The sequence below is a fragment of the Falco cherrug genome, chromosome 6 (genome assembly GCF_023634085.1).
Source record: "Falco cherrug isolate bFalChe1 chromosome 6, bFalChe1.pri, whole genome shotgun sequence".
Classification (NCBI taxonomy): Eukaryota; Metazoa; Chordata; class Aves; order Falconiformes; family Falconidae; genus Falco; species Falco cherrug.
Window position 1 is genome coordinate 34,330,554 of NC_073702.1, and position 144,179 is coordinate 34,474,732.

The window sequence follows — 144,179 nt, forward strand, 5'->3', positions numbered from 1 at the left end:
CTACAGAAGTGAGCTAAGGGGTCTGTGCCTCTGCTTTTTCACCTGAAGATGTATCAAACAAGTTACTACACACTGCTTTTACTCATGCCAAGCTGTGCCTTCCTACCAAGGAATACAGCAGAGGCCAAGGACTAAATCTCACAGAGAGGTCAACACATACACAGACATAGCACACAACAAGCACTCAACTCTGTATCAGTGGCAGGTGTGGGTTGTCACAACATGGCTAGAAGTGGGATACCTTTTGTTGCCCACATTCAATGCTGCCTGTGTTTTGAAGATGTGGTCTAATGAGAAAGCTCTTTTCCCTGCAGCTAACCTCATGAGCAGCAGCCAGTTCAGTTCTGTGCTATAACTGCCTTTTTTTTTTTTTTTTTAAGCACTTTCCCTGCAGCTCTTTAACATTCTTGACAGAGTTCAGGCATTCATTTCTTCAGATAGCACAAGAAAGCCACAGTCAATATATAACCCCAAGGAATGGTACACAGTAGGTGCAGCTCAGTGAGGCCATACAGCTACGAGCTCCAGTTCATTCTGGGGAATTCATTTCAGTGTATTTCAGCTGTCCTGAGAGATGAGCAGTGAGCTGCGTAACAGAGACCAGACCAACTAACTTGTCTTAAATCCCTCTGACTTAAAGTCACCAGCACTTCTTACTTTCTAGTGTAGTAAAACCAGCAGAGAATGTTCAGTCTTACAGCGACAGCCACTACAACTGCTTGTTTAGAAAAGTACAGACCAAGAATTGCTTGGTTTCAGTCAAAGGCAGTGGCGGGCTGCCACCCCAGGAACCCTGACAAGGTAAGGCTGAAAGAGGGGAGTATGCCACAGGTCAGAAAATCTTTACAAAATGGAAACCCATCCAGCAAAAGACCCAAACCCCAGTACCCATGCATACTAGTAACTGCCAAACAGATAAATATGACCCTCTTTAAATTTCTTCTTCTGTCAAGTGACAGGATCTAAGGTCCCTGGTGCTTTTTCCTCCCACATACATGTAGCCCCTGCTGTGGAGTTCAGGCAGGTGAGGTTAAGCAACTCACCTCAGACAAGCCATCAGCAGTTATAGCCCCTTAAATGGAGACTGGACTTTGTAGCGTTGCCCTCCAACACATACAAACACATTGACCCTATGTCTTCAACAGCAGACCCAGCAAAACCAGTCCCTACCCTTAGCCAATTATTCCCATCCATGCATTGACCTCTGTTGCATGAACAAACAGCCTTGCTTGCATCTGGGTGTAAATTCCTTCCTTTGCCTCATCTCTTGCCTCACGCTCACCCTGTCTTACAGGATCAGCACTGAGCACTGTCACTAGAATGAAACTTGCTCCAGAACCACTGAGACTTCCTGGCAAGTGCAATACTGAGCTTCAGACCGCCCGGTTGCTCCTTGACAGCACGCATTGGTTGGAGAAGCCAGTCTTCCCTCCCCATAAAGCCAAGAAACAATCCAGCTCCCAGTAAAGCAGACCAGTTAGTATTACAGCACCAAGACTGATGAATGTAGTCCAGGACTGGGTCTGAGCGAAGAGCTGCAAAGCAGCTAGTGTCTCCACTCGTCCCATTTGAGACTGTCTTCTCCCAGCAGGCCCATTAGCTCAAACTGGTCAGCACGCAGCTGTAGGCCATGTGCCTGGATGCCAAGAGGCTCAACCCTGCACTCCCCTCCTGCTGTGGCCATCACTGCAGTGCAAGTCTGCAGCATGCCAATGTTAGGACACAAGAGAGGTTGTTGGAGGACTTTGGTCCCACAGGAGCACAACTTGGTTTTCTCATCTTCAGTCATTCAGCTCAGAAATCAGAGATGTATTTACAGGAGAGTGCGACGTGTTCTATGGCATCTCAGGTCTTCAAGTTAGGCTGGTGGCACACTACAGAACACCGATGCCTCTCAACAGCATCAGAATAACATTTGTGTGCCTCTGATCCTAGGGAAGCCGGTTCCTTGGAGACAAATGCCATACAGTTGGCTGGTGGAACTACTACCCATTTCAAATGAGCTCCATGCCAGCTTGTGTGTGATCAGCAAACTACCACAACCATCACACCTGCTCAGGTCAGAGCACTCATGCAGCTGTAGTGATCCCAGAAGTCAGAAGTGACCTCATCACCATGCTACACAGTATTCTGGGTGGGAAGAAGCTGTTCTACTTCACCTGAGAAAAGGAAGCAAACACGCAGCCAGGAATACTTCCTGCCTCCAGGAATTATCAGGCAAGAGGAAGCGCAACAGCCTTCGGCATCCAGGCACATGGCTAGGAAAAGACCCAGGTTCTTATCTCAGCCCTAGGAGTTTCCCTTTTCTGCTCCTTGAACTCCTGCAATTACTTGGTGCGAGATATACTAAGCAGCCAGGAGACAAAGCTCTAAGATCTTCTGGAAGGATGACAGAAGCATTTTCACTCTATTAGCGATACATAGATCTGTTTCTAATTTGAGCAAACTGCTTGCAGTGCCACACTAGGTTAGTGAAATCAAGTTTCGGATAAAAATCCTTTGTATGTCATCAAACTAAGGGCTTACTGGCGGTACTTCTGATTCCTAGCAGTATGAAGTTACTGAAACTTCAACAGAAAGATGAACTCACAACTCTGGAGTACTAAAGCATGTTAGTTGGTAAACTTAATGAGACTACTTAAACCTACAAATAGTTAGCCTTACAACAACAAAAAAGCTGACAAGGTATTCTGAGGAGTTAATGAAATTACAGTGGAATCACCAGACTTTATAGGAGGAGATATCCTATAGCAACAGCCTATGCACAAGAAAACAAAAATTACTTTATTTTCTGACACTTCAGTGGCAGAAACACCTGCCAGCTGTAACACATGCTGCTATTGAACTCTGCTTTAGCTTCCCAGCTGATCTGCTCGTAGTTTACCCTACAGGACATACATCAAGTTCTTTGTATCATGACAGCCAGTCTGAGACTCAACAACCCAAGACAAGGCCTCCTTGATAGTTTCTGTAAACTCCACTATTTCTCCAGAAGGAGGCATGATGGAAGTTTCCAATGCTTGTGAAATGGTTTTTGCCAACAATCTGTATTTTCCATACACACATTCCAGACATCTGTTACCTTTACAATGAAATACTGCATTCAAATCTCATGCCCAGCTTCTTTATTATAGCATCACCACCAAGCCTTTTCAGTCACACCCCTCACCGAAGAGCTGATTGATCAGAGAACTGGAAGCATCCAGAAAGAGCAGCTTGGCTCTGTCCCAGTCTCCATCTCACATGTGCTCACCAGATGGCAGGACCAGTCACACCCCACAACCTGATCCCCTGGTGCTGTGATCTGTCAGTCTGCTACAGAAGAAGTTAGACTTGGGCAGCAAAATGAGCCACCAGTTGGCATTCGGCGGCTCCCTTGTGATTTGTTCATGCTCCCTACAGCCGAGCTCTAACCAGTTCCAAGAAACTGTGCTCTTGAACAGCTGGATTTATACCAGTCAGCCGCCAGTCTGTAAAGAAGGAACTTGCAAGTTTCCATCAGCAGCCAGTTGCTGGACTCACACAGACCATGCAAGCAGCTTTAGGTTTTGGGTTTGATCCGATGCAGGGCAGTTCCTGTGCTTCAGCAGGTCTCACACTAAACGCGCATGGTTAAGTGTACTTTTCCCATTTGCTTCTATGTCTCGTTATTTCCAGTTTCAAGTAAACTAGCACGGCTATGAAGAAATCGGGTCTCTCCCTACATTATGAGGCATACTATCAGGTCTCTTTTATCCACAGGATCTCACAGTGTTGACTAAGCCTAGACTGTTTAGAATGCAGAAGTCATCCCTGCCAAACAGATGCAGTTACACCAGCATGACTAAGCCATGCACAAGAGGACTGAAACATCTCCACCAGATGCAGGAGCTACGTCTCAGATCAGTAATACCCTGTTCCCCCCATCCCAAAAGTCTTCTCAAAGAAGCTCTTTCAACATCACCCCTTCCTTCCACATAACCTTAGCAGCTCCCGAGTGCAGGTGCTGAAGAAAAAGCAGTATGGGTATGTTTTGGGTACTGCTAGTCTCCTTGGAATAAACAGCAATAGGCCAGATAGTCCTTGGGCACAGGCTGGACCACATTTCACCAAATTAACGCATAACACAGTTCGGACTCCATAAACTCCCTTTAAGAAACGTGCACACTCACAACCACTGGAGCATACAGCAAGTGATCTACCCATATAAAATGGCGCAGAGATCAAGCTTGCAGTGGTGCCTCTTCCTAGGACACTAATGGTCTCCATGTTCAGGTTTACAAAAGCATTGGTAATCCTGCATGTAAGACCAAGTTCTGACAGCAGTTGCTTACTACTGCCCCATTTACAGTTAAATTATGCAACACTTCAGTGAGATTATGGAAGCTCGCTGGTGTACTTCCAAGCTGAGTCAGGAGGGTGTTATGAGGGTGTTGAAGTATCATTTCAAAGCTGAAGCATCAAATGAAATCCTCCCATCAGAAACAACTTAAAAAAACTGCTGCTGCAATTGTGCTCTGGTCACCTACATTTCTACTCATTTCATTAATTAACATTAGGCATTTCTTGACCAAACACCTTGTGGATTAAACTAATTTAACCTAGAGTCACTCAGTTACACAGTTCAGTATCACATCTGCACAACGGAGCCCCACACAACGGACTGTTACAAAGGCAGGATAAATCAGAGAGCTTCCCTTTGATCCAAGCTGTTGGCCAAGTCTCGCTGTAGTAACAGATACTAGCTTCAGCTAACCTCGTGCCTTCATTTTTGGGTATACAGCTTGTTCACCTCTCTTCCCCATGGCCTTGCTTCAGAGCAGCCACCAAACCAGCTAAGGAGGTTAGAGTTTAGAGGGACATGCTATCACTTTTGTGGAGTCTAAACGCTCTCCTGCTTCATACGGGCAACTGTAAGACTTAAGTTGTGGTTTGGACATCCCCATGTTTTACACATCTATGCTGTGAAGAGACAAGACACATCACTAATGCCACCTCTAATGGACTATCAGGCATCAAGACAAGTCAATAAAACAGTACTAAAAAATTGCAAGGCAAGGTGAAGCGCTTTAGTACCAAGTTACTCCTTGCACAACATGTCCCTTAGTTGAGGCAAGTTTCTGGCAAGGAATACCTTTGGGATAGCTAGATGCTACGTAACAGCAGATCAAACTTGAAGGACACTGTTCAAACATCACTAAGTTAAAGATACTTCATATTCAGATAAACTCTGGGTCTACTCACTGACTACTGACCCTAATCAGCATGATGTATTTCTTAAGAGAGTATAAAATGCTGAAGGACCACTTCTAAGGGCCATTTCTAAAAGCACCGGCTGCATCACTGGCACGTACCAGCACCATCACCGCTACACCGGATGCTTTGCTGTTGGCAGGTTTGTAGCGTTCACTTTGCAAACCTCAGCTGATTGATTACACAGGATTTCTCAGGCAACTGCAGCTGCTCATCCTTCAGAAGCCTCCAAAAAAGTTCAGTTTTCAATGAGAATGTTGTGATCTCCTATTACAGTGAAAGAAAGTGAAAGTTTGGATACTGCAGTTTTCGCCATTTCATAATATTCTGGGCCTGCTGCCAGAGACCCACTGGCTACATCCATACTCATATATTAAACAATATCAGGGAACATCCCCAGGCACTGGATCCCAATCTACACCATCAAATTATTAGAACAATCTCTGGCATAGTTTCCAGCCTTGCCAACTGGTATGTCCCCAAATAACGCATGGGAAGGTTCCCCAGCAGGCAATTTGGTGGTAGGGGGAGTGTTAAAAGAACAGGTCAAAAAATAAGATCTGCTAAATGATTGGGACTCTAGCACTTAATTTGGCCACAGGATGACTAGTGCTTAGCCTGTTTCACTTACTAGAATCAGTGTAAAGAGGGGGTTTTTTTACCCCTTTTGGCTGCATGCTGGGGAGGTGGGAGCACGCTGAGCATTTAGCACTTTTCAGCTACTACAGGAAGAACTTCTAATTATTCATAATCGCATCTTCCAGCTGCTGTAGGAAGAAGCTCACCACTGTTTCACAGCTCTGTGTGACTACAGGTGCAGACAGAGGAACTTTTTGCAAGTTAAACATGCTTCAGAGCAGAGCCGATGCTGCTGGAGGATTAAGCTAGCAGCTTTCCTCTTCGAGGCCATGAGTCAGTTGATGTAAGCACATGATAGCGGAGCACTCCTTTGCCACTGCCCAGACATGCCAGAGTCAGTCTCTTTTGTTAGGTGCTTTGTTCACTGATGGGAAAGTAGTCACAATCCAGATGATTCCTCCATTAGGACAGAAAGAGATTTAGAAGTCAAAGCTGTCTAGCTGCAGGCTGTTAGGCAAGTTTCGATGCAAGCCTCACTACCACTTTTCCACTGCACGTAGGTGCCATTTATACCCTGTTAGAGCCAATGAGGTGGACAAATCTCATTTGGCCATCAAATCTGCCAGTGCAAGAGTCTCTATTGCAGTTTCATAAGCACAGAGAGCACAGCAGGGGAGTGAAAAATAGCACATATATTAGTGTTCATGTTAGATATGAATTCAAGCTTTGTGGTTTCTGTAGTTTGGGTTTTTATTCCTCCTAGCCCTCCACCTCTTGACTAAAGAAAGCCTGAGCTCTGTCCCTAAAGAGGACACCTATTAGCTGGCTAATGGGATAACAGGTTCTCTCTTCTGCAGAGACGCTTTTACCCAAGACTGATGTTTTGGTAGAAAGACGTGCTGCTCTGAGCTCCTGTGGTCGTGCAGAGCACAGGCACTAAATCTCCCAGAACGCCATCCTGAAGTCAGGGCACACAGCTTCCAAATCCTGCTGTGAGCTGGTCAACCAACAGCACATTACAGGGATAGATATCTGTCCATATAAATATATAGATGCCTACATTTGTATTTCTCCACTCTAGTGATCTCAAAGCAAACAATGAGGCAGCAATAGGGTCCTGTTGTGGGACAGGGAAGAGCCAGGTAGTCTCTTCCTACAGCACTGTAGCTGCCAGCTCTGATCCCCTGGGGAACATACAAAGGCTCCCTACCAACACAGCCACAGCAGTACCACTGCTATGACATGGAGCCTCACCACAGCTCTCATCTGGAAATCATTATATTAATCACTGCTCACTCTCCAGATGGTAGACTGGCTCCACGCTCCCCTGCCCACCTCTGGCTTCAGCATGGAGTCTAATTGTCTAGCAATCCCCTAGATGCAAGGTGCTGGACTGGAACTACTGACTGACCAGGATGTGTACTGCCACCACCATTAGAAACTAATTAGAAGAGCTTTCCTGCTTACAGCTCAAGGACAGTCATGGTCTATAATGCTGCCCAGAAAGAACTCAGCGTGCTCCCCTCACAACTGGAACAGAGTTCAAGTTTCCTTCCATTTGAGAGGCAGTAAGCTCCTTATTGCATGGCACAGGCAGACAAAGGGTATCCCCCCGTTCTCTAGCTACGGCTTGTGTACGCTCAGGTGATGGAGCCAAGGCACTCGGAGAAGTTGTTGCACGAACCATCTGCACTTTGCAGAAAGCTGGTCGACAGGAGTGTGTACCTGGGACTGCCTACAGCCAGAAATCCAGACTGTCAGCCTTTGCTTCCATGATTGGCATACAAGACATTGTCATTACTGCACAAGCAGTGCAGAAAAGTTACGGAGTGGAGTATGACAAGAACACAAGAGCCTCCATGAAAGGCAAAACACCTGTATTTTAAGCTGGCTGGCAGGCAGTTCCCTCTTTTATCAGTGCCTTCAATTTAGTCAGGAGTCATTCTGCAATAGCAATCCTGAAGACCTTCCAGTTATTAAAAAAGCCCAAAACAGTAAGTGGCAAAATGAGTGGACATTAAAGAGAACCGTATTTCAAAAACAAGGGCTACAGAGAAGAGAGTTCTGCCAGAGAGCACAGCAGCAAGATGTGTAAGTGAAGCGGACAGAACTCTTCAGCTGATCAATACTCAAAGGAGTTTCAAACAAGAAGCCTTGCAGGAAAAGCCATGACTTACAACACCTCCATGACTCAGTTGTAGCTGCAGCTCCAGTGACTCAACGGGAAGTTTATTACCAGCTCCATCCAAATCCCACTAACACACTGGTTCCCATCCAGCAAAGCAAGCTTCACTGGTGAGACTGGTCTCAGCAGTGAGATACAAACATTACAGTCAGGCATGGCAAGGAGCCCAAGCTAACAGACTCTGTTGGACCCATGCCGGTTCCACAAGACCCAGAACATCAACTACAGCCAAGCACTGCTTGAGAAACTGAGAGGTTGGGAAACTACCACATTAGCAGATGTTGCTGCACAGGAGTTGCTTGTAGGAGGTCCAAACGTTATCTCACCTTGAGGTAAGGGTTCATAGTGCAGTAACTTTTCCACTAGCATCTCCATAGCAGAAAGTGCACTATCCCAGGTTTCTAGCCAGGCCAGATAAAGCTTATCTCTGCGGTACACCAGTAGCCTAACAGAGTTAAAATGAAGTACACTAGCCAACTCTAACTTAAGAGACCTGTTAACAGAACGGACACTCCATGCTTCTAAGGAGACACCACACTCTCTCTGCATTTCAGAGTATATTCTCAGCTCAGAAGAGAACCAATGAGAAGCACCAGAAGTCCAAAACAACTTCCACACCTTGCAAGTTTATTGCCTGTAGCAAAGTTTAGGGAGTAACAAGGGTTCCTTACTTCTAATCCACAAACAGTGCCTTCTACTGAAGTGCTCCATTGCCTCCTCAACAGCTCACAAGCTGTTGTTTCCCCCCCGCCCCAAAAAAAAAATCTGCTCACACTCCTCACTTCAGAACGCTGATGCAGGACCCAACTATACTCCCTAATGTCTTCCACAGCCTTTAGCAGAGCAAGGTTATGGTATTGTTTGGGGGCACCAATCCAGTTGCACTCGAACAGCAGAGAGCTGTTGTTCTAGCTGAAAGCTGATGTTTCCCACTGCTTTGCTAGTTCTCTTGGCACAGAAACAGCATCTGTCCAGTCTGTTTCTGGACAGAGTTATCATAAAAGTTTAACAAATAAAAAGCCTTGAGCTAAATTGCTCTCAGATGAAAAAAACACTATAGTAAATGTGTCTATGCTTCCCTTATAGGCAAAATGAGATCCAGTCAAAACCCTGACAAAGCAACTCACCTTGAAGTAGGTGTGCAGTGGCTGGTCAGATAATCGCTCTCTTTGGCTCCACTAATTACATCATCATGACTATAATGAGAGCTTAGGCACCTAGAACACATACAGACACCTACATTTAGGTGCCTTAACACCAAGTGAACATTGCCCTGAGGGGCCAGTGCCATTTGAAGTGCCCTATGTCTCACCAAGTACATCAATCTCCAGCTATCCCAGAGCGCCGTATTAATAGCTCTGCGTTAACGAAGAGCAGGAGACATCTAAGACAAAAATACTAACGCCACAATGCTGAAGCACTGCAATTTTATCATTGACAGCACCTCCTCAGGAAAGGGGTCCTATCTTCTCTCTTGTAAGAGGCTCCCTCCTCCCTGTAGCAAGCCCGACTAAAATCCCAGCTCCCTAGATGCCAGATGACACAAGTGTGGAATGTCCCCCTCAGAGGCTCTTTAGACATGGTCAGGATGAAGTGCTACTACACAGGCCACCTGGAGACATCTAAGCACTAGCAATGCAAAACACATACTTATAATGGACCAATTTTGCTGCTAAAACAGCAGCCTACATTTCAGGTTAGTACACTAGCTTAATTTTAGAAGGCTTACAGGTTTCTTGCACTTGCTGTAACTTGTCTCAGGTTGTTAGAGAGGATTGTTTGGTTTCCAGAAGTTTCAGAGTGCTGCCATTAAAAATTTTAGCTCTTCTAGCCACTTGAAACAGAGAGAAACCTGGAACAAAAGAATACAAGCTCACACCTGAGCCCCCTTACACAACACACACCAGTTATTTGTCTCTGCTCTAATCAGTTAACCAGGTACAACAGTTAACATTTTACTGGGAGGTAGCCACCAGCAAGTGAGGGTTCAGATGAAGAAGCGCTGTTCATAATGCTTGATAAATAATGTGACACTGCACTACACAGACTATAGAAGAAAGTGTTTCCTCCTTATCTACTGCCTGCAAGTTTAATAAGCGAGCTGAGCTACCCAATTTCTTCTAATTAGTTTACATGCAGATAGGAATGACATCACCCTTGGAAAAACACTCTGGCTGCTCTGCTAGGCTTGTGTTAATCGCCAGCATGCATCTACACCAGATGAAACAATCCAAACTTTGTTTTCCCTCATTGTACAGGCTGGATTGTCCACTGCTGTCCTGCAGCAGGCTACACATCTCGGCTCAGTTAGTTTGACAGCAGGGTTATACCATGTCAAAGCTTCCATTTGAGAGAATAACCAGGTTAATCCATTATGATGCATCAGCCTTCTTATTTCAAGGAAGTCCATGCCCCCCCCGCATCATAACAACAGAGGGCAATTTCTCTCCTGCAAGGCATTTTGAGCAAGAGCGCGTCACCTTGAAGAATAGGAACCTCCCCAGCCATTCCTGCAGGTAAGAGTACTCAGAAAGAAAACAGCCATCGTTTGGCCGCTTTCTAGTTCCTGCTTACTACTTCTACGACATGGGAGCACGGACAAGTAAAGTCAGGCAGCAACAGCAGTCAAGCAATGCACCAGCAGCAGCGGCACGCTTTCCAACGGTCAGACCACCAAGAACCCAACACAGCCATGCCAGCGCCCACAGCGCCGTGATCTGGTATACACAAAGGACTGCGGTAAGGTCACTTTGCTTTCTGTGCCCAACACAAAAGGTTTCCTGCCACTTGATGCAAAAGCATGATTATTCCAGATGGGTGGGAAAGGCAGCTTAATCTGTGTCACTGACATTTTGACACAGGGAAAAAGGCCACGTGATCACCAAAAGAGAAACAGCCTCAGCACTGAGTCACCAGGGAGCCCCAAGGACTTCTGTTGCTTCATGTGTTCACCCAGGAAACCCCTCCGCCTGAAGCTGCATCCAGGCCTGCGTCTCTCACGCACAGGAAAACTCCAGACAAGCATTTAATTCACATCTTTCTCATTTCTAGTAGGGAGTATTTACCACACGGGAACCTCATCCACATGCACCTCAGAGGCTACAAATTAACTGCAGTTTTTCCATTTTATTCAGAAGCTATGAGCAGAGCCTTCTCCCCACGAAACTGGGCTGATTAGCTCACACACTTCTCGGGTTTAGCCATCTCGTAACTACTTGCTGCCATGTAGGCTAGCAGGGTATGTGTCCAGATCTAAGGTACGAGCTCACAGACAGAATGGTACAGCGACAACTGGAGGTATTTTGAGCAGCTTAGATCGTGCCACACGCTTTGTTCTGCCACTCCTTATCCAACCGCCGCGGCTACTCATCTCCAGACAAGTTCCAAATCAATTATTCCCTTTCAGAAAGAAAAAACCCCACCAGTTCTGCCTGTGGTGATCCCGCCCGCTCAGACAAAGCCTCACGTTCCACTTTTTTCCTCTAATTCATGCAAAGGAGAAGACTCCACGAGCAACGGGCACACGGGGAGCGGGTGTCCCTCGCCACTGGGGAAGGGGATGGCGACCTGGGCTTCGTGCCTTCTCGAGGGGCGGCCGCAAGGCTCCTGCCCCGCACTCGGCATCCCCACACGGCGGCCCCGGGCCCGAGCAGGGCGCTGTTACCGGGCCCCAGCGGGAGGGCAGGGCAGGGGGCGGCGGGGCCATCCCCGGTTCGCGGGTGACATCTAGCGGCTGACGGGCGCGGCGCCTGCCCAGGCCGAACGGCTGCCCGCAGCCCCGCTCCGCACGCCCCCGGCAGCGCCGCTCCCGCAACACCCGCGTCCTGGGGAAGCGCGAGCCCCACGGCCGCAGCGCTCCGGCGTTGAGGAGGGACGGCGCGGCGGCCCCACGCCCAGCCCAGGCGGCTCCGCAGGGCTGGAGGCAGCGGCGAGGGACGGAGCCGGGACGCCCGCCCACCCCGGGGAGGAAGCGGGGCCGGTGTCCCCGGGGCTGCTGCCGAGCAGGGGCACGGGGGGTCACGTGCCGAGCCGACACCAGCGCGTTACAGCTCTAGCAGGCAGAGGTACGAGGCACCCCTGTGCCGCCCGCTGGCTCCGGGGGCACAAAGGCGGTCGGGGAGCAGCTAGCCCCCAGCTGCCGTCGGAGCCGGGCCGTACCGGGGGCACGGCGGGAGCGCCCCCGTTCCCCGTGTCACCCCTGCCCGCGAGGCGCGGGGGAAGGCTGCCCGGCCACAGTCGAGCCACAAAGAGCCACATGCGAGCGTTCACCCAAACTTACCGCTCACCCCCCCTCGGGGCGCACCGCGCCGGAGGGAAGGCGTAAGCATCCCCCCCCACCACCCCGCCGGCCTTTCGCCGGCGGCCCGAGGGGCTCCCGCGCCCCGACGGGGGGCACCGGGCAGCGCCACCCGCCCAGCAGCGCCCCGGGGCGGAGCCGCCGGCGGGTCAGGGGCAGCCGCAGCGCGTCTGGTTTGAATTAAGGCTGCCGGGGCAGCCCGGGCTGCAGCCCGCCGCCAGCACAAAAGGCCACCGGCGCTCCCCGGCAAAAACCTGTCGGAAGGGGGGAACCAGCCCCCAGCCCGGCTGCTCCCGGCCCGGCCCCGCACCGCCGCCCGGGCCCGCCGCCCCACGTGCGCCGCGCCCCGTTCCGTTCCGCTCGCGGCGGGCTCACCGGGACAGCAGCCTGGAAGCAAAGGGCCACCAGCCACACGGTCACCACGTTTATCATCCTTCCTCCTCGTCGGGCCTCGGGAGCGCACAGCCTTGCCCCTTCTTCCCGCGGTCTCCGCCGCTCCTGCCCCGCGCCTCTTCGCGTTCTCTGAAGTCGCTGCGGGTTTCCTCCCCTCCCGGATTCTTTCTCTTTCTCTGTCCCCCTTTCCTTTTGCTTCCCCCCGCACTCCGCACGCCGCTGAACCGGCCTCCCAGCAGCGCTCTGCCACGGCGAGGAGTTGAACTCTGTCTTTTAATGAACCCACTGCAACAACCTTCACCTTACGGCCACCCCCCGGCCGGCTCCGCCTCCCCTCCCCTCCCCTCGGCGCGGCTCCCCGCGCCGGCCCCGGCCCCGGCCCCGGCCCCAGCCCGCCCCGCCGCCCGCCCCCGCTTCCTGCCGCCGCGCTACCTGCGCCGCCGGCCCCCGCCCCGCCGCTTCCCTCCTGGCCTTCCCACATTTCCTCTGCGGCAGCGGCATTGCTCCCGTAGAGCTTCCTTCCTTCTCGCTACAAATAATAATAATAATTAATAACAATCGTGTCAAAAGCCCTCCCTTGCCTTTCCACTGTGGGAAAATCACGGGGGGACGCTGCCGTCCCCCCTTCCCCCGCCGCCGGCCCTGCTCCCGGGGGTGCGCCGAGGCTCCCGGTCACCTCCAGCGGGGCTTTCTCCCTGAAAAAAATAACGATGTTTTCCTTTTTTGCAGGCAGAGGGGGTTGTCCTGCCTCCTGCCCGCGGCTCCCCGGGGCTGGCCCCGCGCCCTCTGCCCCTGCCCTTCATTGCAGCGGATTTTCGGAGCGGCTTTTCCAGCGGAGTCAAAATGCTGCGAGAGGTTTTGCGGGAAAAAATGCTGCTTCAAAAGAAGCGCCCTGCCGCGCGTTACCCCCGCTGCTGGAGTTAGCAGCAACTTAGGTGCTCTCCAGCGCTGCTGCGGGTGGGTCTTTGCACATCCCACCGTAAGACGGCAAAAACCCAGGCAGGCAGGCGAGTATCCCACGAAAAATACACCACGGGCTGAATTTTATTACCTTGCTTCCAGACCCAGGGCTGGAGTTCCTGTTTGCTTCCAGTCAATTCAGTTGTCTCGTCTTTTTTTTTTTTCCCCCCCCTCGTGTGTGTATGCCAGCGCATGTTGAAGTGTTTGCTGTAAGCAATGCAACTGCATGTGTGTGCAAACGGTATTTAAAAAAAATATATTAAAAAAAAAAAGGCACTTTTTCAGAATTAATATTGCTGGGAGCTGCAGGAGCGCACGCTGGCTGCACAGCCAATGTGTGCCACGTGCCCACAGAGCGGCTGGATGGACAAGGGATGTGGCCAGGGCTGCAGGCATGGGGCTGTGCTGCCCCGGGACTGCTCCTGGGGGGGGTTACCCAAAAAAGGAGCCATAACCGGTGCTCCCTGGTCGCTCGGGAGGCTCTCGGTGGGTGCCGGCCCATCTCTGCCAGGCCCAGGATCCCTTCCCACAGCTGTGGCCCAAAGGCTTACTAGACCTAATTGGATATTCAATGTGGCTAAAACTGTTGTGATGTTATCACATGTCTTTAATTAGCTCGCTTTCTTCCCCCCTCTCTTAAATTACTCATGCAGCCTTCCTAGGAACGATTCCTACCAGGCCGCCTTTCTCTCAGATGAGCCATGGCCACCATGCTCTGCTCCCCACGGTGGGGCTGACGGGGAGAAGATGGCAACGTGGGGCCCCACAGTCAAGCCAGCCACTGGTGTGTGGGGCAGCTGGGCAAAGCAGCAAGGTGGGCTGGGGAAAGGATGCAAAATAAAAGCCGTGGGGGGATGTGGGTGCCTGGCAGATGACTGTGCAGGCAAAGCGGCTCCAGGGTGGGAAAGCAGGCTGCCACTGAGGGATGGCGGCAGAGTGGCCTTTCCGAGCCACGTCTGGAACCTGATGCAACCAGAACACTGGAGATGAGACTTTTGGGACGGGACTTGGGACAGAGGTGCTTGGTGCTGCAGCCTGCAGGGTGTGAGGCTGAAAATGTCACCCGAGCTTGGTGGGCAGGTTGTGACATCCAGCTGCCGTGGCATCAGTGGGCATCGGGAAACGTGCGCCGGGCATGGCCAGCCTTCCCGGCTGATGGTGGCGTCACGGAGGATGGTTTGGCCAAGGCTGCGGCTGATGGACCTCTGCAGCCACGAAGGCGGGGGGAGATGCTTCCACAAGGGCTGCTCCTGGGAGCAGTGGTGAGACACTGGTGGGCTTGTGCGACGTGTGGGTTTCCTGTAAAGTGTGGGCTCGTGTGTGTTCAGGGAGATGATGGATCAAATAGTGCTGTGGTACTCCTTGCTGGATTTGCTGGAAAACTTTGCTAGAGCTTGATCGGGATGTTCTGGTCAGGATCTGTGAATGGGGTAAGGGAAGAACAATGCTGCATTTGGAAGCCAAGTGTTTTCAGTGACATTCCCGTGCCCTCTGCTTGATCATTGAAGCATGCTAAGTATTGTGGTTTTAGTCAAAAGAGCTCCATGCTGAAAAGCCAGATGAGACTTGTATGGAAAGGAGTTTCTTGGCAGCCCTGAGCTCAGGGGATGATAGGAGTTGGTTGCCTCTGCCCAGTACAGTGGAGCTGTGGGGATTTCCCAGAACTGGATCAAGGGCTTCCAGCAGTGTAGCCCAATTGAACTCAGCCTCCCTGGGGATAAGGGGCTGGTTTGAACTGTGTCCTGCCATGGGATGAGGGGAAACACAGCTTGGGGAGGAATCCAGCCGGCTGCTTCCGCCACCACCAGAGGCAAGGGGGGAGCAGGGATGGCAACTGTTGATTTTGGGCAACCGCCACCATTCTTCACTGCGTTCTGCAGCAGAAGCCATCGTTCCTTATCCCCTAATGAATGTGAGCATCGTGCAGGGGCAGGAGGTGCCTGCCTGGCTCTCCAGGTGTCGGACCTACCCAGAGTAGTGTGTGAGGATGTGGCCACCATCACCGTGTGTCCTCACCCTGCATTTGCCCACCAGCTGCGGTGGAGCCTGTAGAGCAGAGGATTGCCTCTTCTCCTGAAGTCTGGTGCCATGTGTCCTTAGGTGGTTTATTAATGGGCTGTGACCAGATGGGGTGGGGTTAGAAAAAGCTGATCCTGTTCCCTGTTCCTTAACAAAGGCTGGATCGTACCTGTGGCATCAAGCTGGATACGTTCACACATTGCGTCTCAGTGACTTCACCTGTGGACAAACTTGTTTGAGAATGTTACAGCCTGACACCTTGGGATGCAGAAGGGGAGTATGTTCCCTAACACGCGGTGGGAGGTTAGAGTATATGCAAATATTGAGATTGCTTTAAGTGTACAGGCAGTTGCCTGCCTGCTGGGTCGGGGAGTTGACAGCTCACTGCTAATGGATGTGGTCTCTGGTTGACTTCAGATAGTTGGCTTCCCTGCTGATGATTGCCATTTTCTCTGTTGTTGCTTTTGTGCCTGAGAGAAAACTCTTTTTTTCCCCGCCCTAATTGGTAGCTCAGTTAACTAAAGGGGGCTTATAAGAACTCCACAACTCCTCATGTGTTTCACTTCTCAGCTACAACGTGTAGGCAAGGCTTTGAGTAAAAGACCTGAATCTGTGTGGTGGTTACTGAACAGGATGGAGAAGAAAGAGTGTGCCCTCAGACACGTGGGGCAGTGACAGGGTTTAGTTAAATGCATTCAGATCGAGTCTGCCCCAGAAAGTGGTTGGAGCGAGGTGGGAGATGCACCCGCAACAATGATGGTGTCTGGTAAGGCCTTGAAGTACTGTCACCAATGTTCCCTTTGGTGTCCGGGTTTTTCCCACGGATGGTGCCTCAGAATGGTGAGCTGGCAACAACAGGTCTTGATCAGTGGCCTAAAACATGGGGGTGGAAGAGGAAGGGTTGGTTTCTTGAAAGGGCCAGGAGGAGGTTATGACGATATGGCTGGTGGTCTGTTTGGAGACTGTGGAGACCAGGAAGGTTTGCGAAGTTTCATTTGCTGCTAGCCCAGAGCTTTTCTACTCTTTTCCCTTTAAAGTCCCTCTGGCCAGTGTCTCTACTGCCCATGGTTTACACCACATCCTCCTCTTTCTAATTCCATGAAGTAACAAAAGAGCAATCCACCCATTCCTTAAATCAATACCAAGTGTAAGAACAAGTTTGCAGAGGAAGCAGCCTGGACCTTCAGCCTTGAGTTACCAAAGGCTTGTCTGCCAGCGTGCAACATTTGGCATCCAGTCATTGTGCTGGCTCATCTTCTGGGAGCCCAGACACTGCAGTCCCCTCCCCGAGTCGAGTCCCCAGACCGTCACTCTTTGTTCAGGGGGGTGGCACAGAATACATTAACCCTCCTCCTGCCTCCTCCCTTGCCCTGGTGAATCCTGTGCAGTTTGTTTTGGATGTCCTTTTGCACTGATGTAGAAATAATTGATTCTGACCCTTTCAAATGCTGACTGTGATTTATAGCAGGATCACCTGAACCCACCCAGTATGCTTGCACAGTGGTATCTGATTTTGCTTGTTCTGTCCAGCTGCCTTTGCAGTGAGTCAGACATCTCTGAGCAACACCATCTGCCTCCTGGCTTTCACTCCCAGGAAGTGAGAGACTGAAGGAGGCTCCCCCCGGGCCCACCCCAAGGTGTGGAGTGTGAAGTTAGCCTGAGGGGCTGTCTGCTCTGATCTCCTTTCTTCTCCCCCATGTAATGCTCTGATGGAAGAGATGACCTTGCTTATTTGGACAAGAATAAGTCTTCCTGCAAAAACTCCAAGGGTGTTTTTTTTCAGCTTAAACAATGCAATGTTTAATGGTCCAAGTGTCAGTGTAGCAGCAGTGTTGGCTTTACAGATACCAACTGAAACAACTTGGCTGCCTCTCCCAAGAATTTGGTGGCTTTTTTCCTTTCCTCCATCCCCTTTGCCTGTGTCCTGCTAATGAGAACTTCTGGGTGAACACCGAAAACTATATATAAATGTATCTGTGCCACTAACCGAATATTTCTCAACCTAATTTAGCAGAGCTTCCTTTGGCAAAAGCCCAGCTGGCAGTGGCATGCCACTTTTGTGATAGTTTTCATAAACAGCTGTAATAAACCCAGCTGCATTTCTTTGATGCTGCGTGTGAGGGCCTTGTAGGATCCTGCACGCTCATTACAGAGAGCCTCAGAACTGGATTTTGGGGCCTGGTGCATCAAGATCTATGGAGGGGTTTCCCATTAGCCTCCATGGGGTTTGGCCAAAGTTACATGGATGTTGCCCACAAGAAAAGACTGACTAAGTCTCTCCTAATGAGGTCTTTTGCTGTAATACTAGCTTGTGCTTTCAGTATTCAAAAATTTTGGCCCATCAGTCTCAGGACTTGTGGACTAAGCAGGTTTTTCTCAAAGCACTCACCTGAAGAACCGCTTATTTTTGGGGTTTTTTTCCTTGCCCAGGGAGAGAATCTCCTGCATTTCTGTGACTCACTTACCCATGTGGTTAGCTCAGGCCAACCTGCTTGCAGTGACTAACGCCGGTTTGCAGTGCAGGATCCCTCAACCTCTGTGACCCTAAATAATTTGAGCACAGAATGGGGTTTGCCCTGGCATGAAAATGACTGTGTGGAGAAGGGTATCGTGATTCCCAGGATCATACAGAGGGGCAGCTGCTGCTTCCGAGAGCTTCGGAGAAAATGGAAGAAGCATAGGGAGGACAGAGCCCCCCTATTTCCACAGCATCCCCTGCTTGGTACCTGCTGACTTTCTCACAGCCAGCCTGGCTCTTGCAGGGGGGGGGGGGGGTCCATCAGTCCTGTGGTGCCATGAGGGATGGGAACTTTCCTCAGTGCATCCACTGAGGAAATGCTGAGACCAAGACTCACAGGTCGGATGCCTGAGCTGCACATACTCTAACTGTGGACAAGAAGTTGGACCCTTTGTAGCTGCCTGCCATCCAGCAAAGCAGGGGCTGTGATACTTAGCCTTTTTAGTGCCTCAGTGACTGCTGTGAGACTAAAAGTATGTATAGTTTTAATCCTACAGCTGGCTCTGGCAGTGCCACAGAGACCCATTATTTGTTTGGGAGAGGTGGAGACTCCAGGTCAAATGAGGTATAATCTCTTATCAAAGAACTCCTGTATTTTCTCTCTGTATTCCTTTACTGTCCTGGTTTATTATAGAGGCTCCTGGATGCTCAAATAACTCACAGAAAACTTTAATAAAAGTTTTCCTTGTGGGATGTGGCGCCTGTTTCTCTCTGACTGTACCAAATATACAATGTACTCTTGAAGTTAGCTATCAGTTTTTGCATAAACTAGTGCTATACTGCTGGTTTGAAAGTTCCAAATGAAGAAGAAAACTAAAGAGTTTTAACCAACATATAGAAGTATTCAGTCCACATGGAACGTGTTAACTGTAGGCTTCAACACCATCACTTTTAAATAGCCAAGTGACTTTGGTTAGGTGTCTCTGCTACGTGGAGATTTTGAGTAAGCATGTACAGCTCCAGGAATTCTGTCAAAGCAGGTTTAATACTCCTATGTATGCAAAAAAAAATGTGGTCTTGGAAGAAGCAGATGCTGTAGCAGAGCAGTTGTGAGAGCAGGGTTAGGCTGCATCAGAGGCTTTGGTTCAATTTCAGTAACTGCCGGCTACAACAGACATGTGCAACATTGTGAAAAATGCCATTGGTTTTTTTTGTTTTCATCAAGCTGATGTGATCTGGACCCAGACTCACTGAGGGTCTTTGAGGAATGCTGCTCTGGGGATGACTTAAGGTTTTATCATTTACTCTTGCTACCAATCAAGACTATGCTGTGAATTTGATATGATATAACAAACAGGTTTTCTTCCTGATTAACCAAGAGGAAGCATCTTGCTGTAATTAGCATCCCTCATTTAGCATTTCGAGGCCAGTTACCCATTTCCACAGATATCAGCTGTCTCAGGGCTGTGTGCAGTCACTCCACTGCCCTATCCCTCCAGGCAGTACAAGCGTCTTTCAGCCCTTGCTGTCATAGTGTTGATTCACCCACTGATTCCCCACCCATCCTGTCTCATCCTTCATCCTGGACCTTCTCACGACTTCATTAGGAGAACACCTTTGCCCAGCTCCTGCTGTCACCCCACCTGGGAGTGGGGTTGGTGTAACCCCCGCCCCAGGTAGGTTTGTGCTCCTGTGCCACAGAAATGGAGCCGGTGCAAGGCTGGAGCAGCGACAGAGCAAGCTGTGCTTGAGCTGTCTGCCCATCCCCACACCTTACTGGTGATTAACCATCACCGTAGGAACATCTGCCTGGGGGTGCGAGGCAGGGTGCATGGCCAGAGGGAGGAGAGCAGGGGGGCACAGGGGGACACACACATGGGTGAGGAACTGGAAGAGACGAGGGGATCACGGGCTGAAACCTCATTTGGGCTGTGGGGTGGGTTTCTGCAGCACTGACTTACGTGTCTATGGGGAAGAGAGACTTGGGGGTTTACCTTGGGTTTAAGCTTTGTGTGCATGCTGCCTGCCCCACTCTGAGCCGCACTAACGCTGGCAGGGTGAATACAGGTATTTTAATTGCTTAATATTTTCTGCTTTTTTGTTTCCTTTCTGAAGTTTGATTTCTTTTTAGGTGATTGTGAAATCAGCTGTCCTTCACAGGAAGGCCTGGAATGAAGGTTTTGCTGTGCATAGAGGTTGTCTTTTTATTATTATTATTTTTTAAAGATACCATTGGGTTTCAAAGGTGCTCCTTCTCTCTTCCCTTTCCCCTTCTCCCAGTATTTATAATCCAAGGAGTCATTATGATTATTACTTGGTGGTTATAGTAGCTTTGAGCATGTGTGTGTGGATGTGTATGCTTTGTTTCTCCACCTCTTGTCCCATCCTATTCTGCAATATAGAGCTGTTCTCACTCCCACCCCAACCAAACCTTTGGGCCTGTTCCTGCCTCCTATTCCCTCCCCCCCTGCATTTTAACCACTGATTTACAAAAATCGGTTTCTGGTACCTTCTAGGTGAAGAGACCCATTGTCTATATGAAGGTGTCCAGTGCCACCTTATATACCCTTCTGGAGCAGAAGGTAGAGGCCAGGCGGAGGCAAGCTCATAGGGGATGTTCACCTGCCCCGTCAAGGTGTCTTGGACGCTCAGGAGTCTCTCAAATGGCACCAGATACCCACGTAGGCAACAGGATCTGTTCCCAGTGTGTCTGCATGGAAGTGTCTACACCTAAACTGAAGTGGGTTTAAACTGGGATGGTGTCTCCCCCGTAGCCTTGCTGATGGAGTGTAGCTGCGTGACCCTGGTGGGAGTATCCCTTCTTGAAACGGGTAGCAGGAGCCGTGCAGCACTTCACAGAAGTTTAGAGCAGGTGACTTTTAACACCCTGGTCACATCTTTGGGCTTCTGGTTCCCCACGTGTGGAAGGGGTGGCATGCAGGACAGGGTGGATGAGAGGCCCTTTCCCAGCAGGATGCGAGCTTGTACAATTCCCAAACTGGGATGAATAACCAGACTCTTGGTTCTCATGAGACGCAATAACATTTCAAGGAAATAGGAGACATCATGTGAATTTTGGAGTACTTAAGGTCATCAGTTTTCAAACAAAAAGGCTTTTTAAGAGCCAAATGGCCCGGTTGAATGAGACCAGTGTATAGCCTGGCACTCTGACAGGAGTAAACTCTGCTCCATTCATCCCATCCCTCCATGCAGGGCATTGGAATTGGTTCTGTGGCTTGCACTGAGTTTGCCCATTCTCAGTTCTTCAAGCCTAGCTTCAGCCCTCTGTAATTCTTGCTTAACGAGCAATTGCTCTGATTGTTGTACCAGCCTCTGGAAGCCAGTTCATATACAAAGGTGTGGAGCCGGGAACAGCACTGAGGCAGGCTCACCAGACCTGAGCCCAACAGAGAAGCAGCTGGGCTGAACCCTTCCTTGAGATCCTAGCTTGTACGAGAAGATGGTCTCCTGAAACCTCTCCTGCTGGATGGATCCTGGCAGGGGAGAACTGCAAATACTTTCTGATGCTGTATTGCAGCTCTTAGAGAAAGGGAGATAAGGATTACACAGGCAAGGAAAGAGAGGTCTTCGTGTCCACCAGGGAATCTCTAACTTCTTTTTCTCCTGAGGCAGTCAAGGAATAGGGTGCCTATATTTGCACTCATGGGAGAAGAGAATATAGTTGTGAATGTGCTTTCTGGTGTCACCTCCGTCACTGGCCAGGCCGGTGCTTTCTGCCACCACCTTCCTGTGTGTTGCCCTTGCCATAACATTCCCCTTTCCTGCAGTTTCTACTGGCCCTCAGTAAGCAGTTGTTTATCTTTGGGGAACCTTACTTTATCTTGGGACCTACTTCATGTGACACCTGAACAGCTCTGCTGCCATAACACTGTGAAAAGCCCTTTGACAAGACCAGAATGTGATCTTGCAGCCTGAGAGGGCACGGCAAACGTGACCTGTAAGGAGAGGGACTTCAGCAGGCTTGGCCAAAATTCCTCACCAGTCCCCACCAGTGACATTCCTCTGCAGTGGTGGAATGCCATGGCAGCTCTGTGCTGCTGTGGATACGATCTGTAGGTAGCAACCAAAGCAAGTGTTTGTGAAACCATAGCGTATGAACCTGCCTTGCGACCAGCTGACAGCCGGGCTGTGTGCCGTAAACAGCCTCCACCACCGGGCACTGCTGTGCCGGGGAAGGGTTGTCTCCCTCCCTGCCCGCCTTAGGCTCCGCCGGGAAAAGATCCAGCAGCCGAGCTGGGGAAGGGCTGTGGTGCTTCGAGGCTGCCAGGAAATCTGAACCCTCCAGGCAGGTCTTAAGCTCAAATGAAGCTCATTAGTGCTGCCCAGCTCAGCTTAGTGAGGGGTTTCTCCCTGTCCTATGGTCTAGTACATCAGCTGTCATCTGCACTGTGCCCCTGACTCTTGTTTGCAGATCTAGATACTTCAGGGTTGGGTAGGGACTGTGCAAGGAGAGGAGGAAGAGGCAGAAGGCCACTTGTGCCCCAAGGCTGGTGAGAGGGTGAGCGTTTTATTGCTATGCTCGTTCTTACTAATGAAATGATGAGGGTCTTTAGGTCTTCCTACATTTCAGCTGCTGTATAAAAAGCCTCTGGAGTCTTTCCAATTTGTTAATGATGGGGGAATGCTGCTCCCGAGATGTATTTTGCATTAAGTGAGTCTGGGAGAATCAAGGTGGAGACAAGGATCTCAAGAGTGGAACCTACCCACTCCCACCTGCGCGCTTTAGGAGTCATGCTCCATCTTGTGCTGTTCGTGACGCAACGAATAGTTCAAGCTGTGCTAAAAGCCCAGCCCAAATTCAGGAGTAGAAAGTAAACCCGCCCAGCTCCTTGCGGTTAGGACATATTCCTGTGAAGTAAGGGAGGCGGGTTCAAAACCCTGAGGCTGAAAAAGGAAACTAATTCAAGCATCTCATTTGCTGGGCAAGTTCCCTAACCACAGAGCTAGCATGCAAAAGGAGCAGGCTCTGTCCGAAGGGCTCGTGGAGGAAACAGTCCTGCACCACCTCACTGAGGAACACCAGCAGTTCGGGTAAACCTGTGAGCTTGGGCTTCCCTACTGGCTCTCTACCCCTGATGCAGGGTGGTAGCTTCCTAATAGCCTTTGTGTTCTGAAACTTAATACAGACTCCCAGAATCACAGCATAGTTGTCGTTGGAAGGGACCTCTGGAGATCACCTAGTCCCACCCCCTGCTAAAGCAGGTTCACCTACAGCAGGCTGTGCAGGATCATGTCCAGGCGGGTTTTGAATGTCTCCAGGGAAGGAGACTCCACAGCCTCTCTGGGCAGCCTGTCCCAGTGCTCTGTCACCCTCAGAGGAAAGAAGTTCTTCCTCACATTCAGGTGGAGCTGCCTGTGCTGCAGTCTGTGCCCGTTGCCCTTTGTCCTGTCACTGGGCACCACTGAAAAGAGCCTGACCCCGTCCTCTTGACACCCACCCTTAAGATATTGGTAGACATTGGTAAGGTCCCCGCTCAGCCTTGTCCAGGCTAGAGAGGCCCAGCTCTCTCAGCCTTTCCTCATCAGGGACATGCTCAAGTCCCCTCATCACCTTTGTAGCCCTCCGCTGGACCCTCTCCAGCAGTTCCCTGTCTCTCTTGAACTGGGAGCCCAGCACTGGACACAGCACTCCAGATGCAGCCTCACCAGGGCAGAGCAGAGGGGGAGGATCACCTCCCTGGACCCGCTGGCCACACTCCTCCTCATGCCCCCCAGGACCCCATGGGCTTGCTGGCCCCCAGGGCACACCGCTGGCTGATGGGCAACTTGCTGTGCACAAGGGCTCCCAGGTCCTTCCCCGCAGAGCTGCCTCCCAGCAGGTCAGCCCCCGCCTGTGCTGGTGCGTGGGGCTGTTCTTCCCCAGGTGCAGGACCCTGCACTTGCCTTTGTTGAACTTTATTAGGTTCCTCCACACCCAGCTCTCCAGCCTGCCCAGGTCTCGCTGAATGGCAGCGCAGCCTCTGGGGAATCAGCCACTGGTCCCAGTTTGGTATCATCAGCAAACTCGCTGAGGGTACGCTCTGTGCCTTCACCCAGGTCACTGATGACCAAGGTGAACAAGAGCCAACTCAGCACTGACCCCCTGGGGGCACCACCAGCTACAGGCCTCCAGCCAGACCCTGCACCACTGATCACAGCCCGCTGAGCTCTGCCATTCAGCCAGTTCCCAACCCACCTCACTGTCCACCCATCTAACCCACCCTGCCTGAGCTTACCTATGGGGATGTTATGGGAGACAGTGTCAGAAGCCTTGATAAGGTCAAGGTAGACACCATCTACCACTCTCCCCTTGTCTACCCAGACAGTCATTCCATCATAGAAGGCTATTAGCTTGGTCAGGCATCATTTCCCCTCGGTGAATCCGTGCTGACTACTCCTGATAACCTCCTTTTCCTCCACATGCTCGGAGATGACCTCCAGGATGAGCTGTTCCATCACCTTTTCAGGGATGGAGGTGAGGCTGACCAGCCTGTAGTTTCCTGGGTCCTCCTTCTTGCCCTTATTGAAGACTGGAGTGACAGTGGCTTTCCTCCTGTCCTCCATGACCTTTCAAAGATGATGGAGAGTGGCTTGGCAATAACACCTGCCAGCTCCCTCAGCACTCAGGTGCATCACATCAGGGTGTCAGGTTTGCCTAAATAACCTCTAACGTGATCCTCCTCGAGCAAGATAAAGTTTTCCTTTCCCCAGCCTTTCTCTCTTGTCTCCAGGGTCTGGCATTCCTGAAGGCTGGCCTTAGCAGCAAAGACTGAAGCAAGGTGGCAGTCAGAAACCGCCTCCTCTGCATCCTTCGTCACAGGGCACCCACCTCGTTCAGCAGTGGCCCCCCCGCTTTCCCGAGCCATCCTTTTCCTGGTCATGTATTTGAAGCCCTTCTTGTTGCCCTTGACATCCCTACCCAGAATTAATTCCATACAGACCTTAGCCTTCCCAGTCACCTCCCTGCATGTTCAGACAACATCCCTACATTCCTCTTAAGTGGCTTGTCCCTTTTTCCACATCCCATAAACTTCATTCTTGTTTGATGTTTGCCAGAAGCTCCTTGCTCATCCATGCAGGTCTCCTGCTCCCTTTGCTTGATATTTTATTCATAGGAATGCACCTGTCTTGAGCCTGGAGGAAGTGATGCTTGAATATTAGCCAGCTGTCTTGGGCGCACATACCTTCTAGAGCCTTAACCATAGGATCCTCCAAGGAGGTCCTTAAAAGGCCAAAGTTAGCTCTCCTAGAGTTCAGGGCTGCAATCCTACTTACCACCTTGCTTCCTTCATGCAGGAACACGTAACGCTGGGTTCTGGTTCACTCCCTTGGATGAGGCAGTTGCTTCCTTAACACAGGCACTGTACTAGCAGGGAAAATTGTATTGTGTATATATATAATTACATATATAATCGTATATACAAATGTATTGGCTCTGGAGTGCTATCAACACTTGATGGACATCCTTTCATGCTTTCCATATGGGAGGAGGTGACCTGTGACTGGCCTTTCCCTGATAATGGTGCTGGTTTCCAACCGCTTCCAACGATGGAGCGGCGGGGGCCTGGGCTGCAGGGTCACACAGGAGCGCCGACACCCCAGGCTCATTCTGCAGCATCAAATTGTTCCTTCCTGGACAGCAGGATCTGCATTTGTTACATTCTCCCAAACCTCCTCAGCCCAATTCTGTGTGCTAACGCTCGAGGAACCAAGCAAGGCCCCGAGAGGGATATGCTGTCCTTGACAGGAACCACACTTCCTCAGCCCCAAGCCAAGAGGTGCCTGAACCATCTGTCTCTGGGCACATATAGCATCTCCCGAGTGTTCCTGGCACGGTCTACAATCGCAGGAAATTCTTCAGGCAGTGCCTGTAGCACACATTCATTGAAATATCAGTGTTGCCCACAAGACTGATGAGATCTTAGGCTTGCTTCAAGCGCTACCAGTAGTAGCTTGGTACTATGTGAACCACTGTGTTAACGGACAGATGCTCCTGCCTTGCTGTGGGCTGGGGACAAGGGCTGGGACAGCTGAGATCAGCTACGGCATCTGTTTTTTCCATTTCCTTCCTCAAGCAGCAACACAGAACTACATCATCACTGAACAAAGCCCCCAAACTGCCCACTCCCAGGATACACCATGACCAGCGACCATTCTCTGTGTAAAACCCAGCATTAGAGCACTGCAGCTGCGCTGACTGCAACCGCTCAGTAGCGGAGAGCTTTTCTGTGGAGCTAGCACTGCGCTTCCTCCACAGGTCCATGACATATGTGCAACCTGCAATTTTAATGACCAGTCACTACATCTTAAAATGTTTTTGCAATTGTTCCTAACATGGTGGGAGTTTTTGTAACCTCACTGTTTACCTGTTTTCCCAGTTACTAGGATGTTGAACAAATTTTCTCATGGGCCAAAACTGACCAACAGATCAACCCCGTTACCGTGCTACTACGCAGCGCATCCTAAGCCTGTTCCTTAGAGCAGAGGGAAGAAGCATGATTAAAACTGTTTCTGAATCTCCATCAGAACTCTAAACCATCTAGACATTATGACCCCAGGAACCTCAATCTTCCCCATACTCTGATGAAAAAATATCAGTGGATCTGATAGTCAGTGATAGAGGCAATAGTATTACGGCTGTACTGTCCATAAGGAGCCACTTCGGCGAGTTACTTTACCACCACCAAAAGCAGTCTCTTCCCCTGCAGTCAGACAGACCACTTCGCTCCACATCTTAAGCTAAAAATGTTCCTTTGAAAAAATCCTGGACAGTAACAGAAGCAAGTGTGGATGCACCACCACCACAGACAGGTAACAATCTTAGCCCTCTCAAACGGTCAAAACTCATCCTGGATCCAGGGGCGTACTGCCATCAGCTGTAGCCTTAGCTACGTATCGGTGAAGATGTTTTTGTAAGACAAGATAAAGGTTTAACTGCTCAGAACTGGCCTCTGGAAACTAAACGATCCAATACAGGGTTCTTCGATCATTGACTGATTACCATCAGGTCACTAGAAATCAGTACCTGGTCAAAGAGCAGCTCCACGGCTAGCAGACAAGTCACGTAACTAAGAACAGAAAGAACGGCTGGTTTCCTACAGGAAAAACACAAGACCAGATATATTTCACACAATGTTATTCACACATTTTGATTTTTACAGTATATACATGTGAACATTACATTATTCAATACGAGCCACCTGGAGTCAAACCTAATCGAACTGGTCCATAAACAATCTATATCAAAAAGCAATACTTGAGCAAAAAGTCTAGTGGTTCTACCCAAAGCATCAAACAGTTGAAAGGAAACCCAGTGATTTTCATGTTCCTGGATAGAATTTGTGCAAAATGATTTTTGGAAAGCAAGTGGAAAATTATGTTCAAGATACTGAAAGCACTGAGGATGATGGTTATAGGACTGTTTAAATTCAACCATGGCACGAATGCTACAGGGACGAAGTACTGGGACATCATCAGCTTCTGCCTGGACATCCCTGAAAGCCTAACTTACCGTCTTACATGCTGAAGAGAATGTTGGCTCTGCGCATTACGACATGCAGCATCTGTACACAGGGTGAAGATGGTCACTGAGAACTAACGTGTCCAAGGAAGGGGCTTGAAAGTCACCCTTTATGTGACTATGGGAAAGCTCTGGGTCCAACGACAGGGCTTGTACCTTGAGAGGAATTTTGTGAACTGTATGCAAAAACTACTCTGCGATTAGAATTGTGCTTACTACTAAAAATAATTAGGCCTACTATATCACTTAATGCAGGCACTAAATGACAGATTCAAAAACTGGAAGTAGGCCAGAACAAACTTTCCCATTTGCCTATTAATGATTCAACGCTACCCTTGAAAACGTAGCGCCTCAGTTGTATGCTTTAATAAGATTTAAGTAAACCTGCTATAAACAGTAAAACAACAGAATTCCTTATACAAGTTTATGCCACTACCATTTTCTTTCCTCATGATCGGACCCCTATCGTAACAGCCTTTATTTGATCAATGCTTGAGACATTTGTTTTCAAACTATCTTGTTGATCAAAACTTTTAGGTTAAGCCATCCAAAATGAATGTTCTACACAAAATACTTACTTCAACACATACAAAGCACTTTCTTTATCTTTCAGAAACTGAATATACAAAGTAAGCTTTTTCCAAAATATTTCCATAGGCAAAGGATTAAAAAGGATTTTAATTATACACATATGGTCACAATTCTGCCTTAAAAAGATCATTGGGAAATGTACATAAGGCCGCTTGTAAATGTACATCATCTTTATGTTACTGTTACAATGTCATATGTCCAGAGAAAAAAATTGACAGTATCATACATATTTGCTTTATGCTGGGAGAAGGTTATTCAAAAATACAGTACTCTTCTGTACAAAAAAATCATGCCACATTTATTAAGATGGAAGAAGCACTGGTTTCTGTGATAACCGAGTATTTCAGTCCATTTCTTACTATGCTTATTGTCCCAACTTCAAATTTGAACAGACTGATTTCCCAAAGTGTCCATATTAACAGAATCAACAGCTATGTTATAAACAAAACATAATGTTTCTCACAATAGATAAAAAGAAAGCCGGTTCATATTTCTGAAACCATATAAAGATAGAATTTAAAAAAATCACTCTTGATTTGCTGAAATAAATTTATATTATACAACACTATATGCCAGGGGGAGAAAAGGGAATGGGGATATGAATATACACTAAAATGCAAATTTTTGTCCCAAAAAGGGGTAAAACAAATTACATTTACAGCATGAGGTTTACAAATGTACATCTGTACAACCAAGGTAAGCATCACTACTAAATTAGCAAGGCTTGTAATAAACATCGAAACAAGAGATTTGTTTTCCAACTGTAAACTTACACCTATTAACTACACGTATACAATGCATATATTTATAGGAAGCAAAAAAGCTATCTGAATATTTAATCAATCATGCTTAAATGTTGAGCTATCAAGTTTACTTTTCAGTGGCCCCTTTTCTCTTCATCGATACCTATTTTTTTGCATCTACAGTGAGAAAGCAAAATAAATGCTCAACACTTTCAAATCCTTACAATTCTATATGCGAAATAAAAAAATACAAATCTCTACTCTTCCTGCATTGTAAAACTGACTGTAAAGTTAATACAGGGTTCACTCCTTTTCCAACAGCGTATTGTACTGAATGGAAGCACCACCATCATTTTAATCCCTCTACCTTGTACAACAATTAAATATATAGGTATATACAGCACTTATTTTTAATACATTGATCGAGAAAACCTTAGGGCACCATTAAAAAAAAAAACCAAAACCAAAAACAACTTTACCCACAGCAAGTCATGAAAGCTAATTTTGAAGTTCCCATTGTTTTGTTACTCCCTACTTTAAATTGCTGTGCCCAGTTTATTATTTGGATAGTATGTTGTGAACCACCAAAATACAACTTAACTTTTCAACATGTTAAATAATGTTTATGCATCTGATCAGTTTTAATCTGGTATAAAAGACTTCACACAAAAGGGAAAAAATAAGGATTAATTCTATATACAACTCTATAAACCTGTTGTGCTATGGTGCTGGGTAGACCTACCAGATTGCAAGCCAGTGTATTAAAAGAATACTGTACTTTTTCCCTTTAAAAACTATTTCAGTGACTTTACAAGGTAAAAATTTACAAAATATGTGACAGCTATTTTGATACAATTACATCATATACAGGCATTCTGTGCTTTGCCAGCCATCCAATCTGATAGGTCTCCGGATCAGGGCTGGAGATATTTTTTTCTTTTTTTTTTTTAATAATTCACTCCCAAAAATATACACAAGAATAAAAATTTTACAAATGGATGAACAAAGTCAATAAATAGATTTAAAAAAATCAGAACGTTTATAGTTAAGTTGTATGTTTTGATCATTCACAATTCAATTTTTCTTCCATTTCTTTTTGTCTTTTACAGCATCCCATTTGGTGGTCCACCAATTGGCCCCAGATCAGCACTGTTCTTCAGGTAATACTTTTCCAGCTTGGCCAGAATGTGTTTGCCATAGGTATATTTACGCAGAGTTGTGATGTGGGGTCGAATCTGTGAGAAGAAACATGTTATTTTACCTCCCCCCCTTCAAAAATTTTAAGCAGCGGTTACTACACTGTAAAAACACCATGTAAAAAAAAAAATGTCAGAAGCCTGTATTTCAAAACGTTCTAAGTTACTGGAAAGATGTAAAACTGGCAATTTGGACTCAACTCACATACCAGTCACGGGAACTGGGAGTTCGCCATTTTGTGGGAGCGCCTTCCTGGCGACTGCGGAAGCAGAGCTCCTGCAGGAATATGCTGCATTAAACAGCCCAGGGCAATTATGGCAACAGCACTTTTGTCCATGCCTGGATATTCTTAAGTAGAAAATGTGCCTGTATGTTAGGAAGTGTGGGATTCTCTTTTGGGGAAATACAGAATGGGTTTGTATCAGCAACCAGCAAATAGAGAGAAACCTGTATTTCTTCTATTACATGAAAATGTAGTATCTTCACAGAAAACCTGGCATAAAGAGAGGATATGAAATCCAACTTTTGAAACTTTTCTGTAGATTTACATTTTTAGCTCACTGCTCCATGACCTGAATATATTGTGCTTTATTAAGCTCCACTGAATTCAGTGTTTACACATCAAGTTCTAGATTACAGAACCAGTGAGTTTTACAGCTAGAGGGAAAGGTATTCTAGCAGAAATATTAGTATAGATAATATTTTCTGACCCAATAAAACCATATACAAATATACCTTGTGCATTATTATCTTCCGCTGAGCAGGTTCAGCCATATCAATCATCTTCTGAACAACATAGTTGGCATACTGGTCCTTCATCATGGTGTATAAGGCACTATGAGGACCATCATTCTGGCAACAGACCTCATCAATAAGTAAAGCTCTTTCAGAACGAGAAGCATGAGTTACACATTTTTCTACCACATTGCTGAAAAATAAGACAAACGCATTCTGTGACTTAAGATGTAATGTTCTTTTAAGTAGCATTTTAAAATTTCACTGAATAGTTCAAGTGTCTTAACATCACTAAAGAGAACACCGTAAATGCATCAAGTCCCGATTTCCAAATCTTTAGTCCGTGATGAATTAAGAAGTACTATACACTCCTCCTCATGTAAAAAAATATATATATTTTCTGATAATTATTATCTTGTAGGAGGGATTTTCCACTGGACCTACAGTGGAGATACTGGACCTCAGGTTACAGATGTATTCTAGTACATCTATTTCTGTTGTGGGCCCTTTTTAAGACACAACAGAGAAAGCCAGAAACAAGGCTTTCTGCTTTTTGAATAAAGATGCTTTTCAGGAGCATGCCTAGATCAGAAATACTGTCAAGCATTTCTTTTTGTAGAGGAAGTCTGACCTTCCAGAAATCTCAGAAGCTGGAAGGGCCATAAATGCTTATAAGACAAAGTGATTCTTGTCCTAAATTTGCGCTTTAGAAATTAAGCAAGATCCAAGGAAAGGATTACGAACAGGACAGACAAAAGTCCAGATAAACTTGCTAGTTTGCGTACAATCCATTTTTAAAACAAATATCCCCATAACATCGCAGCGCATTTCTACTTAATGTTGACGACAAGGTTAGTCTCACTAGATCATCCAGGATGAATTCATTCCGAGGTGTGCTTGCTTTAGCAAAAGGCACATAACTTATATTTCAGCAAAAAGCTGAAGGATAAGTTTTAGGTTCTAAATTTAGAGCAGTTCAGGGGCAACAGACTCCTGCAACTCCTTTGAGACTTCCTAATGCATAAAATCCTTGCCTGGCTGAATCACGGCTTATTAAGGATAGCCTTTTTATATCTGTAAATTGCTTGGCTGGACTGATTGATAGGACTGTCAGGAAGTCCCAGCTTACAACCATCAGCATATCAAGCAAGTCGGAGAGCTTTTCACCTGGCTCTGGGGATCCTCACATGGAGACTGGGAATTCATTCTCTGTGCTTGTACAGGGTGAACAAAAAACATCCCATTAACCCACGGAATCTTCTCTGGTTTGCCACAGAACAGCACTTCCCCCTTCCCTTTCCCAAATCTAGTATAAAAATACCACTACTGTACATCTTTATAAAAACACAACATTTCAGGAGGCAAGTTACACAACAGAAAAAAACCTACCATTATCCTTTTTGTAACACAAAAAAATACAATACTACAACTTTAAAAGGTTAGTGATCTTTAATATATGACAGCTGTGCAATACCTGGCAAATTTGTGCTGACTCAGAGCTAGAACTTTTCCTCTTATTTCTGAAACTATTTTACTCTTGTCTTCAGGACGACCATGCTCCAGTACATGTTGAATAACGTAATTTCCATATTGATCCTGAAAATAAGATGACTTCAATTTTCTTTTGTGTTCACACCAAGTAATCCATATAGCTTTTGTATAAACTTTCAAATTACTCTTCGCACAGATTTAAGGAAAAATACAATAATAACGTCAACATTATAGAAACAAATTGATGCAAGAAATATTGCATCAAGAATTAATGGGCCACAAAATTTACATGCAAATAAGCTATAAACCCAGCATTTTTGTAGACTACCTTTTTTCTTAAAGAAAGAAGTCCTCAAAATTAAGATCATTCTTTAACAGCCCTAATATCTCCCTGAACTTCAGTTCCTCAAGACAGTATGTTTTAAGTAGACTTGCATATACAAGAAACCACTGAGAAATAAACTAGACTGTAAATATGCAGCAAAAGGCTTTTTGTTTGTAGAAATTCCTACGAACACCAAGTCCCTTCCAGTATTTTAAAACTGGTTCTACTTCAAAGCCATTTGTGGCACACATTTTGTTTGTCTGAGACCATGACAGGAAATCATGTTGTGTAAGGTCTTTTACCTTCTTTTAGAAAAGATGCCCTTTCTGCGTAAGAATATGCAACATTTGTATTTCTGACAATGTATTTGTATTTAGACATCAGACGTTATCTAAAGGACATCTGAGTAAATTAACTACAGAAAGGCAATCTTTGCAATAACTACACTAATTATGTGCATTTACAATGTGTATCCGAAGCTACAGTCAAAAGTGTAAGAAAAAGGCTTTTTATATCTTCTTTGCCTCCCAACTTCCAAATTCATTTTCATTAAAACTATGGAAGGAAAGAAAAACAAAAAATCAATGTCTAAAAAACTAAAGAGGCAAACGCATTTAAACTATTTCTTAAACTAAGAAACAGGAATAAATTATGACAACAAAAAAAGCTCTGCAACACATTAAAAAATTAATACACACACTAACCTGCACCAGTTGTTCTGTGTGTTGATGCAGTTCCTCTAAGATTGGCAAAGTCTGCTCAGCAGTACAGTGTTCCAGAATGCGCTGAATTACTCTACAACCATATGGATGAGTTGAAAGTACAAATACCTTAAAATAGGATTGCAAACTGAAGTTAAACCAACTGAAGTTTACAGAGATAGTAATATTCAAATGTCTGAAATGGAACTGAACATGTCAACTACTATAAAAAAAAATTTGCCTTCCAGTATCAGAATTCCACCTCCAGGAGAAGCTGAGAAACAATGAAAATGCAGGTTTTTGTGTGTCAAGGATTCCAGTAATTATATAACTAAGAACTCAGGTTTTCATTAGAGTATTTCTAGCCTATTTATCTGTAAAGGAAAGCCTGGAAGTATGACCCTTAGTTAAGCACTGTTCACCTTTCAAGCTTTTCTTTGTACTTAGTACTTCATCTTCAAATGTTAAGATTTTGAAATTCATTTAAAAAAAAGTTCAATTATTACGGCTGATTTGTCACTAATTTCACATTCTAGCATATACGACAGTCTTCCTGTTACAGATACAGAGTTTGTAAATAAGTATTCAAAACATACAGTCAAAATCTTGCTTATTCCTTTTGTTTGCTTCTCCAGAAGCCAGGTTTGTGTTTTGGGGATTAATTCAGAAGGTTTAAGAGGCAGTGTTGGTCAGAACTGAACACACAATCTTGTCTGACTAGACAGTGATCCAAACTATGCAGGCAGGCAGGTGAAAAAGATACATATTATTATATGACGTGACTAAAGCCTATTATTTTTCATTTGCCACTTCAGATTAGCTGGTATTTTTTTATATATAATTACTTGGAGCTGAGGGTGGATGTCTAGTAAAGAGAGTCACATTTTAGTCAAAAGGCTGTATTTACAGTTTAGAAACTGCATCTCATCTACCCCTATACCCTTTGATCTAGAAAGACCTGATGCTAGAAACCTTGGCATGCCATTTATTACTATGTATAACAATAATTCAGGTATTGCTGTTGTGTAAAATGTGAGAGAAGGGTATTGTAGATTTTGTTCAGAAATACGTTTGGCCATCCATTAAAGTAAAATTTAGTTAACACAGCCAAGTTAGTGAGATTTTTACAATTCTTAAGACTATAAAAGTATACGTTTGTCTCAGAATATTAAAATCTTATTTAGCTGCAGCATATTCTTTAGCCTGCAGCACAGTATCAACCTTTTATTAATAATTTTTTTGGAAACAGAACAAAAACCCCAACCTTAAACAAACAAATACCACCACCACCCTTCACTTAACACTAGCTCATATGTAGGAAACAGATTAGTAGATTTCTTCAAAGTATTTCCTTAATGACAGACACTGATTGGGAAACGCTGAAAGAGACTTGCAACATAACCAATGGAAAATGGAAATTTTAATGAAAAAGTATATGCTAGAGAGCAGATACTTTATTGTTATGTCAAAAACGGCAATGTTAAAAGTTATAAAGGAAATCTGAAATGGTGTATCACAAAACTCAAACAGAAAGCCTGGCCTTAAGCCAAATACCTCGTACGTATTTATAATACATCCAAACAGGTCTTTCTAGAGCCCCATCTCCAACAGATTCATCTTTTTACAGCATGTTAACTGTCTCTTCAACCGCTTTTCCATTTTATCATCCCTTTTTTATCCTACTTAAAACAAGCTGACAATGTGCCAAACACTATATTGTACAGGCAAATGATGGAAAAAGATCTGCAAATCAAAGCAACCCTACAGAAGAGGAAAGGAAATGAACTGCTGACATTACCTGTCCTTTGAACGCGTCAATGATGAACTGGAGCGACTGGGGTTGAACACACTCAATACATTTTTGTACAACATGGTTTCCATTTTGATCTTTCACACATTTCAGAACATGGCCATCCAACTCCTTCACCATTTCATTCTGAAGACAAAAAAAAAAATTATCCTTGTCTTTACAATGATTCTTCCTCACCCTCAAAAGAATATTCCATTTCATCCTAACTATCCAATCTTCATATACACTGGTGGTTTACTTCTGTACGTCAACATTTTAATTTTAATTTAAACAACTATTTTAGTCCCTAGGGCATTTCATAATGAAGGAAAGGATCAACAACTTAAACAAGTAAAAAGACTGATGTAATAAAAAGAAATAAAATAAAAAAAGTATTGCTCTAACTTACAATTACCTGCTGGTCAGGCGAGATTGACTCAAGTGCTTTCTGAATAACACGACAACCATACATCTGTAGGGCTAATGGCAGAACATGACCACGTATGCGTGTTGCCAGGGCTAACTTTTGATCCAGGCTTCCAAACTGAAAAAAAATAAAATAAAATAAAATGCTGTTAACAAGTGAAGACATAGTGCAGCATGCTGGAGTTTACATGTCAGAGTAAGTACTTTCATGATATATTTCATGTTTACTGTGTGCCTTGAATGATTTTTCCCTTTGTACTTCTGGTAGGTGCATTTACCAGAAGCTTTTATTTTCTAAATGCAACATTTTGTAATATTCCACATTCCAGTCGCATACGTGCTATCAAATGCATGACCTTGAAAGACAACAGAAGAAACTGAAGTAGTTTATACTTCTCTGTTTGTAGGAATATTTAAGTGCAATAACCCACTTATTTAGACAAATTATACCAGGCAAATTAATTGCAGATTACTATAAAATACTAATTCAAATCTGTTTTTCTCTGATTATCTCAAATTCGTACTGGTCAGTGTATATTACATCTTGTATACAGTAAGCAAGCTGTAACAGGAGGGGGCGGGGGAAGCAGATTTCAACCCCTGAATTTACCAAGAAGCTACTTCAAACTTTACATGGCTTGAATGATGATTCTGACCATGGGCACTTCAAGAAATTTAGAAATGCTTGGGCTCTGCAGACCAAAGTCAAAATGTTTTTGAACACTGGCTGCATTAGTGTAACCCAACCAATGTCCTTCAGCAGTAGCTAGTTCCTGCCCATGTTATTCCTTCCACAGTGCTACTACAGCCTCCTGTGCTGCTCCCTGTTGAGCAGAGTAAAGCCAGTTGAGCTTCATAATAATACACATAATCCTGTTCCCAGATCCCCATGTAAGATCCTGAGTTGGCACAGTACAAGAGACAACACAGAAGCAATCAGCTGGACAACCAACTGGGTAGCACCAGCAATATTCACACAGCACTGCTGAGAACTCCCAAATCCGACATCTGTAGTCATCCAAGACTCTGAAGAAAACTCAAACAACTTTGCCTTCCTACTTAAATAATGAGCCAAGTCCTTTACTACACCTAAGGCCTACTGCACTTTTTCTTGAGAACTCTTCCGCAGAATTAAGATGAAAACACTCAACTGAATGATTATCTATGTAACCATCCAACCTAACATTATGGAAAAAACCAGCACCTGATGACCCTTGAACAAGATCAAGATCTTACCATATGTCAGCCAGGCTTTTCAGAAGGTATTCTGATTTGTAAAAAAAGAGCATCAAGCAAAAAAAAAAAAAAAAAAAGTAATCACATTGTTTCATAGATTATTCCTTAAAAACTACATTTTTGTTTACAGCAACCATCTTATTTCTTAATGAATGTTTTCCAGCTTCACCTTCTATCCACCCTGATACTTCGACAAGCTCCCTGATTTAAAGTACACTAAGCCAGATATCTTTCCTACATGTAACTTTTTCTAGGACACAGGTATTGCTTATTCTCCTCTCAGCAAATCAAATCTTGTAACTCTTTGATAAGGCCTTTTTTTTTTTCCACCCCATAGTTCTTAACAAAATCCAAAGCTGTTTTAAATACTAGTTCCCGTAATATTGGATGTATGTTATGACATCCCTTCCTCAAAGTTTTTCCACCCCAATACATGTGTTTCTTCATATACAGCACTCGACAAAGTTCACACCGCTATTTATTTTGGGTGCAAGCGCTTCTTAGAGACCCACTTTTTACCAGGATGCAGGAAACAATAAGTATCATCCTTCAAATCTTTATGTTCACTATCATCTGCTAAAAGACTCTGTAAATTACTCTAAAAGGCTTGCAAAGCCTGAGTGTGCAGCCTGTACATTCATCAATGTTCACCAATGTATGTACCACCAATGTAAAGAGCAACTGTGCCTGTTTGCCTGTTACAAATAAAAAAACCAAGAGGATACAGAACAGAAAACATGTGTGCAGTCTTACACGCCTGGGTTTGGTGGTGAAAGTCCAGTAGAATTCTACTATGATGTTAAGAAAAAAGTTACATTTAATCAGATTTTACAGCATTTCATTTGCATTTCTGTTCATACACTTAGTGTTACGCTTACCTCAAAGAACTTCTGTATTACATAGTTTCCAAACACATCAGTCATCAACTGATACGCTGCTTGCAGGATCTCATTAAATACCATCTGGCGCTCAGCTGGAGTAGCTCGCTCCAGCTTTTGCTGTATAAATCTAAGTGCAAAAAAAGGTACATTATGCTTTACATAAACAACAGGAAAACCTCTCAAACACTATTTCAATGAGACACCTCAAAATTCTAAAGCAAGTATTCAACCCTTATAAAACTTATTAAAATGAAAGTAGTGCCTTTGCGTATAAAACTATACATTTTAGTAAAATTATACTTAAAAACTTTCATTTGAAAAGGATTAAAGATGAAAAGAATAACAATAGCTAAGTACCTGATGATGTATTGCTGAAAAAAGTTTTACATTCCAGATGCCAGATATTTTGTTTTCTTAATCAACCTCTTTTTCATACCTAAATACTAGTTTACAAGTCTAGTTATAAGGCTGCTTCAACACTGAAAACTTCCACAAGCAGCTAAATTTATACTAGTTTTATAATGAAATTTCCTAGAGAAGGAAAAGGTCAGTGTAAGAGCATGTGTGCCAATTAATGGCATGCTTTGTATTAAGATGACTATCAGCTCATTCAAATGTCTGATGTTAATATAACAATATCAAAACAGTAAAACATTATTAAGTTATTAACTTCACTATAATTACCTAGAACCATGCTGGTCTTGGGAAAATTCAACAATATGTCCAACAAGGTCTCTTAATTGAAGATTAGGGAAACGATTGTTTCTGAAATCTTCCAGCAATCGACTACGTCCAGAAGGCATAATATCAGACCTACTGTAACGAAGGCGTGAAGGAGGGAAGAGCTGACTGGTGGAGCTAAAAAGACTGGAGGTACTTGCTGCACTGCGATACTTTGCTTCGGCTCCAGGTGCTGCAGAAATATAGCGACCACTACCATTTGTCAGTCCTCCTACAAGGAAGCAGTTCTGTCAGTAAAAGCCATAAGGAAAGTAAGCAACAGCAAAACAGTAAGTGTACTAGAACTACGGATACACCCTGGAGCCAAAGAAAACAACGGTGTTGTCTTGTTGTTTATATTTACCTCATTATGGTTGGAAAAGTTAGATAGCTTTATCTTCCAATATAATAAAACCATTCTCCTCCTCATTTTTATTTTATGTGAAGGGCACCAGGGAAAGAAACGCCATTAGAATAATATAACAAAGCAGGTAAAGTGAGCACCCACTCAGAGTTACAGAAACCTTAGAACTGGGTGGGCCTTAGCTTAGTGGGCAGATTTCCACTTCATAAGTAATACTCACACCTTTGTTAGTAGTCTCAAAGTTAGCCAATTGTTTCAAAATAGACCATGAAATCTGAACTACCCTTCAGTCCCTACTGAGGTACCTTTCCAACTTACAGGGTGAAAGGGCATTTTTGGGGAGACACACATGGTGCCTCTTGCCGTGCTGTACCTGTTCTGCAGGATATTTGATGACTTCAGCATCCCAGGCTTTAATCTGGTACCTCTTGTAAGCACTAAATATGTCAAATTTCAAACCAGGTAACTAAGAATGCTCTACTTAATTCTAAACCACCCAAAGATATAAAGTTACTTTTAGGAACATAAGTCTTTTCCTTGCTGTGAAAACATTCACTGTCACTACACTCTGTCTTCCCTTACTTTCTAAGAACTAAATTGCCTTCCGATGTTTAGGTTCTACTCCTTTTTGCTAGGATTCCATCTACAGCTATCATCATCTCAGTCCTGTGAATTTCTCCTCATATATTGCTCTCTAATCAGTTTATGTCACTCATCTCCTCCAACAGCCCTCTCTCCCCTCTATTTTACAACAGGCAACAATTATCACAAACAGCATGCAAACAAAGCATCTTTCCCAACTACAGAATGATTTTAAAAGGGATACTGCTAACTATATTACAAGCAGAAATCCTCAAAGACAATTCCCACCTAGAAACCTCAACTCTACTACTTAAACAAAACCCCTAAAATTATCAAGTATGAATTAGAGAAGGAAAGCATTTTCAGTTTCCCTATCTAGAAAGTGACACAGTAACTGAAAGCCCTTTCAAAGTCAACAGAGGAAGTATCTACATTTGAATTTAAAACAAATTGCAGTATGTGCTGTTTGAATGGTGCTCTATTACAAAATTAATTAAAAAAAAAATAAAAATCAGCTGACAGTGCCCCAGCCAAGCCTTCTTTTGGTTCCAAGTATTTATAAGGCCAGGCAACAACAGTGTTACAGTGGGCTGGTAATGTATTAATAGTAAAGTATCTATTTTGAAAGGTCAAAATTACTATACCAGAATCTAAGATGTTAGTGCTCTGCAAGACATATCAAGCATCACGTTTATGCATTGTGTAGGATTATGCCCTAAAATAGAAATAATTAGTATTTATTTTACAATTAGTTTTCAAAATTCAGTGTAAAAATCAGTAAATACTTTATGCCCCGCAATACCTTTTAAAAACTGCTACATTTTCCTTGAAATTAAAGTCATTTAATTCTTTACAGCCATAAAAATCAAGGTTTTTTTTAAACTATCATTTTTAGTTTCCACTGACAATCACTATTTCCAGAAAAGACCTGACAGCAACATGACACTAAAATACAAAAAGAAAAAAGAATCCCAATATTCTGCAGGTGAAGCAGTATGGACAGTGATGTTCTATGGTCACTTCTCTTCTAGGAACAGCCTTCTAAAGAACAAAAAGTTATGCACCTGAAATTATGGTATTTCTCAGCTAGATTTCTTAAATATATGAATGAAGTCTTAGCTTCCCCGTAAATGCTGTGTAGTAACACTATTTAATACCACGAGAGGGCAGCAAAGTCCGTTCAAAAGGAAGTGTTACAGGCTACTTTCCTGTCGTAGCATCTCTATTACTCCACTGATCACATGTTCAATTCTGTGCCAGAAACTAATAGTTTTGATTATATGTTCACAAACTGCATGGCTTTAATTAGCATTCACATGTGCAGTTCCATGACTGTATCAGGAATAGTTTCAGCTTTGCTTTTTTTTTTCTTTAACTGAGTTTTCATGCAAGTATAAATTAAATTTATCCAGCACTTAAACCAGAAATTAAGAAACTTTGTAGTTTTTAACATGCTATATATGTGTAGTAGAACTGCACATATACATTTCACACTCAAGATTATCAAGCCTTTCTTCAGTCTGATTTGGGAATGATTCCTTTTTAAGTCTTCTAAGACAACTAGATGACTATGCTGCAACTGGGAGGCTCTTGTCTAGCTGGTGAAACTACTTCAGAAAATCATGTTAAGCAGGATCATAATTCAGGAAGGCTGAAAACATATCCACTGTGCCTAGAAGAACCTGTCATACTTCAAAAGCACACAGAAAGGTTAACCTTTTAAAACCCTGGGCACTACCATAAAACCCAGTAATTTATAAAGTAACTAGATTTTCTTCTCATAAGCTTCTACTACAGCAGCAGTATTATAGCTCAGTGGCAACTCTGCAGATTTGCAAAACTGTAAACCCCCCAAAATAAAAGCATATTATCATAGGTACTTATTATATGCAGATATACTCTTGTATACAACGTATACAATTCTTGTATACAACTCTTAAAATTATTTTTTTTTTTATTACTTTCTCAGTCCAAAATCACCAAAGCATTAGTGTGGACTTTAAGGACACCTGGCCTCTTTTCTGAAAACTTCGGGTGTGCACAGCTTAGAAAAGGAAAACTGAAATCTGAATTCTAGTTACCCTATCACCTCCCCAGGCTCTTCAAGAACTAAGGACACTTGTTCTACAGATTCTGATTCCAAACTACAAAGTTAACAGCCTAGGTCTTATGAATTATTTGGGGAACATACGCTACTGAGTAAAGCACCTAGTCTAAACATTTCTGCAAACGCTGACATTTTAAAAGACTTATCAGGCATCAGTACAGCCACACAATTACAAACCGCTGGGGAATAAAGCATACAGTTCATTCTTCAGATAATCACTTAGGTATCACTTCTGATCTTGTAAAACAGAGTTCTCCGATGCAATGATTAATATTATGTTTGTTTTACAGCTTAATTGAACATAAAACCCTGTGGCTAGTCCATAGGGAAGAGGAGGCACAGAGGTATAAAGGGGATATAGACCATCTAAAACAGAACCTTACTAAGCTTCAAGGACACAAAGCATGTTAAAAGTACTAACTCCTTAATGTGGATAGCGTATTTAATGTAAAGGAGAACGTGAAAAAAATACTAAAAACTAGATCTAAGCACATTAGATAGCATTAGTCTGTTAGTACTTACTATCAAAGTATTTTAAAAATTAACTAAGACATAAACCAGATTTACTGCACAGTAACTGTTTAAATCAGTCAGCAGTATTATTTTCTAGTAAAATCATGCATGAATATATACACACTTTAAACTTGATTTCTACAAAGTATTTGTTGACCTGTAAAAAAACATAGCTTCATCTCATCCTCAGCTAAAAAATTTCATCTTCATATAGAAAACAGAATTACACATATGCACGTACACATATATGCATATATATGTACATATTTTACCAATCAATGCAAGTGCTTATTATGCCTGGTTTACTGAAGCCCTACAGAGTAGGTACACAGCAGAGGCAATGCAAAGTTCCCCATCCTGTCTAGCCAAGAGGCCTTCACTCTTTCCTAGAATGACCACTTCTGAAGATAAAAACATCAACCTGACCTACTAACAAACTTGGCTTGCAACACACAGAAAATAATTACCTCCGAAAGTCCAGATTTTAAAAATCCTCGTCTACACCAAACCCTTCAAATGCTGCAATATACCATCAGAGTATGCACTATCAATCTAAAAGGATTTTTAATAATGTAGGAAAAATCCTTCCCTCTTGCTGTTTTTTGTCCCTGGGAGTGAAAGGGTAGTTCAAATTCATGACCTTACTGCTCCAACTGATTACAGCAAAGCAGCAGTTACAGACAACTGACAAATCCCTTCAAATACAGGAAAACTGACACTGGAACAAAGCAATTAGCATATTCCTATTTTAGGATGTTGGATAAGAATTGGTGAGAAGAGATAAACCCAGTAAAATATCACAAGTTTCTTGTAAAAGGGAAATTGGTCTTTTAAGCTACAAATTGCAGCAGTGTCTGACAAAGGGGTTATAAAACCATGCACCCTTTCCCAGTATTGTGCTCTAGTATTCTGGTGGCTATAACAGGAGCAATCGAGTTTGATTTTAAAATAGGAGTTAAACTTAGCTGAACCTGTTGATAAAAGCAGGCGGGACAACAAGTTTTGAAGGTGGAGGGAGAGCTGCATTTGACAGGCATTATCAGAATACCAATGGAAACTGCATGCATACATGAACTTACAGTGTTGTTCTACTCTGAAAAGTGACTACGTGTTTAATCATACCCTTCTTAAAATATACTCCCTGTTTGATTTCAGGTATAACTTCTCACTTGGCGAGGAAGCTTTGCCTTCTTGTTTTTTATGTGTGAACAAAATAAATGCTTCCAAGAGTAGCTGATGAACACACCAGAATAAATTTAACAGGACAGACCATTAACTGCAGAAATAGTCTTCAACTTTTAGCAGTGGTGCACCTCGGACATAACTGCTCAAATAAACGACACAGGGCAGAGCGCAGGAAGTGCTAAAAAAAGACTGCATTTTTGTGAAAGCAAAAATCCAAAAGACCTCAATTTTCAAATTTCAGATTGATTTGGTAAGGTAGCGAAATGTTTACCCGTAACCAAGGTCCACTTCATTTGCAAGATGAAGAGGCAGTACACATGGAAGCCAACAAGCTTGTGTCAATTTTCAGAGTACAACTGTACAGCGTGTAAAAGTCAGAATGATCTAGTACATGATTTTAACAAACTCTTATGCTTAGTTCACACTGCCAAACAGTCTGAAGTGGATTAAAATCAGTATTTAACAATTTCTGCTAACAGAGGTAATCCTCTATACTGATTGCAGCTTATTTTCTCAGAATTGAAAAAAGTATTTTAACATTTATCAAATGTGAAGCAATATAAAAACATCAAGTGTTTTGAATTTTAGATAATGCCTTCCAAAATTTGTTTAAGTATAGTTTTCAGCAATATGAAAACTATAGTGAGAGTACTTTGAAAAGAAAGAAAGAAAAAGATTTCCATGATAACCCCATTGTCAGATGTTCAGAACTTTCTCAAAAGCCTCCATTTGGGCTGAAACTTTCCATGCTTGGTCTCAGCCCAAAGGTGCACTTTGTAGACCTGAAAAAGGAAAAAAGGTAAGTAAAAAAAAATAAAATGTGCTGAAACATCCCCTTGCCCAGTTTTACTTCGGGTATTCAGCACTTAACTGTGAAGGGGATACTGAACTGTAAATGTAATATATTTAAATTACTTTTAACCTTGTTATACAAATCATTCACATATTTCTCTCTAAGTGTATTTTGGTAGGCACTTGAGTTTTTTCCTGTTTTATTTGTGCTAAGAGAAGTACAGGGGATTAGGTTGCCTATTACACGCACGAAAGTGTGCACTGAATAGTTACTGGAGCAACTGGCAACTCAATCTTGAAATATATGATTTTAGCATCCAAATTAAATGACCACAAAGACTTGCAGTGAAAAGAAAAGAGAAAGCTTATCGAGAAAGCTTATCAAGTAACCTCAGGTTAGAGGCATTATCTTCTAAATATACTGTAGGCTGTGGTGGGGTTTCTGTAGATTTTTAATTTTTATTGCATTTTTAATTTTTTATAAAAACAAGGTTGAGCTCCCATGTCACCTAACTAGCTCAAAAATTTTCTACAAAGATTACTATCATCATTCCTTAAAAAAAGTGTATCTGGTAACAGAGAGCCACCACTGACAAAGCCTTTGCTACTTCTTTCACAAAATATTTTGGTTTTTTCCACCAGCCTGGTAATAAACTATTGTCTTCCTGGCAAAGCATCTAGGCCATGAGGCAGAAGGCTCACTCACTCAAAAATAACCTTTCAATACATTTTACAGTGACAGCTTTGCTGACTTTCTACTTTATCATGGTAAGGGGCAGTAGTGAAAGCCGCTTCACTGTTAAACACAGTATAATCTTAAAACATCCTTTAAGTGGTAATACACTGTAGTAGAAACAAAATAATGCACCTTTGCTCCTCCATACTGTAGAAACATAATACAAAAAGGACCAGTAAGTCTTACTGGACTCTCTATCAGGCTTCTGCAAGGGAAGAGAAATCAGTTGTTGGCCTGATATTGCAAAAAAGCTGAGTGCCCTCCACTGTCAAATCAACGAGCATTTGAGCATGCTCTTCACCTTTCAGGAATGGCCCCTCTTCATTACAAAACTGTTTAACAGCAAAGGTAATGTGACATCTCTTATGCAACATATATTTTACACATAGAAATACATACACACATACAAACAAAAAGTGTTTTTTTGGTTTTTTGTTTTTGTTTTTTTTACCTAAATGCAAACTGGATGAGGATCCATGTGATGAAAGTGATGGCGGTGGCGTAAGTGAATGTCCTGGCGTTTGGCTTGGCAGAGGCATGCCTATTGGACTTGGAGAGGAGGAAAATCCCAGACTATTGTAAAATGGCTGCCCTATGGGTGCTAGGCTGCTACTAGATCTTTTGTACAAGTCAGAGCTAGTAGATAGAGAATCTCTCCTTGTGGCACTACTACTTGCAGAACTGCCAACTGAAGAAGAAATAAAAAGACCCTAATTACACAGTGTCAACTGAATAAAACCTATCCCCAACTACAGCTGGGCAATAACAGATGCGATCACAATAATTACAGCAATCGTTATGACAAAGACAATTACTGTGATAACCACACATGCTTTTAAGTAAATCTAAGTGGGTATAAACATACCACTGGTAAGTAATTTCACCAATGCCCATGTCTTTCAACATTTCATTCTAGATTTCTCACAGCAATATTGTAGTACTCTGTTTTAACCACCTGGCTTCAGGCTTTGGGACAAATAGGGAATTTATGAGATTAGATTACACTGTCACTTTATTCACTTTATAGAATAAATGATTCTAAAAATATTTCCACTAAAGTCTTTGATAAATTTTTTTCTACTGTAAATTATGAGACAGTGATACTTGATTTCAGGAAAAAGGCTAAAGAAAATTGACTGCTGTTTAAGGGCTCAGAAAATCTACGTTGCTGTTCAGCCGTTCCTGAACTTCCTCCTTTGTGAACCCCTCACCTGTAGGAAAAAAATGACTGCTTAAAATTCCCTACGAGAATTATGGTTCTCAAAGAAGTGTTTTGAAAAGATATTATAAAGAGGGAATAGGCTAAGGAAAAGATGAGCAGCAGAGCAGAGATAGGAAAATTAAGGAGAGAAACTGAAAATGTGATTTTACTGCTACCAGTATTTCTCAAAGTCAAATCAGATTAGAAGCTTTGGATAACAGTGTATTAGTGAAGGATTGGTTATCCTGCACAGCATCATTCAGCAGGGCGATGAACAGTCTAGGATAAATTAGGAGAACAATAAAAAGCTTTTAGAAATGTTAAATTCTAGTATTGTTACATACTAGTGAAATACTCAACTACCGTGCCTGTAATAAACACTGGAACTTTATTATACTCATGAACAAAACCAAGATTATGGATATTAACAAAGATACTTTATAAGCTAAATTTGGAAAATGGATTTCTACTTCAACTTAAAAAGGTCAGAATTTATACTTCCACAATCTTCACCCTTGTCAGGCACCTTTTCCTACTAAAGCTGGCAGCATGGCCCAATATAAAGGTCTCCTGATACTTTCCATTTTAAGACACTAATTTATTTTCTCGTAACATTAGCAACTTGGCTAATACTTTTCATGGCAAGTATCCGCTTGAATGAAGTTTTTCAAAGAGGCTGTGCCCAAACGCTGCCATTTCAGAAAAACAGGCAAGGAAAGATGCTTTATCCTTAGCAAAATAATCCAGCTACCTATTATTTGAAAAGCTAATGCTTTCAGGTACTCAGACCAATACGCTAGCAACAGGAGACCTTTATTTTCATGCTCTTCAATTGAGCTAAAAATCTTAGCAAAATCACAGTTCATACAAGTTCAGCACAGACTTATAGCTGAAAACTTAGAACTCCTGTCCATACATGGCACATCTGAGATAGCTAATAAACTTTTCCCTGCAATTGAGCTTCTAGGCTTCTGTGTGCCATGCCAAAAATGGACTGAGACTGCTGTCCAAGATCCCACCTTATGTTTGGAAGGCCCATCAGGCAGTGTGGAAAGGAAGTTTTCCAATTCAAATGCAGAGGAGACAAAAGCCAAACACAAGAAATAGACCAGGGAAAAATAAAAGAAAAAGAAAAACAAAGAAACCAGAACCAGGAGGAGAGAGAGGTCAGACAAAGGAGCCAACAAGGAGACTGCAAGAAAAACTGGCAAGCACTTTTCAAAGCCAGTGGGACTGAGGATGAAAAGAAAGCAGATCTGAAGAAAAGTCAGGCTGTAGAAGGTATATGTGACTGTGGGGCAAAAAGACTGGAATAGTAAGCTGATGATGGGAACATCACACAGTACAAGCAGAAACAGAAACATTTGGGAGGGGTAGGGGAAGCAGGAGATAAATACTGCCTGTAAACTGGGAAGACATACTACAGGAGAAGCCAGAAGGAAAAGATACTGGACTAACTAGGCAAGGAGATTGAGAATAAGAAATCAGAAGAGCAAATTAAGGCAACAATTAGAAAGAAATCTCAAGATTTGAGACTAGGTCTACAAGTTCTGGCTCAGCTAGTGAACCATGTGAATGTTAATATAAAGCTACATGATGGATTGTTATTTTTCCAACTATGAAAAAATCTAAGCAAACTTTAGCTTTCTTTCAGGGTTTCTTACTCGGCTAAATTACTGCAGCTTAACAAGTTACTGTGAACCAGCTGAACGGCATTTTCACACACACAGAGGCAACGCTCACAAAAACCAGAAGATAATTTAAATTGGCTCACCCCTCTTCACCACTAAGCTAATGTAATTACTTTACACATGTTACAAGGCAGAAGTAGGCACCTGGAAAGCTGCTGTAGTTGATCTAATTCTTAGCTACCTGTTAAGCTGCAGTAACTTACTCCATTTTAGGTTTAGGTACGTGGTATGACTAACTTTGTAATAAGATAATAGATGTAATGTAAAGAGATATAAATAATGTAAATAGACTGTAACTGTAAAGTACATACAGCCATTTATATGGTATGCTTGCCTCTTCAGTTTATATTTTGTTGTTCAGTCATTCAGCTAGAATACGCTCACCTTTACATTTTTTGCAGTTTTTTTTTTCCCCCACGTAACAACTGAAAACGTAAGGGCAAGACCTATATTGCCATCTATCAGTCTTCACAGCTATTTTTTAACTGAAATTCAACCTTTACAACACATTGAGTTACAAAGAAGCTGAAACTTTGGCAGGTAAAAAGTTAAACTTGTTTTTCATTTGCCTCAACATGCATTAACACCATTTGTTTAAGTACTTGCCTGTGTAATTCAATGCATACATACATACAGCTCATGAGCTCTTTTAAAAAAAAATAAATCAGAAAGCATTTTTTAAGTGGCTATTATGGCAAGTACAATTTATACTTGGCAGAGGGGCACTTTCAATATACTTTTATTCCAATAATACAACTAAAAATATTTAAGGTTTAGACAGCACCTTTCATCAGCACTTCTCAAACTGCAAAAGCATAGGCTTTCTGCTTCCCTGTGGAAACTACCATGCTAATTAAATCACCTAGGATACTGCTGCAAGGTTCCAGCACATGCTGTCTATGCTGAAGGCTTTGGGCAAAGCCCTGGAACTGATCCTTGCTACAAGAAAAAGGCTTACTCTCCTGTGGCAGAAAGAACTATGCTGATTATTCTTAAGTAGATCCACAACTAAAATATGTATTCTATGGAGGTCCTTCTGATAATGCTGGATAAAGACTTTTATGACTTAAAACGGGTGCACTGCATTAAATATGCAGGTATACTTATCATCACTATCAATGTAATGAAACTGTATTAGCGCAAAACACAGCTGCTGAGAACTCACTGAAATCCTACAAGTAACTCAGGACAAGTTATATTACAAAATATAGCACTGGGATAGCACAATTACTTTGTAAATAAGATCTACCTGCTCGGGCGTTATGGAAAACTAAGAAACTGTACATAACTGAGTAGCCTCTACTTTTTTTAAAAATTATCAAAACTTTATTCTGGATTTTTTCACATTAATTTTGTTAAAATACGTAATTTTTCAGATTGACTGATGAAAAACAAGACTGAGAAAAATCTCTGTATTGGTACACAGCGTATTTGATATCACTATTCACCTCCACTTAGTTACCAAATAGCAGGTATCATGTTTTAACACTGAAGGATGTGTTTTTCCTTCAATGTTTACATATATTAAGATATCTTGTAATAATCTTCACTTTTTAAATTTTTTTTCAACTTTTTGTTTTAAATTCCCTTAGGGCGTTTAGTTTTGAATTAGATTTGAATTTAGAGTTAGATTACTTCCCCCCAATTTCTACCCATCTTCAAGATATGTAAGGTTATAAACATGCTCTGCTGATTTCATTAAAATACTTCTAAATAATAAACAATTCGGTGCTGTAACTTAGACAGTAATAGCCAAAGGAAATATTCTTTAGAAAAGATACTTCGCTTGCCTTACTAATACTGCATCTGAAATATAAGAAAACCTACCTTGCATGTTTTAAAAACTGTGTAAGAAATTTCTGCTATAAGAACAGAAACATGAAGGCAACTTTTTTTTTTTTTTCTTTTTAATACAAACAGGTCGACAACATTTAGGAGCATCTGTTGAATAATTTAAGGCCTCAACTTGCAAAGAACTATTTAGGCTTAACTATGTCTAAGATTAAACCTACTAGAGTTAACAATGACTGTTCTTCAGTATTAAGTCTTTCCATTCTATATATCCTATTAAGAATCTTATGGAAACAAACACTTTTCAAATTCAGAAAGTCATATGCTCTTTAATTTTGTAAAAAAATTGGAATTTTCCTGCAATGAAAACTAGAACAAAAGAATGCATCTCTCAAACATCATCAATTGTTATTTTAAGCGCAGAATGAAGATTTCCTTGAAAATAAAAAGCAGCTCAGTAAAAACAGCAACAATCTTCTGCAGCAGAGTACAGTGCTCAAAATGGAAAATATTTTGGACATACCTATGACTACAGAATATTCTTCAAAAATGCATCTTGTATACAGAGCCCAAGTGAATTTAAAACCCCCTTTTTCTACCTCTATAATTTGCTTTAAACTTGAATAACCTATTTTTGCACATTCTTTATAGAAATGTACGTGTATCTAATATGCCTGGATATAGATACAGGTTTTTTTTATTAACACGAAAGTCTCACAGAATTTCCTCACTATATTAAACAACTTACCTGATGAGCCAAATCCACCAAGTGCAGAGCCGATAGCTGCTCCTAAAGAGCTGCTACTTCCAAAGCCAAGAGATGTGCTTCCTGGTTGGCCAGGACCATGTGAAAAAAGGGAACTGCTCTGGGAGTTACCGGTCAAAGAGTTACTGCCATAAAATGAATTGGATTGTAGGCTACTGTTTGTTTGCTGTTGCTGTTGCTGTGGCTGGGCACCAAGTGGCCGAAATAGACCATTCGTGGCTCCAGTGAGATTGTTTCCTGTTCCTCCAGCTGAAGCAGCTGCAGCTGTAAAACATGTTTTCAATCATGATTACTCTCTCAGACATTTCTGACTGGAAATGGAATATTGAGATCTAAATCACATTTTCTTGAAGCCCCCTTAAACAAGCAGAAATCCACATACTGAAGAACTAAAAAAGACTCTATAGTATTACCCAGTCTTAATTACCCCAAGGAAAAAAACAGACAGTGTATGTTGTAGGCTAATCAAGGCTGTAGAATTGTTAATGTAATTTAGGGAATTTTCAGTGTAAACATGTAAGACATTACTGTTTACTGAACCGTACTTTTACACCCAAGGTTGCAATAGCAGAATTGCAGCTAAGAGTCACTGAAAGACATCTTCAGCTATTTATGTCAGAAGTGAGTTCTCCATAAAGAAGCTTATAGATAAACTTAAAACCTAATTTTCTGAACAGATTAATTCATCTGGTGTTAGCATTTTGGATTTTAATTTAACAAATACAATAAATACATGGTTCAGTAAAGTAGTACCAGACCTCATCACTGATAAAAAGAGAAGAAGAAAACCAGGTACTTTTGATATAACTAATTCTCTTCTGCTGTCCCCTCTAGTTATTTCTTTGTTGCCACACTTTTCAGGAGAAAATACTTTCAAGAGAAAAGCATAGCAAGGCCCCACAGCACTCCATCATCTTCTGCCAGGCTGAAGCAATGAAGTGATGCTGCCCAGAGGACACTACTTAGGAGATTGATGAGAAGTGCGCGTTATATGTGTGGGGAGAGGAAACTGAAAAACGTTCACATCTGACAAGCAACAACATTTGCAGAAACATGCCTGTATATGTATGGGGAGAGGACTGTAAATTTGAATTTAAAAAAAGGAAAACTACATCTCTGAGAAACAGCAGTCTCAGAGAACGGGACGTGACAGAATAAGAAAAAGAGTATGTATGGTATATCCTTCACAACTAGAAAATTTCACGGATGCATACAAAACACATCAACAATATCAAATACTAATCAAGCAACATTACTGTTAAGATTCAGTATAAAAGTGGAAGAAGCCTCCATGCAGGATTAAGTACTCACCTGCTTGTGCTGCTGCAGAGCTGATTATAACAGGAGCTGAGGCCACCAATCTGACTGGTGCTCCAAGGCCAGTCCTTGCTCCAGGGCCTACTACTAAGGCACCAGTCTGATCGTAATAGGCAGTGGGAGCTAGTACTTGATAGCCTACACAACATAGAATACAAGAATTAGTAGTACAGATAGTCTCATATAGTCTGTGTTTCTTCTCACCTTGAAATATTCTGAAAACAAACTACAAGGGGGAAAACAGCATTTCTGCCGTATTACCTTAGAACGTCAACTGGACATCAGAAGAAAAAGCAGTGAATATTGTAAAACAGTGTGACAAAAATCTTATTTAGGAATGCTCTACATAGCTTTTAAAAAAACAGAGTAACAGCTAAATTTAGTAGTCTAAATCTGAATTTTATTTTCAAGGTTAACAAAGGAAGTTTCTAATGCCACAGGGAAAAGGTAGAGGAACAACACAATTGGTCATATTTGGATCGTAACTGAATCAGTTTCTTTCAGTATTTTAAGATAGTCTACATTTCTCTTGTACTCCTTTGTACGTGGAAAAGGTACAGAAATCTGTACAATTGAAGGGCTGAACTAAATGCAGCTTTGGCAATTCCATACATGACTTAGCCACACTTAAAACTGTATCTACAAAAACAGTAGGAAAAGAATGCTAGTAAGTGCAGGAATACCTTGGATCAGTCAATTTTACAGAAAAAAAGACTGTAATCCAAGTTTAAGTTCATTCAGTTGACAGTTAAGAGTTGGAACTAGGAGAGAAAAAGGAAAAAAGCAAGTAGTAGGAAGGAAAACAGGATACAAGCTATGAATGAAGGCAAGAGACAAAAAGGAGCGAACACACCCCCCCCCCCCCCCCCCCCCTTTATTTAGGACAAGAGCAAGAGAAGAATTAATTTTATAGGTCTGACACTTTATAATCAACTAGAAGAACTGGAATAAGATCCCTTAAAAAAATGGAGGACAAGAGCTAGGATAATCTAAGAAAAGGTGCTGACAAAGATAACACCATGTAATTTTTAGGTTGACTAGTCTTATAAAGCAATAAAACAAGACCCAAGAGAATTTTGATATTCCTCCCATGTTCAAATATATACTAATGCTATTAAGAAAAAAGTCAAGATTGCAAAAATCACACATCTATTTTTGTACATGTAAGAACCAAGACTTTGCATATTCTTTTCAGTCAGTTTCCATGTATGTTCAGAAATAGGTCTGGCAGAGTTCTCTGAAATATATATGGATCTGAACATAAAGACCTGGGCCTCTAATTCCAGGACAGTACTTCCATCACCAGGCTTCCATGTCGTATTTTCTGCTCCTCAATTTCTAAAACAACTGTGTTATCTCTTCTACCTAGATGACTTGCTTCAAAAACAGAGGTATAACCACCACCTGCCTACTGGCCTAGCGGTTATGGTCCTCGGCAGGGAAGCTGGAGACGCAGGTCCAAATTCTAGGTGCCACCCCTCTTCCACCTACAAAATTGTGCTGTACTGCTCTACCACCTTCCCCACTATGAAAGGCTGCTACATTCCCAGGGTATGGAAAGGCGACAGTGGCCGCTGTTTGTTTTACTGTATTTCTGTACAGAATACAGCATAGAATATCAGATTAGTGACACAGCAGGAAAGGTCTTTATAATACCACATACGTTCCTGCATATATTTGCAATATTTAATTACTAGTACCTACATCGTTTCTACTTTTACTGATAGCACATTCAATTTATAATACCATGTTGGTCCCGCCATTTGTTACTGCTGTATCATAAAAACCTGCTTTTTCAGAACTCACAATTAGCTAATGCTTACAGGTATTTACTCTGTCATGTCCACCTACCCTCTTCTAATGTTCAAACCCACAGATAATGCTATAGCTGTATACAAAAAGGACTAATCATATATTTACACCCTTGTGCTCATCTGAAACTAATACACAGCATTTTAAATGACTTTAGGTCCACAACGTAAAGCAGTCTATTTTCCAATACAAAATACTTGGGGAAAAGAAAAACCCAAGAAGGTCACTTACACAGTATTGCATAAATTAAAACTACTGGGATTAACACTAATGCAGTTTAATACATTCATTTTAGATCTTCTAAAGCAATTGACTAGTATGACTGCCGAATTAAATGGAAACAACTTGCACTTGCTCTTTGCATTACAAAATGCCCAGTTTCTCTCGATACTTCCTTACCACTATCTTATCTGTAATGCCACCCACAAACAGGTCATTTAAAATTAGTAATAAGCTAGGTCATTAGCATCAAGATAACATCCACCACAGAAAGTTCAAGCTGTGTACGAGAACTGATGGGTGCATCTATGTTCCTAATCTCTGAAATGAATGCATTCTGACCTAGAATACAAGGCCTCTCCGCTTTCTAATCTACTAAAACAAAGCAACGTAAAACTATTTATGAAATTGCTGAGACCTTGCCAAGTGCATTTCCAGCCTCAAAGGTATAAAATTATTAGCTTTGACATCAAAAATGATTTCAGAGAGACCATCTCAGATTAAATAACTGAACAGCTTCCATAGCAAAACTTAAGTCTTCTGCTTTTCCCTCCTTCAGTGTTCTACAAACTTTGCACAAAGATAAAACTATTTCCCAGCCTTCACTCTTACCAAAGATCAAATGACAACTTCCCAGATCCTCTAATTTCCTTTTCTCTTCCCCTTTCAGTTTTTATTACCTCTCCATCACATCCTCATCTCCCTGCAGCTGTGCAATTCCCCCTCCAAATTAACTATAAAACTCATTCAGTGCATTCACATTCAAGCTTACCATGGTCTTCCACTTCAACCAAAAACCTAAAACATACTCTTTGCTTCCTAATCGATTTCCTAATCGCACCTTTTATTTTAAAATTCAACTCTCTATCTACACTTACTGCCTCCTGATCAGCAGGGAATATAAAAGTAAACAATCTGATTTACCAGTAGTGTGCTTTCTTGAAATGATTTCTAAATGTCTTCAAAAACAGACCGAAAACTTTTTGGATTCTTTTCACACAAACCTTAAATGTTCTTAAAGAACGCACGGAAGTCTGTTCTCTTGGCTCCTGCAGCCCATTCTTAGCATTGTTTTTATCCATCCAGCAATTTCTTTAGTGTCTTTCTGGATACTTCACACTCTGTTCTCACATTTTTGCATGTAATACCACAAAGCTCTGCCCAGATCTCCTACTCCCTTCCCTCTATGCAACTTTCCTTGCTGATGACACCCAAACGTATGTCAAACTTTGTCACTTCTCTCTACTCCATTTAAGTTAACAGATGTGACACTTCTTACTGCCAACTCCATTATCTGCCCCTTTTAACACTACCATCCTGACACCTTTCCCTTTCTCCCCTCAGAAGCATAACCTGCAATTCACTGTAGTCATCTCCCCCTGTGTAGAAAATTTACAGCTTCTCCCTTCTCAACATTCCCAAGATCCAGTTATTTTCCTCCACATATGGATTTGAAGATTTATTCAGCTCTTAGTCTTCCATCTTTCCTTAAGTGCTGCAGTCTTCAGTCTCCCAAGCTTACCAAAACCCGAACCACTGTAACCTTTCATTTGTTCTGACAGGCATGCAATGCCTTATTCCCGCACTTGCCCTCTCGCAAATCAAATTCCTAACTTACTATCTTACCAGTGATTTATACTTTCTATAACTTTGCCAATACTGTAATTCCCTGTATGCCCACCACAACTAAATCTGACTTCTGGTTCATCTGGAAGCAGAGAATGCATGACCCATCGTAATGTCACACTCCAAATTCCTCTGGGTAATAAAAAAATGCAATGCCAATAGAAATTGTTGAGTTTTAATGCTTTATACAAAACCAGCACATTCAGACAAATCAATTTACATGCCCACCTGTATGCTAGATGCACCACTACAGGCAACACTAACAGCTTCTCTTGCATGAATTCAATAAAATTTTAAGTTGCATATGATCTAGCCAATGCAATCAATGAAGCCTCTAGAGGGATTAAGCTGACCTGCCACTAGACATCTCTTTTAGGGTACGCTGAGCAGCTCTGCAGCCTCTGTACAGAAACTGCACTAGGAAGATCTTCACTGAGCACAATGACTCCTTAGACAACTGAGGTCACATGTAGATTCCTGAATTTGGATGACTAAGCCGAGCCCAGCCACTGCCTGTGATGAGGACTGGTTTTATTCGTAGAAAAGAACATACTGATCATATTATGATGAAACTGGGAGCACGCTCTGTCTTGCGTATTTATTCAATCAGAAACTTTTGTTTTTTAAAAAATCCTTGTTACTGAAAGACTTGTTAAATTAGGACTAGAATTTAAAATGTAATTGTACAACTCCAGTGCAAAATGCATTTAATTTTTGATAGTTTTAAAAAAGAACCTGAATTCTTCTGGAAAGAGACTTAAAAATATTACATGAAAAGTAACCTGGATTTCAGACACTCTCTCTTTGCACTTAGGATATGTGCCTGAAGTGCTACTTGAATATACCTCCCTAAATTAATGCAGAAATACCCGAAATATCAAATTTGAAAAATAAAACAATCCTATAGTTGGGATAGCTCATTAATTTTATGCAACATGAAGGCTGTGACACGGAGAAAGCAGCTGAAAATTTAAAAACAGCAGTATGGACAAGCTGAAGAATATACTCTCATCTATTAGCTCACAGTGAAACCAAAGTACAAATATTCTCCCTGTAAAGAATATTCAAACACTTGAAAAACTGTTTGGACCTACACTTTCTTGTTAAACATCTAAGTCCATTGAAATAAGATTTTCACATATTTTCTGCTTGTTTATTACATTATATGTGTTGTTCGTGGTTACTACCTGGGATCCACTTAATCACATTTTGGTATATAGATGTAATTTAGTCATCTTGACCCAATTTTAAAGTATGTGGTTAGAAAGAGGCACACGTGGAGCCATGCCTACTTTATCCTAAATCAGGCAACTAAAATAGAGGCAGATGAATCAAGACTAAAAGTTCCTATTTCTCTTCGCTAGCTAAAAAAGGAGCCTTAAGTATCTAGCTCAAATACAGACATCTAAAAGAGTATCATGATTCCAAACTAAAATGGCTTGTATTCATTTCATCATCCTTCAGCCTTCTCCACCTAAAAAAAGGAATCACCAAGCACTCCCTATGACTCACTATGAAACCATCTTGTGCTGACTGAGAAAATAAATGTCCTTTTTGTTTATATTTTGAGCCCTATTTCCTCTAAGAGCATGGTCAGTAAGGCTGAAAGCCAGTTGCAAACAATTCCTATTATAGAACAGTCTGAAATACAATCACGTGAATAAAGTTTTTCTCTGACCATCCAAGCATGCGGCAGATGGGACAAAGAAGCAACCTACAATGGAAACTGAACAAAAAGGCTCTTGCCCTCACACAAAACCTCTTGGGGCTTGTGGAAGAGGAAAAAAAATCTTCAAGTCCCAGCCCAGTCTTCGCAGGACAGGCTCTTGCATTACTGAGTTTATGTAGTTTACCACACGGTATTACTCCCAATCATCCACTTGGAGAGGGGCCTTTCTGTGGGTTTAAGAACAGCCCTTGAATTATTTATTTATTTCTTTTTGAAAATAACCTCTTTTTACATCTTCCTATAATGGAGTCACAAATTTGGGCTGGGTCAAGGTTTCAAATGTTGATCTGACTCAAGTCAAATCTCACAGCCTTTTTACAAGGCACGGACCACTCCACGGTTTTACAGCTCCATGTCCAAAACAGGAACTAATAAGTAACTATCAACACACACACACATCCCAAAACACAGAAAAAAAGGTATAGCAAAACCTTTGAGGCTTTTGCAAAGATGCTTACAGCATCTTTGATACTCCTGTTTGCAGGCCTTCTCCACCGTTTTGGTGAGGCACCGAGATACCTGACAAGTGCTGTAACAGCACACTTTGTTGACTCCTCATTTTAGGTGAGAGAAAGATGCTAAAAGCTGAAGATACTACTGCACGAAAATAAATAAAAATGGCAGTTATAAAACACAACAGACAAAAGAAATCACAGGAGCCAGTCTGTTCCACAGCTAAACGTGTAAAATATGACTGTGTGAGGTAAAGCGCACAATGCAGTCCCCAAGCATCCAGCAACTAACTGACTTCTATAGGTTGTGAGGCATTTCACAGTAGTGGTGACAGAAGAGAACCCATACAAGTCAAATGCATCTGCAGCTATCATCGACGTTATCTAGCTTAACTATGTAAAATCTTAATCTTCACATTGAAGAACAGCTAAGTATACTTAAATTGTTCTTGCTCAGTAATTGTATCAAACACCTAAATGTGATACTTAAAGCTAACATTATGCATTTATGACATGTGCAGTGAGACTCCAACCAACCATTCCCCAGATAAATCGGAAGCCATGCACACTAAAAGAATCTGAGGCTTCAAGCTTTGGAGTACTTCCACTTCAAGCATGTTGCAGTCTTCAGAGATGATTAAGCGGTATTTTTGTTTTAAATTTCCTAATTATGAATTCAATTTTAGACTGTTCTTTTTATTATATGACACAAGCAAAAAATTACTGCAGAAAGACAAATTAATACTTCCTGTTGCATCAGAGTAACCAGATGCTCATGACCTTTTAGGACAGCATGTAGTTGCTTCATTATGTATGAAATTGTCCTGCAAAAATCTACAATACTCCTTGTGCATACATTCGTAGTAAGGACAGAGAAAATGCTCCAAATAAAAAGTGCTAGAGGAATTTCTTACGGTCTGAGAATCCTGTGCCAGTATTTTAATCCAACTGAACAATATAAAACTATATAAACTCAATTCTAAGCAGCTTAGCATAAATGTAACAGGACTTTGATAGTTAATCTGTTCTTAGATAACACAAGTATTTTAACTTTTAGTGATTCTCTTTAATCCACTGAGAACATACATACCTGGCATGCCTGTAGCAAGACCCTGACCAAAAGCCAAAGCTGGATTTGCTGCTGCAGCTGCTGCAAGTGACTCTGCCTGCTGCCCTTGCTGACCCTGGTTGGGAGTAAGTGGGCGCTGAGTTGCTCCAGTGCGCAGAACCTGGAAGAGACCAGTATGACACCCTTTCCTTAAAAGGTAAGAAAGCAAGCCTGTTATGTGCTAAAAGGTCTAGAACAGTTGCTTTGTCCATTTGATGTCACTTAGCTCTGAATTTCATTTCAGGAATACTCCATGTTATTGGTTTCAAGGGTATACACGTACAAAGAACAAAAGGCATAAACTATTTTGCTGACAAATGTGACAATAAAATACCTGCTCTGCTCTGGACAGCAGAACTCATGTATGTTCCATCAATAGTTATGAGTATAAAGGAAGAAAAAATTGTAAGAGTGGCACATTTATGACCGGCATTATTTATTACTGAACACCTTCCCTGATAAACACACTTGTTTACATTATTTTCAAACAACTGAATTTTTTAAGTCTGAATACTTCAGGGCTTGTAGTAACTTGTCTAATTAATTACCACCAACAGTGCTGTAAAAAATGCATCCACTAATTTTAAGAATTCACTTATTCACAACACTCCCATCATGGTGCAGCACAGGCTTACTATGATGTTCTGACAGTGTACCTCCCGAAATCTGATTGAAAAGCAATCTCAAGTTTTGCCACTACTCTATTCCTCTTGGTTAAAATAACCTTTTTCAGGTCCAAAATAAGAAGGAAACACAATTTACAATATATCCCCATAAAGTATCTTGGATGCGATTGGCAGAAATTGGATATTAATTTTATAGATGAAGCAAGAAACACTGGAGAGATGACACACATTCAGTTTTCAGTGCAGTTCACTGATAACAATAAGCAGTAGGAGGAAAGATCCACATGAATATTAAAACAGTGATGAAGCTACTCTGGAACTTTACAGTAACTCAAATTCCCTTTTCATATTAAGTTTGTAAGAATGGCGTTGAAATTAACCATATTGCTAGCTCATAAAAAACTATTTTTTACATTAATTCAACCACAAGATCTAAGTAAGATTTGAGTTTTTCCTTTGTGGAATAGAAAAAGTTAAAGAAATTAAAATTTCAACAAGTTCTTGTAACAATTGCTTACTCTTGATTTACCGAGGCAAAAATAACATAGCACATGGAGATGTTGTAATACAATTACTCTGTCACATAAAAATACACAAGGCAACAGATTTGCAGCACCTTTATGCCCCTGCTTTTTAAAGTGACAAAAAAAGTGTACCGTTCTTTTCCAGCTAATTAATAAAAATGCAGATTTTTCTTCATCAAGCTTCAAAGACAAAATATCCTCCTAAAATCACTGAAACATCTCTTTTAATCTCCTTATATTAGGTTTCTAGATTAGTTTTTAAGTTTACATTAAATTTTTAACAACAGTACAGGCAGCATTATCTAGACATAAACATAACAACATATTACCCTGGAAAAAAGGAACTGTTTTTAATGGGTTTTATTTAAAAAACCAGGACTTCAAAATAAGCTGTTTAGTATGCAGTAAGGGAATGATAATCAGTAACGTAAGGGAATTGAGAATTTTTAATATTCATTTGTTATTTGATACAACACAACATCTGAATTACGTACAGTTTTCTACACCCTGATCCTTATATACTGAAAATACAAGGTTAAGGAAAGGCTTTAAATGCACATCTTTATGAAGGACATACCGGTTGCTGTCCCTGTTGTGCCTGTGAAGCTGCTTGCTGATTTGCTGTGGTATTTGCTGCTGCAGCTTGCTGCTGAAATAAATTGGCTGGATACACCCCCCATGGAACACCATAATACTGAGGTGGAACCACAGCAGGACCTAAAACCAGAAAACATCATTATTCCATCTATTGCAGCTAGTTAAAACAACTGTTTATATTGTTTGTAGCATCCCTCATTGATCTAAATGTCAAACCAGAAATTAGTATTAAAAAGAAACGAATTCCCCTATTAGCCAAAAGGATACATGAACACAAGTGGGTTCATTTAAAGGATTTACATCAAACCATACCTTCTCCACAAAGAAACAAATACACTTGTGAGAGTCAAGTGACAATAAAAAAACCTTATGAGTAATCAAAGCTTGTATAGCAAAGAACTTTTAAAATCAGTTTCCATGGCTGAAAAAAAAAAATATTTCAGAGCATCACAGAACGAACCAAATCCATCCTCCATAGTGATACACTGAGACTTTGATCATCTACTATGCCTCTTTCCAATATGCTTCCTTTGCTTATAAACACAACTCCTGCCTCTGCCTCCCCTGCCTACTACATCACACTTCAGAGTGGGCACACTTACCTCTTCCAGTCTATTGATAAAGAACCTGCAGAAGAACAATCTCTCTGTATCATTGTATTGTACACATAATGCATTATGTATACATGTATTTAGTTCTTTCTACTGCCTTTCCTGTGAAACCATCAACTGGAGATACCGGGGTTTTTTTCAAAGCGTTATGCTCAGATCTGGGCACTAGCTGGACCTTGAATACTCAATAGTGTTGTTTCACAGCAATATCTATTAACTTTTTAAGATATTTTCCTGGGCTTGGGGTTTATCTGTTGTCTGGGCCTCTTAAAACGCTGGAGACCATCTTTATTCTCATGCCCAATGGGAATGAGAAAACCTGGAATGAGAAAATTAATGTGCCAAGTAAAAACATACAAGGAAAGGCTAGCTGATTCATCTTTTGAAAATATAAACTACTAATGTCAGATGAAACCTTACTAAGGATATATGTTTTTAGAACAGAAAACACCAAATTGTTGTGTATGTAAGTCCAGTGGAAAGAAATAATGAGAATCGATATATAACAGAAACCTAATCCCTTTACATTTTAGTGAAATTTTTCAATACTGCAGTATTCATTTTCCTTCAAGTCCCTCCTTCCTAGAAATACATTTAAAGAGAATAAACAGGACGGATTTCAGGTTTTTTTCTGACTTCATTCAGTAAAATTATCAAGATAGACACTAGAAAGTGTTCAGTTACCTGCTAGGGTAGCTGCTGCAGCTAATCCAGCTGCAGTGTATGGGTCAGTACCTGGAGGAGCAGCACTGATAATGTATGGGTTTGGCACAAAAGCAGCTGGAGCCAAGCCTGCTGAGAATACGCCTGCTACAGTAATAAACAGAGTTTAATTATAGCTAACATACTTAGCAAGCATCATCATAATCAAACCAACCAAATCACAAAGCATATCTGTTAAAATCAGAACTGCTTGTACTTTGGAAGTTTCTAAGAGCAGGTACACCGTTACTGAAATCAACACTTCTATGTCTTCTCACCAGTCCTTTCTTACTAATCCCACAGCCTAACAGCTTTGTTTTGCTGGATCTACAGACTCCAAGGAGATTTATCTCATACATATTTACCTACTCTTATATAGATGGGATTATTCAAAGTGGAATTTACCTTGCCCAACTTTAATTATCTAAAAATTTCACTAGTCTTACAACTAAATCCTTATCAGACAAATTATCTAGTGTCTTAAGTGAATAAGCCAGATAGAATGAATCACCTAGGAGAGATACAGATCTCTCTTCACTGACAGGGGGGGGGGGGGGGGGGGGGAAGAATATCTAACCAGGTAGTTTAGATCAGATACCTGGCTTTTAAACAGCCAGGTATGAGATGCTAATCTTATTTCAAGAATCCAAATTTGATATAAGGATTGTAATGGAAGGAGACAACTGAAGAAACTCAAACAAAGCATCACGACTCAAGAGTTTTCCCCTCTCAGTCAGGTTCCTGTACTTTCTCCAACACTGGGGCAGCAACCAGTGCAGCAAGCACAGCGCAAACTATGTTCCTCCTTCCAAACAGGAGGCTTCTTACTAAATTTCTACTAACATGCATATCAGAAGAGGCTGCGTTTCAAAGGGGCAAGATACAACTGACGGTCAGACAGCACTATACTAAGTAGGGGCTCCTCTGCAGTTTAGAAGTCAAAGACGGGCAGAAGACAGGACCTGGAGTCACACAAACATCTCAATCTGCCATGTTCCCAGCTCTAAGACTGCATTAGTCAGCAACTAACACTAAAGAGCTGCCACATAAACCCCAGCTACAGACTGCTGATTCCAGTCTGAACAGGCCTCACAAGCTAGCTAAACAAGCCGGTGAGAAAAAAAAACTGTCACCATATTGCAGGAGAACATGGGACACATCCCTTTGGAGATGCTACTTCGTATTTCCATCTGGCCTTCTGACCCTCAGAACCTTTTTCCCCTCGCAGAAAAGGGAGATGGGTGCACACACCTCAGCAGCCCAGTGGCAGAGAACGGGAAGGGCAGGACCTTTAACTTGCTCTACAGTGTCAGAATTTTAGGAGCTCCCTTTCTTTAATAAGGAACTGCTTCATGTGCGTTCCAGTCTCTCTCACCCTAAACACAGAGCATCCCCAGAGAGACAGACAAAACTGTTGTCACTGAAATACAGCCTCCTTGCCAAGTTGCCAGCTCACTAAGAACTTCATGCATTTAATTCACTGAATTACTTTTAAAGGACAGAAGAAAAACACTTCCTAAAGAACTAATTCCATCACAAATAAAGGTACCCACAAGAATAAAGAGTTACCTGTTTAAAAGGTGCCATAATAAGGAAGAATGAATTAAGCACCACGGAAGTTTGATTTCAAAATCCTACTGTACAAGGGTTTTTAACTGGATTATCAAAAATACTAAACTGCAATAACTGCATTATTTTTTATTTTAGTAAATAAAGCTAGTGTGTTTCTATCACTACTTATAGCAGGAAAGCTTTCTGAATTTTTCTTCCGAAGTTTAACTATTGTGATATACAAGTAAAAATTATTTTTCTTTTTATACAACTGTTCAAAGTAGACAAATTTACACAACAAAACTTTCTCTAAGGACAGGATAGTCTTAGCAGTCATTCTGAGCTGTTTTCAGAAGAACACTAAAATGGGCCAACTGATCAGTATCTATTTGAATCAGAATACTGTGGGTAAGCTGAAAAGATTATACCAAGGCAACACACCCACTTTTGCAAGGAATGCCTGCTGTACTTCACAAAAACCTCACCTATGTGTGGCTGCTGAGCTGCAGCCAGTGCGTATTGCTGCTGCTGGGCTGCAGTTAACTGTTGAACAGTCAGAGCATTAGTCCTCTGGAAAAGCTATTGGAAAAGAAAAAAAAAAGAAAAATATGCATTTCAGTTTTCAGAAGTCAGGGCCATAATATACTTGGATTTACTTACAAAAAGTATTTTAAGCCAAGCTTCTATCCTAGTAAGTTACTAAACTAGAAAATTATGCACCACTATTCTTTTAGATTAAGTATATATTTATTTGCCTTTGACTAAGCCACAGACAAAACTGAATTAAATGCATTATACGCTTAAATGACTACCAAACAGGATCATGCACAACTTAAAGGACCAATCCAGCATGTTTTCAAGTCCAGTACTAACCTGTTGCTGAGAACTGTAGTCAAAAAGTCCTACAGTAGCTCCTGAAGAGTCCATTTGTACCTGATTGCCAGGATAGTCAAACTGTAGAGAATCAAGACCAACTTGTTCCATGGCATCTAGGTTCTGATTTTCCGGATTTGAAAATTCTTCTACCAGAGGCTTGTGGGCTGTAGGATTGGGAAGTGGACCCAATCCTTCTGTGGTGCTGGGATTGGGGCCCAAGCGTTCAGCTACTTCTGTTGGGGAGGCTTGTCGACTTCCAGGGGTACGACTGTTAAGAAGAAATTCAAGATAAGACTCTTCAGCCTTAAATAAATCTGTCCATGGACAGAGTACATCATTTTATTTCAAAAGGATGTCTGAACTCAGAGACTTTACAAAGGGAAGTAACAGACTGATTTTAACAACTTTAACCAGCATGCACTAATGGCTCAAGATAAAGGACACATTTAATTTCAAAACATAATATTATTTATTCTTTAAAAAAAACTTAAAAGACTATACAGCTGTTCAAATCACTGTGAGAAAAATAAACTAATCTTTGAGGCTATTTTGAGTGAAATGGAGTGAACTGTGGTCACCAGTAACTTTTGGGATAGCTCTTTATTGCATTTTGGGAGTGACAGGAATTGTTAGAAAATACATTGAAGAGAAAATTAAAAAAAAAAAAAAAAAAAAAAAAAAGAAGAAAAAGAGCAAATGTCTAAGTGCATCTCACACCAAAGGAGAGCAAGACACCATAAAACTCAAATGGAGAAGACAAACATATGATATAGCAAGTATCTTTCACATCTCAAAAGCAAGCAATACATATTTATTTTTTTTTACCTTAAGAAAAACAGATCAACAACCACCTCATTTAGCATCTGACTAAACCATTTCATTTCCTACACAACTCACTTAAAATTGACTACACTACACTGATGACTGGTATGGGGAAAAAACGTGTTCATAATAGAATCCCACTGTTTCCATCTCAGTTTCCCTAAGAATAAATATAGTCTGTTGTTCCAAAAGAAAATCTTTAGAATGGACCAAAACACAGATGTTTGATTTCTGCTGACAGTAAGACAGAGATACAGAGCTGGAAACTGTTTACTGTGCCAAACACCTGAAGGTTCAGTTTCCAAATACGAAGGGCTGGCAGCAACTGAGATCTAAATAGCTACACTTACACATCTCTAGGTGCACCAGCGTTGAAACTCTCATCAGAGGAGATGAAAATCTAGTTAATACCATTGACAGAGCCTAAACAGCAACTCAACTGACCAGTCATCAGGTGTTTATTTTAGGATAAAAGATGAATTGCTCTCTCATCTCCCACTGGCTGTATTGACTACATTCCCACTGACTACAGGGGAATTTCTGTGCACCTATAAACACATACAGGCAAACATGTGAAGTGAGATGTCAACAGATTCCCAACTCTATATTTGGTTAGATTTAGGGTACTTTGATTTGGAGTGGTACCCGACCGTTGGTGTCAGGGCACATTGTTTAGACTACCAATTTTTACTGGCAAAAATTTAACTCAACTACTAGGAAGGAATTACGAGAGAGAATCTATGATCCCTTAATAGCATTATTGTGTTGGCAGAACTCACTAATTATTTTCTCAAGAAACAACTTCCAGTTAAGTTTGCTTGATTTGTGAAAACTAGGCTCAAATACAAAACACCATCTTGCACGATGAAATGACATTTATTCCAGCAGTACACTGCCAGACCAGTATGGTACACTCTTAATTCTAGGATGGAGACACAGCCTTAATACTACCTGTTCTCCTCCCTCTTCAGGGCTCCAAAGTTGAAATATCTGTTCCTCAGTGAAGCACAAGATTAAAGCAAAGAAATCTGCCAGTACTTAAGTATTTGCTAACACCAACCGCAAAGACTGTATAGCTAGAAAGCAGTCTTTTAGTGAGTTTATTCAACAATACTGTCTGATCTATTACATTGGACAAAATACTTCAAAGGTAACACAGTTACACTAGAGTATTTGTTAATGTAACAACCAGCTTCATGATGATCATCTGTAACATACCGGCTACCTTCTAAGTACCCTAGCTAGCAACCATGTCTTCCTCAATATACAAAGCTTGAGTGTGAGGCCATTCAATATTCCTTATTCTTCCCAAGTGACACATAGCATCAACAAAATGAAGACCAAAAGGAAAAAAGGCAGTTATTTCAGTACATATTTTAGTTTTAAAAAGCTGTAAGTACAATAAAAATACGAGGAGGAGGAAAGGACAAAGTTTCTTTGTTAATACTGAAGTTTACCTAATATAGGTTGCTCCTTACATTGGTGCGTTCTGTTGCTATAGTTAAAGTTGTGTCAATACTTCAATTATAAACCTCTGTTTGGAGGGCTTTATACCACCACTTTATACGGCCCATTTAAATTAGATGGCCTTTTTTGGGGTTTTTTTGAGAGGTTTACTGGCTTTGGATGCTTTTTTGCACTAATTTATATTATTTAAAAGAAATTATTTAAAAATACAAGGTCCTTTGCAACTATTTCAAAATTGAAATAGATACTGGTAAAGAAAAGCAGGACAAAATTCATTCTGCGTTTTCTGTAAATATTATTGAAGGTAACTTTATTGTGTGTATTGCAGCACGCATCCGAAAGGAGCTAATTTGAGCTCTCCAATATGCTTGGTATTATTCTTTTCAATAATACTTCTTGAAAAATAGACTTGAAGAATCCCTCCTTAGCCTCAGGTAGAAAGGGTAGGAATACTTACGTATGGGATTCAAACATGCATTTTAATATACTTGTTCAAATACGAACTAATGAAACCACAACTATTTGGTCACATTCATCACATTAATACAAATTTATGAGCAGCAGTCTATTTTTCTGATCTTGTTAATGCTTCTGTATGACAGTTACAAATGCACCACAGTCATTTAAAAACAAAGATCAGGCCTTTAAAAATACCAAATTTAAAATGCAGTTTAGATTAGGAAAGAACAGTCTGGCTGTGCTGTCATATAGGAGTTCACATTTCAGAAGCTTGAGCCTGGTCCAGTTTTTTCTTCCTCTAAGAAAACAACCAAACCACAACACCATTCTATATTGTGTATAGGTGACATTTAACTGTGAGAATAGGCAAATACATTGTTTCTCCTTAGTCAAATAAATGGCTTCTATAAACAATTTTATGGGGAAATAATTGTTAGGAATTAGAAGGAAAACTAAAATTCTGTAGGACTTATTCTCTACAACAATCAGATGCAAAAGTTAGAATATTATGAAGAAGCAGAGAAAGGAATTTAGTTTGAAATTAAAAGGATTAAAGTTTTCATCCCTCTAATTCACCACATTTTGAAGGTACCCATTTACTTTGAATAATTACTACATTAAGATGAATTTGTCTCATGAGAAGTGACACACACATTAATGACATCCTAAGAAACATGTGGCACAGTGGGAAAGGGAGGACGTGAGGTAGGAAGAATCATTCTGCAGCTGGGTAATGTTTAAAGCTGACACACAAACCAGAACTATAATAATGCCCTTAAGAGACATGCTTGTCTTCTCAAGAAACAGTTAAAAGCTTACTTAAAATCTTTGCAATCGGCATCCATTCCATTTGGCAAACCTCTGCCATTTATTTTAGTAACATCCTCATCATCTCCTTGTTTAAGATCTCTGTTTTTGTCCTCCTCAAATGGAGAAGCCTTGCCTTTCTGATCTCCTTTCTCAGGTCCATCTGTTTCAGCATCTCTAGTGCCCTGAGGAAAAAGAATCTGTTTGATTCTGAATATTGAACAGAACACAATAGGAGCACCACAAGGTGACCTAATTCTACACTACAGTGCACGTAAACAATACAAACAGTTTGTTTTCAATGAAATTGCATTTGGTGGGCAACTTGGTCATCAAGTTTCAACCACATGCAATTAATAACTGCCAAAATGTGAAAAGGAATGCCAAGATTTATAATGGAAGAGCTAACTCAACCTTAACTATAGCGGTGCTGTTAAAGCAGGAACACTTCATATTTGATCATTTATTTTATACAGTTAAAACATCCTAGTACAAAACAAACCCACACAGAAACATAGAATAGGAAGATCTAGAATAAAGCCCATCACACATCTTATATTAAGCTATTTGCAATTTTTCCTACCTTCATTTAAAGGTGTTAGGAAACTACTTTTTTTTTGGACAGCTATTCAGTCATGATTCCCAAGCCACTTCCCTCTTCTGCCCCCCTCCAAGCAAGAAAGACAGACAGATAGCACTATACACTTCCTTCTAAAGAGAAGAGTTAAAAAAGAAAAATGGACAAATAGAGTAGAAAATATAACCATGTAAGACAGTAAGACCACAGCAGGTAACTAGGCAAGCTTAACACACTGCATTACTTACAAAAGCTCCTTTCCTAAACCGGGAATCCAATTTATCAGCTGGAGAGGAACTTAACACATATTCTACCATGCTCACTCCAAGGCCACCACTTTCTGATCGTGGAGACAATACAGCATTTACTTCACTGTTTCCATGAAAACCCTGTCCAGGCTTTCTCTGTACCATAATAGGCTGGGACATAGAATGGTCTGTTAAAAACAAATAAATAAATGAATCTATTGTATGTAAAAAAAAAAAAATACAACTTATAATGGTTTTGCATTTCAGAGGCAATATTAAACAAGATCCAAATTAAGTTATATAAAAAATTCCAAATCTGTTTCAAAAAGTGTTACTGGCACAAAACCACCAGTGTGCTATACTTTTTCACAACTAAAATCAAAGGAAAATAAAATTTAATACACAATTTATAATATTAATTTACTTTGAAATACTATTTAGTAAACATGACTATTTTTCAACACATATACATCAATCACTTACGAGGAGTTCCCCATGCAGTCTCTCTCCACTCATCACCAAGGAATATCCCTTTTTGTCCATCTTTTGCTGAATCATCAGGTTCCCAAAACTTTTTGGCAGGTAAAAGCTGTTCCAAAAGAGAAAATGGTTTTATTTAAGATATGCTTACGGGCAAAACCAGCAGTATTATTAAGAGGATATGCAAGAAATTAATTTTAGAAACCAAAGTCAACTTCACAGAAGGAAGCATGCATTGCCAAGGAATAACAACACTCAAAAGTTGTGCTGTTACTGAAGCTGACACTGTATAAAGAAATCACTCAAATGACCCCAAAAAGGCTGAGATTCTGAAGTTATGAGGGAGAGATAACAGAATATAGAAGCAAATGTGAAAAGACAGTCAAATTAAACCCAGTGTTAAACCAAGTCAATCCCCTCAGAAACTAACGCTGCCTTCTTTCTGTGCTGGCTCAAAAGCTTGGCCTGTAACTATCATGATGTACAGAAACAACAGCAGTTCATTGTAACATTCTGTTCACTACAAATGCATCATGTTCCAAATTCCGGAAAGCTACTAACATATATATGGTGGCAAACCAGCTCCTTTAGACCACAGGGATCTGCCCGTTACAAATGACACATTCAAATTCAAAGTTCCACACACCAATGATTTCATTCAGCTGTATGGTATTTTTTTTTCATTACTACTTCTAAATGAGAAAGTTTCAAGTTAGATCAGTATGACATCTTGTCCTGACTTTGAGGACAAAAGACAGTACACACAACAGAATCAATGCACAAACAAAAATACCTTGTTTTTACTTTTGTTTTACTACTTTTACTTTATTCCTCTGACTTTTTGCATTGGTAGCAGTACAACTGCCAAACACTGCATATCACATTTTCTCTTTCATATGTAATTAAAAGCCTGTATTCTGACTATATCTTACATGCCTTACAAGGCTGATCACCTGAAACTACAATGAAAACAGATTGCAAAAAAAGTAGGGAAGAGCTCTGAAGACAGCATCCTAATCTGTCAAATTCAGCAAAATGTAATGTTCAATTTAAAATTTAAGATTTTGTCAATTTTGAAAAAAAAACCCAAACAGATGTAATCTGATAGAGCTTTGTTTACAATAAACAAGTATGTCCTGAAGCTTTCATTCTCCTGTTACTTAAGCAACTGAAACACCCTTCTGAACTTCACAGCTTAGTATGACCCTTGATGAAACTAACAGAAGTATTTTTTCAGGTATTTCTTAGTACAGCTTTGGAAGAGCTTGTGGAAACAGCTTAAAGGAAAGGGTAAGATTCCATGAACAGGCCACAATATTAACACTGAAACAGAGATGAAAGATTCCTCTGGAGTAACTTAAGGATTGCCGATAGCTGGTTTTTTGTGCTGCCTGGAACTCTTACCAGAAGCAAAGTATTTTGACTAGCTAACCTACTGAAATTCATGGGTTCCTCACATAAATTAACTGAGAAGGACTTAAAGTGGAGGATGATAAACAGCTAAAGCTCAACGAAAATACTGTATTGTATTTGCAAGAGTGTTACAGTTAGGACCCTGACAAAGATGCCCGCTTTCTCAGTGCATGGGAGAGTCATCAACAGGCTTTGGGAGCACCAGGATTAAGCCTACCCCAATTTTAAGGGTTGAAGTTAACCATTAGAGGACAAAAAAAATAGATGAATGGAATCTTGCAACTGTGATTCAACTCAAATCAAAAGATTATCAATTTCAGATCAGACTATGCAATCTATGCATCCTTTTCAGCTTTATATTGTAATTGATTTGCAGTACTAATTTTTCATTTTGCAGGACAGTGGTAGAACAGGTATCATGCTTTCTATGCAACCTTGGTTTTGAGAAAGATCATCTTATTTTACATGTGGTCTAAGACAAGTTCGTGTCCAGCTGAGATCAGAGATATGAGTAATACAGAAGTGAAGGTGTCACAACCTAACACAACTTCATCAGAATAAAACAGATCAAGTAATATCTTGGGTGAACTAAAACAATTTAAAATATGCTTACCCTGAAATTACCAAATTCTACTATCAGACACATGTTCAGACAACACAACATTATGAATATACAAATTTTTAGCAGAACACACTGCAATACCACTTTTGATTTCAAAATTCATTCACAGAATTTCCATCAGAGCAAAAAAACCCTATCCGCTGGTAAAGAGCAGCAATAATCCTCACTGCAAAAGTACAGGTTGTTTTGGGGGATTTTGGTGTTTGTGGGGTTTTTTTTAGGTTTACTTTAGTTTTTTGGGTTTTGTGTTTGTTTGGGTTTTGGGTTTTTTTTAACTACATATTCTCAATTCCAAATGGATATACTCAACTGCTTGCAGCCTTCATGTACTCCAGTACACAGAGAATATAGATTATCTTTAGCACAAAACATAATGTATCATCTATACCTCAGAACATTAATTTTAAACTGTATCTTATTGAAGGTTAAACATTTACAGAAAATATTACCATTAAAATTTCTACACAACAAAACTACCCCAAATATTTAAACAAATGGAATTTTTTGAAGTTAACAAGTTTGCGCGTCCCTGAGGGCCAGTGATTTAGATTTATTACTTTTGACAGATGATGGACATGACATACATTATACTACTTCTAAAAAAGGGATGTTTTATTTATTGCATTGCCACATAAATGAGCAGCCCTAGCAGCTAGCAACTATTCAATTGTGGAACTTAAAAAAATATTTTTAAAAAAGTATTTTTCAGAAAAGCAAAATGTTCCTCTAACAGACAAAACACCTTATTTAATTAGCCCTACTGAAAAAGACTTAATCAAGAAGTCATCATAAATTAATACAAGGAGCTAAAATCATCATGCTTTACCGTTTGAGAACATGTATCTTGCTCATTATTTCCTGCATTTAATCAAATTTGAAAAAAATGTTACAAAGATACATCCAATCCTAATTCTAAATAATGTTAAAGATTGTTGTATTTCTTTCCAACAGTATGCTAAGAATCCTTTTCCAGTATCAGCACTGATCCCTGTTATGTCTCTGCCAGATGAACAAAGCCCTTTTCTACACATTGATAATAACCAATTATGCTAAAGCTGCCTCTTAACCAGCTCTCTGGTAAGTAACTACGCAGTCTCCATTAGTGGCTCTTGAATTAAGGATTCTTTAAAAAATTATTTATTTATTTATTAAGTTTCAGGCATCATTCTTACAGGGCTTCCACAATTTCTCTGAATGAAATTTTGACACCAGAAATGGATATATTGTCCCTAAAACAAAATTTGTGTGTGCTTTGACCCTGTAGTAAGTTACTATAACAACAGAGATTTTTATATATATAAAAAAGTTTAGTTTTATATTCTGTTTGGGAATAAATTGTATATATGCCTGTATCAGGTCACACTAGAAGTCCTGAAATCTACTATGCTGGCTCTGAAACAGCAAACAACAGATGCCTAGAGAAGAGAAACAGCACCATGTGTTATTATTTCTTCAGAATATTATCACAACCTTAAGGGTCACAATAGCTTTTAGAAGCTGGAGCCAGAAGCATCATCTGTGTATAACCAATCTAAGAGCTGAAATTTTAGGAGACATTCAGAGAAAGAAGCCTGCAATACAGCAGATCTGTTATTGAAATATTAGTTTGTTCCTTTACAGAGTAAATTAACAAAGCATTGCAAGACAAACAGATCAAGGAAAGCATACATCTGGCTCATGTTATACTGTCCTATTCCTGATACTGATTGATACCAGGCTCCATCCAAATGCAGCTCAGACAGCTTAACAGAAGGATTTCCAGCACCTATTGTTTCCAAAATGTGTTATGGTACAATGAGAACAGATTTCATACCATATTCCTTTACTTCAGCACATGGAAAAGATACTTGCTTGAGGACTCACAGACAGTCTTGATTTTAGTAATGATGTGAAAAGTAAGACTTAACAGCCCTCTAATGCCAAGTACTGATTCCCCGTCAGGGGAAAAAAAGACCAAGAAGGATTAGAATTATAAACGAAGTAATTTCAGTTCAGAGAAAAATCTATCCAGGCAGAGAAGATAAGGAAGAGAACAACTTCCCAATAGCTAGAAGCAAATGCTTGACATCACCTCCCTTTCACAATTTTCAAAGCAGACAGAGGGCAGCAGGGAGGAACATATAACTACCAACTCTAGCTTACAAGGGTATTTGAGAACATTTTCTTTAATAGTTTAGATGGTTATAATCAAAAAGAAGATTAAACCAGCCTTGGAATCTATTCCAGAACTACTTTGGCTTTCTGTGTGTCTGGGTTTTTCTGATGTGGTTTTGTTTGTTTAAAACATCTTCACAGATCCACAGAATGCCATGTAAACAAAACCATAATCATGCAGAAATACCTCCCTCAATCTGAGATACCCTAAAATGAAGATCTGCATGAGCAGTCATATATACCTCGGTTTTAATACCCAGGCATTTATGCCATCCTTGATTTTCACTGCTTTCAATCTTTCAGAGTACTTTGTGGGTGGCACAAGAATAATCATCAATATGAATGTTACCTATCCACTCTACCGCTGTTGGTACTATCACAGGTATCTTACTAACACCTTTACCTTTCAAAGGATTTAAGAGCTGGGGGGCAGGGGGAAGCAAGCATATCTGATGTGGCTACTTAACTTTCTAAAGAACAGGCCTTAATTTATTATTGATTTTTCAAAGGGGAGATGGTTTAACAAAGTCAACATGGAAACCTGGATGAAGCAAAAATTGCTGAAAACCCAACTGATTGGTAAAACAGCCATGTGTTCAGTCCAGAAGCATTCAGCAACTAGAACACAGTATTTGTTTTTCATCAATGTTATGGTTTCCATAGAGATCACAGTTGTATCATCATTTTAAGAAAGTTAAGCTGAAATATTGTCACTGGTTTGATTATCAACTGATTTACATAAATATCCAGCAAGACAAAAGGATCAATATTTGAAATCTTAATTCAATGTGAACTTATCTTATTACCATGTCCTGTCAGGGCAAGTAACCCTAATGCATGTTGATTACTTTCAAAACAGTTTAGGGAACTGCTTTTGAAGGAGCTCACTCATCCTCCATGATCTTAAATTCTACCCCAGCCCCTCAAAAGTACATCAACTTAAAAAAAAAACAAAACAGACCAATCAAATTCCTTCTTCCCTCTAGCTAAATTATATAAATGCAGTCTTCACCCTTGTTAAAATCTTCTTTTAAGGAGTAATTACCAGTCAAAATATAGTTAATTGCCACACATTTCTGCTAGGATATATGCCAGTTTCACTTTTTCTGGAGCCAACCCTTTTTCAGATCTCAGTCTCCTTGGCTTCTTAAAGAGCAGTAAGCAATTGTTTCACTAGCTTGTATGTGGTGACACTGAAAACATACCTCATTTCATAGAGCTGCACAAACTTTCAAAGTACCCTGTCACTGTCCCAAGAGCATTAGGCATCTAGTTAATACTGACACAGTAACACTGCAGATGCATTCAACAACCATCCCAGTGTTCTTGAAAAGTACTCAAGTTTACCTTCATCTCAGAACAAAAATCTTCAGTTGCCTGAAAAAACAATTCTGTCTTAAAAGAGGCTCTTTGCTTCATGTTACCTTATTTAAGACTTCTTAAGTTGTATCAACATTTCCAAACTATCAACTGGATTTTCAACCCTCAATCATTACCTCTCCCATTCCCCGAGATTCTAGGGCAAGAGCTTGAAACTCATGATTCATTTCATCCACAGATCGAACCTGTAGGGGGAAAAACAAAAGAATGATCCATTCATCAAGTGTCTTTTGAAAAGTTGAGCTTGTAATACTCCACAAGATTTTTCATAATTAAAAGCACACACAAAGTTTGCTACTCAATCTAGGCTAAACATCAGTTTAGATTTCATGAACAGATACAGTTAGTGACCACTTTAATGAACCACGCTAATATAACACCACGTTAAGAAATTCAGATATTTAAAAATTTTAATCTTCACATAAACGGATAGATATCACTGAATATGGAAACAATGACCAAATTGCAATAAATGTAAAAAAAACCAAAACCAACCAACCAAAAAGAAATTAAAGAATTGGACATACAGTATCTTTGGGAAAGAAGATGAGCCATTGCACAAAATGTTACTGAGTACACTTAGTAGCAAACAAAGAAAAACTTCCAAGACACGTCAATATGTTGCTTTTCAAATCTAGTAACTGACTGCATTATCACACTTTCTCATGCCTTCTTCCACAAAACAGCATTCATCCTTCTCTGTGTTGTCTTTTTCGTTTGTTGTAAATATGAAAGGTATACTACACCAGAACAAGAGTCGCTACTGCTACAAACCACCTCCTTTTCCACAGCATGCAGACACAACGCAGTCGGTACATTCTTTCCTTAGAAAATGGTTTCCACAAGGAATTTTTAAAGCCATGACAAGCTTAAAAAATAAATTAAAAAAGGGAAATTCAGATTTGTTTCTTCTCTTCCCTTCTTTCTCAACAGTAAGAAGCAGCAGGGTAAAATGATAAGCTTATTCAGAATAAAAGTAAAGTTTCCCTCCCAATTCCATTCTCTTGAGGAGTTAATTTCACCTAGTAAACCCATCTATTAACATTTAAAAATAAAACAAAATTAAGTTATTCCATACAGCTGATAACACATTAAGATCACTTTTCAAAAAACACTCAAATACTAGGCAAAGACACAATTTTAACATTCTGGTGCAAACAACTTTTCCAGTTCTTAGCACTGAAAAAGTGTCCATTATCTGTCAATAGATGGTCTAGTCTCAAAATACTGTTATTGCTCCATAATCATTATAAGCCATTAACTTCTGAGGCTGAGTGTCTATCTGTTTTTGAGGAAGAAATTTCACAGCTTAAAGAAATATTCCCTCAGAAAGAACATTTTTAGTTAAGATGGATTCTGAAACTCATTCTGAAACTAATTCCCAACAATTCCAGTGATCTACTGAAGAGTAAATTTAGTTTCACAGTGAATTACGGGGGGGGGTGCGCGTAAATCAGCACCTTGACCGGTTTTCCAGTGATGCGAACATTTGAGTCAATGAAGTTGACTTTATTCTTATAGAAACTGAAAGGAAATTTTCATGTATCCTTAGAAAAGCTAAAGGCATTTTTTTCAAATTAAGGTTTTTTCCACATAAATTACAAATAAACTATTTTTTATTAGCTCCAAGGGATAACCAAATCTTTGTGCATGCACACAAAAAAATAACTGTAAAAGAGGAATTATTTAGAAAGAAAAATCAGAAAATAAAATTTCGAAGACTTCTGAATTTGGATATTACAGTTTCTGAAAACATCATTTCTTCTATAAATGGCTGAGAGAGTTGATTATCTTACCATAAGCCACTGCACATGCTCAAGTCATGGACTTCAGTTTCAATTACAATCAAATAGTAAATTAACTGTTACTGTCTCAAAAGGTGGTTCTGGTCTAATGATATCTCTATAAACAAAATTTGTAGCTAAAGCTTGCCAAACTATACTTAGCATAAACACTACCCAAACCACTGTTAGACAGAAAACAACCAAGCTTGAAAGATGCTTAAGTTTTTCAGCTGAGGTTTTTCTGGGTTTGGTTGGGTTTTGTGTCATGGGGTTTTTTAATTTGTTTGTTTCTTTTGGTTTAGGATTTTTTTTTTCCATTGTTGGGTGTTTGGGTTTTTTTTTTAAATTTCTGGTGGTTTTGTTTGTGGGGGTTTTTTTGTGGTGCAAGGCTTAATACCAAACGCTTATTTTTCACAACACAGCAAAGTTCAGTAACACGGCCACACATACTTCCAAAGTCTCTAAGATAAGACAATCTAAGCATGAGGGTAATAACACAGCTAACCACCTTTTCCCTGAACTGCTGAGTCAAGTCTGTGAAACAAAGTTTTCGTACACTGAACAGTGACTTTGCTTACTGGCTCTTTTCTTACAATCATGAAATTTAAGTTAGTGTTACCTATTGCTATCAGCAGCAAGACAAATAATATGGTCCTTTTACTGTAGCAAAGAGGGTCTCCATTTCCGTTTCCATCAAAACTAGCAGCCTACAAAATCCTGTCCCGTATCATGAATACATGTGTCACAGATCAGTTTACAGACTGGAGAAAATACAGGCAGCACTACCATCTTCAGAAGCTCTATTGTCTTCAATGCTAGCCCTATCACTACAACAAAAGAAAACATACAGCATGACAGCCAAGCTAGATCTACTACATATAAAGGCATGCCCTTTATCCAGAGGAGAAACTTTGGTTTGGATCATCTGTATTACCAGGAATTTTTATTTTCTCTATTTCAATGTCAACATTCACCTGATTCATATGCTCCAGAAAGAAACATTGTAAATATACATTTTTAATCTCAAATTCAGATCATTAAAAAAACACCCTCTACTTTTATTAATTCCCTGTCACCTAGAATAACTCCTAAATTAAAAAAAATAAAGGCCTATGAAACATACTATTCAACATCTACAATTTTTTCCTGCTTTTGGTCGATTACATCTTTTCCCTTGTTTTTTTCTCCCCCACAATCACTCTGAAGACACACACACCCTCCATTCACCACCTACCTGCTTTTAGGATTAGTTGCTATATCTAATCTTAGTTTTCAGGAATTGAACACCAAAAAGCCTTTCCAACTATGAGAAGCTGGCAATGGTTTCAAACTTCGGATCACATCAGATCATTCCACAGGGCCCTCAAATTATGCATAAATGGGTACTACACACCAAAACAGTTTTCAGGTGTAACAATTTCTCACATACTGCTGTTAAACAGATAGAACAGCTTAAGCATATCCATGAACTTTTACCCTGACATATCAATAGCAAATTCTGATCTTTTTCCACTTTCACTCAAACTGGATACAACATACTAGCACGTATTAGTCAATTTTTCATCACAGCATTAGGAATGAAATTCTAACACATAGTAAAAAAAAAAAATTACATTTTTTGGTAGACTTTCTTCCTAAAGTTTACACTTTTTCTCTCCCCCTGAATTTTACAAAATAATTTATTTTAATTCTCAAGGCCTATGCAAAAACCTTCCTTTACTCTGGCAAAGATCCTAGTAAGAGTAGCTATCTCATTTCTCCTGTATTTTGCTACTACCTCATACTATGTTCACAGGACAATCCTCAATCCTGAGTGCTGCAACATTTAACCAATAGATCTAGTTCAGGACACAGCTAAGCACATCTAGCCAGCTACTGATGGAGGCAGTCCTTCCATCTTTCCCCAACAGCTTTTACCGTCCCCCTTGCAATGAACTTGGTGATCAAGTAAAATGTTTGATTCAGAAGTTTTTTTCCTACTACTTCTTCCACGCATGAGAATTTCACCAGACGAGCCAGATGAAGTGGCTAAAACACCACAGCGATGAGACCACTATATTTCACACGGGGAAAGCAACAAGAAGAAACTGGTCTGGAGCAAGGTAAAGTAGGAATACCTGCTGACCGGCAGCTACATGATAAACCAGTAACATGAAACTGTGTCCTCACATAGGACAGAATTCAGGAGGCAGACTGGATAGTCATCTAGGATTACGACAAGAAACACTGCTTAAAATAATTCCAGTTTCTGGAATCCAGACAGCCAGATCCAGATCTAAGGACAAGTACTCTCTCCAATAACCCTGAATCCTGCCAGAAATAAGCTTCTAACCATTTTCTTGCAAAAGCAAATCTCAGCCACTTCTGGGGGGAGGGGAAGAGTTGGAGAAAAATAATAGCAAAACAAAAATATAAAAGAGAAAGATATGAATTAATCTTATATATCAAAAACTGTTAAACCATCTGACCAGAAAGTAGGAAAACTATTTTTTCTGCATTAAGAAATTCCAAATCTCACCCCTTCCCTGCAGGTGATTACCCTAACCACTGTGACAAGGAAAAGGAAGACACATTTTGCTGTTGAAGCTGTAGTACTAGGCCAGAAATTCAACACAAAACACCCAATAATTACAGTACTGGCTGGAAAGAAAGGGAAGCTGCTGTTCACATTGCAAAAGCTTCAACTTTTTTTTCTCTTTTTTTTCTTTATTTTGCTGTATGACTAATGCAAAATATCTTCCTAATAGTTTCTACAGGGGCGGGTCTTCTGCAGCATTTATCTTATATATGATATATGTTTATAGCAGAGACTTAGCATTATTAGCAATTTAAACTAATTTAAGAACACAAAAATGGGTATTTTTAAAACATGATACATAGAAACTCTGCCAGCCCTCCATTAAATTAAACACTGACTTGTAAAGCCATGTCAGACACTTGATTAGGTATTAAAAAACATAACAAAAATATTTCAGATGGGTAGCCAGCTTGAAATTAGGAAATAAAACCAGTATTTAATACAGATTAAACATGAGACAGAAATCTATTAGGTATTTATAACAAAGGACAAAACGCCTAAACTGCAAATGCCCAAACTTCTATCATGAGATACTGCAGTTCAGGGCTGTATACAGAGATTTCTACTCCAGAATCTATTTTGCCAAGTTACCTAAACCGTCATTATTTTGGTTTAGAGGGCAGCCAACAGTGCATCCAGATAAAAGCTGTTGAGCAGCTGAACAGGCAGCTACCAGAATCACAACTGAACTGTTTTGTACACAAGATGGTTACATAATACTAAATATTTTGTGTAACGTTTTAAGAAAACAAGGCATTTGTTTGATTAAGGCTGGCTTTGGCTAGATGCATCTTCTCATGCCTCTTTGAAGCCTCAAGGAACCAAAGGTTTGATTACTACCAAAAATGGTTAATAAAAGTTGCTGCTCCCAAGTAATTCAAATTCTACAGGTATGCTATGTTCTGAAAAGAGGTAACATTTTCTGAGGACCACAAGGAACAACACAACTGCAGACTTAACCAAATACTCCAAAATGTTCAAGCTCCTTAAGCAGTCCAAAGAAACAAGATGTTAGGCATTTCTGACAAATTGTTTAGGCAACCAATTTTAAATTCTGACACATATTTCCATGGTTATAATCTCAAAAGCAGAACATCTTCCCTCATTAAGTATTTAACAATTATCATTGCATTAAAATACAGTATTCTGAAACCCAACTTGAACTTTTTGCAGGTAAGTCAGTAATTCTTCAATCCCTGTATTTTAAGCTTCTTAACATATTCTCAGATTGAACTATACTTTTCCACTATATGACCCTTGATACACTGAAACACTTTAACAACAGCAAATTTAGTTTGTCAATTTAGTTGGCTTGGCTCAGCAATCACTCTGGATCTTAATGTTCTCCTGGGTTTTTTGCCTTGTGACTTCGTATTGTAGTTTGAGAAGCCATCCTCCCAGTGCTGAGGCCACCCAACAATGAAAAAAAAAAAAAGTAACTACTGGATTTCAAGGGAAGGTTTCTGCAGCACATAGCAAGAGGAGGGGAAAAAAAAATACACTCGGCAAAAGCATTGCCCAGTCTGCTAAAAAATCTAAGTCAAAGGGGCAAGGTGATCATAAGACCTGACACTTGCATACACAACACTGACCAATGTTTTACTTGCTTTCTTTTCAATTGTATCAGTAATCTGGATGCATGCACACAGGAGAAAGTAATTTCCTAGGTTTTTATCAAGTGCACATATATAAAAATTTATATAAAATTATGCTGGATAGCATCTCAAAAGTCACTGCCAGATCTGAAAATTACAAATCTGCTTGTATAGTCCCCTTGCCGACAGACTACACAGAGCAAGCATGAAGCAGAGGAAAGTGATGGACATCTTGCCACCTGCTTCACAACCACGTGATGGTTTATTGGCCTAACAAGATTCAGGAATCTTGGGTTCTGTTCCCAGCTGTGGAACAAAACATGCTCCAAGAAGTAGGTAATAGCACACTTGTTTCCCCTGAACATGAACTCTTCCATCACATAAGAAACTTCTCTCTTCCTTGCACAGGCTTTCATGCCTGTCTTCCCATATGACAAGTTCCAAGTTTCGCCTCAAGAGTGGTAAAAAAGTTTTTCTAAACTACTGTCAGGTGTCCTCAAGCTCAGGATTTTAAACCCTACAGTCAAAGAGTGGCAGAACTATCAGCCTCACATAAATCAATAACAATGTGTCTGTGCTGAAACCAGATTTTGTAACTATTTACACTGTTTGCTCCATTTGAGGAGCTAAAGTGATATATTCCAACACAAGTAGGGAATATAGTTTATACTAAAAAACTTAGCAGGTTTCTCACCAGAGTCTTAATTGTATAAGAAATTATCGACTCAAAAGAGTTTAAGAATGTACAGAACAGGGAGTCAGGGTGACAGATGTTGCAGAAGATTGTAAAATTAAAGTCTAGAGAAGAGAGAGTTGATTAAAAGTTATCTATAATTTTACTAAAGAAAAGAATCCCAGAAAAACTTGTCCAATTAGTTTATATAAACAGGAAATTATTTAAAAAAAAAACAAACAAAAAAACCAAATTAAAACAACTGATTGAAATAACGTTTATCAGTTTTTTAAACTTTTTATTTAAATGAGCTACAAACAAAGGTAATTCTTAAAGGGGGTCCACTGGTCCTTTACAGCTTGTAAATCAAACTGAAGAACTCTTTCATACAAGAAACTGTATACAGGTTTAATCTTCAGTGTGAAAGTTTAGGTGTGATCCCACTTAGTTTGGTGAGACTCTTAACCTACCCACTACTGCACTTCAACATGTGTGTATTATTCTGCATCTCTTACACCAATGTTCCTGCATAAATATACCACAAACAAAAAAAGGAAGACATTACATAAACTCAGAAGTTTGAAAACAACGCTGTGAAATGTAAGGTGAATTTCAGTTCTTGTCTAAACTTATTATTTAATTGGTGCCAATTCCTTAATATAGGTACATGACAAATTTCTTTTTTTCCAATTTAGAAAATTACTTTTCTTGTTAAGCTAGTCAGTCAGCATCACCTTCCTATAACAGAGTAATAAGTGCTACTGGTCATGTAACAAAAGTTTAGAGGAATTCAGACAAATTTCTAACTATTATTTTTCCATTCTACACCAACAGGCTTTATCAGTTGAGTAGCAACACTCACGGCTACTTCTGTAAGGAAACCTGACACTAACTTGCTGCATCGCTGTTTCAAGACATCAGCCTTCCTTAGTTCATAGTTAGCTCTTATTCAAAAACTTTACTTAGTAAGTTAAAAAACCATGAAAAACTTGAGGCTCTGTAGGCAATATGTTATAAAAAAAGGCTTAAAACTGCCTTTTCTGAAGATTAAAACTGTACAAACCCAATACTTACCTATACACAACCAAGAACTACGGACAATTTATCTCCATTTATGTGTGTTGTAATGATTAATGAGATATGACTTCCATTCTAACAGAAAGTCAACAGGCTTTTCTTAAACATGTTAACAAGAATCAAAACAATTACAACGTACAGGCCTAGAATCAAGTAAAAATTTCTGTAAGTTAACATTATACACTGCAATCAAGACTTTCTTTGCTAATATGTTTTCTTTAGATATGTAAATTATTTCCACTTCTCTATTTGCTGCCAGAGAATCCAAAGCAGAACATTTCACACACACACCCTGAGAAATAAAAAAACAGCTTTTAATTTTTGTTTCAAAAATTACTTATTTTTTCAGAACCACCTTAAGAAGAATGTGATTTTAAGGAATCACATGGAATGTAACTGATTTATAAACAATGTAATTTATACCAAGAAAAAGATTTTGTACATATACACAAACCTCCCCCTCATTAACAGTAGGGCTGAGGAAATTACAAGTCACTGACAGAATTTCCAGGAAACTCTTTTCTTTCATGTTATTGTAGCACTGATACCAGAAAAGTTCTCCCACCCCCAGCAATTGTCGATATACAGCAATCCCCTTCTTTGGAGCATTTACTTTCATTTTCTTCACTCCTGAGTATGGCAGATATATTTCCCATACCATTCATTTTTCAAGGATACAGTTTTCAAGAACACTAGATTGAAAAACTGAAGTTCCACCAGTAATTCTCCTGCCCAGAAATTTCTAGCATCATGACTTCTCCCTCAAAGCCCCAGTAACCTTTCAACAAGCTCTGATGTTTGGTTGGGTTTTTTTCTCCTCCAGCTGGCAAGAGGACATGCGGGAATACCAATACAGTCTAATCTTCTCCAACTGGGCACTAAAGCCAGAGCTGAAGAAATGGAACTACGTAGTCTTTAGACCAGGGGTCCTCAAACTACAGCCTGCGGGCCAGATACAGCCCCCCAGGGTCCTCAATCTGGCCCCCAGTATTTACAGAACCCCCCTGCCCCCCCCTCCTCCCCCGCCGGGGGTTGGGGGGGAAACCAAGCAGCCACAGATGACTGCCTGCCACTTCATCTGCGCGCCGGCCCCCTGGTTAAAAAGTTTGAGGACCCCTGCTTTAGACAATTAATTGTATCACAGGTTGTACAAAAACAATCCAAAATTTTTAGACTTTTCAATTCACTATGAATAACTAGTTGTTCTAAAGAAAGCTGCTGATAAAACACACAACTTCTCTGTAACACCAGCGTAAAATGCCAGTGAAAAAACCCCACAGGTTTCAAATACATCAAAGTCTCCTTCAAAATCTACCTTGACTCTTCCATCCTTTTAACTCCGAATAATTTTAAGGACAGTCAGAGAGCAGCAAAGCATATTTCTTTTAATGTATTTTAAAGAATAAGGAAGCATATGTGTTTTTTTCTTTATCTGTCTACAGCAGGGGAATGGACACTTAAACAAATTGCTGTTATCACTTTTTTCAGCTGTTTTCTAAGTATGTTCTCTTTGGACAATGTATGTATTCAAACTAACCACAGATTTCTACAATTGCCTAAAAGCTGGGAAAAAAACCAGCCAACTGTAAAAAACCTAAAGAGACTACTTCTAATTCAATAAGTCTCATTTCTAATTCAGTAAAAGCAGCAGCTTAGCCTTGGACATTAATATCTCATTAAATGTTGGCCAGCATAGTCCTTCAACAGAAGTCTAAAATAATACCAAAGAATTTGTACTGATGACAATTAAGCAACTAGAAACAAAGGAGGGTATTTATAATTCAAATTGAAATGATAAAAGCTTTGCAACAAAACCTGGTTCAAGGATTGGCATTAAAACATCTGTGTTACAATGGATTTAAAGTCAAGTTTTTCAACCTTTTCACTTAAGCAGCCAAAAATTTAAGAGCACTTACAGAAATACAAAATTTACAAAATACAAAAATTTTAAAGCAGCTACCAGCACATAAACAGCAGAACTTCGGGAAGGCAGAAGCAGTGACTTGACAAAAAATTCCCATGTTTGAATTACCAGCTAAAAAATATGGTAATTGCCATTTCCATATTTTGATACAAAGAGGTGATCTTACAGGCAAAATTTCTTATTACATTTCTAAATTCCAGGTTATTCATTCTAATATTTTTAGATTCTAATTCTAATAACTCTTAAATTCTAAAATTTAAGGGAATACTAATAAAAATAAAGTATTCCCTTAAATCATTTACCTGACTATGTGCTGGCCCCCTGCTTCCCTTCACGTATTTCCCTACCACTGCTTCGCTCCCTGTGAATTCCAACTTCCATTGTCTTCAATAAAGGAAAAAAAGCTTTCATATAACTCTTCTGTTACCTTCACAAAGATACACAAGGGCTCTAAACCACCCTGACTTGAAATGTAAACTGCACCAAACCGAGGTGGTTCAGAAAACTAAATGTAGCTCCTCCATGCAATAAAGCAGTCATACACTTTCACATGACCCAATTTTAGTCACATGAGAAAAAAAATAGCAAACTACATTCTAAACCTGCAGGTAAGAACTTAGATTAAGCAAAGTAAGTAACACTGACCCAAATTTTAAATGTTTTTATTTTCTTGCCACCTTTCATAACAGAAGGGAGTAAGAAAATATGGAGAAATATACTGCGAATGCAAAATGCCTGAATGACTATATGCAGCCATTTTTTCCCAAGCTTACTAGCTCCCACCACCTTATCCTGGATGTCTATGCTAAACTCTCCTAGAATGCCTAAACCAAGTTTTAGCTTTGGGACAAAACTCCACAACCACGTAATGATCACATTTAAAACAAGGCCTCCCTCACAATCCCACCTAGAATCCAGATCATATGGGAATAAAACGCAAAGAAACTTCCACTGGCTCCATAAGCAGTGAGCTCGGGTCTTTGGTTCCCATTATGTCAAGCTCCAAGGTGCATAAATGCGTTGGCTGCTTCCAGCCCACATTACCTCCAGAAGCAGTGCTACCATTCAGATTTACACTACTGTCAAAAATTCCTCACAGACCTGAACCAATCCTGCACAGAGCTACTGCTACACAAGTAAACAGGATAATTTATCTTTATGTAAATCAAAGAATGCACAGTTGACCACATGGTATTTGTTTTGCTGTAGTACCACAGCAGAGTCTCCCTATGCTAATTATTGAGTAAGCACAAGTCCAAAAGACTGCTTCAAGAGAGCTCTCAGTCTAAGCATAACACAGACTGATACAATGAGAAACTGAATTGGTAAAGTAAGTATAAAGTAGCCGTTTACATTAAGATACTCAGGAATGCATGAGTGCCAAACATGGAGACATCAAGGCAGGTGAAAATGCGAAGATTAACTCAATAAATAAATTGGCATGAAAAATCTGAAGGAAGCACAAGCACACTTGTGAATGTACTTAATAAAGACACAACTACTAGTGCAATCCACAAAGAGCGGGTAGCAGTTCACAGTTTGATAATGTACAATATGCAGTGGGTGGGAACTGGTCAAGTATCTCACGAGCTAAAACTATCAGCTGCAGTTTGAAATGCTGGTGAAAAAGTCAGAAACTATGCAGATGCATCAAAACAGGAAATGGGATTGGAAGGGGTAATTAAGGAAAAGGCTCTGAAGAACAGAAGTTACATGAAAAAAAACTTACTTGCACAAATCAGGTGACTGCAATTACTCTCCTTGTCCTGATGACAGTTAACATTAAGATCTCTATCCCATGCACTATGTGCTTGAAAGTACTACAAATACAAATCAAGTATCTGCAAAATTCAGTGCTGTAATTTTCTTCTCTTTAGCTAGGGAAGTGATTTACAGTATATCACAGAAAATTTCTCAATGTTTTTCTTTCAGCTGAATTACAAGAAAACACCTTGCAGTATGTCATAAAAGACTCCTTTGTAGCTGTTTCAAATCAGAGGGCAAAGACAGACAAGTTACCTCTTTCTAGTTATGTCGGCTGTCAGAAAGAACTATGAGAGTCACAAGCAGGTAATAAGGGGGTGTCTCAGGTATGCAGGCTGCAAGACATTCAGATTTTTTTAAAAACACACACAAAGCCACAACCTTAAATTTACCTGAAAAACTTCTGACACTTGCTTCAAATTATACAGCACTAGTATGATAAAAAAATCTCACCAAGAACTTATCAAACAAGGTTGTTTTAACAGGGCATACAACATTTTCCAAAACAGGAATCAAATGCCCTCCCCCCCGACACGCTCTCCCCTACCCACAATGGAAAATCCTTCCAATCCTAAGATTTCTTTTCCTAGATTGCGAGCCTTGAAAAGTTTTACTAAACTGCAAGTTTGAGAAGCTGCTTAAATCATACATGATTTAATGAATGTCAAATTCATAATCTGGGTTTCTAGTTAAGTGGAGCTAAACACTACCATAATTAATTGAAGAAAATAGCAAAATAAAAAAAATTAAAACCATTGAAAACACAGGAAGACAACACTAAAAAAGTTGTTACAGATCCTGTTGATTGCAGAAACAGAAATAAATGATCTTCAGAACAGCTTCAGACAGATGTTAACTTCACACGGAGAAGAAGCCATCAAGCTTTTGCTAAGACAGACTAACAATAAAAGGGAAGTATTTACTACATAGCTGCTTAGCACTTGAAAAAGTCTTAGAAGTATCTGTTTAAGAAAGTTATTTTGAAAGCACTTTAACATAGTTAAAATTCACAATTATACTTTATTTTTAAACTTAAGTAAAAGTTCCAAACAAAGTTAGGAAATAAAATATGGACTGCAAGCTCACTTCGATTTCTACAGACAGTTTTAAGTAGAATCTATGAAAGGAAGAACTAATGATTCAGGAAATGCAACTCCCACTGTAAAGTCGGAAACACATTTTGTTGTTCCCAGTTTGAATGATGAGATTATGTTCACTGTTCCAAGGGATGGCTGACTGTGAGGTCTCATATGGGAAAATTATTTCCCCATTTCAATTGCACAAACATATTAACTTATCTTATTTGAACAACAAACAAAATCTTATTGTTTAAAATCAAGGCAAAAATTTTTGCTAGAAGTTATCCGTTTTATCCTGGAGGAAGCATGTTAAACATTTGCACGTTTTATTAGTTTAATAACATCCACACATTTTTCTCATGGCTATATTAATTCTAATAGATCACCATCAAAGCCATGCCAAATACTTGCAAAAACCAACACACAGAGCTTCTCCTCCATATCACGGAAGTGTCAAAAAGCTCCTGAGCTCAGTCAAACTCTCTCCTTTTTTCTCTCCATCCCTCCAACGAAAAAGTTGTTTGGTTTTTTTTACAGCAGCTATTAACAAAGCTTCTGGAGAAGTTTGTAAATTTTAACACAAATGAGTTACAGCAACTGCAGTTCAACCAAACCTCTGTGCAAAGACATACTTCATATTTTTTGTTTATAGCACCACTATCCTTCCAACGCTTTGAAAAGGCTGCTACAATCAAGAGTATTTCTCTGACATTCTTACTTCTCTTCAACTCTTCATCAGGAACTGACAAAGGCTTCAGTAGACCCAGCTGCAGGACTCTAATGTTTTCACCATGAGTTCCCACTTTTTCCTCTGCTGGAGGCAGAGAGAGCAGAAGCAGCAAACATGTTAAAATTTATAACCTGATGTATTTAAACTGCTGAAGTGCTTAAGTACTAGGGAAAAAACAGGACAAACAGCTTGGGCAGTACCACACTCTTAGCTCTTCACTTCAGCACATGGGAAGAACATTTGCAAGTACTCTGACATCTAAGAAAATCCAGAGCTTCTCAAAAACCTCATCTCTTTAACTCCAAATATTGCAGTGACTGCTGATCACCAACTCTTTGTATCCTAGGCAATTCTTCATTACAGAAGTGATATGAATTAATAACAAACAGATCACTAATCTATCTGCAGCCCCATAGGGATGTTAGCAAGAGGATGATGCCACAGTGGACGGCTGTCTTCCTCAAATGCTGTGCTATCTAAGAGCTTGAAGTGCTTTTCTGGTCTTAAGGGAAAGAAACTGTCAAAAAACCAAAGGAGTAGTCTATACCAAAAAGTTATAAAGGATAATGAACTAAACAAAAAACTATTTTAAAGGAAAATGAATGAGAGCCAGGGATTGTTATTTCTAGATTAAGAAATTTATACTTAATCCTGTTAGTCAGTAACTAGAAGCTCACTGCTGTTTTAATATGAAAGGTGGCAAAGGCAGTTTCTTGACTCAAATCAACACTTGTGGCTTTGACATCTTGCATTAAGGAGTTGTGTATGCATTACCTTTCAGCTGAGTGTCCAAAGATCTTTGGATATCACCCCCTCATGCAAATGAGTGTTCCTCTAGCCTCTGCCCTCCCTTATGCTGCCAATTATTCTGTACAGCCTCTCCCTCTGCCAGCAAAGTAGTTCAACATTCCAAAGTTTCTGCCATTTGGATAACTGTTGTCCATCATTTCAATTTTCTGTTGCTACAGCTGAAGCAACCATAGAAGAACACAGAATGTGAATGTTAACAATGTCACACATTTCTGTGCCTCTTATTCCAAAATGTTCTACGAGCCAACAATAATAGTTTTGAGTCAGAGTGGCTAGTTAATTTAGACAGCAATGTGTCTAGCATACACTTATCAAAAAGATTTCTTCCATCTCAACTAAGTGTTGAATTCCAAACAACTGTGGTGTGTTTCTATGTCCTGCTCTGCTCTTAAATGTGTGGCACCTGAAATTTTTCCATCACAGTCCTGGTAGTTTCCAAATTAGCATAATTAAGCCTCAGTCCTACCATGGAACTCCAGGATAACCTTATTGATCTTTCCCTGTGCTATCAATAGCCTCTAACACTACTGTGTATTAATACAGAATATTTCAGTTAGAAGGACCTTCTAGTCCAACTGTCTGACCAAAAGTTAAAGCATGTTATTAACGGCATGAACTGCCTTCCAACTATTGACACTTCACTTGCAATTCCCATAGTTGATTTCTCAATAATCCCTTATGAGGCACACTGACAAGCCATTCTTCAGGTTTTTAACCAGAGTAAAGATGAAGCACCCTACTGGGCAAATAATTACCTTCACTAAAGATGTTGTCTTGCCTTATACTTGATGATGCTCAGTTCTTTTCAAGACACTTCAGATGGCTTTCAAAAGACCAAGATGTTTCCCTAGTCTTCCCAGGAATTAGTTTCTTTGAATTAGTCAGGTATGTTTACTAACGTCTTTCTTTAGCACTTCAAGTAATTTGAAGATTCTTCAAAATCCAACACCAATTCCAGCCAAGTTGAGCTGATTTCTCTTAAGAAACCAAATTGCTCACAACTCCTCTTTCAACTCACTTCTACATACCACTCAGTCAAAAGTATTAGGTACCTTCTGGGATGGGAGTGAATACAAGGTTCTTCCACATTCTGCATTTACTTGAATTCACCTGTTAAGGCCTCAGACTTATGACAGTTTCTTGCCAGAAGACCAGTAGAATTTCTCAAGATACTTTAAGTAATCCTTACTTTCAATATATGAAAATTTCTTACTTTTTGTAATTATTTTTGCTTGAACAATCCCTGCTGAATTTAAAATTTTCTATTTTTGTATTTCACTTTCCATGCATTCTGAGTTCCTACTGAACCAGTGGGGCTACAGCTCCTGTATTCACAGAATAAACGGTGCAGTCTTGCTGTATTTATCTAAAATACTTTTTTATTACTTTGGCATTATCTTACATTCTTTGACTGCACTATGACATGCTCAAATTTATGTAAAATCCACAGGTTTAAGATATGCTTAGGTAACACATGTTGAATCAAGAATTTCAGTATTATATCTTTTCTACTTCTCATATATATATGTATAAATAAGACAATCTTGGCAACTGGCTTTAGGTTGCCCTGCTTGAGCAGAGGGGTTGCACCAGATGACCTCCAGAGGACCCTTCCAACCTCATCCATTCTGTGTTATTTATCTACTATACTTGCTTCTATTAATTTTCTTTCCATTTTTTTCTCCAAATAGATAAAAAAATATCTTTCATATATTAATCTACACAGAGATTCTGTTTACACAATACTCACAGAACACAATCACAACTAAACTCCTTATACAGTTTGCATAAATTTAATTTTAGAAAACCTTCTTAAGTACTCCTAACTCAAAGAGTTGTCTGTTCTTTAAAAAACTAAACAGTAACTTCTGTCTTAACAAAATCCCCCCAAAACACTGGTACACAGAGAACACAAAGAACTGAAATGGAGACACTTGCTGATCTGTACTTCATTTCTTTCTGTTAGTTCAGATTGCTCAGGCAGAATGGGAGCAGTGAAAAATGGCACAACGTAAAGGCAGTATTAAGTCGGAAAGCACTGTTTTCACATGGGTAACAATGCATAGAGTGGCTTCCCCTTCACTAAATTTCTGTAACATGTAAAACCACTGAAGCACTTTAAAAAAAGACAAGAGTAGTTCCCCTGCATTCATCATTCAAGTTACCAGAAAACACACGAGGTTCATGACACTGACCTGCTGAAGGAATGAAGAAATATTTTGATGGACCTAACTGAATTAAATAAAGCTGCTGATTAAGACATGGCTCTGAATCCCACTGGGAGTAGAAAGCAGGTGGCAGAAGAGAGATGCAACTGTTACTCAGCATTTACTTATCTGTGAACAATTTTATCTATGTAACCTACCAGCCACAGGTAAGGCTAGCAAAAGTTGGCCCCTTAACCTGTGTAACAGACTGAACACCACCAAGGAAAATCCCAGTATTTTCATGCTCAGGAACTGTGTCCAAGTGGACAAACAGAATGTTGTAGAATTTTATATTTACAGAACTGCTTTACAGTTTCCTTATAAGTGTAATACAGATTGTGATACAGCATGAAGCAGGATGTCAAGGGTTTTTTTTTTTATTTTGCAATATAAGAGGAAGGGGGGAAAAAGTAAGAGAGTAAAATCAGGAAAAAAATACCAAAAAAACCACTAAAGAATGAGAAAAAAACACAGATGAAGCAAAACACAGATACAACAGATATTCCTGCTTTTAAAGACAGCAAATTTTGTGTATTCACATTTGCACCTATATTTACTACATTTTTGAACACATCCCATAAATCCTTGGGCTTAGGAAAGCACAAAAGTGTGGCACATTGCAAGATTCCTGGGGAAAGAAACCCATTCTTACCTGAAATTCAGAATGAAGTTTTTAAAGAAAAATTAGGAAGCTGTATCAGTTAAACATTTGGAGTAAAACCTTAGAACTGGATTTTTTTCTTCTAGATTACTACCTGCAAAAGGACAAAGTTGTTTTGATCTACACTTTTAATTCTACTACTTTACCTGAATTTTTTTTTTACTTGCAAACATAACAAGATTGTGTGCTAAATCTGTATTACTTCCCACAAAGCCTAGCAGAAGCTAGTCTCTTTTCAAACTAAATGAATTATTTTGCATAAATTAAAACCTAATGATTTGATGGTATTGTGACCTGTCTTATTAGTAGGTACAGTAGGTATTTGCTTATTGTCAAAATACCTGACTAACATCAGTTCTGCAACTTCTTCAGACTATGTGACTATCTACCATTGATATATTCTGGGCACTGGTATGCCAGGAACCAAAGTTTCAGCAATACATCATAATGGAGATAAACAGCAAGATACTTGAAAAATGAGTCAAAATAGACTCATTTTTAGCCCAACTACACAAAATCTTCTCCAGTGAATCTAACTTCGTATTTAATCAATACATACATGTAAAGACTTAAGGAGCTAAACACACTGACCCAGCTTTTAAAAATTCACTTCCCCTTTGAAGAGATTTGTGAACAAATTCTGTACATAACTTCAGACCAGCCACACAAAGAAAAACTGCATACAACTAGCTCAATACATCACTGCAAATTCTTCCTCAAAATACCATGTACAAAATCTAACAACAAAGTTACGAACATAGGTCTGACACAACCCTGATTTCCATTAGGATTTACATGCCTAGAGCTTGTTACTGGCAAGAAAGACAGCCAGACCTATTACCCATAACTAGGCTTTGCCAATGCCTCAGTAGCACTGATGAAGCAAGGGGTAACCTATCCCAGAATAGTGTGAAAAATTAAAACTGAAAATAATCAGAATTTCAAAATGTACACCAGATTACTCAGTCCAATGTACACAAATATATGTTGTAAAAATCTGCCTGTTAGAAAGTCTGCAGATGTGATATTTAGCACACTCAGTAGAGGACAGAGGACCATATCACCACTCTCAAGTTTATTAGAAATAGATGTACATACAAAACAGTTCGCAAAAAAGTCAAATGTAGATTATTAGAGATAGTTTTGCTACATTTCAGAGTCCCACATTTCTTTCTCAACTTGTAAGACAGTCGTCATAACGTCTTCAGAAATATTTCTTCTATGTCTACAACTGTTCTTAAATAGCCATGTTTAGAAAAAAAATCCATTAGCCAATAATGAAATAGAATCTTTAAAGATACCGCTAGAGATGACATCTGGTCTTTATTTGTAAGCTAAACATTTCACATACCAGCCCGAAAAGCTCTTGCCTACAATTCTAAAAGCCACAGCAGGTATTCCGGGTGGGATTCAAACTAAATCTTGTTATAAACTTTTGGTATGCAAGCTGTTACTATAAAATAAATTTTATACAACTTGTTTGAAATTACACCCAAGCAGCTAGAACTGAATATGTTTACATGTTCTGATGTCATTTAAAACTCTCTTCCACTATGTAACTATGAAGTGCCTCCAACTTCATTATTAAAAGCACTACATAACTGGTATTTGTTGTTAAAGGAGGAGAAAAACAAGCTTTTAAACGAAAGACTTCTTGTCCCACTTCTGAGACAAGAGCCCAGGCACTGGCTTTGTGACAACATTGGAAGGGTTGCATTGTGTGGAATAATCAAGACAACAGTTATGTTATGGGTGGGGAAAATACACATTAAATAAGTATTTTCAATTAAATTTACTGAAGAGAGGAGAAAAAAATGGTAACTCTTCAATATAATGCAGATAATACAAACAATAAGAAGTATTTATAAAGCATGTCTACTCTACAGCTTGTCCTTTCCTTTGCAGAGTTTCTATTAGAAACTTTTAAAAAAGAAAATACAATGTATTAATGATTATTTCACAGGAGATGCCCAACACAGAAAGCATTTAACATCCAAGAGAATTTTACTGCAATAGACAGTAAATTTTTATGTAATTCACCATTCAAAAAGGAGCATGAAGACATACAGGCAGGAATTCAAACCATCTACTGGATTACTCGCCTCTGTGTATAAAAACTTGGCTAATAATTGTGGGCTTTTAGAAACCACTGTACAAAGAAAAAACGATTAAGTTTTCAAGGAGAATGCTTTTAGAAAGCTCTCCATAATGCTGATTATTCAATGCACACTCACATATCATTAAATCAAGGTGGGGGGCAATATCTAAAAGTGAACTAGAAAGCACTGCTGAAAATCTGATCTAGTTCACAGTATTCAACAAGATGATGTCCTGTTAGCATACTTGCCCCATACATCTGCAATATCTGGCCCAATGAGAACACAGTAAAGAAACACTTGAGAAAATCTTGAGGAAAACACATACATAAAGCTTTCAATGTGCACTACAATCCTATGTAAGATTTAACATATACTGTCATAATAAGAAGAATCTTCTCAAGACAGGCGAGTCCAACTTTTTCAGCCAACTGTTTCTTGCACTATTATCTCAATCATGATACCAGATACAATTATAATTGCCTAGCACCGTGCCAATATCCCTAACATAGAAGAAAAATATATTAAGTTCTACAGAGTGATACGGGGGGGGGGAGCGGGGAGTACCGTTCCCTATTAATGCACAAGAAAATACTATTCAAATAACATGGACTTTCCTACGTGCAATATCCACATAATAAACTGTAGAATCTGCATTATCAAGCAGTTTCTCACATGCATTTGCCTACTAACCATTCTACTGGGACAAATTCCAAATTTTCAACTCTCTGAACACTTCAGAAAACTGTCAGGTGATTTAGTGCCATTTCTACATACACAACCCAAACTATAGCGCCACTAAATTACCATTTCCCTTTTTTAAGTTTCCTTCTCCCACCTGCCAAAGACATTTATATTCACACTGACACAAAACTGAGTTGTAGACTAGAGAAAGGTAGACAATAATTCTCTCAGCTTCTCAACAAAACTGCGACTGTTGTCAACATTCAGTTTTAAACCTAGACGTGACTAAATACAACAAAATACTACGTTTTTCATGTAAAAAAGCATGGGATAGTGATTATATTTCAAATGCATTCATATCCCACATACCCGAACAGCTATACCATCAACTCGTGGTAACTAAGAAGGCCTGATCTCTCAGTCAAGATGCAGCAAAGACTTCAGCAAAAGAGAAACTAAAATAAATCTCAAAGTATTTTCTTAACACGTAGCACCAAAATGACAATTAGGCAATAGTTTTACCGATTCTCATTTGCAACAACCTACATAGCTAATACATGCCTCCATTACCCAGAAAAAAGCATCCCAATATCAGCTGATATAACCTCTTTATCACATCACATATAAAGCACGCTACACATTTTGGTGTTAAGCCATCTTGCTTCGAACAGTAACTCAGAAGAATATAAGGCATCCCGAGTGTATTAATTTCTCTCAAGGAATTAGGAGGGTAAGGTTATGAAATACGCGAAAGAGAACAATGCCAAAAAAAAAAAAAAATCTTTGCACAATGACTGCCAAGGAGATTAAAACCCGAACTGTTAGTTGTAAGCAAGATCCACTCAGGGCAGCTGGCATTTTTCTCAACTTTTTGTTATTGTAGTCTGCACAGACACGTTTGAAGGAAAATTAAAACCTAACACTTCATTGTGTGATACCAACTACCGAAAGCATTTGGTCTGCTCGCTCCACCCTCAGAAAGCAGTCATTATCCTTAACAGCACTAAAAAGAAAGAACACAAGTTTTCACGCTTTCGGTAGGTTTAAACAAAGCCCATATTACCCAAATCCTGCACGCACGCAATTGTCCGCGGGGCCGCCGAAACGCCGCCCCCGTGCCCCCGGCGCCGCACGGCGCTCCGCACCGCAGCCCATTGTAACACCCGGCGGCGCGTGTCCGCCCCCCGGCCTGCCCGAGCTCCCGTCACCCGCCCCGGTACCGCTCCCACCTGGACCCCCACCGCCGCCGAGGGCCCGGCCCCCGCGCTTCCCCCCGGCCACAACCTCGCCCCTCCAGCGCGCTGGGTTCCCGCTCCCCTCGGCTCGCCCTGAGCACAATGCCGCTCCCGCCCCCGCCAGAGGCGCCTCCGCCCGCCCCCCTCACACCGACGGCGCCGCCGCCGCCTCCCCTCACGGCGCTCCCTCCCCACCTCGGCGCCGCTCCCCGGCGAGCCGGGAGGACACAAAGGCGGCGAGGCGCGGGCGGCCGCCGAGCAGGCCCCGCGCCGCCCGGTGACCTGCCACAACATGGCCCCCTCCCGCTCTCCTCCTCCCCTCCCTCTCCCCTCCCCTCCCTCGGCGCGCAGCCGAGGCCGAAGACAAAAGGGGGCTGGAAAAAGGGGGGGCCCGCCCGCCCGCTCCGCCCGCCCGCGGCCTAGCCGGCGCGGCCCCGGCCCCCGAGGGTACTCACGGGCTGGCTGGCGGCGCTGCTCGCTGCGATGGAGCCGGAGCGGGCCCTGGGACACCCCTGCCCGCTCGCCGCCGCCCCGCCGCCACCGCCGCCCTCCTCCTCCTCCTCCTCCTCCTCCTCCCTCTCAGCGCCTCTCCTTCCTGCCTCCCCTCCCCCCCTTCAGCCGCGAGGGGCTCACAACAACATGGCGGGAGGGCGAGCCCGGCGCGCACAGAGGGAGAGGGACAGCGAGAGCGCGGCAAACCTCCCCCCGCCGCCGCCGCCGCCGCCGCCGCTCGCCCCTGCCGCCGCCACAGCGCATGCGCGCCCGAGCCCGGGAGGGAGGCGGCGAGGGAGAAGGAGGTGGCGGCCCCCGGCCCCTTCCGCCGCGCGCCGCGCATGCGCCGCCGGCCAGCCCGAGCGCGGCCTCCGGGCCCCCGCCCCTCCGCGCGGCCGCTCCGAGCCCTGTTCCCTCCCGCCGCACGGGCCGCTCAGACGGGGCTCCTGCGGGGGCTCTGCGCTGGGGTTTTTCCTTCGTTTTTCGCCTTCGGGGAGGAGTGGCGGTGGAGGCGGTGCCCGGCCGGAGGCCCGGGGTTAGGAGACAAAGGGGAGGGCGAGGCCCGTTTTCAGGGGCGCCCGGTAGCGGCTGAGACCTTAGGCTCAGCGCCGCCCGCGGGGGAGGTTACCGTGGTTTTACAATAAACAGAAACGCATCACCCTGGTTATTAATTAACTATTGTGCCGGTGGTTGCTGCGAGATGATTTTGGGAAAAGAGCTAGTTATTTCCTTCCCTCGAGAGAGTTAAATGCTGTCTCTGTGATAACAGCTGGGTGGTTGCTCTTGGTAAATACAGTGCTGGATGCTAGTAAAACCTTGCTAGTGATGGTTTTAAGCCGTCTCACTCAATACGAGCATAAATTCTACCTATTTAGTTGCCCCTGATAAACGAGAGGGAGCTCTGCCTGTCGGTGACATTTCGAAATGCGGATTTCACAAGTGAATGCACAGGTTTGCCTTTTTAACCGTTCTGAAAGGAGCCTGGTTAGAGAGCGCTCCATTTCAGGAAGCAGCACGCAGGTGCTATCCACAGATCAAACCTTCAGACGAAACCCGGTTGTCTGTCCTGCAGCAGCTGTTCAGAATGCTGCTACCGGCTGTATTTTCCGTAGGCAGAAGGGAGGCAGGCGCCGCCAGTCCCGGTGACTTGTTCTGGGTATGGAAGGGGAAGAGCAGGCAAGTTAGGGTGCAGGAATACCACGTGTACTGGTGCTACCGCTGGCAGCAGCAGTTGTGGTGATGAGATGTCTGGGACTACCAACTGCGTTCTTAAAAATAGAGATGTCTCGAAGGAAAAAACCCTCACGGTTTTCAGTATTTATAGACATGGTTAAAAACATGAAAGTTCCCAGCTCCTGATAAAGATAGAAACATTTTCCCAAGAAATGAAAATGATTTCTTTGGCTTAATACTAGTCAGCTAAGTACCCAGATGTCTGTAGTCTGCCTCTGCTTGTGTGGCTAATCCCTGTGATCCTGTGTCCTGTCCCACTGCCACCTTTGGACTGTCTCCAGGGAGGCTGCAGGGCTGGAAAGCCAATTCCTTTGCTTACTTGAGGAGACAAGGCCTCCAAGTCACAGGCTCCAACTTAGCCCTTCACTTCAGGCAGACTGGCTGGGACTGGAGAAAACCCTGTTACACTCTTGGCATCCTGAACACTTGGAGCAGCTGGTCTACATTACACCAGCTCTCTTGCTCAGACCCTTTTGGGGACCATATTTGTCCTGGATAATTCTGATCAGTGTTTGTATAAAGCATTAAATGTCCAGGAAGAACACAGCATGCATTTGATTAGCATAAGCTTGAACAACTCTACATTGGTTTGCTTTTCAGTACTGGAAAATCCAACCTGATCACAAAACAAAAATGTTTAAGTGCAGTCACTTTGGGATTTGATCTGAGAAATGCAATGGCTTGGTTATATTCTAAAAAAAGAAAGACAAAAAATATTCCACCACCACCACCGCCAATTTAATGATGGCACTGAAGTTTTTTTGTCTCATGCTAAAACAGTTCAAAAAAAGTCTCTCTTAACTTTGTTCTGAGTGGAAACTTTAAAAGTACTTAATACTTTAGATAGTTTAACTCAGTATCACTCCATTACAAAATGCTTTTCCTAGCTATTCCTATTTTTAAGGAGGTGTTAACAGCTGACTGGGCTCTGCTTACACTCCAAATGTTTCAGATAAACTCCATTAACACAGTTATGCTTTGTTTTTTTCTATGAATAAGCATCCTCAGTGAAAAATACTAAACAAATGGTACAGTCTACAGTTTAGAATGGTAGCCAAGGATAAGGAAAGCCTGGATGCTGTTGCCTTCCTCCACAGTCTTCCTGTGAGACCTTGGGCAAGGTACTTAACTGAAGAGCACTCACAGAAACTGAAAGCTGCAGTCCTAACCACTCCCACCTCAGCTAGTGTCTAATCCTGAAGGTGTCTACATTCTCTAAAGCCACAAACTTCAGGACCTAAAACTCTGTACATGAACAAAAATTTGTTCTGTTGTGCCACGACATCCACGTCTCCCAGCAGTCTTGACAGGCAGTGCTGTTAGATCTAGCAGAGTAGCAAATAATTAACCTATATTAATTAAAACCAAGGTACTCCTCTGTGAAAATGAAACAACTAGATGTGGCACACCTCAGAGCACGTCCAGAAAATACATGGGTCCCTACAAAAGCTTGCACTCTTTTAAAACAAAGTGTACAACACCCTTCATGCGCAGGACTGGGGAGCACCCAGATTTTATTCCTCTGCTCAAGATTCACAGCTCTGACTTCCTTAGAGCGAGTCCCCAAAACCAGCAGGCTACTTTGGCTGCCCTCTGCTGCAGCTGGGCTGTTCTGCAGGGAAGAATTCAGGATCTTAGTCTCCTATCTTCTACTTAATGGCCTTGCTGGCCTTGCAGTCATAGAATCATAGAATGATCTGGGTTGGAAGGGACCTTTAATGATCCTCTAGTCCAAACACCAAGTCTATCTCCAGTCTAATCCCCAGTCTAACTACTATCCTACTGCTTAAGAGGAGCAGTCATAAATGGGTGAGCCTCTCTCAGTTCTCTGAAATAACAGCTGCTGTTAACTACCTGCCACCTTCACAGAAGGACAGCACTCCAATCGGAAGCAGTTAGAGCTGTCTGTCCATGTTTCAGAGTAGGGCCCTGGAATGGTGGTTTATATCCTTAGTGTGTCCCTTGTTAGCTACATCTCGGTAAGACACACTGATCTGGATGTATGTTTTGAGCATTTGGAGAAGCAGATCCTGTTCTGAAGTTACTAATTTTCCCACATACTGTGTCACAAATCTAGTCACTCAGTGCACAACCCTGGATTCCACTTTGTCAACAGCCACACAATTAATTAATTAAAAGATCCATGAGTCTGAAGTACTACATTCACAAGACTTGCTGCTAAATGCATCACTATAGGAAACCGTCAATATTTCATGTTTTAGGCAGTGACCACAATATGTAGGAGAGTTTACCGAGATAAGAACTGGCCCAGTGGGCCAAGCATCCCCTTTAGCTAGCCCCTGCCCAGGGCCTCAGGGGAATGTGCTTACAAGCCACCGACTCTTACTGAGTGGCTTTCCAATCCACGCATCCTTTTGCCCCACCATTGCTTCAAAACCCCAGCCTTCCCCTGCCATAACCATCCACCATGCTAACTCAGGGTTGACTTTTCTGTGTTATTGCTATTGCTACCATGTAACCTGTTCATTAACTCAGCTCCTGCTGCATCTCATTGTACTGATACTGTTGCCTTAATTCCTACAAACTTCACGGCCTATTCCTGTTTCAACCCTCTCTCTTCTGACACAAAAATATCCCATTTAACACAAAAGCTGGCCCAAAAAGGCCTTCCTTCAGTACGATTCCTGTAAACCCATTTGACAACCGCCAGGATCTCAGTGCAATTAAAAGCCCAGTCAGTTCCATTGCTCAAATTTGTGCTAGTATTTCCATTTGTTTCCCCCATTTGTCTGTGCAACTGTGTTTCTTCAAGGAAGACCATCGGGGGGTGGGGGTGGGGCATGGAGGAGTGTTCAGACTAGCTAGCAACTGGCATAACATACTGAGCTAGTGTAAATTAGAACACTTCAGTTTAGCACTAGGAGAAAATTCACAGCTGAATTATAATTTAGCCACTAATCCCATTTTTTGAATGTGCTCATTACTATATTACTGTTCTAAAATGCAGAGATGCTGACTTGACATTCAGTTACATGGTCATCATACCTGTAGACATGATCAGCTTTTCTAAAGAAGCTGTTCTGCAAGAGGTTTAAAGGGAATGCATGAGGGGAGGTGTCAGCGAACAGAGCGCGCAGCCCTGCAGCACAGATCTTTGAGAAAGAAGTGTGTCTTGTGGGAGTGCTTTGCTAAGTAAGTCTATGCTAGAATGGCCAAGAAGGTGTCAGCTGAAGACTTGTTTCACCGGCAAGACAGCTTTTGTCCCCAGGTCATTCACCCCCTCATAATTGGCTGAGGTATAAACAAACTTCATAAACATACCTCAGAGTCACAACCGCCAGACAGACATTGTTACACAACAAGAGTAACTAATGGCATCACTTCGTGTACATGAATGTGAATAGCTTTGGAGTGGCAAAGGCAGAGATAACGCCAGCTGTTTTTTTACATTCCCATTCACTTGGTTGACAACAGAGTGGCTATCAACGTTTATCTTAAGAAAAAACCTGGGTGTCTCAATACAAGTATATTTTTCTTTCCAGTGGAGAATTAAGTTCCAGGAACTTCATGCTGAATGCAGACTGTGCCTCTTAGAACTGGAGATTGCATATTTCACTCAGTACAAAGAATGAAACCTCAAAGAAGAGCATCAAATTGACTCTTGCTTATTTTATATATTAAGCAGAAAATAGTAAATGCTCCAGTTTCTAAAAAGGGGAAAAAAAGTTCAAAGAAATATCCCAGGCAATGGAGGCAATCACAAGAGCTCTGACTAGGAGACAGTGGGGGTTTTTTGTGCACTTAGAATAAGATAGTTCAGCCAGGTCAGAACCACAAAGAGTGGGCAGAATGTGGGGTTTTTCCCCCTCTCCTAAGGAAAAACATTCTAAGAATCCTAAAAGCATATCCGTAAGTTTTAATTTTGTGGCATAAAGTCTCACCAACTTAACTTGCGTGAACTAGAAATTCTCTGTATCTTCAAAAATGACAAGCCATAGTACAGAGGATAAGCTAGAATAAACATCTGCAACAGTACTTTGGTTTATATAATTTATCTCATCTTAGGTTCATCAACACCTTCTGCCTATTGCCGTATCATATATTGGTGCTCCTAGCTGCAGTAGGTTATTCTAATAAGGTTCTGAACGAGCAGCCCAACACCAAGTGGACTTTGCTTAGGGTAATACTGGACATCTGTGGTCATCTTTGCTCTTGTGGTGTAACCACTAGACTATGTATTTTTTCATCTATTTTAACCATACGTGAAGCTCACCAGAATTTTCTCTTCTTACACAGTGGCAAGGGGGCTGACCGCAAGCAATAACATACGTCTACATGACTGGACGCATCATTTGAATACAAAAATGCAGCACAGACATATTTACTCAGAGCTAGTTAAGACCCACATTCTGACTCACCGTTATGGCATGAAGACATATGCACTGGCCCCCATTTCCACAAAGAGAATGCAAACCTTACTCTATGCCAACCATGCCTTCAGAACAACAAGGCATAGTGCAGTAAATGTACAACACCGGAGATACAGTCAGGAAGGGAAATCCTAGCTTGCTTCCTGAGCATAAACAAAATGGTTGAGCACTGTAATACTGAAAAGTAGGTGTCAATGTTATGCATGTATTGCATAAAGTATTACATAAATAGCGACAGTGTATTCATACATATGTGGGCTTACCTTTAATTATACCTGTAGGCTTCACAGACTTCTAAAGTACCTTTTCTGTTTCCAGTGCATTCCTCTTCCTAGGCAGTTAGTCAAGCAGAATAAAACAAAAAAATCCATCAAGCTGAAATAATGTATTTTTAATACTGGAAAATTCAAGTTCTTTTTCAGTCAGCTCTCCCGCTCTTACAGTAAAGGACCCCTGTCTTCAGCTAATCTCCTATCAGGTCCCAACAGCCATTTGTGCATCTGCACCCACCAGTGCTGGGGTGCGGGCCCAGGGGTAAGTCTGCATCCATAGCAGAAAATGGAAAAGGCAGGGCGAGCAGGAAGAGCAGCACTTTGTTTTCCTGCGGGAGCTGCTGGGGCAGGAACCCACCACCCAGCCACCCACCTATACCTTTGCTGTTCCTGTAACACTGGGAGCAAGGAGCTTTGCAAGTGGGAAGCTGAAAATAGCTGTCCTAATGGGAGTAATCGATTCCCATGTCCCTGGCACAGGAAAAGTAGGCACCACACCACACCCTGCAGCCTGCAGCTTGCTTTGCCTACTGGCTTGAGCTGGCTCCAGGCAGAAATCCAGTTCAGCTGGAAAACTTCTTCCCTCGTAATACATCCTGTTAGTGGACCGCAAAACAGGAAGTTTGTATGTGTAAATAAGAGTGCCTTTCCACTCATTTTGGCTAAGGGCTAAGAACTGGAAGACAACAGCTGTAGATTCATCCAATTTGCATTCAAGAGAACAGTACTACTTCAGAGTGATTCTTGGACATCCTTATTATGTCATGAATTTATCAGCGGACTGCATCACTGACAAGGGTAATTAGGAAGCTATGATCTGGGACCAGGAAGAGTCCTCCAAGCCTTTAAACACAGTTCTTCTCTTCATACAAACTGAAATGAAAATTTACCAAATGGAATTAAAACCTGCTCCCCATCTCCCATACATACTTCCCCTGGAAGGCCAGGAAAAGATGTGCAATCCATTTCATCCTTCCTTTTATTCATACCGGTTTGTAACTTTAACCAAAGCATACAGATGGAAGTAGTTTCAATCTCAACACTTCACTCTTTGCAACATCTTTAGTTTTTCTACTGGTAAAATTGTACAGAATGAAGCATTAGCTGCAGAATACTTTGTTACAACTTCATAAAGCACCAGCTAAAGGTATAAAATGTCATAACCTATGTGACTTTTCTAGGCAAAAGTTCTTTTTCCTTGATGTTTGGCAGAGCCAAAGCAACATTATAATTAAAGAGTGTTAAAATTAACCCCTTGCCCTAGCTTTTTGAGAAGCTGGGCAGTGGCATGGCGACAGGCTGAGCCCCCTTGTCCCTGACTTAGCTTACCCCAGGAGACCAACTTCGCAGTGCTCCAAGGATGGCCCAGAGCCTATCGTACAGCTCATACCTCCTCCACAAACAAAATGTTTTGGGCACGCAGGGGCAAAGCCTGACCTCATGCTGGCCCTGGCTGTGTACTGAGGCACATTGCACCCCTGCGTGGGGGAACAGCAGTGGAAGAGTGATCTGCCCCACATGTGCTGACAGCAGTCTGCGCAATGCCGGGATAAGCCTACCCAGCCCCACCCTGCACTTCATGCTGTGTCCCAGGGAAAGCAAAACAGGCAGAGGCAGCCCACAAAACATTCATGAGTTGTTGCAAGCAGCGTTACCCTATTTTTCTTTCTGGCTGTTGTCCTCTGAGTGCTTTTCCTAGTCCCCTAGTAGTAGAGCAGGTGCTCTGCTCCCAAAGCTGGATCCTCCCTGCTTTTGCAATTAAGAAGAATGAAAGAGGCAGGTGGGCCAACAGCTCTTTAGTCTTTTGGATTATTGGGAGGAAGATGCTGCTGTGGCAGCAGTGAGGCAGGCTGGGGAAGGGAGCTGCTTCTGGGGGCCTTAAATGTCACTCTCGTCCAGAGTTTCATTAAAAAACAGGTATCAGTTTTGGTGAAATGTTTAAGGCATTGAGTTTAGTACCTTCAGCTACTATGTCCCCTTTTCACCTGAGAAAAACTGGAATGATTTTGGCCAATATTATTATGATGGTTTTGACAAAAATTGTACAGAGGATGCTACTTTATTATAGAATGATACCTAACACAGTGAATGTAAAGTTATAGGCTAAGCTCTAAGCTTGTGTTGTAAAAATTCATTTTAAAAATAACGTTTAGTGTTAGTGAAAGCATTACTATACACCTACTCATAAATGTAGGAATGCATTTAACTAATTAAATTAACAATTTTGGAGTTGAAAATATAGCCATATTTTAATTCTTTTTTTAATCTTGCTTGCTAGAGAGTTTTAATGAAAGTGTTTATTTTTATTCTGGTATTTAAAATTACAGCATTCATTTGATAATGATTCTGCAAAACAGACTTCATATAGGACAAGATAATCTAATCTTGAATTCAACTTAATAAATAAATGAAAAACAAATTTCCAAACTTGAAAGGAGTTCTCAAGAGTACAAACAAATGCAAAGAAACAATTGACGCTAATTTGAAGTACTGCTAGAAAAAGAAAATGAAAACAGAACAGGCTTGGAACACTGTATATGTACACTGTGTATTTATATAGTTATAAAATCAGGAAATATAGATATGAAGAGGAATGAAGGAACACATTTGTATAATATTCTCTCAGTGGGTGAAAGAAAATGTGCCACTGGCACTTTATACAGTAACTGCCTGCAGTGCCAAAACGTGGAATCCTAGAGCCAGCATCAGTCTAAGACCATTGAGTTTTTGTAGGTTGGTTGGTTGGTTGTTTTTTTTTAAATGAAGTCACTGCTCCAGCAGCCTGGGAAATGAACCCTTACACAGATACTCTTCTGTTGCTCTGGTCACTTAGGATTTTCCCTGGTTGTATTGGTTTCTTATGTTTGCAGTGTCTGGTGGTAAAAATCTAATCCTTATTTGCTTGTTTAGCTTTGGAATGCTATTCTAATAATATTACAAGCAGCATTATCTTTTCTAGTTTTATTATAAACCTTTCTAAAAATGTTATTTCCAATAAACATAAAATATTTGTGAACCAAACTTTAAGTCACAACTCCTGACTTTCTAAGCAGTGGTGGGGTCAGTACTCACAAAAATTGTAATTATTTTCTTTTCATCTGTGGTTCTTATTTTGTATTATTCCATCACTGCCTTTTAAAACAGTTCTTTTATTTAAGAGTACACTCATGCAACACATAAGAGTGGCACTGTTAATTGCCCTATGCCCAGCTCAATAGAGCAGCCCAGAGAACATGCAATATGACACGAATAGCTTCCTCCTGAATACAGTAAGATAGCTAAACAAAATATCCGGTATCTGGCAACATTTAGGATACCAAATGCATCTTCATGCAGAATATCTGTAAAACAAAAGTAAGTCTTTCAGAGTTTTAATAGCTCCAGAACTAGAATATGCTGAGCCCCCAGTGAGCAAGCACGGGGAGCCTGGGGCTCACCTTCCTGCGGCCCCGCTGCAGGCTGCCTGCAGACCCAGGCAGGAAGCACTAACTCAGCCTATGGTAAATTCTGGTTTTTTAGATCCTCTCTTAATCCCCTGGGCTCAGATCTGCTATTGTAACATGAGAGGGAAAGGTAGTTACTGTCCAAACTTAAACAAGCTCTGTTTTAGTGATTATTCTTGGTGCAAAGCCTAGGACTGTCATGTGCCCTCAGAAATGCCTTTTTTCCTCCACATCCTACTCCCAGTAGCCCAAGCTGGGTATCTTGCTAGCTGTAGCCTGTGTTGGCATTTTTACAATCCCACCTAGAGCTTCTTTGCTGCAAGGCATACCAGGAGCCCTGGTCCCCTGGGGACAACCAAGCGTTGCTGGCTCCCAGAGCGCAGAGGCTGACAGCACCAGAACCACAAATGGAGCTGGTGGGTCCAGGCTGCCTCCAGTGGGGTGGAGGCCCAAAGCTGTTCTGTTTCAGGGCTTAGATGTGAGAAGAACCAGGATGCACTGTGGAGGTAGTCTTGGAGCCAAACACTATAGGGCACCCCTTCCCCAGGCAGATACCTCTAAATGAGTCCTCTTTCCTTCTCATGTTTTCACACAGGGCACCTGGGCTGTTTTCTCTCTGCCCCAGTATTTCTTCTGGGCTCAAGACCAATTTCAGAGCTCTGCTTCCCTAGCCTTTATTTCCTCCCTTTTGAAGCAGCCATCTCTACTTATACTGCAAGTGCAGCCACCAAGGTCTGCCTGCAATTGCAGTTCAAAGCCTGCATTTTGGAGGTGAGGGTACTCAACTTAGATTTGTGGGTTTCTGTGTTTTCAAGTAGAGGAAGCCATCAAACCCACATCTTATGTCCTGGATGAGTTTTCTAACCTTTAGTACCTCTCATATAAAGTGGTGGGGTTTTTTCAAATTAAAAAAAAAAGAGTCTTGATCCCTGCACAATTCTAATATTGGTGCCTACCTCCAAAGAAAATTATGGGCAATGGCTTTGGCCACTTAATCCTCAGACTGTGGGTTGTTTTGAATCCCCATTCTGAGATTTGTAACTCTTTCATAAGCACGGAACAGGGAAGTCAACGGTAACTCTGTTCCAAATACTACTCCTGGGACCTAACATTAAGTATTGCAAAATATTTGCCCACATGTTTTGTCTAGTTCTTACCACTGACATTGGCCTTTACCTTAAATTAGCTTTCTCTAGTCCTTATACCTATTATGGAGATAAAAATAGCTCTAAGGACATTCAAAGAGAATTTTCATTCATGACTCAAGCTTATATATACAAGTTACTATAACAAGTTAACTATACAAGTTACCTTAGTATTGAAGAACTAGTACACGTTTTAGGGTTTCTATTTAATCACTAATGCAAACTATCAAAACCAAATGTAGACTGAGCTGTTTCACTGGACAAAATTGCCTTATTGTTTAGAGACCAGTAGATGGCAACCACCCATTGCAATGTCAAAGGTAAATGAAAAGTGAGCTGTTTGGGTAGTGCATTTATTATGTGACAGCTTGAGCAACAAAGCTCTGCTACTCCACATAAAGAGAAAGCATCAGTTTTATTTTTACTCCTCCTTATACATGCCTTTTGAAGGAGAGAAGTGAGATGCCCTTTTACATATCCAGTTTTGAGAAATTATAATTGTGAAAATTCATTTAACTGCAGTATCTTATGGCTGCTCCTTACTGCTAATATCAGTCAAAAAAAGAACAAGTCAATGGCAAAAAACAGATCCAAAGCAATCAGACTGTCCTAGCTTCCACAGCAATAGCCTCAATTCTTACCATGATTAACTAGATTCATTATAGGTAGAAAAGAAGCAGTTACAACTGAATAACTATGATCCTGGGATTGGAAATAGACCTCCTTTTAGAAACTGACAGAGGTTATTGACATAGCAGTTAATCTCTCCTGGCTATCTGAGTGGTCTTACAGAAAATATCAAATTGACATGGTCAAGTTTGAAGAAATTCTGATTCTTTCTACAACATAAGATTAAAAGTTCTTAATTTTTAAAAGCAAGCACTGTAAAGGTTTGAAAAGATCCTCTCAGCCCTCCAAGAACCTTGCGTTTACCCTTCAGAAAAGAATCTCCATCATTAAAACAGGAAAACAGTTACAGAAATACATCAGTAACCTTACTAGAAGGATACTTAACTACCTGTAGTCATATTAAGTTTTAATTTAGCATTAATTAAACCATATTTTGTGAATACATTTTCAATTAGGATCAGTATACATAATACATGCATGGATGCACACAGAAGTAGAGTGTCCATACCGCAGAAAACCCCAGACCTTAAGACCTCTGAAGGTTTCCAGCATCGCTTAACACTGTGATTAGCAATTTTACAAGAAATACGCTACAAATAGCTAAACCAGCTAACAGGAAGAGCGCTGTCATTTAGTAGAAGTAAAACAAAGTACTCTGCATTACTGGGATGTCTCCATACAAGTTCTCAAGTACTTCACAAACCATTAACTTGAAATGCATTAATTTGCAGTCTTGCAGTAGAAAGGTGAATATGTTTACTCTCAAACTCACATCTTTGCTAGGAAGACTTAGAAAAATACTTGATGCAAATAAAGTAACCTTTTGCTTTTCATAGAATCATAGTATCATAGAACCATTTCAGTTAGAAAAGACCTTTGAGATCATGAAGTCCAACCATTAACCAAGGACTGCCAAGTTCATCACTAAACACTGTCCTTAAGCACTGCATCTGCGCTTTTTTTAAACACCTCCAGGGATGGTCATTCCACCACCTCCCTGGGCAGCCTGTTCCAATGCCTGACCACAATATTTTTTTCCTAATATCCAATCTAAACCTCCCCAGTGTAACTTGAGGCCATTTCCTCTTGTCCTATTGCTAGTTACCTGGGAGAAGAGACCTACACCCACCTGCCTACAACCTCCTTTCAAGTAGTTGTAGAGAGCAATAAGGTCCCCCCTGAGTCTTCTCTTCTCCAGACTATACAACCCCAGTTCCCTCAGCTGGTCCTCATCAGACTTGTGCTCCATACCCTTCTCCAGCCCCATTGCCCATCTCTGGACACGCTCCAGCACCTCTGTGTCCCTCTTGCAGTGAGGGGCCCAAAACTGAACACAGGATTCAAGGTGCGGCCTCACCAGTGCCAAGTACAGGGGAATGATCACCTCCCTAGTCCTGCTGGCCACACTGTTTCTGATATAAGCCAGGAAGCTGTTGGCCTTCTTGGCCACCTGGGCACACTGCTGGATCATGCTCAGCCAGCTGTTGACCAGCACCCCCAGGTCCTTTTCCACCAGGCAGCTTTCCAGCCAGTCTTCCCCAGCCCTGTAGCGTGGGCGTCCTGTCATCCAAGTGCAGGACCCGGCACTGAGCCTGGATGAACTTCATACCATTGGCCTCAGCCCATCAGCCCACCCTGTCCAGATCCCTCTGCAGAGCCTTCCTGCCCTCAAGCAGATCAACATTCCCCCCGCAGCTTGGTGTCATCTGCAAACTCACTGAGGGGGCACTCAATCCCTTTGTCTAGATTGTCAATAAAGATATTAGACAGAACTGGCCCCAACACTGAGCCCTGGGGAACACCTTGTGTGATCAGCCACCAGCGAGACATAGCTCCATTCCCCACCGTTCTTTGGGCTCAGCTGTCCAGCCAGCTTTAAACCCAGCGTAAAGTGCACCTGTCCAAGCCATGAGCAGCCAGTTTCTCCAGGAGAATGCTGTGGGAAATGGTGTCAAAGGCTTTACTAAGGTCCAGGAAGACAACATCCACAGCCTTTCCCTCATCCACTAAGTGGGTCATCTTGTCATAGAAGGAGATCAGGTTCATCAGGCAGGACCTGTCTCTCACAAACCCAGGCTGGCTGGGCCTGATCACCTAGCTGTCCTGCACATGCTGCATTGATGGTGCTCAGGATGAGCTGCTCCATAACCTTCACCAGCACTAAGGTCAGGCTGACAGGCCTGTAGTTCCCTGGATCCTCCATCCTGCCCTTCTTGTAGGTGGGCATCACACTGGCTAACCTCCAGTCTGCTGGGACCTTCCCACTTTGCCAGGACTGTTGATAAATAATGGAGAGCACTTTGGTGAACTTCTCCCCCAGCTCCCTCAGCACCCTTGGGTGGATGCCATCCAGCCCCATAGACTTGTGCACATCTAAGTGGAGCAGCAGGGCACTGACCATTTCCTCCTGGACTGTGGGGACTTTATTCTGCTCCTCCTCATCCTTGTCTTCCAGCTCAGGGGGCTGAGTACCCAGAGGGAAGCTGGTCTTGCGATTGAAGACTGAGGTAAAGAAAGTGTTAAATACCTCAGCCTTTTCCTCACCTTTGTGGCAATGTTCACACACACACGCTGCTCCTCCCCCCAAAATGAAAGATGCAGATTACCCTTGGCCCTCTTTTTGTTTCTAATTTATTTGGTAGAAAAAAATTTTTGTTATCTTTTATGACGGTGACCAGCCTGAGTTCTAGCTAGGCTTTGGTATCACTAATTTTTCCCCTGCATAACCTCGTGACACCCTTGTAGTCCTCCAGAGTTGCCTACCCCTTTGTCTAAAGTTGGTAAACTCTCCTCTTTGCCCTGAGTTCCAGCCAAAGTTCTCTGTTCAGCCAGGCTGGTTGTAAAGGAATGAAGCTGGGTTAACTAGCATTGATAATATACAGCTGTGGGCCGGCTTCAGGGGCGGTGGGTTGGCTGATGTAGATAAGGTGCAGCTGTGGCTGTTCTGTTAAGGGGTTGTGAGCCAGTGAAGAGAGAGCAGCCAAAGAAGAGAGAGGAGGAAGAAGCAGAGAGAAGGATGAGAGAGAATGCGCATGCCCTGGATGAGGAGAAGGCAGCAGAGGGACTGGTGTGAAGGGTATGTTGGTATGTGATGGTAAAAGATCTTGTTGCAGCTGGCTAGTCTGGAGAGTGCTGTGACAATTGGTGCTCTGTGTGAGGCCCTTCAGATGATGAGACTGAGTGTAATGAGTGGTGACAGCAATAATGGCTGTGCCGGGGGACATCTGAAGTTTTCAACAGTGACAGCGGTGCCCAGTGTAGCAGAGACAGGCGGGGATAGTCTGTGATCTAGATCACGTTGAGATAGGCAGGAGAGCCTGGGGACCTGGATCAGATACCAGTAAAGGTGAGCCGTTGGGATCAAAGAGAAGGAAGGCTGACTGCCATCGAGTTAAGAGGCTGAGGGTAATCGGCAATAGCAGCAGAGTACACAGCCAGATGTGGCAGCAGCCCACAGCGGTGGCGGGTCCAGAGCGTGTCCGGCCAGACAGCGGTGATGGCTGTGCTGGCGGAAGGCGCGGGAGCAGCGCGGTGCCACGGGCGGCTTCTGCCGTTGCTGCTGCTGCTCGGCCTGGTGGTATTCTTGCTGGCGTTTATGTGCTCGTTGAAGGTGTCTCCACTTGTAGAAGAAATGGGCGACCACAAGGCTGTTAAGAAGTTTTTCAGGACACAGAATGATGTGTTAGCGTTGTATTCTAGATCTGCTGCTGCTGAAAGCTCACTCAGGTTACTGTCTAGTGTGACCCAAGAGGTGAAAGGACAAGGCACGACAAGTTCATCAGAACCCCCCTCTGAAGAAATCAAAATCCCAGATGCTAAGAAAGCAGATAAGAAGAAAGGTGATCAACCTGCAGAAGCTGAAAAGCCCAAGATAAAAGTGAAGAAGGAATTCAGGGACAAGTTGTCCGGACTGTATGAAAAGTTTATTTGTAAAAAGGTTGTGATGATTGTTAGATACCTAAGGTATGAAATGTTAGAAAGAAAAAACAAAAAGGGGGGGGGGGGGGGGGGGATTTGTAGAGGAGTCAAAGGACTGTATGAAAAATTTATTTGTAAAAAAGTTGTAACGATTGTTAAAAACACAAGGTATGAAATGTAAAAAAAAAAAGGGGGAATTGTAGTGGAATGGAGCTGGGTTAATTAGCATTGATAATATACAACTGTGGGCTGGCTTCAGGGGTGGTGGGTTGGCTGATGTAGATAAGGTGCAGCTGTGGCTGGGCAGCCAAGGAAGAGAGAGGAGGAAGAAGCAGAGAGAGAGCGTGCCCTGGATGAGGTGAGATGAGAAGGCAGCAGAGGGACCGGCATGAAGAGTATGTCAGTATGTGATGGTAAAAGACCTTGTTGCAGCTGGCTAGTCTGGAGAGTGCTGCGACAGCTGGTCATCTTCCCCGGCAGCTCATCTTTTGGCACACTTTGTTAAAGCTACAGTTTTACAGGAAGTCTGTGGTGAGCTTTACTGAGAAGGTTTGACTTCCCCTACTGTGAGTCCCAGTTACACACACAGACAGACAAAGTTTAAAGTACAATACTAACATTTTTTGGAATGGTAAGCAAGATTATGAACATCAAGACACAGCAAAGACTAGAAAGTAGTAAATAGGAAAACTGCTAGCAGCAATGCAAGATTATGGGGCTCCATACTTACAGTCCTTATGGAAAGCAAGAAGATGCCCCTGGGACAGATAGTAAGGCAGAGGCTTCTGCAGCAGCTTCTGCTGAGGTGTCTGACAAATTTTAGGGGTTTCACACTGAATATTTATACCATAAGGGGAGAGATCTGATAATCATCACAAAACTGTACAGCACCAAACTGCAACCTGATGGTATTATGTGCTTTGTGCACTTTCCCATTGTGTACTTGTCCTCTAGAGTGTAAGACAGCACTAGCTTTCTAGGTCTTAGCAGCTCTTGAGCTGTGCCTTTATAAGAGCAAAAGGTCACAGTCACGCTTTCACAGCAGTACTGTCAAGGTCTGAGCCCTTGTGCAGGCCGGAGCCCAAGTGTCATCCTGTATCAGGAGAACAGATAGTTTTAAAGATTCAAGGTCTGCTGTTTCCATGAAGATGTGATACTTATCACAGAAGAAGTCTGCAAGAGACCATGAAGGACAGTAACTCCCCTTTTACAGTTGCAGTCAGTACAGTTTAGTTTAAAGTTCAAAGGAATCCATATGGAGATTCCCTTCCGTTCAATACTTCATACGTTTCGGTAGCACAAAATACACTGGCATGCACTGTAAAAATACTCGGATTTTTAGCAGAACCCTTCCCACAGTCTGAAATCTTATGTGTTAGATATCTGAGTAGGGGTCAGTGGAATTCCCAAAAGATTATGCTACATTTCTCTTGGATGTGCACTGCAATGTGTATATAATGAGCTGCGCCAAAGTCTTCTGAAGATTGTGGTGTGATGAGAATATGCGTACCTCATGTACGTTGGTAAAAAGGCCCCATAAAAATGTCACTCCAGCCTTTTCACTCTTCTCCTCCTGCACTTTCTGAAATTTGAAAAAGCCAGAATTGCCCCTTACTATTGTGCAGAAAAAAACATCTCTGAACTGTTTTTAGCAGAACATTTCTGTGTCTTTGATGAAGACACTGGAAATGTTCCTCGTTGAGAAAAGCTGTAACATGTAGTGTGACAGGCATGTTTGTTTGGTCACTTTGTAGTGGGGAATGAAAATATGATTGAGCACTAAAGCAGGTGTTTGAGCGTTGACTTCTAAGCAAAGAATAAAGTACAGATTTGCATGGGGATTTTGCTTACTCGACCCTTATTTCAGATGCCATTTAAAGCATGATTTAAAGGAGGAGTAACCAGAGGGACAGTCCAGTAAAGTGCTGAGTGATTCTGAGGTGCCGAATGCTATCCGTTACCATTGCTTGCGATGAGATTTAAAGGTAATCAATGTTGGCAGGATCTGAACCATCATAAATTATGAAGATAAGATGGTTAATAAAAGAATGCAAATGCGGAAGGTAAGTTTGTGTTTCTTGACAGTGTTCAGCATGACTTTTGTAATTATTAACTTCATGCTAAATGCCTGAGATAGTCCTTGTTCAAATGCCTCAGTCTAGCTCCATATTATCTCCTAACAACATTTCCACAATGAGGAAAAGAAAGACAACAGATTCACCTCGTTCATCCACAGATTTGACTGAAGGGAAGGAGAAATTAAGATTGAAGAAAGAGGTTGGCCTCATTAGTGGAGTGTCATTAATTGCAGGTACCATGATAGGCTCGGGGATCTTTATGTCCCCCGAGGAGGTGCTATACCGTATGGGAAGCCCTGCCAGCAGCCTGCTTATCTGGGCAGCATGTGGTCTCCTTGCCATGTTCGGAGCCTTGTCGTACGCTGAGCTTGGAACCATAATTAAAGAGTCTGGAGGTGAATATATTTACATCTTGAGGATTTTTGGTTCTTTTCCTGCTTTCCTTTTTGCCTACACTTCTGTTATCCTAGTGAGACCAGCTGGTTTGGCAGCTGTCTGTCTGAGCTTTGCTGAATATGCTGTTGCACCGTTCTACCCAGGATGCTCATCTCCGCAGGTTGTCATCAAATGTACAGCTGCTGCCTGCATCCTGCTTTTAACTATCATCAACTGTCTCAATGTGAGGCTGGCGACGTCGATTATGAACATTCTTACAGCTGCCAAACTGTTGGCTTTGTTGGTGATTGTGGTAGGCGGATTGGTGCTGCTTGCCAAGGGACAAACTCAGAGTTTTCAAAATGCTTTTCAAAACACGACTGCAGGTATTGGGGCAGTTGGAGTGGCATTTTACCAGGGACTTTGGTCCTATGATGGCTGGAACAACTTGAACTATGTAACTGAGGAACTGAAGAAACCTGAGGTAAGTGAGCTGAGTTTTACTTACTTAATCCTGCTGCTAATATGATTGAATCTGTCTATGAAGGGTTTAAAGCATTGAGGAAAGACTACTGAGCTTTCCTCATGATTTGTTCTGTCTTCTTGGCAAGACACTTAAGGCTATGTCCAGAAAGGGTAAAACCGAGTCCCTACACAAAACTAACAGCCTACTGACAAGAAAGCACTAAAATACCCCTTTGACTGGCAACAAAGCTATTAGGCAGCACTTGGATGCTTTGGGATGAAGCTTTGTCTTAGTGTTCAGAGGATCTCACTATAGATACCTAGATATACGCAGAAAAGCACTCACAACTATAATCCATAAAGGTTTCTTAACGCCACATACTCCCTAAAAGACTTGATCTATAATGTATGTATCAAAAAACCACTTATCTCTCCTCATGGCATGGAGTGGGGACTTCAGAGCAAGCCAAGCCTCACTGGAGAGGGAATCTAGCTCTCTGAATGACCCCTGTCTTTCAACACCTACTTTTTTGGCATTGTTCCTTCCATGCTATAGGCACTGAAGCAGCTCGTGTGCATCTTACATCAGCCCTCTCTGTGCCATATTACCTATTTTCACAGATCAGACACTACAGCAGTGAACAACCCTTTTCTAGAAAGAGCTGTGTGAGTGCAGAGTGTACAGAGTGTGCTTTCTACCAGCCCTCCGCACAAGATTTTACAGATTAAATGAAAGCGCACAGTTAAATGTTAACCTAAATGGCAGCAAAGATCCTAGGGTCATGTGGTACTTGCGGGGGGGGAGGCAACAATGTAAGGAATTGCTATATCTTGTCCTACGGTGGGAATGAGGAATGCAAAAACTGGTATTTCAGGTTTTTAGATATATATGATTGCTATATGATCACTCCACTACTTTTTTTCCAGTGCTTTCAGCTGCATAAGGTAGTGCTTGTTGATTTTATTGGGCCTTAAAATGATCTGTGGTGTTCCAAGACAGCATACTGTCACTAGAAAGAAATATGTAATTCCTTCCTAGAGCAAATCTCCTTTGTGCTGCCTTGTTTTGATTTAATCTGTAGAGGAGTTAAATGTGATGCAACACACGTGGGTACTTCATCCATGTCAGTGCGATGTTCATGGGAAAATGCAGCACGCCAGGAGACAGAACATGCTAGTAACAAATCAATATTAAAGTAATCAAGAAGTATGCAACAGACATCTTGGGCAGCTATGAACCAAAATCTTTTAAAATAAATTTGGGTGGGTTTTTATGGTTTGAGACTGTTGTTTTTTTTTCAGGACTAACTTTTGAAATGTACAACCTTACTGTTTGCATGACATCTTTGGGACACTGGTACAAAAACTGCCATGTGAATCTGGATTGAAGTCTTGTTCTGTAGAAAAGCTTAATGAGCAAAGGAGTTTGAGAGATGTGGGTGGTGGCAAGGACAAAACAAGAAAAGCCCCGTGCAGGCATAAATGTGCTGCATCTAACATTCCTGTCATCCCTTTCCAGGTGACCCTTCCCAGAGCTGTGATGCTTGCCATTCCTTTGGTTACATGCCTGTATTTGCTGGTAAACGTGAGTTACTTAGCAGCCATGACTCCATCTGAACTGCTGTCTTCAGGAGCTGTGGCTGTCACTTGGGGGTGAGTTCTGCACGTGGCAACACAGCTGTTGCAGCCCAGTAAAATATGGGTTCTCCCCTGAGTTTCAGGGGATCTGCTATTCCCAGTGAGAATGGCAGGACTGCATTGGTCAGGCCAGGAAGACATGTCAGGCTGTGTCGCAGGGAAGTGTGCTGCCAGTCCCCTCTCTGTCACCTTCAGGACACTGTACAACCTGCCCCCACCGAAGGCCAAGGCTAAGAAGCCCCGTTCGGCCCATGGGGTCCAAAGTTCACCTAGGCTGCCAAGACGGGGTGCTCTGCAGCACATCTCTTCCCATTCACTCTCGAAACCTGTGGCTCCCTTCCAAATCATGTTTTTCCCCATGGAAAGTGGCCATAAAGAGGTAGTGAAGTGCGCACCAGGAGCATCTCAGGACAGAAACTGAGGATGCAGCAAGGGTGTATATCCAGACCTGGGGGCTGGGAGATGCCCCACATTTTAGATATTTCCAGAAACGTGGAAAGGACAATACGCCACTCACTAATGCAGAGGCAGTGGTTTGGGAGTGAGACAGGAGCCAACTGAGTGAATCCTGTCCACTCAGCACCTGGAATTAGATCAGACCAGAGTCTTTTGGTTCAGTTTCTCCATCTGTGGGGAAATGGAAAATGACGCTGATCTCTACACCACCTTTGAGAAGGAGTTGGGTGCCTTTGGTAATTGTATCTTCAAATTGGCATTTGTTTTTTCAGAGTTGCAAAGAAACTATTTGTACCTGTCGTCAGCCTGAAATGTTTGTGATATTAAACAACCTCTCCGCAAGACAAGGATTTTAGGAAGAGAAGGGAGAGACTGTCATAAGAGATGTAGGCATCATCAACTCCTAACCAGATGATCTTCCACCAGAGCATCCAGCCTTAGTCTAAATATTTCCAAAGACACAGAATCTGTGATAGCCCTAAATGAGTCATATGGCAGAAATGATGACACAATATATCCAGATTATGTTGCTGCTTATCCTCTTCCTAGAAAGTCATCAGTGACTTTGCTTCTGTGTGCATTTCACAAAATCTCCAGTTTGAAGGTCTGACTGAGCTCTTGCTGGATGCATTCTGTAACAGCTTTAATGTCATTATAAATAGGAGCTTTTAAAGGTCTAGTGCTTTGTTTGAGCAGGTTACAAAGCCTCACTAAGCTGCAGTGTCATGAACTTTCTCTGCACTTCCTTTCCCATCATTCCTGATTAACAAGTTATTTGTGAGCTTCCTCCTTTTTAACACATCTCCTTTTCCTGCCTGATTAATCTTTTCACCCTGAGAGTGCAATTCAGGAAGAAACATTGAACTAGCAGCCAGAAAGCTGGGCACTCAAAAGCCTGGAGGATAGGTGGATGGCCACAGGTTGAGGAGGGTGTAACGGCTGTGGTTCATGAGCAAGAGATGTAGCTATTCAGGTCAGTAAGTAAGGGTGGGAGGAATATAAAAAAGCCACAGAGGAAGACATATCACATTTAAATGTTTACTCCCCATATAAGAAAACTGCCAGAGAGAAACATTGTTCAGTGGTGAGAGGTACAGCCACAAAGGAGCTCATGAAACTCTCCCCAGCGTTTTGCTGATGTCTGTGATTTACCAACTGCAGATCTCAGTTTGCTTGGTAGAAGTGACTCACAGTAGTGCCCATAGTTCATTTTCAGGGTCCAAACAGCAAAGCACCAAACTCATAAAAGCAAAAATACACAATTGCTACAGATTTTACTATTACTTTTGTGATATATGTTGTTTTCCCTTGAGACCTTATGGTTGTGGAGTCACATGATTATAGGAGATACCCAGATTCCATCATTTTGAAAAAGGGAAAACATTTTTGTTCTGGTTATTGTAATTAGCTTAATAACTCAATGCCTGAAGGACCATAACCCAGGTATTAAGCTTCTAAACTACATTTTTTTTAAGTTGTTGTGATAGATAAGCTCCTGCCATGACTTTAGAAAGCCCAACTCTTGATTTTTGAATGTTTGGGATAGGTGATACTAAAAAAGAGTTCTTAGGGCATAAAGACATACAATTTAGATGGAAATATAAAGTGTTCTAAAAAACTTCTGAGTTTGGAATTTTTGCCAATTAGATTAATAGTGTATTTGTGTGTATATGTATACGTGTATGTGACAGTTATCCCCAAACACCAGCATTTATTACTCAATTAATAATCTTCATGCTGCTTCATTCCAGAAGACAAGCTTCACTTTCAGGTGCGAAGATTATCACATCTTGCAAATATTTACCTCAAACTCTATTTGTAACTCTGCTACTTCTTCTGTTATGGAGAAAGCAAACCATAAATGTCTGAATATGTTGTAGAACCAAACTCCTGGAATTTAAACAATTGCTTTGGCTTAAGCCTTAGTCACAGAGTAGCAGAAATGAGTGATTATGGGATTAAAGGGTTAAATTCTTATGCATATTAGGGAAGAGGTTATAGTGCAGGATATTTCTTCAGGTCTGGTGGAAACAGTTTTTCTGTGCTTTCCAAGTTAATATTATTTGCTGTAATAGCAGTATCCCCAGGATTCGTGCCATAGCATCTGTACACAAAAAATGGGGTCTTGCCTGTTGTGACAGATTTGTACACTATTGCAGTGTCAACAGATGTAGATATATATACACTGGGCAGGAAGAAAAGCTGCCTTCTCTGGATCAGTGACTAAATATGGGAACTGGAAGAAGGCTTTAAATCATTAGAAAGGCTTTGGAAAAAATTTCAGTGAGAATAATGGAGGGAAGAAACCTGTCTGGTTCTATGATGAGTATTTGATACATCTGTGAGCTGGATGTTATGGTGTGAACTCTTTCACCTCAGGGACAAAGTCCTGGGCAATTGGGCATGGCTCATCTCCCTGTCGGTGGCACTGTCTACATTTGGTTCATCGAATGGCACGTTCTTTAGTGGAGGCCGCGTGTGCTACATTGCTGCAAGGGAAGGCCATATGGTAAGGACAAAAAAATGGGGTCTGGCTTGTAGCATGATAGCTCTTTAGGGGGTTGTTTCTTGTTCAAAGAATTTCTTCCCCATCTTTTTTGAATGTAATGTGTATGTTGCCTCCTGGATTTCTTCTTCAGCCATGTAATTTCGGAAAGAGACATAATTACCTCTAACCTGAAGTTTAAGAACCGCTTTGAAATGAACAACTGAAATAACGCTTGCTGTATTGGAGCACCTGGCACAGGCTCTGTGGTGACCTAGCTAATACACCTGCCAGGGAGGGGAAACCTGGCCATGCTTGCATGCTGTAAGGCATCCTTGCTCACTCTGGGAAGGTAGCCCAGCACTGGCACACTGCCTTTGCAAGCAATACAGACTACGCAAGCTGGTCTCAGGGGTGTTCCGTCCTTCCCGTGGTGTAGTCCAGTTCAGATGTAGCATCGGATGTCTCTGCTCTTCAAGCTTCATAGCAATTACAAGGTGATGCCGAGCCTTCCACCTTCCCTAGCTGGGGTTTTTAATTAGTTTTGTCAGGTGGAGACAAATCTGGTAGCCCAGCAGAGGTCAGGCTGCTGCAGCTCCATACTCCCTGGTCCAGCCGGTAAATTCATCATATATTCCCAATAGGCGCACACATACAAACACAAGTATACAACATATATATACACACATACATACATGTATATTTGTATATATACATATACAGATAGCAGGGCACACAGATTTACATATAGACACGCTTAGTGCTCACACAAACACTAGCACATCCCACACCAAGGGCCTCATCTTGTTCCCGTCTTTGGCTGATCAGGGCTCTGTTAGTGGGAAATATAGATATATACAGATGTACAATGTGGGTCCCTCCAGCAGCTGGGCTCAGACATTGTCTGCTCAGTATCTGCCCCTGAATCCCAGTCTCCCCAGTTGCTGGCACCTGGCCATACAAGCTCCTGAGGCTGCTGCTGCATTCCACCTGCTGGTATGGACCCCCTCACTCACAGGCACGCTTCTCCTTCTTAGTGCTTGAGCTGAGTTACATTTGTCCTCTGTTTTGAGCAGGCATGTTGTGTTCCTCTTGGACCTTTCTCCTTCTTTGGTCCTTCCTCCCCACGCCATCTGGCATTTCTGCTCTCAGGTGTGAAGGATATCGCTCCACTCCTTGTACATAGGAGGGAATCTTTGATGTATATGAGTTGCCAGGCTGGTGGAGATGACTGGGTTGGTGGTTACTGGTTCCACAGTTTCTGTTACTGATGACGGTGTCTGCTTTATCGTGGTCAACTCTGTGCTAAGCAGTTCACAGATGGCCTGAATTTGACCATATCGGATGAGTTGAACGTTTAATGCCATTTCTTAGACACTCAGCTCTAGAAGAAGTTCTTGCATGATATCTTGGTTGGAAATTAGGGGGGTGGGGGGAGGGAAAAAGAGAAGCCTTTCTCATTAAACTTTCCCAATGAACCAAGCAATAAAGAGGCTAATGATTCTCTCTGTGTTCTGGAACAAATCCTGTTTTTCTTTGTGGTTAGTTGCATAATTGTTTCAGGAGTACTCCTCGTCTCATTTTCCAGGCATCCCAAAAGAAGTAAAGTCCCAGAGGGACATGACAGAGAGCAGAATAGTGGGACCATGCACAAGGTCCTGATGATCACCAGGAAAGCTCTGATTTGACTTGGCCTTAGTCTGTCACACTAGTAGTTTGAAAACCTCATCTTGCCTGCCCAAACTGAGCATATTTGATATAAAATCAATTAGAAACAATAAAAATATTCTTGAGGGGGAGTTTCCATGTTTACACTCCTCAGAGCTGAACTGCTTTTATGTTATGTTTATTTGATGATCAAGAGTGGCTCTGGCTGCAGGCAGAGCTCCCACCAGCAGCTGAGGGGAATGAGTAAGTACGTTTGGGTGTGTGACATGATGGTATATTGTTTTGCTTTGGCTTTCAGCCAGACATTCTGTCTATGGCTCATGTGCGATGCCTCACGCCCTCCCCTGCTCTGCTGTTTACATCTGCTGTGTCTTTAATAATGGTAGTATCAGGAAGCTTCACCAGTATCGTGAACTTTTTCAGGTATGTATGTGTTACGTTTCTGTTTGCATCCCCCGTGCTCCTGGTTTTTTTATATTGTGGGGGTTTTTATGAGCTGGGGCTATTGCTTCCTAACCAATATTGTGGAGAGGAGGAAGGGAAGAAAGAAAAGAGCTTAGGAACCAGCATCTTTGCAATGCATGAATGCTTCTGTCACTACATACTTAACTGGATGTGATTCATCCTCATATTGAAATGAATCTATAATATTCAGATCATTCTGAAGTTCTCATTGTTTGTGCTGGAAAGGAAATGAACAGAAGAACTACTAAATTTATATCAATATTCTCCTTTTTAATTGGAAAGATGAACATCTGGGATCTGCAAGTCAGGCCTGACATTCCTGGATGATCTCACCCCAAATGTAATGCTGTCTTTTTTTTCTTTTTTTCTCTCTTCTAGTTTTATAGCATGGTTTTTCTATGGCATGACTATTTCTGGCCTCCTGTATTTAAAAATCAAGAAACCAGAACTGCCAAGATCTTACAAGGTGAAGTAATAACATAAAACCCTCAAACCCTTTTCCTACATTGCCCAAATGACTACAAGCATTATGAGGAAAGAGCGAGCACTGGGCTGGTTGCTTACAGATTTAGTGTGTTGGTTGTTTTTTAATTTCATGTTTTATCTCAGCAAAATCAACAAGGGGCAAGATAGTGTGAATATACAGGCATAAGTCAAGGCTGAATTCTGTCTTGATAAGCTAATAATGCTCTGCCCCCTGAGTGTGGAAAATATATCTACCATATCCTCTTTTTTTCCAAGAGATTTAAGAGGAAAATGAAGGATGATTCTGATAAAAAATGTAATCACCTGTTTATGGTCTCAGAGTTTGGTTACACTCCTCAGAGGGCAGCGCAGGTGTAAGAACCTTGCAGAGGACAAAATACTCAGCCAGAATGGCCCAAGTCTTTTGAGACGGCCAGGAGACAGGTTTGTTTCCAGTAAAACAGCTAATTGGAAAGAAATCAGGGGTTACCTGTTCTTTCCCTGGTGCCATGAGTTGAGCTGCAGCGCTTCCTCAGTAACAGAGGGAAATATTTTTACAGAAAAGAATGCGTGAACAGGAACAGCCTCGTTTTCATAGGGTTCCTCCAGGATATAGATGACAGGCTGACACTGCCAGGCTGTGCGAAACAATATCAAGTGTCCTATGGGGCTCAACATGAAGAAGAACAGTGTTCTATTAAGTTTTGCAGTCACTGGCTTCTGTGGCTCTGTCCTGAAATTAGGATGCTGGATGAGGATGTTCACCCAACTTGTGGCAGAATGGGCTTCAAGGAAAAGTTCTGTTTCTACAACAGTGTTTCATATATTGTATAACACTCCCATGTCCTTCAGGCCTGTGGATGGCATGTGAGGGTGTCAGCCTGCTGCAGCCTTTGGCTTGATGGCCTAACTCTTTCCTTAACTAGATGCAACTCACATCTAAAGGTTCCAGGTCAACTGACAGTCTGTGGCTGATGTCCTGCAGAATCAGTATGCGCATTGCAGGATTGTATTTAAGGGAAAGGTTGCCCTTGGTTTGAAAATAATTTTTATTAGCATTTTGCCAGAAGTGTTAGAACATGGTGTGGGGGGAGCAGAGCAGAGTAGAGCATCCCACTAAGACAGATGAAGCCAATGGCAGGTCTTCTCCCTGCCCCCACAGGTAACCATGAACAACATTTCCTTCGGTCTGTATCAGTGCCCTTGTGTTGGACAAGGGTTACAAAAGCAAAAAAAAGGAAAATCCCAGCTTGAATGTTCAGTTTTTCACCTTGTGAAATCATTTTCTCTTGTGCATTCACTAGCCTTTGAGGGAGGACGGCCTCAAATTTAAATTTAAATGTTTCCTGACCAGACTTACAGAAATACCCTCTGAAGTTGCCTGTCCACCTATTTGTCAACACATGAATAAACCTTTTTTGCCCAAGGGTGCTAAGGTTCAGTTATGTGATTTGTATGCGTTGCTGTGTGTTTGGTCTACAGCTCAGCTTTCGGATGCAAGGTAGTAGGGAGAGCAAGAACAGACCTGGCACTAAGAACAGTAGTTTGCAATTTCATGTCTAGGAGGGCAGGGAAGACCAGGGGTTAGGGTGTGTGGTGATGGTGTAGCTCTTGAAGGGATGTTCAGCCTTGGAGTGGGGGTGGGCTGAGAAACAGGATGCCTGGATTAATTGAGATCTCTAGGTAACACCTCAGGTTGCAGCATGTTTTCATCTGCAAAAGTTTCAGGGATGTCCAGACCCACAGTGGCCCATGATTACGTGATTCTTGACACCAGATTTTTTTCTTTCACAGGTCCCGATTCTCATCCCTGTAATCGTGCTGATAGCAGCTGTGTACCTGGTGTTAGCTCCCATCATTGATCAACCCCAGATTGAGATCCTCTACATTGTCCTGTTCATTTTCAGTGGCATCATTCTTTATTTCCCACTGGTTCGCTATAAGCGCCACTCTCACTTTTTACAAAGAGTCACTTTACATCTCCAGTTGTTCCTGGAAGTTGCTCCAACCACTAAGGATGCAAACTGAGATAACATCCTCCTGGCATATGGCTGCCTGCCCCTCATGGTTTATCCCAACACCTTGGTTTTCAAGGCTTAGAAAATATTCTGTAAGGGAGAATGAGTAGAAAGAAATCATCAGTAAAATGCCTAGCTGAGAGGGACTAGAGCCATGACTCCTCACATTTCCTTAAAATTTTGGGGACATGTTTTTCCCATTTTCAGCTCTGCCTTGGTAGATTACATACAGGTTCCAAACGAATACATGTTTTTGAATTTTCCATCCCAAGAAGAGGTGTTCACCAAACCCTTAGCTCTTCTATTTCAAGGCAACAGGCAAAAAAAGACTGAAAATGAAATATTATTCCTATAGCAGGCTGTGACCCTAAGCCATTCCTGGTAATGCCTTTAATTATTTCCACCTAGTTCTGCCCACTGTGACCACAGAGCTTCTCCAATAAATGAAGCATGGATACACTGTGTTCACAACAAAAAAACCTTTTTCACTCAGGTATTTGCTTTGGGAGCTTGCTTTTCCCTTGCTCCTTCAGTTCCAGGTGCACAGTCCAACAGTCCTTTCTCTGTCTCAGAAGTCATCCTGTATCTCTTGTAGAAAAACCTCTGATGAAGATGAGAAGTGCTTTGAAGCTCTGTAGTTTACTCAGTTGAGAAGGCACTTGTCATCAGGGATCCATCCAGTCATAGTGCAAACACAGGCAACATCACTCAAGTAGCAACAGTCACTCGATAACCTTCCTGTAATTCCCCCAAAGACAAATAATTTGTCTTTGTCACTTGTGACAAAGTGAGCAAAAAAAACCCAAACTACAGCAAATGAGCCAGAAAGATACTCTCATTGCAAATTAAAGAAACCACATACTAGGCTACGTTTGGAGAAGTGTGGCCAGCAGATCAAAGAAATGCTCTGTCCCTTTGGACTCAACACTGGAGAAGACACACCTGAAATGCTGCACCCAGCATTGGGTCCTGCTGTTCAAGAGGGAGTTGTGAAGACAAAGAGCCAGGCTCTTCTTGGTAGTGGTGGTGGTGGGCAACAGCCACAAGTTGTTGCTTGAGGTATTCAGGCCGGACTTCAGGAAAATTTCTTCACCATGAGGATGGTGTGCAGGAAGGTGGTGAGATCTCAGTTCTTGTACATTTCCCACCACAGCCATTTCCACCAGTTTCCAAGATTCTAAAGGCACAACACAAAAAAGTCAGGGGCTGTGCTCTCACCCACACCTAACACCCCTAACACACTGCAGTGGCTGTTTTCCCGTTACCCTGAGGCTGAATGCTTTTTCTTTTCTTCTAGGGGAGAAAGAGACAGTACACACTTTTCTTTCCACTTGTACAGATTGTTCCTGAATAGGACCTGTCCTGCCATAGGCTAAAAAGGTCTAGGTGTTAGTCCCTAAAATGTCTTGTTTTATCTCAAAGTACCGAGAATGTTACCCAGGTTAACTTTGTCAGCTTGGTCTTCTGCAGACCTGTACCTAACACCACATTCCTGGAACAGGGTGACTTGATCCTCCAGGCCTCTTCCAGCCCATCTCAGAGCTGTGTATCTGATAACAATCTCACTCTGCCACATCACCCACCCCTTCTGTTCCTCTGAGTGCTGATACCAGCAGCTACACAGATGCAACAGTAGTTTTTTCCAAGTGTTAGGTATCTAATGGGATTGGCCAGTTGCTGCTCATCTTCTAAATCCTTAGCTTAAACAGTGTTTAGGGGGATTTCCTTCCACTGCTTCTTACTGGAGTTGTCAACAAAGGCCAATGAAGGAACAGTTTTCCCTCCTGAATCCCATGACAATGCAAAATTCTTGGAATGCCACCTTGTCTTCCCTCCCTGATAGAGAGTGTGTACTTAAATGACTGATGAGCTCAGGAGCTCTAGGTTAACTTCCCACTACTGCCCTAGGCTCTTCATCTGATGTCAGGCAAGCTTCTCAAAGGAGCTATATCCCAGCTACTTATCTAAAAATTAGGATAATACTATTTCTATGATTATATATATTTTTTTAACAGTTGCTGTTTCCTACACATATTTATGGAACCAGCCACATGGGACTGTGCTCTTTTGAAGATCTACAGTCCATATCAAAAAAGTGGGAACTTAAAGGCTTAAAGACATGCACAATATTTGTGGCTTGAACCACCTATCCTTCTGTACCTAAATATAATCAGGGTTGATACTGTCTGCACGTAATTCTTGTGGAACAGGAGTTATTGCTGCTGTTTGACATTATGGGTATAGTATAGATGATGAGAAGATGAAGGGATTAAGTGGCTTGCACATGAAATGTGTGGAAAATGTGACTGTTTCTCCCAAGGTCTCATCAAGCATCTTACCATGTAACCCATCCTTTCTTTCTGTGCAGCTGTGACATATGAACAATGATAATGAACACAAAAAGACTTAACACTTTGAATAAGTAGCCTTTATATGGTATTGGTTGGTGTATGGATAAAGGGGAGCTGAAAAGCTGCAAGTATTATATTTTGCACCAATCTCATTTTCTATAGATATTATTGTAACAAGATGTTCTTTTTATGTTGCCTAGAGTTTGCAAGCACAGGTGTTTATAGTACCAAAACAAGATGCTGATAGCTCAGAGAATGGCAAGATAATTACAATAAAATGGACATTAAAATGAAGTGAGTTGATGTGGTGGTTTGCTTTCCATCCAAGAAAAACAATTCGATAGAAATTTTTACTGCATGAACATAAACAGTCAGCATCAGACTTATCTCTCATTGGATGGAAGGTTTAACTACACGTGTGGGTGCTTGGATGTGCATACTCTCATTTTTCAAAATGATTGCTTATCTTTTTCAAACCCAGCATATGCAAATCAGAATCTCTCTTTCCTTCATTAGACATTTGAAATAGAAGTTTCAGGAAGAGGCAGCACATCCTTACTTTTCATTACTACAGCACAGCAACAAACATGACAGCGGGCAGAGCATTAAAGTTGCCATGGCGTGTACAGGTTGTACTGTAAGCTCATGTTGGTCCTGTCTGTCTCTGAAGCTCCAGAGCCCTGTGACATGTGCTTAGCCCCTTCCTTCATGGGCTCTGAGAAAAACTGGACTACCAGCATTGCCATCAAGGTAGTCATAAGATCTATACTTCACCTCAAGACCCTGAGTATAATTGAATCCCATGCTTCAGCTGGCAACCTGCAACCACCAGTCTGGAGTTTTACTTTGGTGCACAAAGTGGGGGTTTTCCTGACTTCTTCAGAAGCATCAGAGATGGGCTACACCTGGGGGCAGTCAAGGATGGTCCAGTGTGTGAGAAGCTACAGAAAATCCTCCTTTGGTTATTTTCTGATAAGCCTTACTCATATGCCCAAGTTTAAGTGATTATCATAATTTGTGGCTGAGGAGAAATTTCCCCTTGGGTGAGACAGCACAGAATCCATAATGATTTTAATTTTCCTCTGTTGCAGAAATACAGTTCACCTGATTGGATTGGCTGAATTTATCGTATCAGTTTCTGCCAGTGCAGAGGGTTTGGTGTTCAGTCTCTCCTGCTTTCCTGGGACATAGGGAGTAATCAAGGCCTTACTGGACCCTCTCAGCAATGCTAAGGGGATTGTAGAGCTTCCAGTTTCAGAGATGAGATAAATATATCCTACTCTTGGAATCATAGACCATTAAAGTGTACGTTGGAATTGACCTCTGGAGGTCTGTAGTCCGACGTCCTGTTTGGAGCAGGACTGTTCCCCATCTTAGATTAGGTCACCTGTGACTCTGTCTCACCATGTCTTGGAAAACACCGAGGATGGAGAGCTCACCATCTCTCTGCGCTGCCCTTCTGATAAGAAAATTTTCCTGAAGACCAGTCTGAACCTCTCAAGCCACAGCTTGTGGCTGTTGCCCTTCACTGTACTATCTGCTACCGCCAAAGAGGTTGGCTCCATCATGTTTGTAACTCTCCTTTATGGAGCAGTCTCTTTTTGCCAGACTCAACAAGCCCAACTCCCTCAGCTTTTTCATGTAGGTGAAGTGCTCTAGGCCTCTAACCACCCTGGGAGCTCTCTGATGGACCCTCCCCAGTTCCTGTGCTTCCCTTTTGGACTTGGCAGGGGTCAGAGAACTGGATGCCACATTCCAAGTGCACCCTCACAGGTGTTGAGTCTGTAGGGACACTGATGTCCCTTGATCCGCTGACTGTACTGCTAATGTAGGGCCAGTACGTGTAACCCCAGCTCCTTTCAGCCAGTCAGTTCCCAGCCTGTGCTGATGCACACAGATGCATCCAGATGCAGGACTAATGCTTCCCATTGCTGAACTGCAGGATGCATCTGCCAGCCCAGTCCTCGGGTTTCTCTGGGTGCCTTTGGATCGAAGCTCCACCATTTGGCATGTCAGCTTCTCCCCCTAATTTATTACCACCTGCAAATTTGCTGAAAGCACATTTTATCACATCATCCAGGTTGCCCATGAAGACACTGAACAACATTGGCTCCAGGTTTAACTGTTGTGGTACTTGTTACCAGATGGTGACCAGATATCAAGTCACTGATGTAGCTGTAGCTTCTATGTAAAGGTGCACACTTCTAAGAGTTTCAGCTGACTCAGTGGAAGGCCACGTCAAACCCTCATTTTATACAGCTGGTGCTAGTATTAGCAACTTTGGATAGGCTGTGATAAATCTACCTGTCAGGATGACTCAGTCTAGCAGTTTAGAGGGATCTATATCTTGCACTTTATTGACTAGTTAGTCAAGTATCATCAGGGTCTTTGTGTATGTGACTCATTTCTCACAAAGGAATGATTTTTGCTAAAACACTATGTAGTCTCAGAGTCATACAATAATGGGGTGGTCTTAGGTTTGTGAATTAGCAGTGAGGCTAGGAGGGTAGTGAAATAGCCCATCTGTTTTTAGAATCAAGCTACCATGTCAGATTTGTCCTCAGAGGCAGCGAACCCTATGGCTTGAGTGTCTGGCAGATAAATGATCATCTCTTTCTTCTAAAGGTTGGTCATTAATTCTTATTGTTTAATTTCATGGACTATGCCCTGGTTTTCATGCGGTGATATGACAGCCAACGGGGGAGCTGGGAAAAGGGAAAATGAGAAGTAGATTGAAAGCAAATTCCTGTATGTGTGAGTCTTGGCTTGTGTGCCTGAATTACCTATGTGAAATCCAGACACGGACAACACCTGAGCAGCAAAGACACATGCCCAGAAATTCAAAAGTGCCAGAATAAAAGTTGTTTGTTCAACATTAATCTCTTTCCTTTCTGTTTGTACATTTTGGGCTTATCTTTTAGTTTGTAATCTATTTTTTCCACAGCACATCTGTGTCATTAATGGACAAAAGAGAGCAACAGTTTAGTATTTTGCCTTTTCCCATTGCTCAGCCTGTGGTTTCCGTAATTCATGAACAGGTCACAATTCCTCTGAAGAGGCAGCTCCAGAACAAACACATATTTTCAGCAGAAGGTATGAGCCCTGGCACAAGGGGCAGCACCACAGCCTCACTGCTCGAAGTTCCTGAATTAGGCATTCAGAGCTGCCCCGGGGATCTCTCAGAATATTGGTCCTGCTGTCCTCCTTCCTTTGATGTGACCATACTCCTGGACTCTGCATGCTTAGCTTTCCACTCGCATCTCACCCTGTGTAAAAGGAGGCTAATGAGACTTTAGCCTTGATGAGCTGTGTGAAGCTTAGTTCATTCAAGTTCGTAAGTAAAAGGAAATCATCTGACTGAATAGGAAGCAGAAGGTCAAGAGATGCCAATAGTCTTTCTCTACCTAGGCCAAGCACCCCTTTTACCTCTAACCTATATTAAGTGTGTACAGACTGCAGAAAATATGCAGGGTTTTTTTCTGGCTGAAGGGCCACTCCTGTAAGTCATACCAGCTAAGCCACCGCTTCGGTGTCCTTGGGTGGATGCAAGTCCAGCAGGGCCATGTGGGCACCTTGTAGGCAAGAGCCATGTCTCATGCACAGCAAGAAAGTGCAAAGGAGGTTGGATGTGAAGCTTGTATTTGAACGTGCCCAGGTGATGCTGCAAAATATCCCAAGGATTGGGGTCTCTGGAATCCCTGATGCCCACAGAGAGGCAGACAGCTGTGCCCCTTGAATTGAGCTGAAAAGTTTATACTGAATCCTGCTGGGGGTTTGTATTCAGCTCCCCACGCACCAGGCACGAGCATGACTGTGGGTGAAGAAGCATATGGTGATTTTTCATCCCCTTGGTGCTGCCTGAACGCAAAGCCACTGTGGGGTCAGAGATGGTCCTTAAAAATCCCCTGCAGTCTTCACCAACTTCCTAATGGGTTATCTCACCCCAGTCTCCCTCAGCAGCAAGACTTCCTGCCTCTCCTGCCCCGAGGGCTGTGCTGCCAACCTGCCCAGCAACCCCCTGCCTGTTTTTCCGCTCTCATTTAATTACTTTGTTCAAAAAACACCATTCCTTAGATGTGCAGTGCAAAAGGTCCCTGGCAACACTTAAAGTACTATTCTCAGGAGACCTGACTGTGGTACAGGTGAGGCTGACAGGGAAGGTGGTGGGCAGGGTGGGCATTGAAACCTCAGCTCAAACCTCAGCTTCCTTAGCTCAGACATGTGGGTGAGCAGTCCCCCATGCTGTTGTCCCCAAGGCATGGGTGAGTATCCCACTAACAACAGGCGGCTATTGGAGCTGAGGGCATCAGTCGAGCAGCTCCAGGCCATGGAGGGGATTTTGCAGAGGATCTGGGTAGGATTTTTCAGAGGAGATAGGTAGGAATTCGGAGAGGAAATAGGTAGAATTTTGCGGAGGAAATAGGATTTTGCCGTGAAAATAGGATTTTGCAGAGGAAATAGGATTCTGCAGAGGATCTGGGTAGGATTTTTCAGAGGAGATAGGTAGGAATTCGGGGAGGAAATAGGTAGAATTTTGCGGAGGAAATAGGATTTTGCAGAGGAAACAGGATTTTGCAGAGGACCGGGGCGCCGGCAGGTGGCGGTGGCAGCCCCCGGATGAAGGGCTCAGCTCGCAGGCCGAGGTGGCTCCGCGGTGCACCGGCAGGCAGCCCCCGTGCAGCCCCCGTGCAGCCCCCGTGCAGCCCCCTGCTCCCCCAGGGCCCGCTCTCTGCTACCCCCGCACGGGGCGATCCGCTGAAACAGCAGAAAAACTCATTTTGAGTGCAAGTGAATGAGATCAATCAGCTTTGCTCCTGGTCATACAAAGGCCAGCTCTTGCACAAGGGAAAAGGAGGATCCTGTAGCTGGAAGTGGGAGGGGGAACAGGTCCTGCCCTCCTCAGCAGGTCCTCCTGGTCCCTGCACCTGTGAGCCCCTCGCTGTGCCCCAGGCACGCGTGGTCCTGCACCCACCAGAGCCGCCCGGTGAGCATCATCAGGGAGACCTCTCCAGGGCTGCAACTAGTGCCCGGCAGCAAACTCTCCCTGCCCCGGGGCGGGAGATTCTCCTAAGGGCCATTGCTTTTTTGCTTAAAGCAGTGCCGGTTAGAAAGGATGACAGTTTATCAGGCTCAAATCAGCACAAGTCCTATGAAGTCAGGCAGATTCATGAGAACTGAATTATTCATGGCTGTATTTGAAACATAACCATTCCCCTGCCATGCTGGAAATCCAGATGAAATGCTTTTGTGCTGGAGCTGGATAAGCCCAGAGGTAGTTTTGTAGCACACTTTAAAAACCCGTCTCTTTGTCTTGTCGTGAGATCAAAGCTGTTTGGAAAGCAGGAGGTGCCTCCCGGAGCGTGCAGGACCTTGCCCAGCTGAGCGCAAGGCTTGCTGGAAACCCACAGGGTAAAACTCAAGACTTGAGTTGTGTAACTGAGCACAAAGTGAATCTGACTTTCATTTCACTGTCCAAGATGAGTGCAAACTGAGTGCACATGGCCTAATGGCCAAGGGTCAATTAGATGTAGTTTTTCCATTGCTCAGTGCTTTGGTGGAAGAAAGTTAGCATTATTTTATGATAGGTTGGTCCATAACACAGAAGCTGTAGCTGTGAATCAGGACCTCCATTTTGCTGGGTACTGTACATATGCAGAAACCCTCTCAAAAATGAAACCTTTTGCCAGAGACCATCTCAGCATGACTGCACCATATAAAGTCTGAACTATGCAGAAGAAAAACGCTTGTGTTTTCAGTGGATGCAGTATATGTCCTGGAGCCCCAACTACTATGCAGTTCAACACACTTCAGATCACACATACAAAGCGTGACCCATGGAAATGCTTTGTGGGACAGTGTTTCCTCCAGGAGCATTTTCTTAGAAGAGGTGGGACGGGCAAACAAACTCAGTTTTCCCTTTCCAGCGTTCCCTCAGGTAGGACAGCAGGGAAGTGTATTCCTCCTGGGGCAGAAGAAAAACAGTTATTGGTCCACCAGCTCAGCTTGTCCACAAGGACATATCACCCTCCTCTGCCTCTCCTGTAGTGTATACCTGGATCCATGCTCATGACATGTCAGCAGCCACAGAGATGTCTTGTATTGGAACAGCTTCAAGCAGAAATAGAGGTATGTAACCCATGTCATAAAGCTTGCAAAGCAAAGATTACATGTAAGAATGATAGACCTTTCTTTTTAAGAGGACATAGTAAATAAAATGCAGAAAGGGAAAAAACTTTGGCTGCCTGCTCTGAAAATGTCCCAGGCAGCTGTAGCGAGCCAGCCATGGAAGGCATTAGCTATAGCTAATTAATTTGCTAAAAGCACTTTGGATATTATCAGGTTACTTCAACCTGGTAATGATGCTGTTCCTTTGTTACTACTCCAAGCAGTGAATTCTCCAGGGTTATGATGCATTATCTGGCTTTACTCAAGCCACTGCCCTGGGAGCTATGTTGCCCCCAGGATGCTGAGCATCCTTTCCGTGGGAGGATCCAAGCCGTCCAGAACACTATCTCAGCATTCTGTGTGGGTGCCTTTGGCTTAGACTTGGGTTCTGTCCTGACATTTATTGAAAAAAAACCACAGGGATTTTGCCTGGTGCTGAATGCATGTCCCAGAGAAATGGTCAGGAGAAGAAGGGAGAAATGAGAACAGACTAGAGGGGCAAACCTGGACAGCATTTTGGAGTTACTGGGAGAGGCAGACCAAGAGATGGAACAGTCAGAAGTCTGTTGCAACAGGGACAGCTCCACAGCCTACAATGTCATCAGCTGGGGAGGCCTCGGATTTGGAGCTACCAAATAGAAGGAGAAAATATATTTGGTGGAAACCAAGGTGAAGGAGTGGAGGAAAGGGGGAAGATTAACTCGGTGTGCAAATGAGATGTAGCTTTTTTGCATCTTTGTATTATGAATCAAAGAAAACAGACACTTTCCCACCCAGCATTGCGTTGCTTAGTAGGATTAGTTACGTGCTTGGCAAGCAGTAGCTAGAGATGGTACTTGAGGCTGAAGCCCCTGCATGAAAAGCCAGGCACTGTGATGGGAGTTGTGCCCCAAAGTGCCTGCCTGCAGTCCCCAAAGCAATGATACAGGGAGCAGACTGTCCTGGACTGGTGCTGGAGTGATCTGCTGCTTCAGGGGTGGAAATCTCACTTCTTCTCTCCGCTATGAAACTAAAGAGGCCCCCTGGGGATGTCCACATGGACCTTCTGGCCTATCCTCTCCCTCCAATCCTATAGCCCTGTTTTTTTGCTACTGAGCTCCCCAGGTGGATGGTGGAGGCTGTCAGGGACAGGTGCTGAGAGTGGGGGGTCTGCTTAGGTGACCTGAACCATTCTGTCATTTATTGTTGGGAGGATGTCACTGTCCCTCAAGTGCTCCTGCTGAGCCACAGAGAATCCTGTGCTTGGCACTGCAGCGCACACACAAGCTCAGTCAGTGTTTCTCTGCGGATCAGTGGGAACACTGTGCATCCCTTGGTTTCCTGCAGGAGCCTGGCCTGATGGTTTGTGTTGTACCCTGTGACACCTGGTCTGGTTCCTGCGGCACAGCCATGCACTGTGTTAGCCTTGGCTGGGAAGTTTAAGGGTGGAACAGGCGCAGCCACTAGTAATGCAAGAAAATCAAACCTGATATAAAACCTGCATCATTTTACTCACAAAACCTTCAAATCACCCCTCTGTTGCAGCAGTGCCATTTTGGGGGCAGATGTAGCCAAACTGCCCCTCACTTACTGCTGAACTTCTCCCAAAGGCCAGTGCAGCTCTGAGGGACACACATGTCTCTCTGAACTCCTTCCCCCAAGTGAGTTTCAGCCCATGGTCCTATCCCAGACTTTAGTCTATGAAAATGCAGCCAGATCCAGATCCCTGACTCTGACAGGCTGCGTAGGTTGGGGGGAGCTTTAGAACAGTCTGATGTATCGCCAGAGACAACGGAGAGCAAATGGGATCCAGATGTGTCCTCCAGCACAAAGCTTTTCTTTCGGAAGGAATTTTCCCAGTTCTTTCCCCAGATTCTGCTGTCAGGGTTTCTCTCATGATGTATGGCTGCCTGGCTTCCATCCAGGTCCCAGCCATCAGCATCGGCTTCCCAAGGGGGGAAGTTATGGCCAAAATAGTCTGCTCCCCTCTACTGCCGCAGCTTGCTGCCTGTCATCCCTCATGCCCAAGGAGTGGAGGGCTGATCCTCTTGAGCTGCCCCAGACCCCCCACCAGCCCCTCACCCCACTTCATAAAGCCAACCAAATCCTGGGCTACATCAAAAGAAGCGTGACCAGCAGGTCGAGGGAGATGATTCTCCTGATCTGTTCCTCTCTCATGAGACCCCACCTGGAGTGCTGCATTCAGCTCTGGGGCCCCTGACATAAGAAGGACATGGACCTGTTGGAGCAAGTCCATAGGAGGGCCATGAAGGTGATTAGAGGGGCTGGAGCACCTCTCCTATGAAGGCAGGCTGAGAGAGTTGGGGTTGTTCAGCCTGGAGAAGAGAAGGCTCCAGGGAGACTTTATCGTGGTCTTTCAATACTTAGAGGGGGCTTATAAGAAAGACGGGGACAGACTTTTTAGCAGGACCTGCAGCAGTAGGACAAGGGGAAATGGTTTTAAACTAAAAGAGGGTAGATTCAGATTAGATATAAGGAAGACATTTTTTACAGTGAGGGTGGTGAGGTACTGGAACATGTTGCCAAGAGAGGTTGTAGATACCCTATCCCTGGAAACGTTAAAAGGCTAGGTTGGTTGGGGCTCTGAGCAGCGTGATCCAGTTGATGTCCCTGCTCATTGCAGGGGAGTTGGACTAGAATGACCTTTAAAGGTCCCTTCCAATCCAAACTGTTCTATGATTCTGTGATTCTATGATTCTATGATTCTATGATTCTTCCACATAGCCTGTCATGAAGACAACAGTTGGACCCTGTAGTCCTGCTGTATTGACCTGAAATGATGCTTCAAAGCACACAGAGGGTGGAGAGTGGCGCCACGAATTGAGCCTGGGCTCCTTACAGCCTCCCTGCCCTGTGCCAGAAATGATGATGAAACATTTATTGATTGCAATGAAGTATTGCTGCACTGAGAAAGCTAAGGCAGGAATTCACATGGCTCAGTGTTTCAAACCCTTTGCCTCAATATTTTTCCAACTACCATAATGTATTTTTTTTCCTCCCAGGCAGACATTTGGCAGCAGAGTTAAGTGAATCCTAAGGGCTGTTATAACTTAGACCCATCTTTGGGAGCCCAGTGATGCATGAGAAAGAGCTCTGTCTTTATAAACTCCTAAAAGCACATATGACTACTGCATCCTGCTTTTCCACTGAGACCTTCAGACATCTTCCAGCAGGATTACTGGGTGTGTTGCAGGCAAACTAATATCAGTGCTGTGTCATCTTGCCTTTTTATTTTGTGAATTCAGATCTTCATAATTAGTGCAATAGAGAAATGCAGCAGACAATTCAACTGGGGGGAGAAATCTGCCTGGGACTCTGAGGTTGAGGAATTTAAATCAAACTCTCTTTCAATAAGTGCAACCCATTAAAAACCTCTTGATTGTCTATTTGAATATTTCAATTTAAAATGCTACTTAGAAAGAGTAAATAAAATATGCTTCGGTTCTGCAAATCAGATTTATCCTTGGTTAAAGTCCATTGAGAGATACCCCTAGGGTGAATTTGCTCTACATCACATTTTTGCCCTGGGGTGTTTTCATAGCAGTCTGAGTCATCCAAAGCTCCCAAGCTGAATTAATTTCTGAATCTCATAGTTGATATCCCACAGACAAAGCCATGTCTGTGATGCAGAAAAGCACTGATTAATACTGAGCAGGAAGAAGCCAGGCACTGCCGTGTGCTTCTGCCCATTTCCCTACAGCTCGTTGGAGTCAGCTTGGCTTTCTGCAAGTCCCGTGTGATGCGGGTCGGCATGGGGGGAAGGCAGAGACTCAGCAGATGGATGGGGAAGCTGCATGCGTTGGTGTGAGGGTCCTTTCACCATCCCAGCAGCTGGCAGCTGTTGCTCTTGAGCACACCTCCAGAGGAAGCAGCCAGGACTTCTGCTGCGGCTATGCCCGCTGTAAGCCCGGCCAGCACTCCTTTTTCATGCTGCAGCAGGTCACCAGCTTCATCCCTCCCTGAGGTTTGTCCCCAGCCTCTCCAGCCCATCCTGGCCCTGCAGGGAAGGTCCTCCCACAGGACATTTTTGCTTTTGTCTGCTGGAGAAGCACTGAGCTCTGTTAGGAGGGAGGAGACCCTGGCTTACAGGGCAGCTGGCGATGCCTCGTACCAGAGCCCCATATGGCAACAAGCGATGGTCCATAGCCAGTGAGCTCTGCCATGGGATTTCTCACATCCTCTGCATGCTGGTGAGGCATGGATGAGCTGCATCCACCACTGGTGATGCCTCAGGCAGCTGGATTTTTTCAGCATTTTTGACTCCTCCACTTTTCCTCTGAGCATTTGGATGCTTTTTGGGCACCAGACAGAGGCACTGCCCCTGTCCATGGAGTAGAAGTCCTGGTGGAGGTGTGGCAGAGTCCTCTGTGAGCTCTGAACTCCAGTCCCTGGATCCTCCTGCAATTTCAGCTGGGTTTGGAAGTGTTTCAGCTGTGATGAGAAGTGCAAGCCTGGCAGTGCCAGGGCTTTGCAGTCACTGAGCAGGTCCCTGTGTAGCTGCCCATGGCAGGGCCCTGTGACGGGCGGTGGGGTGGTTATCCTGCTGCCCTTCGGCAGACAGGCAGATGGTGCCATCAAGTTGATTAACACCACCAAACCCAGTTTTCTAAGAGCCTTTTGATTTTCCAGAAGGCTAACGAATTTTCTCCTTCTGTACCAGCACTGAGCCTGTAGCAATCTGCTATATAGCAGGAGGGAAATCAGCTTTCAGCATGATTTAGGGAGGGCTGTGTTGCATCCAGACACATACCAATGTGATCTTTCTTGAGTGTTGTTACATACTGCCTTAATAATTAATTAGAGATAAATAACATTTATGTTCAACACTAATTTGTAGCCGAGTTAGGACAGTAGACTGAGTGCCAGATCAGGTCCTGCATGGGGCAGATGGCTTCCTGATGAGTCACACTGAGTAAGGGTTGACCCTGGGCTCTTCCTCTCCCCAGGGGTCTTTGAGAATGGGCGTGTGACCACATAGAGAAGCAATTCTGGTGCTGGCACTGTATTAACCTCTTTTCTTGACAGACTGAGAATTTGGGAAGATCTCTGGTTAGCAGTGATCAGGTTAACAGTTTACCAGCCGTGATGGTTTGCTCTTGTCTTAAAGCATTTGGGTTGTGGCTAGACAGCAGCAAGGGACCTCAGGAGGCCCTGCCACTGCCAGGAGCTCCCCGCTTTCCTCTGGGGTGGCTCAGCCCCTCGTGTTAGGCACTGTACAAGCACATAACAAAAAGATGGTGCTGACTTCACAATCTCATCTCTTGATCCATATGTGTGTAAAAGCCTGATAGGTGTTACCATGAGACTTTTCTGTACCTGTCTAACTATAAAGCCAAGTCTGTCTTGTAATGGGAACACAGCTGTCTGGGGAGCAGCAGAGGGAGGTAACAGGCTTGGTTTTGGGATGTTGGATGCGGCTCATTCCTGAGCCCTCAGCTTTCTCTCTGTGGCCCCTGCTCAAGGCTGAAACATTTGCTTAGCAAAGGGGACCATGGAGATGCTCTGACAACTGCAACAGGGGCTTACCGAGTTCTGTGGACCTTTAGATCCAGCTGTTGGGGAAGAAGCCAGTGTGCTCTTTCCAACAAGACTGTGATGAAGAGAAGCAAAAGTCTGAGCTGCCTTCATTGTATTTCAGAGCACCATCATCTGTTGGCAATTTACTACTAATGCAGCATATACTGTGTTTACAGCAGGTCACTGGAAATGTACTTCAACCCATTCATTGTTTTAAATAGCAAAGCACTGTTTTAGTGCAACATAAATTTACATTTACCATCCTGCAGAAAACTGTGGACAAGGAGCCTTCCAAAAGATGCATTTTTATTAGCTCTCTCTTCTACATTTAGCTGCTGATAAATATTTATTTAGACTTATGCTGCCAAAGGCTTTAAACACAGCCACATTTCACTTCCTTCCACGGATAAGTGGTGGCAAAGAGCTGTCATTGATGGGCAGAGACTGCGGGCCAGGCAACAGTGGGCAAACCCAAAAGTGTCTTCCCATAGTGGCTGCAGAGCCTGACTAAAGCCTCACCATAGGCACACAGAGGTCAGAGGCCGGGTGCAGGGAGGAACCCAGATAACCCAGTGGGGGACACGAAACCCCGATGCGGCCCCTCCCAGAGCTGTCCCAGGGAAGCCTCAGCCCAGGGTCCAGGGGGACACCCAGCACCCTAAACCAAAGGGAGAAGCTCTTACGGACTGAGGGTAATAAGTTACTGCCTCAAGGGTATGGGATACATTATGGGATGCAGAGGAGGAGCATCTTGGGATTGCACAGGACTATGTGATGTTTAGGGGAGGAACCAAGGGTGGGGAAAGGGAGGGATCTGTGTGGTTTGGGAAAGAACATAGGTGGGAAAACAGAATAAACAGATAAAAGGCTCCAATGACATGGAAAGAGTTGCCTGGTTGGTATGTCTGTCTGGCCATGCCCTGCACCTGGTCAGCAGGGCCTGTCTTCTCATTAAACTCCATTCAGATGTTTTCTGGTGGACTCTCTACTTTGTGTGCACATGAGTGTTTGGGGTTCTGGGTGAATCACTGGTGAATGTAAAGCTGGACTAGCTGGTGAGTAGGGTAAGGGGCTTTGGGAGCCAGGTATCGAAGCAACTGTAAACCTGGGCTAGATGCTGGAGGTGCCAAATGTCTGTGCATTAGCTACTGGAGAGCCCAGAAGGTCCTGGCCAGCTACTGGGGAGATCATGGGGTCTGGAAGTCAGCTAAGAGACCTGTTTGAGCAAGAGCCAACTGGAGATAAGAGGATCTAAGGGCTGGCCAGCTACTGTGTAGACTGAGTGTCTCTGGCCAGTGGCCAGAGGGATCCACGTTGTATACATGTCTATAGAAGTATATATATCTTTTTTACTAATGGGTTTTCATCCTGATCATCCAGAGAGCAGAACACGATGAGGCCCTTGGTGCTGTTTGTGTTTGTGTGTGCTGAACGTTTCTGTGTTGCTGGCCACACACATACATGGATATGTGTTGAAGATGAGTGTTTATGCTCATATGCCTACTGGGAATACATGCTTAGCCACACTGCCAGTTGGACCTAGGGGCCAGGAGCTGCAGAAGCCTTGCCTCTACCATGCCACTGGATTTGGCCATCTGGGACAGTGACCTGTTCACTTGGACTAGCAATTGGGTTTGAACCACGAACAGCATCTGCAAAGACTATCTTATTGCCCAAGCAAAAGGATTGAAAGGGAGAAGATCGCTCTTTTTAATGCCTTCAGGCTTGCAAAGTCCCTCTCAATCAAAGCTGGATGATGACAGGCAGCTAAATCCTCTGCTCCCAGCATCTAGGCACATCCACTTTGCAACACGTCTTGGTTCAGACACACCTGAGCTGACAAAGTCGCTCCCAATGGCATTGAACTGCTCAGAAACCAGCCACTGGTGTGATTCATGAATTGGATGTTCCTTTGCCAGTCTGTCTCCTTAACAGGCAGGGCCCAAGGCATGTGCTGAGACAAGTCCCCCCCTCCAAACCGTCTCACCCTGACACAGGAAGTAGCTGGCATAAAGCACGTGTTCAGGAACTGAGCATATTGAAATGTGAACACATCACCCAAGCGTGGAGGTGCTTTCAATGATGGACAAGTTCACTAGCAGAGATGAAGCTGAGCAAAAGGGCTTTAAAGGCCTTAGGGACACCTAAAATTTAATTTTGGCAAAAAAAAAGTTGTAGTCCTTCTGCCTTTTCATATGCTACTCTGAGCTGTTGTGGAGGAATATCATGATCCAGCCCCATGTTTCCACCAAAACTTAACAAAGTAGAGGCTCTTGTATGAGTCTGTCATTCTCTGAGTGATTGCAGAGATACACTCTAAGCTGATGAATTATTTAAAACAGATGCAGTACATTTCAGGAAATTAATTTGATTAAGTGGCAAGATATTATGAAGAAAACTGAGACAAAAGCCTAAGAGAATCTATTTTCATAAAATAGAGCATGCTTCCTGTCTGATGATAATTTTAAGTAAACAGACGAATTAGTACGTAGACTGATTGTCCACTAGGAAGACATATTTACACAGGAAACTAATACAAAATGGAGAATGGTCTTGCTAAGCAAGACATATTGCCCTCTCTCCACTCTATCTGTGAAACAGGCAACGAAAAGGAAATAACATATGGGGCTTTCTTTAGTTTCAAACTTCTCTTTCCCAAGCCCTGTACTGTGTGCTGTGGGGGTATGATTTTGCTAAAGCACTACTGATACATCACTTTGTAGATGTTACTGAAGCTTACAGCTTCTGCCTAAATCTCTGTACAAAACACATTCTAGATTGTTGTGGTTTTCGTGGCTTATCACAAAATGTAAAGCTTTGTAGGGAGAAATAAGATTTTATATCTGATGGGATCTGGAAGAGGTATTTGAAGACATGACTGTCCAGTTGTCTGATTTTTTCTCAACAAAGTCAGCTTGTCTTCAAACCTTTTCTTGACAACATTCTTAGGCATGCTACTACACCACTGTTGTATGAAATACATAAACTGTCTTTGCACTGAAAATGGAAAATTGCTCTCACATATTGCCTTATTATTGTTATATACTGATTTTCATCCTTTCTCTGTATTTATACTGAAAGACATTAATATGATATATTTACATATTTACTTCATTGAAACCACAAAGAAGCTCTTATTTAGTTGCAGTGCATATCATCATATTCACCTAATCTAGTATACATTCCCCTGGTGTTTCAATTGCACATCTGTCTTAAACTGTTGTGGTGGGGAGTAAACACTGTATTTCATCTTAGAAATGGTGCTGTTGAATGATACATGAATATTCAGTTAATTTCCATCTTCTCTTCCACAGTACTACTTTCCTTTACTTTTTATTTTCCTTAATAAAAACTCATATTTCATATTTAAATTCACATTTTTTAAAAAAAAGGTCAATAAATACGTCTGTGATTTTCCTTTCCTTTCTTCTCCCTCTCCCTCTCCCTCTCCTTCTTCCTCTTCTCCCCTCCCCTCCCCTCCTCTCCTCTCCCCTCCAACACTGGAAAAAAGACTTGCATTAGATAGCACTTCTGGCTCAAGTCTAGCCTGCGGATTGACTGCTGGCAGTTTGCTTCTATATGGATTCCTCACTATTGATTTTTGTTCCAGGTCTAAGATATGGGCATGTATCACTTTCCCAGCATCAGTCTCATACAGACTTTCTAGCTCTCCCATGGCTAACAGCTGAGTTCTTCGCATGCATCAGTACAACCGCCATCCCAGGCACCCCTCGGGGTAGGAAGCCTAACATCTTCTAGAGGGTGTATCTGCGTTGCAGGCTGCAGAGGCTCCTGAAGACACATGTAAAGGATGAACTAGTGCTCGTCAAGCTCTGTGCTGCTATGGCGGGACTGCTCCCCTGCTTCCCTCCAGTTGCTTTGTAGCGCAGACATGCACAGCCTCTTCTGTACCTTCATACAGACCATAGCTTGTGGTAGAATAGAGAGGCAACCCCAGATATGTATGTCTTAGGCTAATATACTGACTACTGAGCTATATCCCCTTCTTTCTGAATTGTAGGCCAATGCTAAAATAAAAAAAAAGGAAACTATCCAGTCTGCGGATTTCTCTGGGAAGCCAGATGCCCTAAAATATGGATGACTGCCCAACAGATTTCTTGAACAGCTGCATACTACTCTGTTCTTGCAAAAGTGCTTTGAGACAGATAAAGAGGAAGAGTATTTGGATTTTTTTGACAAAAGTGGCAAAAAGAGAATTTATACACCTTTAGTGAAAGGATGACGAAAAACCTCCCACGGATTTCTCTTTTCCAATCGCAGAGGAGCATGCAGTGGAAGCAGGTTGCCAACTTTTTGTTTCACATAGAAACAATAGAAAGTTTAATGTTAAGAAATAGGAACTAAGATCAGTATAACAACAGTTTAGTCCAGAGATACATATGGTGAATACTGGGAGTGAAACCAGTTACCCTTATCTTGAACAAAGCACCCTTCTGGAGAAAAATACTTGTTTATTTAGGTTGAAAACACACACTGGTCAATATACTGACCAGTGTCCTACTAAGCAACAGGCAGTGTAAGCTCAGATTCACCAAAGTGGTCTGAACTTTTCAAGTAGTGGGAGAAGTAAGTGCTTACTGCTCAGATGCTCAGCATCTTTGCAAAAGTGCCCCTCTCCAACTCAATGCCCCACATCAGAGGCACCTGAGACACCTGCGTTCCTTAACTGATCTGCAGTCTAATCTTCTCCACCCACACATACACATATAGAATGGAAATAACAATTTGAACTTATATACATAAATACAGTTCTTTGAAGTGCACTAATGTATGTTACTGCCTGAATCAGGAGAGCACTTATGCACAGCATACACTCACATACAAGTTGCATGGGAAGAAGAGTTTTAAAGTTTTGGTATGATATCAGATTGTATCTAGGGGATTATTGTAGACAAAGAGGAGAAGAAATTGAAGTTAGGAATGGTCCAGCAGGCAAAAGGGGAAAGGCATGGAAAACAAGTCAAGAAAAAGAAAGGTCCAAGCAGTAGACGGTTCACAGTTGCTTTAGGCAGCAGTTTTAAGTTTCTCAGTTTTGAAAACGGAAATAACACCTACTTATAACCAAGAGGTGGGCTGGTAATTCACATTGAAAAGTGCTCAGAGATCCTTGGGAGGAAGGTATTTTTGGAAATGTGAAGGGTCATCCTTGAAGCATTTGTTATTATACCGTAGTGTGATTGTGGACTTCAAAACTGCTACTAAAAAGTAGTGCAGAAGGAAAACAGCAACCCACTCAAGAATGAATACTTGGCCAGCCCCAGTATTTCTACCCATGATACCACCAATAGACAAATACTGATGGGAAGAATGGGTAAGAAAAAAATCTTAAGTGCATATTTTTCTAGGTCTCTCTTCTGGACAAGATAGTTTGCTAAGTGTACAGCTTCAGGTGGCGTAAACAGTTCAGATATTTGTGTTTATTCTCATTTTGTTTCCCCCTGGGAAGCTGTAACCAAGCTTCCAGAGTGATGAAACCAACACTGAGGAACTCAGCAAAAGAAAAGTGATAGACTTACTTCTTCTCCTAGTTTGTGACAGTTATGACCAATTAACCCCATACCTTTACCTCAGGATCAGAAGGGATTCACCTTAAAATGTTTCTCTGTCCGCTTACTGTGTTACAGCATGTGCCTTCAAATCCTGCAGTCACAGCCTCCTTTCAGACTTGTGCTGTTAATCTCAGTCCGTAACTCAGTTCCTCGGGCTGCCAGCAATCGGTGTTCACAGAAGGGAGGAGTCTGGAGATGTACCCAAAGCCTTTCCATTTTGGTCCATCTCTGTGCTTTTCTGAGATTTTTTGCTTAGGTTGACAGCATGTCTCAGTCTCTTTCCAGATTGTTCATGACTTACAAAGCTGAAAGCATGGTTGTTGGCACTCCTTTCGCTTAATGTCTTCTGCCTGCGAGTGCTAAAGAAAGACAGAAAGAATTAAGATACATTCAGACCATAAGGACAAAGAGGTTTAGAAACTGAAGTCTGGTCTTTTTACTTATCTACTTTTAAGGTAGCAATTCTATCAAGAACTGGGTTATTCTACCCCAGATCCAGGATGTTTAACCCCGGTTTATTTACCTGTGCCTGAAGAAGAGGCGGAGATAGCACTGCATTCATTGTACACTATGCTATACATTGCATTTCTGATGCATTTATGGAACCAGGCCCAGGCCAGCTCTATGAATGAAATCTAGAGGAAGTCAGACCTGTTCTGCCAGTCAGGAACCCACTGCTGTTAGCATTGCAGACTATTGGATATGGATGTGGTGACACCCTTCCCCGAGGACATCCTTCAAGGAAGCACTGGGAAGGCAGTGCATACTAGGAAACCTTGTCAGCACAGCTGCTTGCCACTAAGCCTTGCTACCAGGAAGCTGGGAGTAGATTCACTCAACGACATGTTCTTGTGCTTGCCCCAGTAGTGACAGTGCTGGTGTAGTTCCTGTCCCAGTCCATGTATATCTCCCCTCATCAAAAAACCTCTGTGGAGAACTGTAGCTTGGCCATTCCCATTTCTCAAGACCAGTACTCAGCTCAAAACTGGCATTGCGCTTTTCAGTCTGTTTTGGAGGTGGAGAAGGAAACAAATCCAGCTTTTCCAGTATGACAGTTTGCAGATACCAGGGATTTTTTTTATCCTATAACATAAAAACAGGCCTTATAGCACCCATACAATGGCAACAAAGACATCTACTTACCTTGCCACCTGATGAAATCCAGCAACAAAACCATGTTCAGTCCTCTTACAAAATTTGGCAGTGCCTGTAGTGCCTCTTTCTCCTCCTTTTCTCATTTAATGCACATTGACTAATAATCTCCAGGGCTGTATCAACACCTTCTTTTATCTTGGCAGAACACTCCAGGTAAGCATATGCCCCAATGCTGGCAGCTAAAGCTTTTTTTCTGTAGTGTTAATTGGCTTGTTCCCTGGAGTAGTTAGGTTTTTTTTAATGCCCTCACCACCCCGTAGTTCAGTCTTGGTAGCCACCAGAATAATAGGTACTGTGGGCAGAACACTTTGATTTCTGGAACCCCAAAATAGAGCATGTGTTGCTGGGAGTCAGGTCCACAGAGGACCATATTAAAATAACATCGGTGTCCTTGTAGAACACTGAGCAGAGATTTCAGTAATTGACTTTATTCTTCCCTGCCACATCAAAGAGAATTAGTTCCGTCTCTTTCCCATCTACCTCTGTGTCAGTGATGTAAGTG

The 144,179-nt window shown here is 42.0% G+C and overlaps 4 protein-coding genes across 22 annotated transcripts in view; 1 reads left to right on the forward strand and 3 right to left on the reverse strand.

The window, feature by feature from the left end:
* The window catches only part of SDC1 (syndecan 1), a 25,270-nt gene extending 12,288 nt beyond the window's left edge, over positions 1-12,982 (reverse strand). Inside the window, exon 1 of the mRNA XM_027798581.2 lies at positions 12,669-12,982. Coding sequence (XP_027654382.1) covers positions 12,669-12,725 — 57 coding nt within the window. The 5' untranslated portion in view covers positions 12,726-12,982. The remainder of the gene's footprint in view (positions 1-12,668) is intronic.
* Positions 12,983-28,291: 15,309 nt separating this feature from the next.
* On the reverse strand, positions 28,292-101,839 carry PUM2 (pumilio RNA binding family member 2). 19 transcript variants are annotated; one of them, XM_027798582.2, is made up of 22 exons: positions 101,662-101,839; positions 96,815-96,926; positions 74,502-74,570; positions 68,820-68,925; positions 68,337-68,524; positions 67,524-67,696; positions 63,954-64,224; positions 63,566-63,659; positions 61,512-61,637; positions 60,197-60,336; positions 58,452-58,590; positions 51,518-51,661; positions 50,189-50,470; positions 45,209-45,445; positions 38,443-38,710; positions 37,756-37,885; positions 35,625-35,759; positions 35,225-35,362; positions 33,430-33,555; positions 32,384-32,505; positions 30,910-31,102; positions 28,292-30,212 (listed from the first exon to the last, which is right to left on the reverse strand). In XM_027798582.2, exons 3-22 carry the CDS (start codon positions 74,550-74,552, stop codon positions 30,081-30,083), a joined length of 3,195 nt encoding a protein of 1,064 aa, XP_027654383.1. In that variant the 5' UTR covers positions 74,553-74,570; positions 96,815-96,926; positions 101,662-101,839; the 3' UTR covers positions 28,292-30,080. The 19 variants fall into 19 exon arrangements, with proteins under 19 accessions (XP_027654383.1, XP_014131610.1, XP_055568953.1 ...); XM_014276135.3 differs by lacking the exon at positions 96,815-96,926; XM_055712978.1 differs by lacking the exons at positions 96,815-96,926; positions 101,662-101,839 and adding an exon at positions 95,916-96,016 and having other exon boundaries at positions 35,631-35,759; positions 61,512-61,634.
* A 9,268-nt stretch (positions 101,840-111,107) lies between these two features.
* LOC102058817 (b(0,+)-type amino acid transporter 1-like) lies at positions 111,108-125,564 on the forward strand. The gene is made up of 6 exons (XM_005434454.3): positions 111,108-113,743; positions 115,244-115,377; positions 118,198-118,327; positions 120,270-120,394; positions 120,815-120,902; positions 122,696-125,564. Exons 1-6 carry the CDS (start codon positions 112,931-112,933, stop codon positions 122,927-122,929), a joined length of 1,524 nt encoding a protein of 507 aa, XP_005434511.2. The 5' UTR covers positions 111,108-112,930; the 3' UTR covers positions 122,930-125,564.
* Positions 125,565-142,874: 17,310 nt separating this feature from the next.
* LOC129736428 (ras-like GTP-binding protein RHO) overlaps positions 142,875-144,179 on the reverse strand; it is a 2,108-nt gene continuing 803 nt past the window's right edge. Inside the window, 4 exon segments of the mRNA XM_055715000.1 lie at positions 142,875-143,868; positions 143,871-143,972; positions 143,975-144,034; positions 144,037-144,179. The exon segment at positions 144,037-144,179 is cut by the window's right edge and continues 46 nt beyond it. Coding sequence (XP_055570975.1) covers positions 143,711-143,868; positions 143,871-143,972; positions 143,975-144,034; positions 144,037-144,179 — 463 coding nt within the window. The 3' untranslated portion in view covers positions 142,875-143,710.

Coding starts and splice junctions, on each gene's coding strand:
- PUM2 (XM_014276135.3), bottom strand. CDS start 74,552: ATGAATCATGAGTTTCAAGCTCTTGCCCTAGAATCTCGGGGAATGGGA. Junction 61,638..63,565: donor AGCTCAGCAGCCACACATAG/GTGAGGTTTTTG, acceptor TTATTACTGTAG/CAGGCGTATTCTCAGCAGGC. Junction 51,662..58,451: donor TCTTGCTACAGGCATGCCAG/GTATGTATGTTC, acceptor TATGTTGTGTAG/GCTATCAAGTACTAGCTCCC.
- LOC102058817 (XM_005434454.3), top strand. CDS start 112,931: ATGCCTGAGATAGTCCTTGTTCAAATGCCTCAGTCTAGCTCCATATTA. Junction 118,328..120,269: donor CTGCAAGGGAAGGCCATATG/GTAAGGACAAAA, acceptor TTTGGCTTTCAG/CCAGACATTCTGTCTATGGC. Junction 120,903..122,695: donor AACTGCCAAGATCTTACAAG/GTGAAGTAATAA, acceptor TTTCTTTCACAG/GTCCCGATTCTCATCCCTGT.